Consider the following 138,533-nt stretch of genomic DNA (forward strand, 5'->3'; position numbering starts at 1 on the left):
CTGTGGTGCTCGCACTCCCTAAACAGAAGGGGAGCTGACTTTGCAGCTGGAGGGACGAGGTTAGACAGCAGATTCATGGGTTAAGCAAAGCAAGTCAGAAACTCTCTAGACATGGGGGAGGGGGTTGGGGGTGGGGAGGTGGCACTGTGAACCAACGTTACTGCTCATGCAAACCAATGTGCAAAATGCAGGGGTTGCTGGGAGCCCAGAGGGCCCCCTGGCCAGGGCTCTTGCAGATGAATGTGCAGCCTGGTGCCAGGAGGTGGGCCTTGACGGCTGCCCAGCCATTGGGGACTTCTCAGCGCCCAGAATACCAATGACAACCTCCTCCCAGCTCCAGGGCCTCTGCTTCTCTCCTCTTTCCCAGGCTCTCTCCCCTCCCTCCTCTTTCTTCCCTCCTGGGACTCCAGGCAAAGCCCCTGGCACAGACAGTGGGCAGGACAGCCAAACGCCAGATTCTCTCCCCCTACACCAGCGGTAGCACCAAGGAGAGCTTGTCTGAGGCTTTGATCCCCATAATCTTCAGCAGCACCCCCCAATATCCCAAAGAAAGTGAGGTGCGGTGTGGGCAATGCACATGCAGCCTAAGAGCAGGTTCCTGTCCTCCCCTCTAGACTGCACCCAAGTCCCTCCTGTGTGGGGAATCGGGGCTGCCTCCCACTGGATGTCCCAACTGCCCCAATCCTTGAGGAATTCTGGCAACTCCCAGAGACGTATCTCCTGTAGAGACAGGACAGGAAGACCTGGGATGGAGGGAGGTACAGTCCCTCAGTAAGAGAAATGCCCCAGGCAGGGAGGTGAGAATGAAGAGGACAGAGCAATGTGCTTGGGATGGTTTAGGGAGGAGGAAACCTCCGTTTATTGATTTTATTATATAGATGTTAACTGAGTGATCCACTATGGAGCAGGCACTATTTTAGGCCTGGGAGGGAGTGCTGTCCCAAGTCCTCTAGTGGAGAGAAGGATCTGAGGCCTTTGAGACAGATCCCCACCTGGTAGCCCCAGACCTCCCTTGGCTCCACTCAGACCTTCTGTCCTGCAGGACAGTGTCAGGATGGGTGTGCACATGCAGCCCGACCCCACATGGCTCTTCTCCACAAGGGGCTCAATGGGGCCAGGCAACCAAATGGTTGGAATTCAATCCCAGTGGTGGCTCCCATGTAAGCATAGTTTTTGTCTGTGACTGGGAAGACAGAGAAAGTGACCTTCCTCACTACCTCCCCTCATGTGCCCTAGAAGTGTGAGCACAGTTCGGTGCCCTGGGGGAGTCCAACCTTGACTGAGGCCAGCAGCACCTGGGTGGGGACAAGGGCTGGTACCAGACAGTCTGTTCCAAGAGGGAGACCCCTAGTGGGAAGCCAGACAGAGTGAGAGAACAGAGCAGCTGCCGCTGTGAAGATCCTGATGAGAGCCAGGATTTGAGTCATGGCACTGCTCTGCCCTTTGCAGTGGTAAAATCTTGAAAAGGTTTTAGTTTCTCTGAAACGCTTCTGTAGTAGCATCTACTGTATTGGGTGACATCTACTGCGCAGGTGATGTCTACTGCACTGGGCTGGGTAAAGGAAGCCCCTGGCCCACACGTCAGCAAAATCTACTTCTTTTCCTCTACTTGTCTCTCTTTCTCTCTCTCTCTCTCTCTCTCTCTCTCTCTCTCTCTCTCTCTCTCTCTCTCTCTCTCTCTCTCTCACACACACACACACACACATCTCCACCAGATCTCCTGGCCAGGTAGTCAGTGGGCCACTCCTCTGTGAATGGGAGGAGGGCTCAGTATTTGAGAGAGAAATCTTTTCTTGAGGATTTCCTAGGGGAGGAATAAACACCTTTATTCCTAGGGGAGGAATAAACACCTTCCCAACATTGCCAGCTGTAACAATTCACACTGAAGTCTAATCATACTTTGAACTGGCAGTTTCTGATCAGGGACTTTCTTTACTGTCTTTACTTACATCTTCACCCATAGCCATGTGACCACCCTCCCATTTCTATTCACTTGCTGAGCAGAGGCAAAAACCAAGATCTTCCCTTCTAGGTCTCAGAAAAGGACCCTCACTCAGGTCCTGGCTGAAAGCAAACAGAATCAACAGAAGCAGGAAGAACGCAAGTCACAGTTCAAGTAGAACCACTGGCCCAGTAACAGGAGGAGAATGTCTCAGGTAACCTTAGGTATCTTCTGGATGAAGAAACTGAGACCAAAGAGGTGAAGTGACTATCTAGGGTCACACAACAGGTAATTGACTGACCATGACCAAAATGAAGTCTCCTGCCTCCCAGGTCAGGGTCTTGCCAGGCCCTGGAGCTGTCTCTCTCAGGGGAGAGAAAGCCTGGAAGGGGGAGAGAAGACGAGAGAGGAGGGAGAGTGGGGGAGTGCTCCTCCCTTTTCCACGTGCAGCCCAGCTGGCTTGCCTCCCAGCCTCCTGAGCCCTGGGGAGTTTTCCAGTCTCTCCAGATGAAGACAATCAATCTCCTGCCTCTCCCCTTCAGCTGAGGTCAGGACCCAAGTTGAGGAAACAGAATCTCCCCTCCAAGTCCAAGTTCTCCCATCCCAAGAGCATTCCATCTCCAGTGTTAGCCTTGGGCCTTTCTCACTGGATTCCCAACCACAAAGGCCACTGGAAGAGCCTGTCCTTCCCAGCCCCTCGAACACCTGCTTCCACTTTCCCAGACTTGGGAGTAAGGGCGCAGGCAGCTTAGTTCCTCTCTGAGGCCCTGCATGTCACACAGGCACCTGGGAACGTGCAAGTGGGGCTGAAGGGGAGGATGGAGGCAGTGCTAAGTGCTGGCACAGCTGTGTTAGGAGAATGGGGGCTTTGATAGCTTCTGAAAGGGGCCAGGAAGCAGGGGCTGCTAGCCTAGGCGCGGGGGTGGCCAGGAATGGCTGGGTATAGCTCTAAGGGCTCCTGAAGCTGAAAGAGAATGGGGGTGGGAAGGGAAATGGGGGGTGGGGAGTCAGTGGTGAGGCCTACAGACTGAACAACCCCTGCTGTATAAGCAGGAGCCACTGTCCCCTGAGCTTACAGACCCTCCCTTTGAGGGATGCAAACTCTTGTGTTTAGAGAAGACCACCAGCCTGTTCCATAAAGAACAGCTGAAGGTACTGGAAGGCTCGACCCTGAGTACAACCAAATCTGCTTATTGACAAAAAGCCCGTTCCCTCAGGCTCCCTGCAGTCCTGTCTGGTTCCTGATGGGAAAGACCATTCACTTTTCTATGATGCTAGGCCAGCTATTAACCTCTCTGAGCCTCAGTTTCTTCACCTGTAAAATGACACTAACACCTTGTTTTATGGTTTTGATATTGGAACCCTGTAAATGTTTTATATAATTAAAACACAAAATTAAATAATTAAATTAACTTTAAATTAAATTTTAAAAGAACGAAAGTGCTTCAATCCCTTAAAATCTAAAACTTAAACAAATGCACCTAATTGTATATGAAGTTGGAGGCAAAGCCACCCAGAAGAATTTTCTGATTATAAAACTCAGCATTTTTTTTTAAACTCAGCATTTTCCCTATACATTTCTAAGAGCAAAAGAGCCATGGAGAAATCTTAATGTTGGCATTACTATTTTGAAAAGTTCTATTTATTATGATAAAGCAAATAATTACAGTAATAGTTTTAAGAAATAAGATTTGCAGTGTAAAAGAAAATGAAAGTTAAGCAATAACTGCTAATCTTTAATCTAAATTAGACATAACAGCATGAACTCATGATTTGTGTGTGTGTGTGTGTGTGTGTGTTATGGAGAACAGTTATATATAACAGTTATAAATATTATTTGTGTATACGGTTTATTTAGGAGCAGTAACAACCTGATAACAATGAATATGCCTTGTGCCCAGACTGTAGTCTTGAACTTTCCACTTAAGGGAACCAGAACTCTGGAGAAATTCCAGGCCTGCAGCAGGATAATTTTTCATACTTGAGAACTCAGGTCAAGTTCATGTCAAAAGGACCCAATAGCCAACTTGAGAATACTCCCACTGGCCAAACAACTTTAGCATTAAAATGAATAATGACTGTAAGAGATGGAAACATATCAAATAATATAAAAAGTCAATAAGTTCATAATGCTACTAAAACATGAAATCACTGGTACCTTTGGACATTGATAGTACACCAACTCACGATTTTGGAAATCCATAGGGTACAGCAGAAACTGTTGATGGCCCTGCCCATATCCTCTTAGCCGTGACCTCAACAAGCCAAAGGCTGCTGACTGCTGAGGATTTTTTTCCGGTTGGGGAGGTATGCTTGGCCTAAGTGCATGGTGAGTCAGAAGTACCAGAGGATTAATGCCCCTGGAGACAGCGCTCAACCAGTGACAGAGGGTGAGTTGGTAGGCGAAAGGCCAGCCCCCTCACCTCTCAGGCAGGAACTGTGAGGCAAGTTCTCCAGTCTCCAGCTGCCCAGAGTCATACCTGTTCAATTATTTGGATTACTTATTCAATTATTTATTAGATTCCTTCCCTTCCCTGTCTCACTTTCCAGATTTATTAAGATCTGGGAACTTGCATACCCACAAAGTCATGAGCACATGTGGGTGAGCACAGTATTCCAAAATGGCACATTTGTGATTGGGAATGAGCACACTCAGAGGGCACAAGTAAGCTGCGTGAGCAGGAAGCCCAGGCTCCCACATTGCTTGTCTCTATTGCGCCCATGCCTCTCTCTCAGCTCACCTTATAGTTTTATGGGATTTCTCTGTGGTCATACTCCAGAGGAGGAAAAAGCCTAGGCCTGTTTCTTGGATGGGTCACTTTGATATTTTGATGTGAGCTAAACATGGACTGCTGCCACACAACAGACCCACTTAGGAGTGCCCTTGAAAGACAGTGGTGAGGGAGGATCCTCCCAGGGGGTTTCAGGCAATGCACTGGCCACCTACTTTGCCGTGAGAGAGGGGACTTGAGGGCAGTATATACATGAACTCTTGAACAGAGGCAAATGGCTTTGTTGGTTGGCCAGGGGCCAGGAAAGGGTAAGACTGGAAGATTGGAGATAAGAACGTCTGGGGAAGAGCTATATGGGTGGACTTACAGCAGTGAGCATTGTATCTTGTGGCAGTACCATTGAAGAACATTCACTGCAGAGGAGACATTGAATAGCCAAGGGAACAGAAGGATTCTAGTGGGTAACAGCCAGCCTTTGTCCTCCACTGTGCCAGGGCTTGCACAACAGGCCCATGAATGGAGTAGCTGTGCAGTAGACATGGAGACTATGTGAGGGCTCAGCAGCAAGGGCTCCCTCTCACCAAGGCTAATCTAGCTGCTGCTAATGCTAGATGTTTGGCCTGTCTGCAGCAGACACAGACACTGAACCTTCAACATGGTACCATCCCTTAAGGAGCCCAACCAGCCACTGGGCAGCATGGTGATTACAATATACCTCATTCAGTCTGGAGGAGAGAGCAATATCTCCTTACTGGGATTAATATTCTGGATGTGGATTTGCCTTCCCTGCCCACACACCTTGGGCAGCACCATTATCCAATGACATAAAGGAAATGATTTAGCCTTATGAGATCCCATATAGTATCACCTCTGACTAAGGGGATCCACTTTACTAGTGAAGGAAATGTGACAATGGGCACAGGACCATAGTCTCCATTGGCCCTATGTCAGTGGTCGGCAAACTCTTTAGTCAACAGAGCCAAATATCAACAGTACAACGATTGAAATTTCTTTTGAGAGCCAAATTTTTTAAACTTAAACTTCTTCTAATGCCACTTCTTCAAAATAGACTTGCCCAGGCCATGGTATTTTGTGGAAGAGCCACACTCAAGGGGCCAAAGAGCTGCATGTGGCTCGCGAGCCGCAGTTTGCCAACCACGGCCCTATGATACACCTCATCACCTTAAAATTGCCAGCCTGATAGTCCACTAGCATGGTCTCTTTACAACACATCGAAATACCAGCTTGGGCCCAGCTTGTGTGGCTCAGTGGTTGAGCATCAACCTATGAACCAATGGCCAGGGCACATACTTGGGTTACAGGCTTGACCCCCAGTGGGGGGGGAGGGTGTGTGTGTGCAGGAGGCAGCCGATCAATGATTCTGTCTCATCACTGATATTTCTATCTCTCTCCCTCTCTCTTCCTTTCTGAAATATACCAGCTAGGGGAAACAACCTTTGGGATTGGACTACTGGCCTTCGAAATACAGTATATATTTTGAACAAGTGGCCATTGTATGGTGCTGTATCCCAGACAGCTAGAAATTATGGGTCAGGAACCAGGGTATAGAAGTAGAATATCCCTTCATAATCAGTCCCATGATCCATATGGGGAATTTGTGCTTCCTGTTCCTATAAATTTAGGCTCTGCAGAATTAGAAGCCCTAGTTCCTAGGTTGGGAGATGTGTCTACCAGGACTCACAGTAAGGGTACCACTAAACCTAAGGCAACAGCAGCCTCTGGGTCATTTTGGGTACCTCATGCCAATTGACCAGTAGACCAAAAAAAAAATGTATACTGACGAAGACATTTGATCTTGGTTATTCCATGTCCAATGGTAATCATGAAGAGGCAATTGCAGCAATGTTGGTCTCTCAAGGGCATGGCAATGAAAGGCTGAGGCCTTCAAGGATGAAGGTCTGGGTTTTTCCATCGTGAAAACACCAGAGACCAACAGAATTAATTGTAGAGGAGGGAGATGTTGAATATTGATTACAGCCTTGGAACCAACTGCAGCGACGGTTATTGTAGTTTGTCCCACTAGCCCTCCTGTTGCAAGACACTTTTTTTTTTTTTAAGATTTAGAAATTGCAATCAGCCACCATGTTGAAGAATCAGTGACAGGACAAAGTGAATTTAACATGGGACCACAAATGGACCTGAGCACTGCAAAGGGTGGACTGTAGATATGACCCATGTTCTTCAGCATTCACCTCTACAAGAAGGCTCTTGGTGAACATCTGTGACTCTGCCTGAGGGCTTTTTTTTTTTTTTTCCTGGCTGTGGGAACATGTTTGAGCACAGGGCTAGCCTGGAATACTAGAGGGTTAATGCTTCCAGCAGCAACCCTAAATCTTCCAACAGGAAGTTCACCAATAATACCCTAGTTCCGTTGCCCCTTGGGTGGGATTCTCTGAGATAGGTTCTACACTGTCTTCCAGAATTCCCCCAAAGGACTGAGCCTCAGTTGCTCCACCTGCTCTATTACACAGCTTTCTTTAAAAAAAAAATATTTTATTGATTTTTTACAGAGAGGAAGGGAGAGGGATAGAGAGTTAGAAACATCGATGAGAGAGAAACATCAATCAGCTGCCTCCTAAAAAAAAAAAAAAAAAAAAAATCAGCTGCCTCCTGCACACTCCCTACTGGAGATGTGCCTACATGCCCTTGACCGGAATCGAACCTGGGACCTTTCAGTCTGCAGGCCAACGCTCTATCCACTGAGCCAAACCAGTTATGGCATATCACACAGCTTTCAATGGCTTCCTTCCCTTTCAATGGCTTCCTTCCCTTTCAATGGCTTCCTTCCCTTTCCTGTCTCAGTTCTCCACTGCTCTACCAGTGCGTCTTAGCATGACCTTGAACTCAAAGTTTTATACTCAAACTACTTGTACTCAAAGTCTTTTTTAAAAGTATACATTTTTATTTATTTCAGAGAGGGAGAGGGAGAGAGATAGAAACATCAATGATGAGAGAGAATCATTGATTGGCTGCCTCCTGCACACCCCATACTGGGGTCTGAGCCCACAACCCAGGCATGTGCCCTGACTGGGAATCGAACCATGACATTCTAGTTCATAGGTCAATGCTCAACCACTAAGCCACGCTGACTGGGCGCAAAAATCTTAATTCAACATCTGCTTTTAGGGAACCCCATTGTCTTAGTCAGTTTGGGCTGCTATAACAAATGACCATAGATGAGGTGGCTTATGCAACTAACATTTATTTCTCACAGTTCTGGAGTCCAGCAGATCTGGTGTGTGGTGCGGGCCCACTTCCTGGTTGACAGGCAGCAGCTTCTCATTGCATTCTCACCTTGTGGAGAGCAGAGAGAAGAAGCAAGTTCTCCTGATTCTCTTCTCATGAAGGATCCACCCTCTGGGCTTAATTACTTCCCAAAGGCCCCATCTCCAAATACAATGGCATTGGGGATTAGGGTTTTAACATAGGAATTTTTGGGGGGGAAGGGAAGCACAAAATATAGTCCATAGCAGCTATCTAAGAAAAATGGAAGAGAATCAAGCATTATGCTTATATTTCCTGAATGGGTTATATGTCAGGGTAGCAAAATAGTTGATGAGGGAAATTTTCCTTTATAGATGATTACAGAATACAGCTAATAAGTGAAGGAGGGATGACAAAATTAGAACATCTCCATTTTGTACTCCTAATGAAATAATGGCTCTAGACAATGATCATCAGTAGGTATTACATAAAAAGTTAATGGGTGAGTTGAATGGTGGCCACAAAAAGATATGTCCACGTCCAAATCCCTGAAACGTGTAAATGTTAACTTGTTTTTTAAAAGGGTCTTTGTGGATGTAATTCATTACATGAATTCATTCTCTAAATTCAGTTAATGGTTTTGAGATAAGATGGGGGAATGGGGGAATACCAATGTGTCCCAGAATCTATACTGCCCTCCTTGGTGCTTGTGGTAGACTTGGGTACTGCTGCTGCTACCAAATAGTATTTCCAATTTTGCTTCTGGGCCAAGGTGACTGCTCTTTCCCGCCCCCTTGTGGTTGAGTAACTTACAGCATTTGAGATGGTGACTATAAGCCTGGGTCCCTGAATAACTAAAATGAGAAGACCCACCCCCTTGTTGACCATAATGTACATGTAGCCTACCTAAGTGAGAAATTTTTATTTTAAGCCACTGAAATTTGGGGTTTGTTTGTCGTTGCATCATAAGTTAGCTTGTTCTGACTAATACAATGCCATACAACAACCAATCCTACAAGCTACCTAAGAACCTGAATAATAATAATTGTTCTATTATTGCTATTATTGTTATAACAATCATTGATTATTATAGTTACCATTTACTGAGCACCTCTTATGTGTAACAGACATGTACTACCCAATATAGGCATTGTCTCAATTCTGCTCACTGCAACCTTGGGAGGAAGGTATTATCCAATGACCAAGACAGGAAAATCAAAGCATAGAACTAGCACAGATATTTAATTTGCTATCTGAGGGTTATTGAAAATGCTATTCTTTGATCATTCTCTGTCCCTTATACATATTATCTTTAACAATCATAGCAAGAACCGCCTTGGAATGCAAGTTTACATGTATAAAATGCCATTAGAAAGTTCATGACCTTTGCTCCTGTCATTACTATTCTCTAGACCAGGCTTTTGTGGTGCAGATAGATTGCTTGAACAGTAAAAAATAAAAAAATAATACATATGAAAAATGAATTAATGGCATTCGAGTTTGTACGTAGAGTTACTGGTATGCTTCCTTTAGTCAGATGTTAAGAGTGCTCTGGTCCAGTTGCCCCTTTTTCCTGGCGGCCATGGTGGTGGAGAGCACTAAACCAAATGCACAATCACCCCAAGTATCAGCCCTGTGTTTGCCGCTTCCTCCTTCCATGGGGTTGATTTCCCGTTAGTTGTAACAACGGTATAATTTTCCCTTCTTTAATAGTGGTCCTGGAAACCCTTCTGGGAGACTGGCAGGATACAAACACATTTAGAAATATTTTTAGGTCTCTCTTTTTATTTGTTCTGTGGTGGGGTGTAGGACTAAGGGTTGGAGCGCTTCTGGCAGATTTGAAGTAATCTTAGGTGAGTTTGTGGCGCCCCCTGGTGGTGCTTGGCGAAACACCCTGGGTTCTCCGCCTCTCCACCGGGCGAGGTAAGCTCACGGTGTCTCCAGCTCTCCCTCGCCTGTTTGGTGCTCTCCTTGCCATCCCCTCCTGCAGGTCACCCCTAAGCGGCAGTAGCCCTTCAGAAGCGCAGTCAGCACGCTTTATCGAGTTCATCCCCCTCACCCTCGACTCCTCGCTGCGCTTACAGCTTCGTCAAACACAAAAACTTCCCGTTATTTTATTGCTGTATACAGAGGTCAGTAATGTCCCCTAGCAGTGGCTGAGTTGTCTGCTGGGGGCACACGAACCGCCATGGGGCCTTGATCCGCAGGTCCGGGGGTCGTAGCTACACCCCACCACCGGGACGCCACCACCTCCCTCCCGACACCCGACCCGCCAGGAGTCCCGGGAAGGCGGGTCAGGAGGGGCTGCTCTTCCTCTGGCGGGAGGAGAGGCTCGAGGGAAAGGGCAGCAAGAGACCCCGCCACGACTCCCAGGCGTTGTCGCCGTGTGTAAGGGGGCGCGGTGGGCCCCTACTCGGAGTAGCAGTAGGTCCCGTAGTTGGCCTGCTGGGGCTGCGGGAAGCCGAAGCTGCGCACTCCGGGGTCAGGGAGGCCCCCGCAGCGCGGCCGAGGCGTGGTGATGGGGAAGCGCACGCTGCCGTCCGCCAGCCATCCGCCGTCGCATTGGTCCAGCCCCGAGAACTTCCAGGCCGCATACAGGTGCCCGACCTTCGCCACCACGGCCCCGCGCCGCCGGCACGCCGCCTGGGCTTCGGACAGGGTCAGCCGCCCGGGCACGAAGAACACGTGGCCTGCGGACGGAGCGGGTCAGACTGGCCGAGAGCAGGACATGCGGGGTACAGCGGGGATTCAGGCTCCCGTCGAGGGCTAGGCTGCGGAAAGCGGCCGGGCTGGGTGGGCGTGGGCAGGGGTGCGGGTGGGGTTGCGGGAGGCGGGCTGGAGCGAGTAGGCGGAGTGAGGCGGAGCCTGGCCTCGAAGAGACAACCTACCAGGTGCGGATCTCCAGCCCCAGGGGTTTCACTTTCCCCGCCCCATCCGCCAGACCCCGCCCCATCCGCCAGACCCCGCCCCTCACCTGCCTGCGTGGAGGTGAAACAGAAGGCGTCGTAGCGGTCGCGCTTCCGGTCGCGGGGCCCGTAGCTGCGGATCCCTGGCCGACCGTGGCCGCCGCACGGAGCACGCGCGGTAAGCACAGGGTAGTGCACGGATCCCTCGAGCAGCCAGCCCGCGTTGCACCAGTCCAGCCCCTCGGTCCATGCTGGCGGGAGACGAGGGATTAGAGGCGTCACAGGCAGGAGCCAGACCCGGAGGTCGCCTCCGCTGGGGCCCCTGTTAGCCCGGAGGGGACCTAGGCGGTGCCCGGGGCCGCTCACCCTGGTATAGCTGGGCGTAGGTGGCCAGGCGTCCGTCCTGCTCCTCGCATGCCTGCTTCGCCTCGTAGTAATTGAACTGGTACCTGCCCCGGCTGGGCTGGTACGGAAACACCACACCTGTGGGGTGGTAGACAGCCTGGGGAGGGCCGGCAGACGAGGGAAGGGGACGAAAAGGCGGGGCAGCCTAGCCGAGAGGGCGGGGGAGATGCTGAGGGAGGAGCCCTGGGATACCCGAATCCGCCCCCGCCCCTCTCCCCCGCTGGAGAAGAGGGACTGGAAGCGCCGGGCCTCACCCTCCAGGCGCAGGGTCAGCGCCACGCTCTCGTCCTCGATGCCGTTGATGAGCTCACAGCGGTACCGGCCCTCGTCCTCCAGGCGCACGCCCGCAATGACCAGAGAGGCGTCTAGCCGATGCCCCCTCCGCATCCTGGCTCGGCCCTCCAGAGCCCCGTAGCTCCGGGCATGCAGTCCGTTGGTGATAAGGATCGAGGTTTCCCGGAGCTCCCCTGGCTCCACTTTGCTCCAGCGTACCTTGTAGCTGGGAGGCAGGGTGCCCAGGATGCAGGGCAGCGTGGTCGTGGCGCCACGACGAGAGTGAATGACCTCGTGGATGGGGGGCAGGAGGTAGTGGGGGCCCCGGTAGGATGCTGAGCAGAGGGGGCCACAGTGGCAGGAACCCCCTGACCCCCACTGTGCCAAGTGCCCATCCAGACCCTGTTCCCCAGGCTGCCCCACTCTCTCCTCCAGTGCCCACTCAGCAATAACTCTCACTCCCTGGGTACCTCCAACAGCTGCCTTTCCCACTTTTCCCACACCTGGAGCTTCTCTCCCACAGATTCTGGGCAGGAACTGAGATCTTACCTGGGTTCCCTAGGGCTTTGTGGAAGGTGGCGAAGGCCCCCAGGAGAAGGAAGTGACAGAGTGTGGGGAGACTGAGCCAGCCTTGCATGATGGGGAGTCAGCCTAGCGGGGTCTACAAGGCACAAAGGGTGGGCCATTCTTTAGGACTAAGGGATTGGGGACAGGGTGGGGAAAGCAGGGTTGGAGATAAACTCCCAGCAGGGATTCCTCAGAGGGACTGTCCAGCTGGAAGCCATGGGGGCAGTAAAAAGGGGCTTATGTTCATGGCAAAAGGAAAGGGGGAGGGGGAGGGGGTCCATAGTAACCACACCCCCACCTCTGCCCATCCTTCCTCTCTCCCATCCCTTCAGTCAGCAGGTCCTCTGCCTATCCCCTTCTCATCACAAATGTCACTTCCCAAGTCTTGCCATCTGGATTGTCGGCTCCAGTCTCTACCAGGGGTCCTCAAACTTTTTAAACAGGGGGCCAGTTCACTGTCCCTCAGACCGTTGGAGGGCCGGACTATAGTTTAAAAAAAAAAACAAACTATGAACAAATTCCTATGCGCACTGCAGGCCTGGGACCAGTCGGCTGCTAAGCAGGACAGGCAGCGGCACCCGGCGGGCCGGATAAATGTCCTCAGCGGACCGCATGTGGCCCACAGGGCTGTAGTTTGAGGACGCCTGCGAGTCTATCCTCTCCCAACACTCATTACCATCTGAAGCCGGAGTAAATGTGCCCTGCTTAAAACAGTCTCTCCCTGTTGCCCTGAGAATAAAGCCCAGTTGCTCTGTGATCCAGTCTCTCCCTGCACTTTGCCACCTGTGCCTTCTGCACTGTGCTCCACACATGTTGGACTTCTGGCTCCAAAACAGTCCAAGTTCACTCTCACCTCCTCACAGACATCAGTTTGGGCCTCACCTCCTTTGGGAAACCTTTCTCTTCTCTTCCCCCCGCCCCCACCCCCCAGTTCACCACACTGTGGTGCACTGTGATCCACTTGTCTGATCCCCCTACTGCACTAGATTGGGGATTTTATCCCCCTTAGGAGTACTTTTATCAGCAGCTAAATCAGTGTGAATTTGAAATACATATGTATATGTAGTAAGGTTTCCAGTAATTATAAAGTATCAAGTTATAAAAAAGATTTCAAACATAGTTGTCTATTTCAGTGGTTCTTTTTCTCCTTTATTGTATCTATTCTTCATCACCTTGATATTTATTTTTAAAACTGAGGACCCCTTAACCTAGTTTTATTCATTTTAAAAATGTGATTCCTTCACTTCCTAACTGCATGACTTTGAACAAGTTACTTAACTTCTCTCTGACTCAATGTCCTGATTAGTAAAATATGGATAATAATGCTCACCTCCCTTACTGAGTAGTTGTGAGGATTTGATGAAAATAACATACATAAACTGCTTAGAATAGTGCCTGATATCTCATAGTGCTATGTATGTGTTTGCTCATTTCTGCAGCTCCCAGCTTAGTTTCTGGCATACAGTAGGTACTAAATTACTATGTGTTGTGTGTTAATGAATGATCTGGTGTGCGGGACTTCTGGGAAGGAGAGCTGGGACATGGTGAGAGGGAGCAAACACTGGGGAGGAGCCAGAAAGCTTAGGACCTGAGCTCCATCTTTCTGCAAATGGAGGTAAAAAGACGACCTTGCAGAAGGAGAAGTGGGGTTAGGCACAGAAAGGACTTCCCCACGGCTAATAGGGAAAGTATCTGGGACAGGGACACGGGCAAGAAAACCAGTTCAGTCCAGGAGAACCTGGTAAGCAGAGTGATAGTGGGGACGGACTCACGCAGGGACCAGTAGTAAGAGCTAGCATTCACGTGCCTGAGGCGGCTCTAAGCACTTTACATGTGTACTTTCATATTTACACCTGTCAGCAATCCTACAAGGTAGGAACGATGATTGAACCCCATTTCATATACTCACACAAAGGTGCATACATTTCAGTAAACTTGAGTGGAGTCAAACAGCTTGTAAGAGGAGGGATTTTCTGGGATTTGAATCAGGATCTGACTGGCGCTTAATTTCTTAATGACTGATCTATACTTCTGCATTTTAGGGCAAGGGCACCCACATCTCCACATCTTCATACTCCTTACAGAGAATGAGAGAGGCCAAGAACAGCTCCAGCACCTACCTGTTACAAGCTGGTCTCTTCACAGAGATGGAGGGAGCCGTGACGGGCAGCTCTTTGTCCTGCTGCAGGAAGAGGTTCCAGGTGAAGGAGTTGCCACCGGGAGGTCCAAGCACCTTAGAGCCCTGGACTTAGGCATCTGGTCAGTGCAGTCGCGCCTTTTGCACTTTTGAGCTCACAGAAGAAGCCAAGGGTCCAAGAACTCCACGACCCATTATTTACTGAGCCAGGCTAAGTGACCCAGGTCCAGCCCTATGACCAGGCACTGTATCTGCAGTGCTTACTGCCCTGGGCCCAGGGGAAGATGCTGGGTGTGGGGTATGGGGCAGGGACCCGTTAAGGGGTATGGAGAAAAGGAGGCAACCAGAAATGACCACCTGCAAGAGTACAGAGAGTGAGGTGCCCGGTTCATCATGCTCTTGGACCAGAGAAGGGTATTGATGGGTGGGTATGAGGATGTTGGACCAATAGGCATAGGAATGAGGCTCAAAGATCCATAGCTGTCAAGCTCCAGATGCCTGCATTTTTCCATATGGGCCTCATCTGCAGGCTAAGCTGCTGGGCCAACAATCTTGGCTTTATGGGCACTAACTCCATAATAGGCCAGAACTTAGAAAACCCAGAAGAGCGGTGGGGGAATGGAGCACCCCTCCCCTCCTCCTTTCCCAACAAAGTCCTCACCTCTGCCCTCCGGTGCCTGGGTGCGCATCGCCTAAGGGAAGAGGCTTTCAAGGTGGAAACCAGCTGCTTCAAGAAACCTGACCCCTTCTGTCCAGCCCCCCATCTGTCAATCTGTCTGTCCTGTCCTTCTCTGTCCCCACCCCATCAGAAGCACAATTTCCCATTGTCCCCATCTTTCCCCCATTGTTGAACAACAGGGGCCCTTTCTTTATCCTCTGGGTAATGGCAATAAACTGTCAACAGCTGGGGATGTGGGATGCAGGACCGGCTGGCACACACCACCGGAAAAAGGGTCTGGGTGGGGGTGGGCTTAGCACAGGAACTGACATCCCCAAGGAGAACAGAATGAGATGAGGGGCAGAGAATGGTCAGTGAGAAGGTTGAAATGGGGTCTCCTTCAATACTGTAGGCTTCAAGGCTTTAAAAGAGATCTTGTGTGAGGCTGGGCTCCATAGAGGGAAGAGTGTGCGGTTAGAATTACAATAGGGGAGATGGAAATTAGACAGCAAGGAGGATTTTTCTGTCCCCAGGAAGGGACATGGTATGGGAATGTCTGAGGCTGTAAGGATTTTGGGAAGCTCTCCAAGACAGTGGTCATATTATTTTTTCCCTACTTCTCTACCTCCTCTTTCAGCAGAGGTACATAATCTTTTTTTTTTAAATATATTTTATTGATATTTTACAGAGAGGAAGAGAGAGGGATAGAGAGCTAGAAACATCGATGAGAGAGAAACATCGATCAGCTGCCTCCTGCACACCTCCTACTGAGGATGTGCCCGAAACCAAGGTACATGCCCTTTGACCGGAATCGAACCCAGAACCTTTCAGTCCGCAGGCCAACGCTCTATCCACTGAGCCAAACCGGTTTCGGCAGAGGTACATAATCTTAAAGTTCTCAAAAGAACTCACCTGGGTAGAAATTCACTTCTCTCAAGTCTTTCTTGTTAGGAAGTTTTTTCTGAAGTCTAAACTCTAAGCTCATTTTAAAAACCTTTCTAAAGAGGTGTAATTTACAGGCAGCAAAATGCACAGCTCAATAAATGTTGACATGTGCACACGCCATGTAATTACCCCGCTCCCCCATCAAGACATAGAACCTTTCCAACACCCAGAATAAGCAAGCACATTTCTTTTTTGTTTGCTATCAATGCAGAGGGAGGACTCCCTCCATTAACAGCCATTTGGAAATGTTCTGAGCTTCAAATTGCCTCTCAGCCTTCTTTCACCTCTGCTGAGCAACCACACAACAGTAGTTTTGTGTTTCAGAACTGGAGGGAACTTCAGGATGCTTAGCCTCCTCAGTTACCAGAGGTAGAGGAGATGGAAGGGAAAGGGACTTGCCCAAGATCATGCAGAAGGCAGCTGTTGAGTCAAACCTAGAGCTTGCTGCTTTTTTCAATAATCCCTCGTCCACTCCTCTCCTTGACCCTCCAAGTTGGAAGAGCTCCAGATCTATTTGACTGTAGATCTAATAACAGGAGCTCACCCCATGGACTTGATTGACTGTCTTTTCCTTTCGGCTCCATCCCTGTTTCTAAGCCCTTCCCTCCTCCCAGAGAGGACAAACAAAGAAGACAAATAACCCCGTCTCCTGGGCCAGGACACCCTGAGCCAGCGCATCTGATTGGCTTCAACCCAACTCAAACAAACAGCTTCCCACAGAGGGGGGGGCGGGGGTGGGGGGTGGAGGGGGAGTGGGGGGTGGAGGGGGGGTGGGGGCGGGTCTAAAGGAAAGGCTAAACAGCCAGTCCTACCACTATTCCCGGGCTCATGCCTCACCCACCGCTCCTTTCTCCCCAGATCACTTCTGAACTGTGGGTTAGAAGTCTCTGGTAGGTAAATACATAAAAGGCTGAGTTTGGCATGGAGGTAAACCTAGAACTGTTTGATAGATGCCAAAAGAACCGTTTCAGGATGGAATGAGAAAGGAACAGACCAGGAATAAACATAGTAAATAGTCAAGCTGTGTTTAGTGTGCTCAAGGTCGCTTTCTCAGTTTTCCCCAAGGCACTGCAAAATAGGAATCGAGTAAGACTGCTCAGGCTTGAGTTGGCAACTTTTCACTGAACTAGCATCTTTTAAAGAGAGGCTTTTGCCATTTCTGCTCCCTACTGACCAGAGGGAGGTGGAATCCTCTAGAACAAGCATGGAGCCCTGACACCTCTTTCCCTAACATCACAGGCTCAGCTTTACCCGCTCCAGGCACATTTAGCTGACTAATTTTCTTGACCCCTGATGATGGCATGATCCCAGTTTATTACTGGGAATGTCACATGAAGGACTGGAAGAGTTGGCAAAATGGCACTTGGGGAAAAAGCAGGGAGGGAACAGTGCCTGACTCAGACAACACACTCAATACATTTTGGCCCTTAAATTTGGGGGGTCGGGGAGAACACCAAAGAGAATCAATCAAAACAGACACTAACTGCTTGATTTTAAAGGATCACCTGAAAAAAATAAATAAAGGATCACCTGATTTTAAAAAACACATAAAAATCACACACACAAAAGTCAATGTCCCACTTATTTTTTTTATAACAAAAGTAATACACATAGTGAAAAAGAACCACTACTAAAGGGATAAAATAAAAAGCCAAGTGGTTCTTTCCTTCCTTCTCATTTCCCCCTATAACAATTAAACCATTGTTAAACTTCTCTCTGTCAGAAGTTTTTCAGACTCTACAAGCCCTGGCTGGTTTGGCTCAGTGGATAGAGCGTTGTCCTGTGGACCAAAGGGTCTCCAGTTTGATTCCGGTCAAGGGCACATGCCGGGGGTTGCAGGCTTGATCCCCAGTAGGGGGTGGGCAGGAGGCAGCCAATCAATGGTTCTCTCTCATCATTGATGTTTCCATCTCTCTCTCCCTCTCCCTTCCTCTATGAAATCAATAAAATTTTTTTTTAAAAAAGACTCCAAGAGAATGCAGATAAGTAGAAACATACATCATGCATTTATTCTTTAAAATTTTTTATTTTAGCCGAAACCGGTTTGGCTCAGTGGATAGAGCGTCGGCCTGCGGACTGAAGGGTCCCGGGTTCGATTCCGGTCGAGGGCATGTACCTTGGTTGCGGGCACATCCCCAGTGGGAAGTGTGCAGGAGGCAGCTGATCGATGTTTCTCTCTCATCGATGTTTCTAGCTCTCTATCCCTCTCCCTTCCTCTCTGTAAAATATCAATAAAATATATTTTTAAAAAAATTTTTATTTTAGAGAGAGGAAGGAGAGAGAGAAACATTGATTTGTTCCACTTATCTATGCATTTATGATTGATTCTTGTATACATGTGCCCTGACCAGGGATTGAACCTGCAACCAACCAAGTTACCTATTCAAGGCCCATATATTATTTTTTAATTGAATTGAAATCATATCATACAAACTGTCCCCTACCTTGCTTTTCTCACCTAATAATGTTTTGAGCATCTGTCCTATCAACACATGATATAAAGCTTCCTCATTTTTTTTCATCTGCACAGTATTCCAGTGGGTGACTATAGCATAATTTATTTAATGATGCTTTATTGATGAACATTTAGGATGCTAGAGGTTGGGACAATCACCTAGAAAAAAATTGAGTCCATAACTCATTCCTTAACCAAGGGTGTGGAACATCATTTGGTCTGGCCCTGCCAAGGCCTTAGGGGTGAGTTAATGAGGTGTTTGACCAGGCTAATGTTTAAGTGGATAATTTTGTTTGGCCCTCGAACGATGTTCTGTATATCCAGATGGCCCTTGGCAGAATAAAGATTCCCCATCCCTGCCTTAACTAAATAAATTTCAAGAAGCTCAATGATTTAAACTTAAGAATAAATTGCTCATTTTCCCCGGTCACTCCCATGCATACAAGAGGTATACATGCTGTTAAACTTCTGTGTGTTTTTTAAATGAAGCCAGAATGGATTATAGAATAATCTTTTTTAAAAATATGTTTTTATTGATTTCAGAGAGGAAGGGTAAAGGAGCGAGAGACGGAAACATTAATGATGAGAGAGCATCATTGATCAGCTGCCTTCTGCACACCCCCCATTGGGGATCAAACTCGCAACTTCTTGGTTCATAGGTCAATGCCCAACCACTGAGCCACGCCAGCCGGGCTAGAATAATCGTTTAAATTAGAAGGCAACTTTTATTGCTTTTTAAAGTGATTACACAATGATACATTTAATTGTAGACAATTTAACAAACATAAAATCATTTTTTAAAATTATCTTTATTGTTGAAAGTATTACAGATATTCCCTTTGTTTGTTTTCTTTCCCATTGACCCCCCTCCATCTGGAACCCGCCCCTCCCAAGCTTTCACCACACTATTGTCTGTGTCCAGTGGTTATGCATATATGCATATAAATTCCCGGTTCAGTGTTCGCAGCCGCCGTCGCTCTCCAACGCCTGCGCCGCCTCCAGCTCGCCGAGCTCCAGCGGAAGGAGAAGGGGGGTAAGTAAAGAGGTCTCTGTACCATGGCTCGTACGGAGCAGACCGGGGCAAAGCCCGGAGGAAGCAGCTGGCTACCAAAGCCGCTCGAAAGAGTGCGCCCTCCACTGGAGGGGTGAAGAAACCTCACCGTTACAGGCCCGGTACTGTGGCACTTCGTGAAATTAGACGTTATCAGAAGTCCACTGAACTTCTGATTCGCAAACTTCCCTTCCAGCGTCTGGTGCGAGAAATTGCTCAGGACTTCAAAACAGACCTGCGCTTCCAAAGTGCAGCGATTGGTGCTTTGCAGGAGGCAAGTGAGGCCTATCTGATTGGCCTTTTTGAAGACACCAACCTGTGTGCTATCCACGCCAGACGTGTAACAATTATGCCAAAAGACATCCAGCTAGCACGCCGCATACGTGGAGAACGTGCTTAATGATGGAAAACATTTTATTCTTTTAAAAAATTTATCTTCTTCCTGTTATTGGTAGTTCTGAACGTTAGGTTTTTTTCCCATGCGGTCAAAAAGGTACCTAAGTATATGATTGCAAGTTGAAAATAGGGGACAGAAATCAGGTATTGGCAGTTTTTCCATTTTCATTTGTGTGTGAATTTTTTTAATATAAATGCAGCGACATAAAGCATTAATGCAAGTCAGATGTTTCAGTGAACAAGTTTCAGCAGTTCAACTTTATAACAATATAAATAAACCTGTTAAATTTTTCTGGACAATGCCAGCATTTGGATTTTTTTAAAACAAGTAAATTTCTTATTGATGGCAACTAAATGGTGTTTGTAGCATTTTTATCATACTGTAGATTCCATCCATTCACTATACTTTTCTAACTTAGTTGTCCTACATGCAAGTACATGTTTTTTTTTTTTTACATTTTTTTTAAATTGTTTGAAGTATTAGAAATAGTAGTACATATGTCTCTTTTTTTCCCCCATTGACCTCCTCCCACCCTCCCCTTCCCCACAGTACATGCCTTTACCTGCCCCACCCCCCCAGTGTCTTTTATCCATTGGTTATGCTCATATGCATGCCGACAAGTCCTTCGGTTGATCCCTTACAGCCCCACTCCCCACCAAAACCTCCTCTGCCTTCCCACTGTAGTTTGACAGTCTGTTCAATGCTTCTTTGCTTCTGTATCTATTTTTCCCCGTTTTCTTTCCTTTAAAAAATCTTGCCTCTGCAGACTAGAAATAGACATATAATAACAAAAAATGTTTGAGTCCCAGTTTCAATGTCCAACAGTTCTGATTCCCCGTTTCAATGTCAAACAGTTCCTTATGTGTACATGTCAGCAATGATATCTGGATGGTGGGCACATGGTGGCAATGCAGGTCCAACCCTCTCTGGTTTGGTCCTAGGCAAGTGCTGTGTCGCACAGCTTCTGACTGCTAGCGTGGCAAGGCGTCGTCAGCGTCTCCCATCTCTGGACTGTTTCTCCTCTTGTCTTCATGGTTGGAGCAGACCTGTCAATTCCTCTCTGTTGCTGGAATCCACATGGTCTTGGAGTTGTTTTCTGAAAATATACAAACATATTCTCGACCAAGAGTTAATAAAGGAATCTTTTCTATATAATTGATTTGGGTACATGTTTTTTTTTAAATATATTTTATTGATTTTTTTACAGAGAGGAAGGAAGAGGGATAGATAGTCAGAAACATCAATGAGAGAGAAACATCAATCAGCTGCCTCCTGCACACCTCCTACTGGGGATGTGCCCGCAACCAAGTTACATGCCCTTGACCGGAATCGAACCTGGGACCTTTCAGTCCGCAGGCCGACACTCTATCCACTGAGCCAAACCGGTTTTGGCACAAGTACATGTTTTTTGTTTTTTGTTTTTTGTTTTTTGTTTTTTTTTTTTAAATATATTTTATTGATTTTTTACAGAGAGGAAGGGAGAGGGATAGAGAGTTAGAAACATCGATGAGAGAGAAACATCGATCAGCTGCCTCCTGCACACCCCCCACCGGGGATGTGCCCGCAACCAAGGTACATGCCCTTGACCGGAATCGAACCTGGGACCTTTCAGTCCGCAGGCCGACGCTCTATCCACTGAGCCAAACCGGTCAGGGCACAAGTACATGTTTTTAATGTTGTCTGTCTTCTGTGCTGTTCCTGTAAATTTGCTATTAAAATACATTAAACTATAAAAAAAAAATTCCCCGGTTCATCTCTCCACATAAAATCATTTTTAAAAATAAAAATTCCCGCCCTAGCTGGTTTGGCTCAGTGGATAGAGTGTCAGTCTGCAAACTGAAAGGTCCCAGGTTTGATTCCAGTCCAGGGGACGTGCCTGGGTTGCAGGCTCAATCCCCAGTGTGCAGTGTGCAGTAGGCAGCCGATCGATGGTTCTCTCTTATCGTTGATGTTTCTATCCCTCTCACTTCCTCTCGGAAATCAATAAAAATGTATTTTAAATAAATAAAATGCTATACCTGAGACGCACACCAGATGGCGTAAGAAGACTGCGTTACCACTCAGGCGCTCTAACCACTGAACCACCGACCAGGGCACTATGTGGCATATTTTCAAACTAAAATTAATTCGATGGACGATTATTTATGGACATAAGGGAGTATGACACATTGAGCAATCATGACAAAGCTTTACTATGAAATGGCAGTTTTCCTTTTTGAAGTTCCTAGAAGGCGTTAATTTACCATAAATACTGACATAGGGAGGCAAATGATGGATACTTTTTTCAGGTTTTAGTTCCTGGGTGGCTCGGTGAAGCCTAGGAACAGTTTGGGGAGATAGGGATGCTGATTTCTTTGCATTATCTTCTTTCCCTTTTCTGCCTTAGGCCGTTCCAAACCCCTCAGCCTGGCTTGCATTCCGGGATCCTACATCTCTCTCCATGAGCCACCCCTAGTCTCCTCCAGTCCCACTCAGGATCCCAACTTTCCCTGAATAGGTACTCCTGAAGTCAGGGCTCGTGTCTGACGCACATTTTATCACCAGTACCAAAAGGACAGGTCCTGGCACACAGGTGTGAGTCAAAAATGTTTGATGGACCTGCTGAAACCTCTAATCTCTAGGCTTTTATCAATAACTGTGCCCGCAAAATTCACCCCAAAGGTGCTACCTCCTCGGCCTCCACCAATCTCTAGGGCACTCTCGATGCTTTCCCCTAGCGTTTTCCTTCCTCACATTTGTGCCTGGAGCTGGCTCAGCGTTGAACCCGACGCTGTTTTCGGAATCTTAGGACATAAGTGCCTTGGTTGCTCAGGCACTGCAGGTGGGGAGTGAGTGGAACCCCCGCCCCCGCCGCCCCAACCTCCGGAAATGGGCACGCTCTGGGGCCGAGTTTCTATAGCAACCACACCAGCAAATGGGCCCACCCCCAGACAGTTTCTCCTGGGAGGACCGGGATTTTGGTTCCCGCATTCGTCTCTATGGTTTCGACAGCCTAGAAGGACCAAAACGACACTTCCGGGAAGGTGGCGGCTCACAAGGCAGATCTGGCACATGTTTCCGCCGGGAGGACCCCGCAGTGACGGTAAGGGGGCTACTGTCTCCTGAGTGGTGCCAGTTGGAGCCCGGGCTCAAGAGAGTAGTGTTATCCAGATAAAACTGCGGCGGAGGCGGAGGGGGCTGGAATGTAGATCTTAAAGGAAGGAGGCCTGGGGAAAAGGTAGCCGGCTCTTCAGATCCGCTGTAAAAAGAGAGGCCCAGGACCACTTTTCCAGAAAATCGGGTTGACTGGAGAGGAGACAATTCCTGAAAGTGTGCTCGCAGCCTTCCCAAAGACGGCGGCGCACAGCCTGAGACCTAGTTGCTTTTGTCCACAGGTGTCCATTGTAAGTCCACAGCAATTCCCACCTATGCCATTCAGTTCAACAAATGACTGAACGCATTCTCAGTTCCTGGCGCTGCACGAAGTGCACCGAGGTTGGGGAATAAAGCCCGTCTCTGATTCCAGGGCGTATTGTTTCGAATTACCGCGACAAGGGACAGGCTGTGGTAATGCTGCAGAAAGCACAAAGATCTGTAAGAGACTCAGGAATGTGGTCATTAGCGCTGGTTCTGGAATAACTGAGATCCTGGACCCAGTACATGCCAGTTATTTGATGTGGGCAAGTAATTAAACTTCGCAGTGCTATTTCTTCGTTTGCGGATTCCAGTAATACCATGTCCTAAAAGGATTGTTGGGAGAATTAAATGAGATAATCGGTGTTAAGCAATTAGCAACAGGCTGTCATCGAGTAAATGCATAAGTATTATTATATTATTACTGAAATTTGGGAGCTAATAGGTCATAGATACCTTCTGAGAAGAAGAGTTTTGAGGTGGCTTTAAAGACTTAAGTGTTTGAATTTTACTTTAACAATATCAAGAAGCATGATAGGGCCATTTCTTCACTCAATGTTTTTCTTTTTTTAAATATATTTTTATTGATTTCAGGGAGGGAGAGAATCATTAATTGGCTGCCTCCTACAAGCCCCCTACTGGGGATTGAGCCTGCAACCCCGGCATGTGCCGTGACCGGAATCGAACCTGAGGCCCTTCAATCTGCAGGCGGACACTCTATCCACTGAGCCAAACTGGAATCGAACCTGAGACCCTTCAATCTGCAGGCGGACACTCTATCCACTGAGCCAAACTGGCTAGGGCTTTCACGCAGTGCTTTTCTGTCGGGACTGTCAAGGTATCTGCTAGGTTTACAGGTAATCGTTCTTCACAGTAGAAATGTGAACAGAAATGTGAGTCATTCTGAATTTGCTATTTTCAAACCTAACCAGACTGGTCATCATTCTTTTTTTGTTTTTTGTATTTTTATTTATTTTAGAGAGAGAAGGGAGCGGGGGGGGGGGGGGGAGATAGAAACATCAATTGGCTGTGTCCTGCATGCCCTCTACTGGGGATCGAGCCCACAATCCTGGGCATATGCCCTGACCCGGAATTGAACCGGTGACTTTTTGGTTCATGGGACGACACTCAACCAACCGAGCCACAGTGGCTGGGCTTGTCATCATTCTTAAGCCTAACATATAACGTTTAGGAGGGGTGACTTAATGATGTATCTCAGCCTGGCTGGTGTTGCTCAGTGGTTGAGCATCGACCTATGGACCAGGAGGTCATGGTTCGATTCCCGTTCAGGGTGCATGCCTGGGTTGCAGGCTTAATTCCCAGTTCAGGGTGTGCCAAAGCAGCCAGTCAACGATTCTCATCATTGATGTTTCTTTTTTTTTTTTTTTTTTTTAATATATTTTATTGATTTTTTTACAGAGAGGAAGGGAGAAGGATAGAGAGTTAGAAACATCGATGAGAGAGAAACATCGACCAGCTGCCTCCTGCACACCCCCTACTGGGGATGTGCCCGCAACCAAGGTACATGCCCTTGACCGGAATCGAACCTGGGACCTTTCAGTCTGCAGGCCGACGCTCTATCCACTGAGCCAAACCGGTTAGGGCTCATCATTGATGTTTCTATCTCTCTCTCCCTCTCCCTTCCTCGATGAAATCGATAAAAAAATACATATTTGAAAAAATGATGTATCTGATTTTTTTTAAAGCATACTTACTAGATCTTCCTAAACTCACATGAAAGTTTTACCTTCAGAACTGTCACTTTGGGAGGCTACAGGATTACTCCAGTAATGCCAATGATCAGCTTTAAAAATAGTCTGCAGTGCTTGTAATAAACGATCTGTATAAGTTAACTTTAGTGAATCAAGTCAGCAATAGTAGTCTTAGTTTTGAATGCCTTTTATAGTAAGCCACCTTAACCATTCCAGAGGCAAATTTGGTATATCAGTTCAATAAAGCCATTTTGGGGTCCAAAAAGAAGAACAGTGGAATGACTATAAAAATGCGATTAGGGCCCTGATCGGTTTGGCTCAGTGGATAGAGCGTCGGCCTGCAGACTGAAGGGTCCCAGGTTCGATTCCGGTCAAGGGCATGTACCTTGGTTGTGGGGGTGGTGTGCAGGAGGCAGCTGATCGATGTTTCTGACTCTCTGTCCCTCCCCGTTCCTCTCTGTAAAAATAGTCAATAAAATAATTAAAAAAAAAAATGTGATTAGGCCCTGGCTGGTCTGGCTCAGTTGGTTGAGCATCATCTGGTACACTGAAAAGTCACTGGTTCAATTCCAGGTCAGGGCACATACGAGGTTGCGGGCTCAATCCTGGTCAGGGTGTGTGCAGGAGGTGGCTGATCAATGTTTCTCTCTCACATCAATGTTTTTCCCTCTCTCTCTCCCTTTCTCTAAAATCAATAAAAACATTTTTTAAGGAATCACTTTTTTAATTATTTTTTTTTTGTTAATCCTCACTTGAGGATATTTTCCCATTGATTTTTAGAGCGAGTGGAAGGGAGGAGGAGAGACAGAGAGAGAGAGAGAAACATCAGTGTGAGAGAGACACATCAACTGGTTGCCTCCTACATGCACCCAGTCAGGGCGAGTAATCAAGCCTTGACCAGAATAGAACTTGGGATCCTTCAGTCCACAGGCCGATGCTCTATCCACTGAGCCAAACTGGCTAGGGCAATAACAACAATTTTTAGAAAAGAACGTTATATTTAATAATGGAGATGTGATAGAAAGAGGGTCACTTTAGAGTCGGGCAACCTACGCTCATATCCAGCTCCATCTCTTACTAGCTGTGTAATCCCAGGCAAGAAACACAGGTTTTATTTTCCTCATTTGTAAAGTAATGATAATACCTAACAGGACTGTCAGGACTAAATGAAACTAGAATATGGGTAATCCACCAGTTGTGCATTAAGCGCTCAGTAAGAGTGTCCTTCCTGAGCTGGACAATTTCAAGAGGGGTGCTTGGACAAGACGGAAAGACAGTGGCAGTGGGGAAGAGGTGTTTAGCGCCCACACGGAAAGGACAGTGTAAATGCTAGGGCATAGGTATAGGATATGGGCTCTATGAAGTACTGTTATAACTCAGGTTAACAAGCGTCTCATTGCTTTGTTCTTACCTGGTAATAAACCATGGGAGAAGTTTTCATGTACTGGCAGAGTGGGGACTGCCTGCGTTTAAGTTCTACACACATTAGCTGTGTGACCTTGAGCAAGTCATCTAAACTCTTTAGACCTCAGTTTTCTCATTTTTAAAATAGGGATAATCATACTTTCCTGGAGGTAAAGTTCAGAAAATCTTTCTGGAATGGGAAGATTAAGTGACATGATTCATGTAAGGCCTTAGCACAGCTTGGCATGCGGTGAGCTCTCCCTAAGTGTAGGTATTATTAACTTTTGTTGTTGTTGTTGTTTAAATATATTTTATTGATTTTTTACGGAGAGGAAGGGAGAGGGATAGAGAGTTAGAAACATCGATGAGAGAGAAACATCGATCAGCTGCCTCCTGCACACCTCCTACTGGGGATGTGCCCGCAACCAAGGTACATGCCCTTGACCGGAATCGAACCCGGGACCCCTGAGTCCGCAGGCCAACGCTCTATCCACTGAGCCAAACCAGCTAGGGCTATTATTAACTTTTGACATGTTGGCATTGACCTCTGTGGTTAGACAGGGCTCCTTCCTCTGTCTCTGCCTCAGTTTCAGGAAAGGATTCTCGTAAGAGCAATCAGGATGGATTTGATGTAGGATGGCTCTCTCCTTTCTTCTTAAAGGGATGATAAGTGACCTCTTCTTCTCTGGTGAGGACCTGAGGACAGTGACTCTTTTCTCAACATGAAGGTCACCCCGGAGGTTAGGAGTCATGGGATGAAGTTTGCTGAGGAGCAGCTGCTAAAGCATGGATGGACTCCAGGTGATCCCCATGGGTACCTTCCACATGACCCCAATTCCCTGCCTACCCTCTGCCCAAGGGAGAGACAACATCCTGGATTAACTCCATGCAGTCCACTCAATTGGAGAAGGAAAACTAGCTTAAAGGGAAATTTGCAGAAGAAAATTTCTGACTTTTCCAAAAAAGGGGAGAAGAGGAAGCAATTTGACAGTGGGTATTAAGAAGTGGTTGGGAGGACTGGGGCAGAGGGGAAGAAACACGACATCTGTCCTGAAAGAATTATAAAGGAAAAGCTCGGGCTCAGATAACGGCGGGGACTGCGTGGAGAGGTGTCAGAAAGAATGGAACTCGGAGGGCTTCCGAGAGGGATAGAGTTTGCCCAATGCTACCAGTGGCATGTGTTGGGGTGCCTTGTGAGAGCATGGGGCAGGCAGAATAAGCTAAGTCACTCACTGTCTTCTGCAGGCAAAGGCCTGGGCCGGAAGGAGAATGGCATTACCCAGGCCCTCAGGGTGACGCTAAAGCAGGACACTCATGGGGTAAGACTGGGCAGGCTGAGGGAGGTGTGGATGGGGGAGAGGGGGAACCCTTAGGACAGGGAGGCAGGTTCAGAGTTCATACTTCTTCCTCTGGCAGGTGGGACATGACCCTGCCAAGGAATTCACAAACCACTGGTGGAATGAGCTCTTCAACAAAACGGCAGCCAACTTGGTAGTGGAAACTAAGCAGGTATGAACTCGAATAGGTGGGCATGGGAAACATGAGGGCCTGGGACATGTGGAGGTGAGGGAGCAGGGGTATGTCACCCACTCACTGAAACTTCCCCACAGGATGGAGTACAGATAAGGCGCCTTTCTAAGGAGACCACCCGTCATAATCATCCCAAGCCCAACATGCTGTATCAAAAGTTTGTGAAGGTATTAGAGGCTGGGGGTGAGAGGGTTCATTCTTTTCTTTTCCTTCCTTGGGGCCTGGACAGTTGCCTTGTATGCCCTACATATTCTCAGGATTGTCCTAAGAGTGGGTCCTGTGACCAACCTTGCTGTTGCTTCCTAGTAATTAGACTGTCCAGACCCTAGGCAAGAATTGGGCGGGGGTTGGGGGGAATGCGCGCAGCAACGGGGTGGGTGGTAGGGCATAGTCAGGAGCTGCCAGAGTGGGGCAGGGAGGGGATGTCCAATTCAAAGGACTTGGAAATCAGAGACCTGAGAGATTATCTGGTCCATTCTTATTTTGCACATGTGGCCCAAGGTGGGGCAAGAGGGGCTTGCTGAAGAGCCCACAGTTGGCTAGTAATGGCAGATAGGACTGGAACCCAGGTCTTCAGACTCCCACCTACTAAGCCTATCAATAGAAGGGAGCTAATATTTAATGGTCACCTATTATGTGCCAAGGTCTCTACATGGTATCTAGCAAATCTTTCCCATTTCTCTTCATCTCTGTGGCCATCTTCTATCCAAGACCATCATCATCTCCTAATTTCTTTTACAGCCTTATAAACCAGACTCATCACCTTTAATCTAACTCCCCACTCCAATCAGTTCACCCTCCACACAGCATCCAGTGTTCTAAAACAAAAATTTCATTGTGTCATTGATACTTCTTTGATTTACGATGACACAGATCAGATTATCAGACTGGCTCATGTGGCCTTGTCCCTGTCACCTTCTCTAGCTCTGTCTCTTGCCACTTATCTCAGGATCTTTATACTTCAGCCAGATGGAGTAATTATTTTTAAGTTTTTGCACATGCTATTCCTTCTGCCTGGGATATTCTACTCCCTTTTCTCCTTTACCTGATTTTTTTTGTCTTCCAGAGCTCAGCCACTTCTAGAAACTGTTTCCTAAACCCTGAAATCTGAGTGGGTACCCCTCTTCCAGCACAAACTCTCATCATAATTGTTAATGTTCTGCCATACTCCCTCCCCCCTACCATGTAGATTCCATCTGGGCTGGACCCACCATCTCATTCTTATTCCACTCTGTATCCTCAACCCTTGGCCCATAGTAGGTTCTCAATCTGGTCAAATAAAGTACTGTGCATAGGTGTTGGGGATGGGGGAAAGGTGCCATCTTTATTGTCAAGATACTTGGACTACGTATGGGATGACCACCCGGGGGCACTTGTCCCACTGTGAAGCCCTGATGGCCCTTTCTCCCTTCTTGTGCCCACTAGTCATGGAGGCCAGGGCTGCTCTCCCCCCACCTCCCACAGCCCTTCTCCTGCCCACGCTGAAGTATGCAATTCGGTGCACCTCTCTGTGGGTCTGCAAGGAGCAATATTGGGAGCTGGCAAATTTGTGCCTCCGGTGTGAGTTCCTGGGGAGGCTTCCAGGAGGAAAGGGATAGCAGTGGTGTGTTGTGGGCCTTGTCCACCTCATGATTCCTCCTAGACTGCCACACTGACTTCAGATGGGGAGAAGCCAGACAAGGACTTGGAAAGCTGCAGTGATGACGACAACCAGGAGCCCCAGCCTCCAAAAATGTGAGACTTCATTTTAGCGCTGGGGGCAAGTGGGAGGAGATGCTGCACATCTCAAGAGGAAGGACCAGGTCTAATAATGCTTGACTGGGGCTTCTTCGGGGTGAACTGTGTTGTACTAATCTTTGTATCTCCTGCACCTAGAAAAGTGCCAGGTCCTGAACAGTGTAGAAGGAATGTTTTAGAGGGGAGGAGAGGTCAAGCTTTCCCACCAGATCTGTAATTTCTGATCTCCCCCACCCCAACCCTCCACCAGTCTGACTGATGAGATGCTGCTCCAAGCCTGTGAGGGTCGAACAGCACACAAGTAAGTCGTTGCTTGTTAGCTCCTGGGTCTCCCTTTTCTCCCTATCACAAGCCCACCCTGAGGATGGCCTATACCACTTCTTGACTCTTTTTCACCCCAGGAAAGTGATGCATACTATCTGCCCATATCTGAAGCTGCTTTTAAGATAGTTCCTCCCCTCCCAGTTTCCCCTACAGTCTCAAGAATTAGGCTTTTTCCTGATACCCACCCTCTGACTTTGGCCCTATTTCAGGGCTGCTCGTCATGGAATTACAATGAAGGCTAAGCTTGCTCGTTTGGAGGCCCAGGAGCAGGCCTTCCTGGCTCAGCTCAAAGGCCAGGACCCTGGGATCCCTCAACTGCAGACTGAGAGCAATCCCCTCAAAAAAAAGAAAAAGAAGCAGAAAGAGGAAGAAGAGACTATAGCAACTGAAAGGAATGCAGACAAGGAGTATCCAGAATATACTGACCAGAGCATCAGGAAAAGCAAGAAGAAAAGACAACTTCAAGATAAGAAAGAGGGGACACCTGTAGAGGAGGAAGAGGTCACAGAAACAAGAGGGCTTGGGGAACTAAAGAGCAGAGAACAAACTGATCCGTCCCCCAGGAAAAGGAAGAAAAAGAAGAGGCAGCACCATGAAGAGGAGAAGCGGGGGGTCTTAGGTAAAGGAGGAGGTAAGGAGGGTGTAGGTGGCATCAGAACAGGGAAGGTAGAGAGCCGAGCACACACTGACTCACGTAGCAGAAGCAAGAGGCAGCAGTGCGAGGAGGAGGAAGACTTGAACGTAGAGGATAAAGAAGTTGAGGAAGCTGTTGTAGATGGTGGGACCAGGGAAGCAGAAAGCAGAGAGTGCAGTGGTAAGAAAAGCAGAAGCAAGAAAAGACAGCGGCATCAGGAGGAGGGTGTCTTGGACATAAGCGATGGACATGAGGATGGCAGGACTAGGGAAGCAGAGAGCAGAGCACACCCTGGCTCAAGCAGCAGAGGTAAGAAGAGGAGGCAGCAGCAAGCAGAAGAGGAAAGAGCCACAGTCAGCACTGACCAGAGAGCAAAAAAGAAGAAACTGAAGAAGAGAGACTGAAGGTCAGGTGAGGGTGGTCCTCGATCAGTTTCTTTTCAGTTGCTGAGGCCTCAGAGAGCTGAGTTGATGCGGGTCTCCTGCACTCTCCCAGTGAGGAGTCCTTCCCGAGGCGGAACCAGCTCTGGATACCAGCATGCTGCGAGGAGAGCAGTAGCACCTGCCTTAGTTGAGGAAATGGGCTTCTTCCCCTTTGCAGCTCCTCACCCAGAGATCATGAACTCGGATGCCCATTGGAGCCAGGCAGCCAAGGGACAGGAGTGCTGGGGGCTGTGGGAACAGGAATGCCGGTGCCCTCGGAAGGGGCATCCTTGCTAAAAGAAACTAAAAGGGTTGACTTATGTGATATGTCCTGATTCTTAAATATTGTGAAGCTAAGGAAAACACAAATCTCGTTCTGTGAGCTGGTTTCTAACACTATGCCAAATGAGTCAATAAACATCAGCTTGGGCTCCTAGCCTATCTATCAGTCCTGACTGGCATCTCCATTCCCAGCCTGGGAAGGTCCTAAATACAAATTAAGTTTCCTTGGCACCTTTGAAGAAATTCCTTCTGTTAACCTCCTGGGGTCTTGCTACATTGTTGAACGGGAGGGGAAAGCTTAGAGAACCTCATCCAGTGTCCTGTCTGTGTCCCTAATGGGTAAGGATTATGTGTTTATAAAGAACGAGCACACCTCACTTGGGAGACTTTTTCAGCATCTGAAAGTCAGTATTTAGTGCCCCCAAATGCCACAGTAACTTCTTGTTCTTCCCCAAAGGGACACCATATCTCCAGTGTTGCCGGCCACCCATTAACCTTTACTGTCAGAAGAGCTTTCAGGTTTCCACCGTTCTGGGAGAGAGAGAGGCACTAAGTCTTTATTGGGAAGAACACACGTCTACCTTCCCTCACTGCAGACGGTATACACACTCAGTGTCAGGGTACAGTGGCAGATTCAGCTGGTACTTCTTTTCCAGAGCAGGTGGTACGAAACGACCCCCCAGGTAGTGGTAGCGACCAGTAAAGTGGGTGGCAGACTTTTTAGGTGCAGTCAGGGAGATGAGCAAGTCTGGCTGGATCCCTCCACGGTTTCCCTTCTCCACATCCCATCCTGAAAAGAGGGTTGTATTCAGGAAGAGCAGAAGAGGCCAGATGTCTGTCTAGTCCTCTTCCAAACCTCGCTCTACCCTAGTCCTAAAGAAATGGGGAGCCCCATTTAGGACTGCATCCTCACCTGAGGAATTGGCATCCTTGGAGCTCCATGTATCCCTAGGCTTTGGTCTCTTGGAGCCAACAGGCAAAGGTTACTCCTGAACTCTGCTCCTAGCTGTGTTCTGCACCTCTAGACTCATTTTAGACTTGGTCTAAGCCTTGGGTCAAGAATCAGGATTCCTAGGTACCTACCTCAAAACCGGGCAGGGCCCCAATCCCAACCTCCTTGAACCCAGCACCTGAGGGAATGTCGATGCTGGCAATGGGCACAGTGAGTCCACTCAGGACACTCAGGATGCTGCGGAATGGCTCCCGAACATCTCCCTTGAAGCTGAAGCCAAAGATGGCATCCACCACCAGCTCATATAGCTCATCGATCAGCTTGGGCTGTGGTGGAGCAAGAAAAGTAAAGGATGTCAGAGCCAGCAGCTTACAAAGAGTTAATAGGAGAGAGCTGTCCTCTGTACCCACAGAGGCACAAAGACAATTTTGTCTCATTCACATGATATTCTGAGACAGAGTTAAGTCGGTCCCTGATTCAGGTCAAGTTGAGTCCAGACACCAAGTTCTGCCTGCCTGCCATTAGGGAGGCTACAGTATCGGAGGGCCTGAGACTGGGAGTCAGGAGCGCCAGGTTCTGGTCTCGGCTTTGCCATGATCTGGTCTGTGACTTTGGACAAACGACTTTCATCCATAAAATGTGTTAAAATTTTTAAAAGCCCATCAAGCTCTCAAGTTTCCCACCCTCTAAATCCATGCATCTGCAGAAAGGGTTTTAGGCATTGACTTTGGCTCCTAAGATAATGTGTTGACTGCCTCCTAGGGGAAGAGGAATGATTACAGAGTGAAAGGAGTGACCAGGGGAGGTGGAGGGGAAAGGAAGCTTTATTTCTTTTTAAAATATGTTTTTATTGATTTTAGAGATAGCGTGAGGGAGAGAGAAACATCAATCGGCTGCCTTCTGCATAACCCTTACTGGGGATCAAGGCAGCAATGCAGGCATGTGCCCTGACCAGGAACCCAGTGTCTTTGGTGCAAGGGAAAGAGCTCAAACAACTGAGCCACACCGGCCAGGGCAAGGGGAAAGGAAGCTTTAGAAGTAGTGATGGGAACTCATAGAGCACACCTTATGGAGGAGGAGAAGGCTCTTAACTGCTTCTATTCAAATAGCATACTTTAGGCCCCTTCTGTGCCAGGCACTATTCCTACCCTCCAAGAATTCAACGTCTAGACTCTAGAAGAAGATAAGCAGATGAGCTCAGCCTAGAAACCTGAGGGAAGAGCAGAATACAATGGTTATTATGGAGGAGAGCACTGAACTGGAGCCACCTACCTCTGGGGGCATTTCACCAAGGAAAGGGATGTCCATTTTCTGACACTGGGTCACCAGGGCAGTGAAGAGTGGCTTGTTAGGTCTTTTGGGGTAATAGATGGTTGGCTGGTAGCCCTAGGAAAGGAAAGGAGTAATTCATGTTCAGATCCTAGAAACCTTACAGTCTCCCCACAGCCCTTCACATACTCACAAAGAGTTTGAGGTGTCGAGCACAGACCAGGCCATCTCCTCCGTTATTCCCGGGGCCACAGATGACCAGGACAGTAGGGGGGCTCCTGGACATTGACGTGGGGGGATATGCCTGAAGGCAGAACCAGAGGGGAATCAGAGTAGGTTTGCGCCAAACAGCCCAAGCTTGCCCCAACTGTCCCACTCCATTGGGTTCAGGCCAGGGGGCCTGGTGAAGAGTTGCACCACTGACCTTGGCAATGGCTGTAGCACAGCTCAGCCCAGCCAGCTCCATGAGTTGGTCCACGCTGAACTGGTACTCCTTAAATAGCTCCTCGTCCACGGCCTGAGCCTCCTCCTGGCTGAGCAAACCCTCTGCTCAAGGGCTCGGTCTCGCCGGCGGCACAGCGTCCCAAGTCCCGCACAGTAGGGAGAGCCCTCCGCCCGCGCGCCCGGCCGGAGCCCCGCCTACCTCAAGTACTTCACCAGCGCGCTCGCCATGACCTCTGGGTCCCCGCGGCCACCCGAGCTCAGTCGCTGCGGCCCCCACCAGGGGGGTCCCACACGACAGGCGTTGGCCTGGGATCTGACGCGCGGCAGGCGCGATCCCGCCACCAGCAGCCCAAACCCGAACAGAGACCACAGCCGGGACATCCAGCTCGCGGGGCGCGCCCTCGGCCCTGCCCGCCGCCCTGGCGCATGCGCAGCGCTATGTCCCGCCCCCCGAGCGGCCTGGGCGGGACCGCTCGCCGGAAGCGCCTTAAGGCTCCCGCTCGCTTTGCTGCGCGCCCAATTCTTCAAGTTTAGCGTAGCAGTGAGCCCGGGTTCCTGCCCTACTACTAACTAACTGAGTGAATTTGGACTCTCGAAGTTTCAGTTTCCTGTCTATAAAATGGAATAAGGTACATACATTTCATAGGGTGGTAATGCATGCAAAGCGTCAACTGGAGCGGGTACTTAGGACTCAATAAATTAAGCTAGTGTTCTTATGTACGCTGCTACTAAGCGTTTTATATAACTTAGGGCCCTCTCCTCACATTAGCTCCCCCTAACTCTGTTTACCAGGATAGTACAATGTATTTCCTAATCATACAGAATACTTACCTCTTTATCAAAATAATAGTAATAGAGCCGAAACCGGTTTGGCTCAGTGGATAGAGCGTCAGCCTGTGGACTAAAAGGTCCCAGGTTCGATTCCGGTCAAGGGCATGTACCTTGGTTGCGGGCACATCCCCAGTAGGAGGTGTGCAGGAGGCAACTGATCGATGTTTCTCTCTCATCGATGTTTCTGACTCTCTATCCCTCTTCCTTCCTCTCTGTAAAATATCAATAAAATATATTTAAAAAATAATAATAATAATAGTAATAGAAAGTAGGATGAGTATGCCATTGTCAAAAATGCTGAAACCATGTTCTCCAGGTCACGATAATATTTCAAGAAAAACCTGGAGAGGAAAACTAAATCTCTTACCCAAGAACTTTTAAGAATGTAAACACAGCCCTAACCGGTTTGGCTCAGTGGATACAGCATTGGCCTGCGGACTCCAGGGACCCGGGTTCGATTCCGGTCTAGGGCATGTACCTTGGTTGAGGGCACATCCACAGTACGGAGTGTGCAGGAGGCAGCTGATCGATGTTTCTCTCTCATCGGTGTTTCTAATTCTCTATCCCTCTCCCTTCCTCTCTGTAAAAAAATCAATAAAATATATTTAAAAAAAAAAAAAAAGAATGTAAACACACCCTTGCATGGTTAAGGGAGAAATTTGTGGAATAACAAGTTACCATTAAGGCACTAAGATAATTACTCAGGTGGAATGAAGGTCATTTTTAAGCTAGATTTATTCTTTTCTGTATTATGAAATGCCTCCTGACTAGTTCATTGTGAATAGCAAGGACCCCTCCACCTTTTAACTTCTCTTCTGATAATCTCCTTTTTACTTAGGCTGTTTATCATCTCGTATGGGATGTACCCTTGGTCTCCAGCTATGCTTGTTTTTACATGTTTGTGGTGGGAAATTGAATTTACCAGACTGATTGTGGTGGAAAACTTTTTGTTAAACTGTGTTTATGGTTGGAAATTGGGTTTACAGTGTACATTACAATTGGATAATCTTGCCCAAGACCTCATTAACTTTGTAACTTTACCAGTATACAAATAGCTTTACTTTCATGCCTGTTTGAGAAATTAACTTGGTGATTCTGAAAAATCATTCCTAAAACACGATGTGAAGCATTTTTCTTTGACATAGATAACATTTTGAATACTTACTAGTATATGTGCCAAATGATAACATGAATCATCTTATTTCATCTTCACAACAACCCTGTTATTATTCCCATTTTACAGAAGAGAAAACTGAGACTCCAAGATGTTGAATGATATGCCCAATAGTACAGTGATAGCTGTCAGTGGAGCTAGGATTCAAGCAGCTTGACCTAGAGTCTGCAGTATTAAGCACCATTCTATACTGAACTGACTCCCAAATGCATATGTATATAATTAAAGTCTTGTCACTGCTGATTTCATTTTGATGAGATGTAACTATAAAATAATGACACAAAGCATCCCATCACACACACACACACACACACACACACACACACACACACACACAGAATTTACCGAACAACTAAATGACAGCTGACCCCAGGAAGGCAGGGTCCAAGACCTAGTCCACTTGGTTGCTGTTCCTCACTTTTTTTTTTTTTTTTTTTTTTTTTTTGCCGCTCTGACCAAATAAATAGGTGTAATTTTGATTCATTCACATTGGATAGCTATTGTTGTATTGGTTGTTGTCATTTTTTAAAAAATATATTTTATTGAGTTTTTTACAGAGAGGAAGGGAGAGGGATAGAGATAGAAACATCGATGAGAGAGAAACATGGGTCAGCTGCCTCCTGCACACCCCCTACTGGGGATGTACCCGCAGCCAAGGTACATGCCCTTGACCGGAATCGAACCTGGGACCTTTCAGTCTGCAGGCCAACGCTCTATCCACTGAGCCAAACCAGTCAGGGCTGTTCCTCACTTTTGGAGTTTTCTTTGGGAAATACCTTCAAAGTCAATTTAGAAAGGACCCATGGATTGACCACCTACTGAGTGCCAGATGCTTTACATAGATTATCTAATTTGATCCTGTCAATCCTATGCTATATTTTTCTCCTCATGTTATAGATAAGGAAATTGAATGGCAGAGAGAAGTCAAGTAATTCTTCTAAGATAATACAGCTATTAAATGGTAGAGCCAGTGGTGGTTAATACTGAATTGGCAATACTCCTGGGTGGCAGACACTGCTACTTATCCCTCAAAATCCGTTCTTTTTCCTTTGATAACGGAATCCCTGAAATCTCTCTGGCCACATGGATGCCCATCTAACACTGCATTTTCCAGTCTTCCTTGCAGCAGCTAACCATACACGTGTGACTAAACTCCAACCAATGAGATTTGAACAGAAATGATATATGTAATTGGTAAGTCATAAACTTAAAAAAAATGTTTTCTTCCACTTTCTGGCTAGAAGGAAGGTGTTATACTGGAGCTGGAGCAATCTTTAGACCATGAGATGTAAATCCCAGGTTGAGGATGGAAGAGTAAATCTATGTAAAGCTTCACAGAGCACTATATTAGCCCTGGGCCACTGATATGAGACAGGAATAGAGTTCTCTCTGGATCAAGGCACTGTTATGTTGGCTTTTGTTATATAATTGGTGAGACTGCATTCTAATCAAGACAAAAGAATATACTCCGTTTACATAAGGAAGGTTAACAGATGTGTCCCCAGCACCTACTTCTGTGCCTAGCACATACTGGTAGTAGGTCCTCTACAAATAATTTTTTATTTTTTTTTAAATACGTTTTTATTGATTTAGAGAGAGAGAGAGAGTAAGGGAGAGGGATAGTGAAACATCTCTGAGAAACATCATTAGTTGTCTCCTGCACGTCCCCTACTTTACATCTAGCCCGTTGTCCCATGCACTGAAAGGATGCAGATTTGATTTCTAGTCACACTCTTGGCTCAGCAATTTATATAATATTTAATTAAATTACAATAACACATACAACCAGCATAAATACATTTTTTGTCAAGTAAACAATGGCTTTACTGGGGGAGTGGAACTGCCCAGCATTACAGAAGAAGGGACTCACTACCTAGGTTAGAATCACGGCTTCTCCACTTACTAGCATGACCTGGGAATACAAACAACTTAAGATTTTTTTGCTCTCTATTCCTCACTGTGAAAGGGGATTCGCCTGCTGTGATTAAAGGAGAAAATAGTTGTGAACCACTTAGAACAATGTGTGGCATGTGCTAAGTGATTAAAAACCCATATTTAATATCATTGTTGTGGCTACTGGCAGCAGTTGTCCCACAGGCTATAGGCCTCAGGGGCCTGCATCCAGCCTCTGCTATGTTTCATGGAGGAAGTGGAATGCATTGGTTGGTTAAGCTGTACCTTCTATCCTATATAATAAAAGCCTAATATGCTAAGTGTCCGGTCATCCGGTCATCCGTTCAACCAATCAAAGTGTAATATGCTAATGAATGCTAAGGCCGCCAACTGCTTGCTATGACATGCACTGACCACCAGGGGGCAGTCAACTAGTCGACCAGTCGCTATGACGTGCTCTGACCACCAGGGGGAAAGACGCTCTGACCGGTAGGTTAGCTTGCTGCTGGGGTCCGGCTGATCGGGTCTTAGCAAGACGGGCCAGACACGCCCTGGAGTGTTCTGGTGGTCCCTCCCCAGTCCCAATCATTCACGGGGCGGGGGGTGGGCAGGGCGTCCCTCAGCCTGGCCTGTACCCTCTCGCAATCTGGGACCCCTTGAGGGATGTTGGAGAGCCGGTTTCAGCCTGATCCTGCAGGCCAGGCCAAGGGACCCCACTGGTGCACAAATTCGTGCACCAGGCCTCTAGTAGTATTATAACCCCACTTCCCATATGAGAAAATGGAGGTCTGGAGAGTCATTGACTTCAAAGCCTCTTGGTCAGAAGTTATAGTTTTTAGAACTGGAAAGGGCCTAAGTGATCAAGAGGTTTGGATCCAGAAAGAACACTCCATTTCCCTTTTCACTTTTGCCTGTTGAGTCCAAAACTCCCAGCAAGGAATGGGCAGCCTCAGTGCTGAGACTGCAAAGCCCTTGTCCAGCCTGCTCAGGAGCCCACTTGCTGTCTGTGTTGTAATCCATGTCTATACAGCACTGAACAACTGGGAAGAGTCTTGGTCCCAGAAACCCCTCAAGTGTGTATGTTGGGAAGGTACCGCTGAGGCCAGTAGGGTGGGGTCACATGATCATGCAGAAGCCAGATGTGGTGGGTCTCCTTGGTGGGTCCCTGCTGGAGGTTTCCCTGGGCTGTTTGAATGACCTGAAGGAGACAGGGCAGAGCTTGCCAGTGGGAGTGGCTATGGAAAGAGCAGAGGCAGCCTGCTCTGACTCTAGCTTCTGTTGCCCTCTCTAGCCCTTACCTCTGCCGGTGGGCTGCAGGGCAGCAGGGAGGAGATGTAAGCTGCATATCCCCACATTCAGCGGGACTCTTCCTTTCTCTGAGGTCTACAGTCAGGCCGTGCAGGAGGCAGGGGACATGCCAGGCCTCCTGAGCTGGGTAAAGGTCATTCAGATTACTAAAGAGCAAAGACAGAGAGGCTCAGAGCACTATATATTCCCAAGCACCAGTCCATATCTTCCCCCAATTTTAACAGCAATAATGTTCCATTAAAATTGTCCAAAGTCACATCCTCTCCTACTCCCTTTATCCATTCTCCAGGTCTCCTTCCCTCCCCCAGGGACCCACTCATTGGCTTGGGGGCCACTGGGTACCAGGATGCCAGAGCACTCCATCCTGAGGGGGTCGGGGGTTGGTCTCCAAATGGGAGATGGGCCCTAGGTCCAGGACCTGGATGGAGAGGGACAGGCACGTTCATTTTAGGCCTCTCTGAACCAAGAACCATCCTGGTGGAAAAGAGAATGCTTTGGGAGAACAAGGAGGGAGGTGTGAGGGAATGTGTTGGTCACTCTAGGTACACCAAGGACACCTGGGGCAGGTAAGATTGACGAGCCTGGGCCGTCTAGTGGATAGACATGGGAATGACTTGCAGTGCCTGCAAGGAAATACACTGAAAAGATGTCAGTGAATTCAAGTCAGCAAATAGCAAGGAACTCTGCTGCCAGATTTGGAAGCCTTTGAAGGAACAGACCAGTAAACAGCAAGGTAGGGTAAGAACAGCACCAGGTACCTGGCACCTAGTAGGCTTCCAACAAACCCTGGCGCTCTACGATGCAGATCTAGAAGTTAGGAAAGCTGTGGAAGCCAGGAGGAAGAGGTGATCCAGAAAGAGCTCCGGAAAATGGGCCAGGGTCTTGAGAGAGGAGCAAAAATGGGGGTGGGGCTGGTTTTGGGTGTTAGGCCTGGGGTGGGGAAGAGAGGCAGTAAGAGGAAAGAAGGGAGTGTGGAGAGTGCTCCCCTTCAGCCAGGACAGCGTACACCTACTCCCACGCCAGTCCCTGCACAGCCAACCCAGTCACAGGGAACTTTCACGAAGCCTTCTTCCTCCTTCTCCTCGTGGCCCTCCTCCAACTCTTTGTCTTTCCACCCACCCAAAGGTCTATAGGGTCAGGTAACAGGGGGCCGAGGGGCACTCAATCAGGTGCCCTCCTCCCTGGGGTATCTATGAGGCCCCCCCAATCCCCACAGCACTGCTGCAACACCTCCCAATACCCTCCAGAAGCCACATCCACCCCAGAAGCTCTGGCCCACCCCACTCACCTGTGCTTTGCTTCTGCTGGGCTTCTTCCCAGTCTGGCTGGAGTCCCTGCTGGGCAGGCCCCACCTGGAAGCTGAGGCTTCCCTGGAGCTGAGATCTGGGCACGAAGGGGAGTAAAGGGAATCCATTGCAGAAAAATGGCTGTGGATGTGCACATGAGTGCATGTTCCCTCCCGATAGATGGCCCCAGAGGGACAGCGAAGTGCCAGAGCAAACTGGGCTGTGCCACAGGTCTGAGACCTCGATTTCAGGGTGAGGCCTTTTCTTCTGGCTGGACTCACCACTAGGAACTATCATGTTAGAACTCAGGCTCATGGACTATCAGATGTGGCCCCATCCTGCTTGAGACCTCCAAAAGCGAGGTCACAGAAAATTGGTGGCCAACTTTGGATGGAACCCTAGGTCCTCTGACTCCCAATTCAGTCCTCTTTCTGTACCAGGCTGATTTAATTCGTGTTTATTCCTCACCCGAGGACAGGCTTAGAGAGAAGAAGAGAGGAAGAGAGAGAAACATCCATGTGAGACACAATAATTGATTGCCTTCTGGACCCCAGCCCACAACCCAGGTATGTGCCCCGACCAGAAATGGAACTGGCAACCTTTCGGTGCACAGGACGGTGCTCGAGCAACGGAGCCGCTCCGGCTGGGCAGGCTCATTCAGTTTTGCTTGCAAATTGTAAATAGGCTGTCCTGGTCTTTAATATAAGAGAAGACACGCCCTGTCGTTGTGCTCAGTGGTTGGAGCATCGGCCCACGTAACGAAGGGTTGCGGGTTCGAGTTCTGGTCAAGGCACGTGCCTGGGTTGCAGGTTCAATCTCCGCCTGGTCAGTCGGGGTGTGGTGGGAGGCAACCAATTAATGTGTCTCTCTCATATTGATCTTTCTCTTTCTCTCTCTCCCTCCCCCCTCCCTCTCTTCTGCTCTCTAAAAATCAATGGAAAAACTATCCTTGGGTGAGGATTAACAAAAGAAAAAAGAAAAAGAGAGAAGACATAAAACCTATTAAATAAATATAATAAATACTAAAGTATAATTTCAATTCCTGGGATGGGAGGTTTCCTGAGGGTATCTCTGAGAGTGAGGGAGCAGGCAGTTGAAGAGGCTGAGCGGTGGAGAGCCAGAGGAGGATGGTGGAGATCCAGGAGAAATGCCCCAGAGAACCAGCTACCGGAGAGAGGGCCTTCCTTGGAGCACTATCCCCATCCTGTGGCCCTTTTGAGAACTGCAGCCGAAAACTTAAGACACCACCTCCTCCTTGGTGTGGCTCAGGGTCCCTCCCTAACTGCACTGAGCTAGTTACCACTCAGCTAAGGCCCTGGCACAGCCCTAGTGTTGGACCCATGCCACAATCCCCTGCCCACCTCCCACCCCCAGGCGGCCTCGGGAAAGTGATACATGTACCTTATGCTGGCCCAGGGGCACACGAACACAGAAGAGCAGTCAGGCGCAGCATCCCTGAGGACATCAGCTCTGCTTACCTTACCTCTTCCTTCTCCAGGTAACCTCTCCCCACCCCCAGATCCTTGTCTCAGGTGTCATCTCACCGGGGAGTGAGTTGGGTCCAGCCCACCCTGAGCCAAGTGGGTCCTCATGGCATCCGCCAGCTTGGCCACCAGCCGTTCTCGCACCGAATCTGGCTCCTTCTGGGGAGAGGGAGGATAATGGAGTGATGGGGAGGGCCTGGGCTTTGTGGTTCTCTGGGAATTGGGGAAGAAAGAAACATCAAAGGGAGAAAGGAAGGGGGTTTTGTCTTCCTTCTCGTTTGCCCCATCCCCATGCCTTTGCCAGGGTCCTGCCCAGAACTGTGGACAGAGACAAATTCTTTCTCACAGGAGTGTCCCAGGACTTAGCACACATGTGCCCAGTGCATGTTTGATGAGTGAATGAATGATGCAGAGAAGACAAGACATGAGGCAGGCCTGTTAGCCGGAGAAGGCTTCCTGGAGGGCTAACAGGGAGAGTGAGATTCTGGGATGGGAGGTCTCACCTGGCACTGGGCCAGCGCTTCCTTATAGTACTTCACGGCCTGGTCATGCTGCCCCAGTCTGGCTGCAGCAGCCCCCAGACCCTCGCAGGCCTGCCACTGCCCCTTCACGTCCCCTGGGGAAGAGAGTCCGAGAGGTCCTTTCATGGCTGCTACCTTCCCAACCCTCCCCTCCAGAGGCACTGCCCACCCACAACTCCCGATCTGCCTCCCCACCAGCCCAAAGGACTCCCAGCCTTTGCTCCACCACCCCCAAGCCACCCACGAACCCCTTCACCCTCACCAGTATCCTGGGCAGCCTGCAGGGCATGTAGGTAGTTGTCTCTGGCGGCCTTGTGGTCCCCCAGCTGGCTCAGTGCGAATGCCAGGCTGCCAAAGCTCCGGCCTTGCTCCCACCGCTGCCCCACAGAACCTGATGACAGAGCCCCCCCAATTCTAAGAGGGATCTTGGCCGCTGGGGTATCAGGACCCCACCCCCCAACAACCAGAACAGGGTTTGCAGGAATGCCAGTGCTCAGCCCCAACACACCTTCAGATGTACCTCAAGGCCCAGACTTTCAGTACCCATATTCAGCTGCTCCTCAGTCCCGAGTTTTGGCCTGAATGCCTCTCCCTGGGTACCCTGAGCCACACAATGATCTTGTGAGGCAGGCAAGGCAGGTATTAATAGCTCTTTCTTCTTTTTTTTTTTATATATATTTTATTGATTTTTTTACAGAGAGGAAGGGAGAGGGATAGATAGTTAGAAACATCGATGAGAGAGAAACATCGATCAGCTGCCTCCTGCACACCTCTTACTGGGGATGTGCCCGCAACCACGGTACATGCCCTTGACCGGAATCGAACCCGGGACCCTTCAGTCCGCAGGCCGACGCTCTATCCACTGAGCCAAACCGGTTTTGGCAATAGCTCTTTCTTCTGTCCATTGCTGCCTTCCCTTTCCTAGGCCTCAGCCTTTGGGCCCACAACCCTCTGTCCTATCCGGCATCTCCAGCCCCCTGCTTCTGGGCTTCCTGACCCCATCACTAGTCCTAAAGGTCCATTCACTCTTCAGCCTTTGGGCCCCTGCTGGAACCCCCTTCGTCCCTTAGTCTCAATCCCATTCCTCAGCCCCTGGTACTCACCATGCAGGTCAGCAGCTTTCTGGTGAAACTCACGGGCTTCCTGATAGTTGCCAAGGGCATTGTGGGCCATCCCAAGGTTTCTCAGCACCGTGGCCTCCTCTCCTGGCCCCCGGCACAAGGGCAAGGCCTGCAGGAAGGCCTCTACTGCTAGTGGGAACAGCTGGAGCTGGGAGTAGCCCAGGCCTAGGTCATTATAGAGCTGCCCTAGAAGGCAAGGCCAGGGTCACTGGTAGCCAGGTCAGATGGCTATACTGATGTAGCCCCTGTCCCACTCTCAAAGCGTCCCACCATCCCCTTCCCCAGCCCACAGAAATGCCCCTGCTTCCACCCCACCTCTCAGAGTGTCACCAGCTCCGATCCCACACTTCTCTGACCAAAGGCCTCACCAAGCAGTCGCCGCTCAGTACTCATCTCCGCAAGCCTCCAGCTCTCCTCCAGCACCTGCACCACTTCACCCACGCCGTGCTGCCCACTCTTCAGCATACACCCCGCCGCAGCCCCCAAAGCCAGGGCTGCAGCCCAGGGCTGCCCTGCTTGGGCATAGGCCTGGCTTGCTTCCTGCAAGCATTGGGCTGCTAGCTCAGGCTGTCCCAGAGCCTGGTAGCAGGCTCCCATTTTTGCCTGGGCTTGCCCCTGGTCCCCTAGTGGCTGGTAGTGGCCCAGGGCCCTGTGGTACCAGGCCAAAGCTTGAGGCAGGTTGCCCAGGGCTTGGTAGGCTAAAGCCACATTGAAACACTGGTCACCATGACACCTGCCCTGTGCCTTCTCTTCAGGTTGGGCTCTTAGGAGCAGCTCAAGGCCTCTGGCTGGGTCCCCAGTCTCCACGTAGGCAGCCCCCAGGTTGAAGGCACAGGCCCGGAGAACAGGAGTGTCCCTTTCTCGGGAGGCCTTGGAGGCCAGGAGGAAGGCCCTCTGGAAGCTGGTCAAGGCCTCATGGTTCTGGCGAGCCAGTAGGGCCCTGTGGCCAGCCCTGGTGAGGACTTGGATGCTGGCCTCATGCTGTTGACACTTTCTTTTCTTCTTTTTCTCCTTGGAGCTGGGGGGCTCAGTCTCAGGCTCTTGTGGGATATCCTCAGGGTTCGGGGAAGACATAGTCCTGACAATGGAAAGCACAGGGTCCAGTATGTCACCCTTCGCTGCCTCCAAAGCGGGATCCCTCCAGGGCAGCGATTTTCAACCTTTTTCATTTCATGGCACATGTAAACTAAACATGTAATCACTAAGATTCTGCAGCACACCAAAAAAATGTATTTTTGTCAATCGGACAAAAAATAAATTTAATTTTGATTCATTCACACTGCATGGCTATTGTTGAATTGGCTGCTGTCACTTTGTATTTGACAATCTAAGGGAAAAGAGATCAGTGTTCTAAAAATTATTGTGGCACACCAGTGTGACACAGCACACCGGTTCAAAATCACTGCTCCAGGGCAATTCAGCTCTACCCCTGCCCTGGTGTGAACCTCAGAGTTTTATTTTTATTTTTTTTAAATTTCTTTATTGATTAAGGTATTACATATGTGTCCCATTACCCCTCCAACCCCCCCACTCATGCCCTCACCCCCTCCCGTTGTCTGTGTCCATTGGTTAGGCTTATATGCTTGCATACAAGTCCTTTGGTTGATCTCTCCCCTTTACCCCCACCCTCCCCTACCTTCCCTCTGAGAACCTCAGAGTTTTAAGAATTTCTCTCTGCCATCTCACTTTGTTTCATCTCTCCCATGGGCACGATATCAATTCTCTCTAATGTCCTGACAAATTCTTAGTCCTCCTTCCAGACTCAGTTCAAGTAATAGCTTCCTTCAGAAAGTCCCCTTCCCTCCACCAACTGGGTCCTTCTACACTCCCATAGCACCTCATGTCTTTGGTGGCATTTATCACACGGGGTTAGAGTTGTTAACTTTCTTGTCTATCTCTCTTATTAGATTTGGAGCAACTTGAAGGGCCTGGCACATAGTAGCTCCTCAGTAAATATTTATCACATGAAATAAAAAGGTTATGGAGATGAATGGTCTGATGGTTGCACAATATGAGTATACTTAATGCCACTTATAATGGTTTAAAACTATAAATTTTATGTTATACATATTTTAGTATAATAAAAATGTTTAGTGAATGAATACCATAAATGAATGGACGAATGAACTGAATACACACAGGACCTCTCCTCCATCATCTCTTCATCCTGTGCCTCCACATACACCCATCCACTCACAATCTAGGTGTTCCCGCTGTCTAATCTCAAGTCAGTTCAGTGAATATTCAGTGACCTCCTGCTATGTGCCAGGAGCCATAAAAGGCACTGGGGTCACAAAGCTGAAGAGACTACTGAATTGGCAAGGAGCCAACTTCCAGGCATGAGGATTCTGTCTCTCTATTCTCTCTCTTTTAAAATAAATTTCTCCTGCTCCTAAGAACACCTAGGAAATCTGCCTCTTCAAGGCCTTCATCCCTGAGGCATTCCTGGCTATCCTCACCAGGTTTTTGGGTCCCAGCCATAAGACGCCTTACCTCTTTCGATCTTCTCTGAAGCTGGCTTTCTGGAATGGTCCCTCTGGCTTGGGTTACATCCCCTAGCTCCTTGCTCAGAGCTCCCTCGAGTTACCAGACAACCAAGTACCGCCCTCCACTCCTAGGGAATTCTTTGATTGACAGCTTAGGTACCCTATCTTAGTGCTGAACCCTGCTGGTGCTTGGGCACAGAAACTTGAATTTCATTGCCCTTCCTGCCCACCTGCAGAGACACCCTCAAGTCTCTCACTTGAAGCAATGAATCAAAGCATCATGGGCTTGTTACTAGTTACAACTTCAAAGATCATCTATCTATTCCAGACCCTCATTTCAGAGGAGGGGACCAGGCTCAGAGAGCAGGTGTGACTTGGCTGAGGTCACAAAGCAGTCATGCAGTTGGGATTAGACCTCAGGTTTTCTGACTCTGGGCTAATTAGCCAAGGGTCGTTTCCACTAACTATGACTACAAGATTTAATAAGGCTTGAGCTGTCCCAGAAGGGAACCCTTTCACACATACACACACGGACTCACACACACACTTAGCACACGACTTCTGAGTGGTAGTTTCACAGTTGGGAACAGGGTGAAAGGTTGATGGTTAGAAAAGGCCTGGAGATGAGAATAGCCTTCCTATCCCCAGACTCCTTTTCCCAGCTCCAATGATCTGAAACCTCCACGTTCTGCTTAATGAGAGGACAGCAGGCCCCAGGACAATGGGAACCTACTCCCCTAATTCACCAAGGTGCCTGCATCAGAAAGCAAATGTCCTCATTTTCTTGGGGAAAGGCCTCTTTTAAGTAGTTAGGGCTTTGCCAGAAACAAAGTTATAAGGAAATTGTTGGGCTCACCTGTATTTGCCTGTCAGCCTTTGCTGAGTGCCTGCTGTGCCATGCCAGAGGCAAGCTCTCCCAGCTGCCTGCAGCTTCTGCCCCAGGGCTGGGCCTTCAGAACCATCACAGCCCGGCCAGAACCAAATGTGCAGCTCGGTCTGTGGTTGCCTTCACAGGCTTCCCTTAAGGAGAGAGGGTGATCCAGGAAGGGGACAGAGAGCAAAACTGCTCTCACCAAGGTTCTCTAGATCTCTGAATGATCTAGTGCAGGGGTGGGCAAACTTTTTTTTTTTTTTTAAATATTTTATTGGGTTTTTTTTTACAGAGAGGAAGGGAGAGAGATAGAGAGTTAGAAACATCGATGAGAGAGAAACATCGATCAGCTGCCTCCTGCACACCTCCTACTGGGGATGTGCCCGCAACCAAGGTACATGCCCTTGACCGGAATTGAACCTGGGACCTTTCAGTCCACAGGCTGATGCTCTATCCACTGAGCCAAACCGGTTTCGGCTGGGCAAACTTTTTGACTCGAGGGCCACAATGGGTTCTTAAACTGGACCGGAGGGCCGGAACAAAAGCATGGATGGAGTGTTTGTGTGAACTAATATAAATTCAAAGTAAAGGAGCGGAGAGGAGAGCAAGAGAACCGGATAGAACAGCCGGATCCGGCCTGCGGGCTGTAGTTTGCCCAAGGCTGATCTAGTGACTATTTTCTGGAATCATTTTCTTGTTTGATTTCCCGCTGTACCTGACATATCTTTGCAGCTCTCTCCTCACTTGGCTTCTGTGTCCCTGACTCTCTTTCTCCTGCTTTGACAACTTCTCTGTCTCCTTTTCTGGGCTCTCTGTCCACCTCTTAAATGCCAGTGTTCCCCAACACTCTGCCCTTTGCTCTTTTCTCCCTTTATATACGTTTCCACAAACATTTTATTCACCCCTCTGATTTTAACACCGCTGATAAACTAATAATTTCTAATTGTATACCTCTCAATTTAGCTTGTCCAAGCAAAATTCCTAGTTCCTCAATCTACCCATGCTATGCTCCTGGTCTCCAAGCTGGAAACATGGTAGAAACTCACAACTCCCCCCTCTCTTCTAGCTCTCAACCATATTGGTTCTACTTCTGAAACCTCTCTCCAGTGTACCCTCTCCTCTGCACTCTCATAGCCATAGCCTTGAAAGTGGTATAGTATATAGTGATTAAGAACTCAAGCTTGGAGGCTGTGGCTGGGTAGCTCAGTTGATTAGAGCATCATCCCAGTATGCCAAGGTTGTGAGTTCGATCCCCAGTCAGGGCACATACAAGAATCAACCAATGAGCCGAAACCGGTTTGGCTCAGTGGATAGAGCATCGGCCTGCGGACTGAAGGGTCCCGGGTTCGATTCCGGTCAAGGGCATGTACCTTGGTTGCGGGCACATCCCTAGTGGGAGGTGTGCAGGAGGCAGCTGATCGATGTTTCTAGCTCTCTATCCCTCTCCCTTCCTCTCTGTAAAATATCAATAAAATATATTAAAAAAAAAAGAATCAACCAATGAATGCATAAATAAGTGGAACAACAAATCACTGTTTCTCTCTTTAAAAAAATCAATCAATAAAAAAACAATAAAAAATAAATGAATTTGAAAAAGAAAAAGAACTCAAGCTTAGTGTTGGACTGAGTTTGAATCTTGGCTCTACCAGTTTTTAACTGTGACAGTTCTAAGCCTCGGTTTCCTCATCTATACTGTGAAGATCAAATAAGATGGTACTTATAAAATGGTGCTAAATATAGTACCAACCTATAATAAGCACTCAATGCATATTAATGTGATGGTCTATAACTCTGGTATTTGAGACTACATCTCTACTTAGTTCCTCTTTCAAGCTCCTATTCCACTGGGGTGGTGGAAACAATGTGAGTCAGTTTGGTTTGCCGCCTCCTCTCTCCCAAGGTAGAGTCCAAGTTAGGGGAAGTATGGGTGCTAAGACTTAAGAGGGGAGGCCCATTTGGTCTTTGGCCACCTATTTGCTGACATCTCCTTTCTTCTCATCTACCTGGCCTTTCAGGCTCAGGGACCTCATCACAACCAGAAGAGGGAGCAAGTCTTCTAGGTACTTCCTTTCTGGCTGGGTTGGGTAATTTCTGCACAACAGTCTAAAGGCATAGCTGCCTGGCTGGTTATGCAACTGTTCCTTCTCAGGGTCCTATGCTCCTCCAGTCCTTCCCAGGAAGCAGGGAGTGGGATCTCTATCACCAGGAGCCACCAACATCTCCCTGCTTCCCCCCGGTGCTGGTGGTGGAGGGCACAGGGGAAGCCCTTCTGGTCTCAGGGAATACTCACTCTCTTCAAACCCCCATATCCCAAACGATTTTGTCTCAGCCCTGAATCTCCTCTGTTTCTCTGAAGGTTTGGATAGCTTGTTATTATTATTATTTTTTGCTTCACATTTCTCCCCTGAGACTCTGAACCTAGGCTGCCTAGCTGCTTGAACGCAGCATGGGGAGAAGGGCAAGAGGAGAAATCCCAGATGGTAATATACAAAAACAAAAACAAAAAAACTAACAAAACCTTTTTTCAGTATAGTTGTAGTTATAATTGTTTTTATTTGTTCAGACCCTTATTTTCTCTCACCTGTGCTGTTGCAATAAACTCCCAATTGGTCTCTGTCCCTAGCCTCACTCCCCTTCAAGCCTCTTCTGCAAATCTTTGTAAAATATAAATCTGGCTCTGAGCTATGTCTAAAGTGTTTTTTGGCACATGACTGCTCCCAGACCATGGTGCCCAAGGGCCTGCAGGATCTGGTTCTGTGCCTCTCCTGGCTTATTTTCTGCATCTCCCCGGCTGAGCTTTGTTCTCCCATAAAACTGAACCGATTTTAATTTCCTGAACTCACCTCCTTGCTTTTGCACATGCCGTTTCCATTGACTGAAATTCCTCAGTCTGTTAAATCCTTGTTAACTTTTCAACCCAAATCAGCTGTCACCTCAAGGAAGTCTTCCTATCCTTCACGGCTCTTCATTACAGCAATTAACTCTTAACCTTTGTGTATCACTGACCTCTAATTAATTTGACTGTATGTTTATCACTCATTCCAGAACAGCAAGCTTCTTTAGGGCATTTACTGTGCTTATTTATCTGTGCATCCACACCACCCAAGCAGGTCATCAAGTTAGTGGGACCAAAGAATACTAGAGGAAGCAGAGCGAGGTTAATGGAAATACTGGGATGAAATAATAAAGGCGAGGGCAAGGGTAGGGGCTACTTAAGATGGTTTAGCAACTATGGAGCCCTGGAGGAGCAGCAACCCAGGTACCGCTGGGAGGGGAGCACAAGGGTACTCTTGTCCTCCCCACCTGGTGGCGCGCCTCTGCAACCTAGAACTACAAATCCCAGTGTTCCCTACGCGCATACCGGAAGTGTTCGGTGGGACCGTGGTGACGGTGAGGTGCAGTGGCGGGCGGCGGGAGATTCAAACCTGGAGAAGGAAAAACATGGAAGGGAGAGGAGCGGGCCCTGGCCGGGCGGTCTGTGAGTGTCAGAAGTGGCCGAGGAGGGCCCCGCGGTGGTGTGCCCTATCGGGGACTCCGTGGCCCTGGGAGAGGTTGGGGCGGGGCTGGGCGCGGGGTCTATCAGTCCAAGGCCGACGGGACTGTGTTCAGTGGGGAGGGAGCACTGAGTCCAGACTCCTGCGGGCAGGAATGAAGCTCTGAGCAGCAAAACTTCCCCGACTTCTGTGCTTACAAAGGGTTTTCTCCCTTATTCCCAAATTCTAGGGCTCCTACATCTTGAGAAGATGTAGGTAGGTGGTCTGGATGGCACCTTACAATTCAGCAGTTACTGATTGCTGCGCTGCTTGTTAAGCGCTGCTAGGGGACTGGACGCTGGGGCGGGGAGGGGGAGGATGAGGGGGGAGAGGTGAGGGAGGCTAGTTTTGCCACCCTAAAATATGCCTTTTGGGATATTGATTTTAAGCTAGTTATTAAGAAACACAAGACTCAGAAAGAACCTATGACCCTCTCTCCTTACCCACTTAAAGAATTCAGAAAAACTTGCTTAATATATAAACTAAAGGTGATAGACAGGGAGAAATCCAGTAAAGCCTATTTGTTGAACTCCCCTCTGTGTGCCCTTGTTTCTGGGTGGCCTAGCAAGAATTTGTTTACCACATGTTTGCTCTTTTTCATCTACCTGTGACTTATCTAATTTCCGTTTGCAATCCCAGACCCCTGCCTCCGTCTCCTCTGTTGAGAATGGCATATAAGTCTCAACTGCCCCATGCCTCCTTGGGTCTCATTCTTATGGCATGTACATCCATAAGAAATTTCTCCTGTTAATCTGTCTTATGTTAATTTGATTATTAGCCCAGCCAGAAGGACTTAGAAAGTGGGAGGAAAGTTTTTTGTGTTTTTTTTTTAACCCCATAGGGGCTCCTTGATTTTTTTATGCCTCTTCGAGACAATGTCTATCAAACTTTAGGGTGTCAGAATTATCTGGGGAGCTTGTTTAAAACACAAATTCATGAGCTCTATTCCAGAGCTTTAGCTCCAGTAGGTCTGGACAGTTAGTCCATGAACCACACTTTCAAAAACACTGTTTTGAAGGATGGGGCAGCAGAAAGGTTTCCAGCAGACCTTCTGAATAAAAGGCAACATTTCCTTCTTCCTCTCCATTGGGATTCAAAATACAAAGCCCATGTCCACCAATCTGTTGAAGTAAAGCTAGCTCCAGAAATGAGTAGGGCAGGAAGACTGATACATATATATATATATATATATATATATATATATATATATATATATATATATATTTAGACTCTGTGTGTGCATGTACGAAGCCCTGCCCATGTCTCATAGTACTCGATTCATAACTCTGAGGTGATATCATTCACTTACTGGTTTATTTTCATGCATAGCAACCAACACTTATTTCTTATACACCCCATTGGAGGAACTCATGGATTTCCTGCAGTTGGCCAGTGCTTTCAAATTTGAACATGTGTGTGTGTTTTAACTTGCTTAACTGCCAATTCAAATAAGCCCTGCCCCTCTCCCAAATCATTGCAGGATATACAATATAGAGAAGAAATATGATAAAGAGTGGGAATGACATTAGGTGCTGAATCAAAGACAGATTGAGCCCAGCAGGTGTGGCTCAGTGGTTGAGCTTTGACCTGTGAAGCAGGAAGTCACAGTTTGACAGTTTGATTCCTGGTCAGGGCAAGTGCCTGGTGGTTTCTGCCTTGGTCCCAATGGGGGGCGTGCAGGAGGCAGCCAATCGATGATTCTCATCCTTGATGTTTCTGTTTCCCTCTCCCTTCCTTTCTGAAATCATTAAAATATATATACTAGAGGCCCAGCGCACGAAATTTGTGCACTCGGGGGAGGAGGGAGTCCCTCAGCCCGGATTACAAGAGGGCTCAGGCCAGGCTGAGGGACCCCACTGGTGCACTAGGGAGGGACGCGGGAGGTTGGCCAGCCGGGGAGGAACCATGGGAGGGCTCCAGGGCGTGTCTGGCCTAACTCACTCAGTCCCAATGGGCTGGACCCCAGCAGTAAGTTAACCTACCAGTCAGAGCGTCTGCCCCCTGGTGGTCAGTGGATGTCACAGCAACTGGTTGACTGCCCACTTGTGGTTGGTACACATCATAGGAAGCAGTCTAGCAGCCTTAGCATATTATTAGCATACTAGAGGCCCAGTGCACGAAATTCATGCACGGGGGGGGGGGGGGGCGCGTGTCCCTCAGCCCAGCCTGCACCCTCTCCAGTCTGGGACCCCTCGAGGGATGTCCAACTGCCCGTTTAAGCCCGATCCTGGTGGGATTGGGCCTAAACGGGCAGTCGGACATCCCTCTCACAATCCAGGACTGCTGGCTCCCAACTGCTTGCCTGCTGCCTTCCTGATTGCCCCTAACCACTTCTGCCTGCCAGCCTGATCACCCCCTAACCACTCCCCTGCCAGCCTGATTGATGCCTAACTGCTCCCCTGCCAGCCTGTTTGCCCCTAACTGCCCTCCCCTGCAGGCCTGGTCACCCCTAACTGCCCTCCCCTACAGGCCTGGTCACCCCTAACTGCCCTTCCCTACAGACCTGGTCTCCCCCAACTGCCTTTCCCTGCAGGCCTGATCACCCCTAACTGCCCTCCCTTGCAGGCCTGGTCCCTCCCAACTGCCCTCCCCTGCTGGACTGATCACCCCCAACTGCCCTCCCTTGCAGGCATGGTCCCTCCCAACTGCCCTCCTCTGCTGTCCATCTTGTGGTGGCCATCTTGTGTCCACATGGGGGCAGCCATCTTGTGTGTTGGAGTGATGGTCAATCTGCATATTACTCTTTTATTAGATAGGATAGAGGCCTGGTGCACGGGTGGGGGCCAGCTGGTTTGCCCTGAAGGGTGTCCCGGATCAGGGTGGGGGTTCCCTTGGTGTGTGGGGCAGCCTGGGCGAGGAGCCTGTGGTGGTTTGCAGGCCGGCCATGTCCCCTGACGACCCAACCGGAGGCCCTGGTATCTGGGGTTTATTTATCTTCTACAATTGAAACTTTGTAGCCTGGAGCGGAGCCAAGCCTTCTGCTTGCTCGGTGGCGGCAGCCATTTCTGTTGGAATTTACGTATCTTCTATAATTGAAACTTTGTAGCCTTAAGCGGAGGTCTGGGCTGGCCAGGGTGTGCGGAAAGCTTGGCTTCCTCCATCGCCGTGGGCAACCCTAGCCTCCTGCTCTTTCCAGGTCCGTGGCTGCCGCCATTTCTGTTTGGGTTTATGTATCTTCTATAATTGAAACTTTGTAGCCTTGAGTGGAGGTCTAGGCTGGCAAGGGCAGGCGGAAAGCTTGGCTTCCTCCATTGCCGGGGAAACCCAAGCCTCCCTCCTGCTCTCTGTGGCGGTAGCCATCTTGGTTGGGTTTATTTGCATATTCACTCCTGATTGGCTGGTGGGCGTGGCTTGTGGGTATAGCAGAGTGATGGTTAATTTGCATATTACTCTTTTATTTGATAGGATTACGCTTTGATTGGTTGAATGGCCTACCAGACGACCAGACACTTAGCATGTTAGGCTTTTATTATATAGGATATATTGAAAAGACATTATATCTAATTTTGTATTGTCTTCTCTAAGGAGACCAGAGGGATGGGGGAGAGAAGGAAGGAGAAGGGTAAAGGAAGGCTGTGGCTAAGGCAGACTATGAATGCTATCTCATTTAAGGGAGCCCCTATTCTTAAGTTTGGGGGTCAGAGTATTGTCTGCATTTTATTTAGCCTGGAGATTATTTCCTCCTCAGGTGACCTGTACCAAAAAGGAGAATAAAGATACCTTTGTGATCTTTTAAAAATTTTTGTCCTTCCACTTAATCCCAAGTGAATGGCCTTTTTTCACATGGTTCTCTCTGTTGAACTGCCTTTTCCCCCTTTTTACCTGTTCATTATTTAAGATTTTACTCATAGGTAGAATCCTTTGCTTCCTCTGCTGCCTGTATAAACTATGCATGGGCTATAATCACACTTAACACATTAGGTTGGAGGTTTTTTACTTACATGTTGTTCTGTTCTGATAATTATATCTGTATTCTTTTTTTAAAAATATATTTTATTGATTTTTTACAGAGAGGAAGGGAGAGGGATAGAGAGTTAGAAACATCGATGAGAGAGAAACATCGATCAGCTGCCTCCTGCACACCCCCTACTGGGGATGTGCCCGCAACCAAGGTACATGCCCTTGACCGGAATCGAACCTGGGACCCTTTAGTCCGCAGGCCGACGCTCTATCCACTGAACCAAACTGGTTAGGGCATATATCTGTATTCTTGAGAGTAGTGGTCCACTAGCCTAGTGACTGACATCTAGGAGGCATTGAATGACTGAGTGAATGAATGGCCATTGAATCATGAGCCCTAGTTGGTTCTGTTAACCTAGCCTCAGGAAGAGTACTTAAGGAGGATGACACAAGTCAGTTCTTGGAGAACTGAGAATTAATTAGGGATAAAATAAGAAGCTAATTTGCCAGCCAAGGAGGGATCTGGATATCCCAGCTGGGAGGTCCTGAGAGAAGGTCCATGTAGACTTGGGAAGGAGGAGGTTAGAAAGATTGACGAGAAATGGGAAGAACGCCTCCGATACAGGACAGATCCCCCTGATACAGGGTTCAAGGGCCACCCTTCTGCAGGGTGCTGACTAGAATAGCTTTACTGGATGGGAGCAGAAGATTGGAGTTGGGTTGTCCTGGGAAATGGGAAACATATTTGGGAGATGCTTCTGGTCTCTGAGCAGAGTTGCTTAAGAAAGTCTACTGAGAAGAAGCTTCACTGCCATGGCCCTCTATGTAATGCTCCCTTCATTGGCCTTCCCTTCACTCCTCAGATGAACGCCTCACAGCTGAGGAGATGGATGAGCAGAGGCGGCAGAACGTTGCCTATCAGTACCTGTGCCGGCTGGAGGAAGCCAAGCGGTGAGCAGAGGGACTGCCTCTTTCTGGTCTCCCTTTCCTACCCTGCCCACCCCAGACCCTGCCCCCAAAGCAAATGCAAAAGGACAAGAGTCCATTCTGTGGGAAAGGGAGAGTTGAAACAGCATCTTTTTTTAAAAGACTATTATTTTTGAGCAGTTTTCAGTTCACAGTAAAACTGAGAGGAAGATACAGAGATTTCCCATATACCTCCTGCCCCCACACATACCCCATTATCAACATCCCCCACAAGAGTGGTACATTTGTTACAATTGATGCACCTATACTGACACATCATTATCACCCATAAGACCCATTAAGACCCATTAGGACTTACTGTTGGTGTTGTATATTCTATGGGTTTGGACAAATATATAATGGCATGTATCCACCATTATGGTATCATACAGAATTCTTTCACTGCCTTAAAAGTCCTCTGTGTTCCACCTATTTGCCTCTCCCTCCTTTTTAACCCCTAGTAACCACTGATCATTTTATTGTCTCCATAGTTTTGCCTTTTCCAGAATCTCATATTCTTGTAATCATATAGTATGAAGCCTTTTCAAATTGGCTTCTTTTATTCAGTAACTAGAGGCCCGGCGCATGAAATTTGTATGCGGGTATGGTCCCTAAGCCTGGCCTGCGATCAGGGCCATCTTCCTGGCTACCCGCAGCCGGCCCTGCCCCCTGCCACCACCCACTCCCAGTTCTCCGTTCGTTCGCCATCGGGCAATCAGGCAATGGGGCAATCGGAGCCTGACGGCCGGGGGAAGGGACCGAGAGGTCCGCTGTTCCCGCCCGCTCGCCAGCTTCACCCCCGCTGCGGGTCACCCCTCTGTACTGGAGGTGGTCAGTGTGCCTCATAGTGACTGGTCGAGCGGTCCTTCTGATCGTTCCACCATCAATTTGCGTATTACCGTTTTATTATATAGGATATGCATTTAAGATTCCTCCATGTCTTTTCATGACTTGATAGCTCTTTTCTTATTATCGATGAATACTACTTCATTGTCTGGAAGTACCAGTTTATTAATCCATACCCCTAATGAAGGACATCTTGGTTGCTTACAAGTTTGGATAATTATGATTAAAACTGTTATAAACATCCGTGCACAGGTTTTTATGTGGACATAAGTTTCAACTACTTTGGGTAAATATCAAGGAGCATGATTGCTGAGTCATATGCAAAGAGTATGAACTCAGAGCGGGTGAGAAGGTGCTCTCGCGCTCTTGTGCTCTCAGCTGGATGGAGGCCTGCCTGAAGGAGGAGCTTCCTCCCCCCGTGGAGCTGGAGGAGAACCTCCGGAATGGAGTGCTGCTGGCCAAGCTGGGCCACCGTTTTGCACCCTCTGTGGTTCCCTTGAAGAAGATCTATGATATGGAGCAACTGCGGTACCAGGTGAGGAAGAGAGGTCTCCGCCTTCTACCTTGTTCCCCTCAAATTGCTCCTTCTTAAAGCTGTGAGAGTAGAGTGACCATATAACTTATTGTCCAAACCTGGATACTTTTGAGGATGAAAAGAGTGCTACTAACCATTGCACTGGGACAACAGGTATCAGTTGACGTCTCCCAGTCAGGCAGAGTACGTCATCCTTAGCAAGGGACACTTGATGGCTGGGCTTTGAGATAGCCCCTAGTATGAGAATTTCCAGGAAGACTTTTCTGCTTGCAGTTTGTGTACAGTCAGAGGCTGGTGGACTTTGCCACCTGAAGGTACTTCCTGGGCACAGTGCTCCTTCCCATGCCCTGGCTAGCCCAACCTGCCTCCTTCCCATCCCAGTTCTGCACTCCCCTTTTCTAGGAAGCCTTACAAGATCGTTAATCCCACCCCTGTGCCGTCCTTCTCAAATATCCCTCTGGGTCATCCTTTCCTAGTGATTTCTGTTGCTGCGTGTTTCTCTGTGTGGGAAGATGGGGCAGGGACCACTGGCTCTTCCAGCCACTTGAATCTCCAAGCGTGGTCTGAGCTCTGCTCATAGGGAACTCTGACAACTGTGGAAATGGATTCTCTTCTCTTTTTTCCCTTTCAGGCAACTGGCTTGCATTTCCGTCACACAGACAACATCAATTTTTGGCTCTCTGCAATAGCCCACATCGGTCTGCCTTCGGTAACACTGGGCCTCAAGATTGGGGTTCATCTTTACTATTCACCAGACCCCTCTCCCCCAACCCACACCATGCATATACACTTTATCTCCCTGGGGCCCTTTAGCCTTCATCTCCATGTGTTTTCTTTTTAAAATATATTTTTATTGATTTCAGAGAGGAAGGGAGAAGGAGAGAGATAGAAACATCAATGATGAGAGAATCGTTGATAGGCTGCCTCCTGCGCACCCCCTTCTGGGGATCGAGCCCACAATCTGGGCATGCGCCCTAACCAGGAATCCAACCGTGATCTCCTGGTTCATAGGTTGATGCTCAACCACTGAGTTGTGTTGGCCAGTCTCCATGTGTTTTCTAAACTAACTTAATCTAAGACTTTAAGTTCCTTGGGGCTGTGTGTCTGTGACTGGGTCTTGGCTTAGTATGTGTCACTGTTGCCTTTTACACTGGGCTGGCTGTTAATGGTTGGGGAGACTGACCTAGAAGCCCCAGGCAACAAAGGAGCACACACCCAGGTTGGAGAGGAAGACCCCTTCCTCAGCCCCCTCTCTCCATATCTGGTGGTGCTCAAAGGTCCCCAGTAGCAGTAACTGCTAGTTTCCCCTCCAGACATTCTTCCCAGAGACCACGGACATCTATGACAAGAAGAACATGCCCCGAGTGGTCTACTGCATCCATGCACTCAGGTGAGAGACCTCAAACTTCTGTCAACCTGGTTGCTCTAGGTCAGTGGTCGGCAAACTCATTAGTCAACAGAGCCAAATATCAACAGTACAACGATTGAAATTTCTTTTGAGAGCCAAATTTTTTAAACTTAAACTTCTTCTAATGCCACTTCTTCAAAATAGACTTGCCCAGGCCATGGTATTTTGTGGAAGAGCCACACTCATGGGGCCAAAGAGCCGCATGTGGTTCGTGAGCCACAGTTTGCCGACCACGGCTCTAGGTGGATGCAACCAACAACTGACAGCAACAAATGCTGTAGCAGGAAGGATGGAGGGTAGACCATAGGGAGCACATCTCAGGAGAGTAAGGTTTTAGATCTGTATGTTTGTGTTTAGGTTCATGTGCATGTTTGTGGGACACTTATGCATGACCTGTGTGGGTGAAGGAAAAGAGCCTCCAGGGAAAGGCCTTCAGCTGGTGACACATGACCCATCAAGAGCAACTTGGTGTGGCCGAAACCAGTTTGGCTCAGTGGATAGAACGTCGGCCTGTGGACTGAAGGGTCCTGGGTTCGATTCCGGTCAAGGGCATGTACCTTGGTTGCAGGCACATCCCCAGTGGGAGGTGTGCAGGAGGTGGCTGATCGATGTTTCTCTCTCATCGATGTTTCTAGCTCTCTATCCCTCTCCCTTCCTCTCTGTAAAATATCAATAAAATATATTAAAAAAAAAAAAAGAGCAACTTGGTGTGAATGGTGAAGGCTGTTTGGCTCTTTACACAGTTGCCATCAGCAACCAGTTGGCTAAATCATAGAACGTGATTGGCCATTGCCTGTGTCCCGCCTGTCATCGCTTCCTGACTTCATTTCCCATGTCCTTTCAAGCCTCTGTGCCTTAACTCAATGGGTCTCTTCGTTATGCTCTTCCCACTCTCCATCTCCATCCGGTGACCCGCTATTGCAATGTGCCCTTATCTGTGAAGCATTCCCAATCCCCAGATCTCCACAGCATCTTGTTAATCTTTTATAGCACTTGCCTTGGGCTGACTTCCAACAATCTCTTCCTGTGGATTGGGGGTGACTTGAGGGCAAGCATTGAGTGGTCTTCATCTCCAGGTCTCCTGCAAGCCCATATGGGCAGCATGTCAAAATGAATAGTCTCCAATGCTTTCCATTCTTTCCCAGTCTCTTTCTCTTCCGGCTGGGATTGGCCCCTCAGATCCATGATCTATATGGGAAAGTGAAATTCACAGGTAAGCCCAGTTCCTTCCCCAACCACCATGGTTCTGGGCCAGCTCCTGGGGGTTCCGGGCCTGAAGAAGGACACCTGTGGTATCATTGCAGCTGAGGAACTCAGCAACATGGCCTCTGAACTTGCCAAATATGGCCTTCAGCTGCCTGCCTTCAGCAAAATCGGGGGCATCCTGGCCAATGAGCTCTCAGTGGATGAGGCTGCAGGTAGGGACTGGGCTCTGCTCGGCTAAGGGTAGGCTCAGTGAGAATGGGAGGACTCTGAGCCTCACAGCTCTCGGGTGGATTCTGGATACCTCTCATCCTGGTTTGCCTGGCCTTTGTGGATGGAAAAGGGATGATGTCAGAGTAGCTTGCAGCTGGGCTGGGTGTGTTCTGGCCTCCTGACCTTGATTCCGTGCCCCCTACCAGTCCATGCAGCTGTTCTTGCTATCAATGAGGCAGTGGAGCGAGGGGTGGTCGAGGACACCCTGGCTGCCTTGCAGAATCCCTGTGCTCTGCTGGGGAATCTTCGAGAGCCTTTGGCAGTCATCTACCAGGAGCTGCTGGCCCAGGCCAAGATGGAGAAGGCTGCCAATGCCAGGAACTGCGTAAGGAGGAACCTTGGAATGCAGGGGCTAAAAAGCTGGGTGGCTTAGAAAACCTGAGTGAAACCAGGACTCCTGTATGTTCTGTTTCTAGGTTCCAAAGTTACTTAGAGAAACTAACTTGTCAGTTATTTCAGAGAAATAGGAGAGGAACTTGGGAGAATAATGAGAATTCAGAAGATAAGATAGGAGAAGTGAGGGGGGAGATAGATCTTCAGTGAGGGCTGAGAGAGACTCTGTGGAATGTAGAACTGAATGAGATTGGGCTGGGGATTCCAAAGGTTGGTTTGACTTAACTGTGTCAGTGCCAGAGGGCTGGACCCCACAATTTCCCCAGATCCCTCCCTACCAGGTTGACTTTAGGCCTTGGGAAGGCCCCCAGAAGAAGAAATAGGTATAGACAGGGAGGAAGGAGGAGGAGAAATTGGAATCGGCTTTCCCAGGTTCCCCTTTCAGTGTAGTATTTGCAGGATGATGGAGAAAGCCAGGACATCTATGACTGCTACCTAACTCAGGCGGAAATCCAGGGCAACATCAACCGTGTCAATGGTAAGAGAGATAGGCCAGGAGGGCCGTAGGGAAATGCTCTCAGGGTGAGCTCCTGCATTCGGAGGTTTGGGGATGGTTGTCAGGCCAGAAGGCCCTATGGCCTCACAGGGACCAACTCTCATCTCAGGGAAAGATCAGAGTCAAGGCAGTGTGTGCTATACTTTACCGCTATCAGCATCTGTCAAGGGGGCTTCTGTTGGAATGAAGATTCATAGAGAGGACCATGGGGTCCTTCAAGGAGGGGATGGGGAAGAGAAGATCAGGGCAGGTGGGGTGGGCTCAAGGTCTGGGGTGGGGACATGGAAAAGCTGTGCAGATCAAGCTGCAGATTTTGGGCTGGATTAGTTGGGCCCCAGGAACTCAGGGAGCAGGAGTGGGGGTAACTGGGCCAGCAGGAAAAGGACAGGGCTGGGCTGGGGATGGTGGCAGGGGGCTTTCCCACACTGTCCATTATGGAGTCTTGTCTTTTCAGTCCATGGGGCTCTAGAAGTTGTTGATGATGCCCTGGAACGGCAGAGCCCTGAGGCCTTACTTGAGGCCCTTCAAGACCCTGTCCTGACCCTGCAAGGAGTGAGGAGAGATTTTGCAGACTGGTACTTGGACCAGCTGAGCTCAGACAGAGAGCAGAAAGCACAGGTCAGGATTTGTCTATCACCTGCTACTTCCTCTGACTGTAGGGTGGGGAGGGCCTCATACTTAGGTATCACCTCTGTCAATTCTTTGTATCCAGTAAGTGCTGACTACATGTTTAAATGGTTAAGTCACCCCAAAGCTTAATGGACTAGCCTGATCAGGTTCTGTTCTCTGATAATCTCCAAGTGACTAGGGGACCTAGGGGCAATTTAATAGGTAGTGTTAGGCTCCCCAATTGCTGAATTGGAACCCCAATTTAGTACTCTCATTGTCAATGCTGTTGACTTTCTCCCTGACACTATATTTGTGTTGTTATTTCAGATGTTTGCTGGGTAATAAATTGCCAGAGGTTAGAGATGGGTTAATAGGGATGGGTGGGCCAGGCTAGTCTACCATTTGGGAGCAGTGGCATTGATGGTGGGTGACTGGGTGGATTGGAGCTCATGCTGACAGCTCCTAAAGCGTGTTCATGGCTCCTGGAGGACTCTTTCTACTGCATCTCTTCCTTTTCCAGGAGCTGGGCCTGGTGGGGCTTCTGGAAAAGGAGGAGATTCAAGCTGGTGTGGCTGCTGCCAACGTGAAGGGCGATCAAGAACAAGCCAGTAAGTCCTCTCCAGGCTGAGGTCTGGCCTGGATGTATCACAGGCTCTTGGAAGAGAATCTAACCCTTTGCCAGTTTCTGTGTAGCACAGGGCAACCTGCTGCCTGGTTTTCCATCCTGGCAAGGCACTTCTCTCTTCTCTCACATAGTGTGCCCTATTCCTGGCTGCAGGGAGGGACACTACAGATGAGTTCATTAAGGCCTTCGACATAATGGCAGTACTGCACCAGGCTGTCCTCCTAGGGTAGGCAACCTTCTAAGCACGTCCCGTTTATTTTGACAGTTTCAACTTGCTATAGTTCCTTTGCCTCCTGAAATGCAGTGATCTCTCAGATGCAATGACAGCAATGCACTGTGGGTGTTTTTGTATCCTTATTTCTCCCCAGTAGCTTGTGTGCTCCTTCATGCCAGTGCCCATAAGTCCCGGTGTTTGAAAGCTAAAACTACATTGATGCACCATGCCTCCTTTTTTGCTTGCGCCTGCCCTTTACAGCCCAGATGGCTCCACCTTGGAGCTGGTTTTTTATTCCTCTGTTTTGTCATCAAGATTTGATCCACCCTGGAACCCTTGGACTAACCTCATTTTCGTTATGCTCATAGCCTCCTGTCAGTCTTATGCTCACCACCTAAAGGACTCACCTCTGCCATGACAACCACTCCGTGTTACCTGCTGAGCTACTCAACTTCTAGTTCTCACATATTGCTTTTTCCAGAGCCTCTTCTTAAAGTGATCCAGCCCCCATCCCTCCCGAACCTTTAAAAACACATTTTGAACCTAGCAGAATAGGTCTTAAGAGTAGTTACAAAGCCATTACCGCTCAGAGATCCCCAGCAGAACCTAATTGGCCAGGAGAGTAGAAACGGCTCTGAAAGGCCAGCCTGTGCAGCTCTCTTGTTCCTCCCTGCAGTGCTCCAGGCTGTGCGGAGGATCAACAAAGCCATCCAGAAGGGGGTGGCAGCTGACACTGTGAAGGAGCTGATGTGCCCTGAAGCCCAGCTGCCTCCTGTGTATGCCTTTGCCTCGGCTATGTACCAGCAGGAGCTGGCCGTGCTCCAGCGGCAGCAGCAGGGGGTAAGCCCCAGAAATGTGGGTCTTGCTGCTGCAGGGATCAGGCAGTCAGTCCAGAGCACCCTCTGAGGGTACTCTTAGGGGCTAGTAGAGATTAGGGGAGGAAGGAGGGTGACCAGGCTTGCCCCCCGAGTATAGTATAATAGTTACACTGAGCAAAAACTGTTTTACATACTCATTTAATCCTTCAAAGAAACCTATAAGGTAAGTATTATTTCCACTTTAGAGATGAGGAAACTGAGGTGCAGAGGTAAGTAACTTGCCGACACAGGTGTAACTGGCAGTGCAGAATGAATGCTAAGCTGAGTGTACTGGCAGCTCGTGCTTTTAACAGTTCTGCTGCCCACTTCACCCCAGTCCATGTAGCTGCTCTGACAGCAGGGTGATAGGGCCCTTCCCTAGGTGATAGGCTCTTCGCAGTTTGTTAGAGGGTCTAGGCAGAGACAGGAAAGAGTAGATGGGAGGGAAGCGTAGATGATGTAAGTGGAATAGGACTTCAGACCAGGGAAATGGAGCGAGCAGAGCTAGTAAGTCTGGGAAGGCTTCCTGGAAGAGGAAGAGAATCATACCCACCCCCCTGCAGGCTTTTATAGAGCATCGACTCCAGGCTTGACTCTCAGGAAGGGCACAGCCTCAGCACAGGAGACTATAGCCCGAGCATCAAATAAGGACTAAGGGCAAGCATAGTGACTAAGGTTGCGGACTTTCAAGCCAGGCTGCCTGACTTCCATCTAGCTCTGCTACTTCCAGCCTCGTGACCATATAGTAAATGGGGACAATGATATATTTCATGAGTTAATATGTGCTTCGGAATGAGCGTTGGCTGTTATTATTATTATTATTATTCACAATATTCTGTTTGTAGAGGACAGGAGGGGTGCTCCAGACAGAGGGAAGAGCATAAGCAGATGTTTAAAAAGGAGGAGGCCTGGGCAGGGAAGTGGGCCAGGGCCTTTGGGGTGTGTGGTGCAGGGTGGAGGTGCCCACCGTGTCTTCCTGTCTGTGTGCCCGGGTCTCAGTGCAGTTCTTCATGTGTAGAAGGGAGCGGAGCTGGTAGAGCTCACCAGTTGAGTGTGGGCTCTGGAATCAGGCAGCTGGGTTAACTTACACTACTTGATTATGGGCTCATCGGTGAAATGGGGACATTAGTGATACCTACCTCATGGCTTGTTATGAAAATTAAATGTAATATGTGTAAAATACTTATACATTGAGCACATGGTCAGCATTCTCAGATATTAAGTATGAGTGTTAGTGAATGGGGTGTGGGGATAGAGACTGGGATATAGCAGAGTCTTGGGGGCAGGATGGCAGGTGGGCCCCCAGCCTTCACCAGCCCTCCCCCTGTTGTAGGAGCTTGGCCAGGAGGAGCTCTTCGTGGCTGTGGAGATGCTCTCAGCCGTGGTCCTGATTAACCAGGCCCTAGGGGCCAGGGATGCCAGCGGCTTCTGGAGCAGCCTGGTGAACCCCGCCACGGGCCTGGCTGAGGTGGAAGGCGAGAATGCTCAGCGGTGAGAAAGGGTCAGCCCCATGTTGAGAGGGAGGGAATGGAGGGAGTGGAGCCAAGACGCCAAGTTCTACTTGGGGACTAGCTTTCTGCATGACGGCCTGTTCTTCCCAGGAGTGGGTGGGGGCACAGTCATTCCCCTTTCCTCCACTGAGTCACTCTTGCATCGCAAAGATTTGAGTACCTGCTCATGTGCCAGATACTGTTCTACGTGCTAGGAAACGATAGTGAACAAAACGAAGTTTTGCTTTCCTCAAATTAACGTGTTAGTAGGGGAGACAGACAAAAAACAAACACGTCAGATGACTGGAAGAGAAGAGCTGTGGTGAGAGTGAAACAGGACACTGGGGGTAAAGGTGGGGATGTGGGAGGGGGAGTTTGTCTGTTTCACATAGTGTGGTTATGGGAGGCCTCCTTGGTAAGAGAGGGACCTACAGGGCATAAGTGAGACTATCGGGCACAGGCCCCAGAAGTGTACCTGGTGTATCCAGAGCACAGCAGGAAGCCTTCTGGCAGAGTAGAGTGAGCACAGGAGAATGGTGGGAGATGGAGTCGCCGAGGCCAGCTCAGCAGAAGTGGCTCAGTGGTTGAGCATCAACCTGTGAACCAGGAGGTCACAGTTCAATTCCCAGTCAGGGCTCGATCCCCAGTGTGGGAGCATGCAGGAGGCAGCCGATCAATGAGCATCTCTCATCACTGATGTTTCTATCTCTCTCTCCCTCTCCCTTCCTCTCTGAAATCAATAAAAATACATTAAAAATAAATAAATGAAAATAACAAATAAAAAGCAGCAGAGGCCAGACAGCTAGCTGTGGCTTTTACTTCAGTGAGGAAGGAAGCCAGAGAGGGTTTTGAGCGAGGAGGGAGGTGATTTGGACCCTCTGGCTGCTGTGCTGAGAATGGACAACAGGTTAGAAGGGGAGAAGCCGGGAGACCTGTTAGACATCTGTTGGAGTAATCCAGGCAGAGGCGATGGAGGCTTGGCCTAGGCCAGTAGCAGTGGAAGTGGTGAAAAGGAATCAGATTTGATATATACATTGAAAGTTGAACTGCATATGTAGTGGGTATGGGATGTGAGAGAGTGGATTTATATGACTCCCAGGTTTTTGGCCTGTGAGGCTGAAGTGAATAATTTCTGAGATGGGAAGGACTATGGGATACACAAGTTGAGCAGGGGGATCAGGAGGTCAGGTGTGAGCTGTGGGATTTGAGGTGCTTATCAGGCATTCACTTGGACATGCCAAGGAGGCAGCTGGGATTTATGCATGGGCTTGAGGTGTGCTTTGGGGAGTTAGTAGAATCTGGTGCTTCAAGCCATGAGATGAGATGAGGTCACCAAGGGAGAAAGGAGGGCTCGAGGCTGAGCCTGGGGATACTCCAGTGTTTAGAGGTTACGGAGGGACCAGCAGAGGAGGCTTAGAAAGAACAGCTGGTGAAGAGAGAAGAGAACCAAGAGACTGATATCCTGGAGGCCAGGTGAGGGAAGTCATTCAGGAGTTTCCCCTGATTTCTGGCTGATGATGCCCTTGTTGCTCGCCCTGCTGCCAGTTACTTTGATGCTCTGGTAAAGCTGCGACAGGAGCGTGGAATGAATGGGGCCTTCTTGAGCTGGAATGATTTGCAGGCCACTGTGAGCCAGGTCAACACTCAGGTCCAGGAAGAGACCGATCGTAAGTGGAGCCTGGGGCTGGGGGAGGATGGCCCGCCGTGGGGAGCCCTGACTCTTAGCCATAAGTCTGGGCCCTCTGCCCACCTAGATCTCTTTCCCAGAGGTCCTCGCGGTCAGTCTCATCAATGAGGCTCTGAACCAGGACAGCCCTGAGAAGACCTTATCCGCCCTGCTGCTTCCCTCAGCTGGCCTGGAAAATGTCAGCCTCCCTGTCGCCCCTCGGTACCATCTCCTCCTCGTGGCAGCCAAAAGGCAGAAGGCCCAGGTGAGGTTTGGGCTGTCTGGGTTGGTCATCAGAGCAGGAAGGACATCCCTTGTGGTTAGGATTGTAGGCAGTATGCATCATTGGAGAACTCCAACTTGATGGACAGTTCCTTCTGGGGAGGGGGTAGGAAGGGTGTGACCTGGCCATGGGAGAAGATGGCAACCAGAAGCTCTGGTTGCCAGCACAGAGCAGTGGGGCCTTGTGCATGGGAAAAGCACAGGCCTGGGAGCCAGAGAACTGAGTTAGACATGTCCTGCTCTGACATTAGTGACCATGTGACCTCTAGCAAATCTCTAATGTCTCTGAGCCCCACTTATCCTATATAATAAAGAGCTAATATGCTAGCCCTAACCGGTTTGGCTCAGTGGATAGAGCGTCGGCCTGTGGACTGAAGGGTTCCAGGTTCGATTCTGGTCAAGGGCATGTACCTTGGTTGCGGGCACATCCCCAGTAGGGGGTGTGCAGGAGGCAGCTGATCAGTGTTTCTCTCTCATCGATGTTTCTAACTCTCTATCCCTCTCCCTTCCTCTCTGTAAAAAATCAATAAAATATATATATTTTTAAAAAAAGAGCTAATATGCTAATTAGAACAAACAGCTGAATGACCTTCTGGACGAAGCCGGGGCTGCTAGGGGCTGTAAGGGCCGGCCGGGGCTGCAAGGGCCAAGATCCTTGCACGAATTTTGTGCATCGGGCCTCTAGTTCATCTATAAAATACTACATGCCCTGGTCCTACATACCTCCTGGAATGGGGGTAAAAATAAAATGAATTGAAGGATGTGGCACATATAACCTTTCTACTACTTTGTGTAGTAGAGAAGGTTGGGAAGGAGAAGGTCAAGGTCAGGATCAGATGGGCCTAAGAAGGTATGAAGTAAAGTAATGGGGAGTAGGCAGGTAGGTGGAGTCTCCAGTGTTGGCTCTCTCTGGACATGGCTTAGGCACAAGGGCAGGGAAGTGAGCTGTTGACAGGGTGGTGGATACTGAGGTAAGTGTAAGAGTTCTGGGGATGCTGTGGCCAAGCTGAGATGATGTTGGGCAAGCCTGAAAACAGGTAGGAAGAAACCTTCAGAGGGCAGCAGTCCCAGAGAGCACAGGCCATCCCTAAGCAGGGCGGGAGGAGGAGTGGAGCCTGCTGTCTCCGTGGCTCCCAATGTCAGCCTCCAGTTGGGTTCCCCTGGGCAGCGGAACCTGGGAACCAGGGAGACCACCTGGGCTCTTCTATCTCTCAATTTTCCAGGGGACAAGAGATCCTGGAGCTGTGCTATGGCTGGAAGAGATCCGCCAGGAAGTGGCCAGAGCCAACCAGGACACAGACACAGCTCAGAGGAGTAAATGGGCCGGGCAGGGGCAGCAGGGTGGAGGGGAGGGAAGGAGCTGTGGGCTCGGCAGGAGCCCAGATAATCAGGGCCTCCCCAGCCACCTCCATCTCCCTTTCAACCTCTTTGGGGAAGTGGGCTGGAATCAGAACAGAAGGGTTGCTGCTTGGACCATAGGATGGATTTCCCAGCAGTCAGTGGGCAGGACAACCTCAGGGGTTGAGAGTGCATTGTCTCCCCACGCCTCCTTCCATGCGGCACTTTCCCCCACAATGTGAGCATGTGAAATCAGGTGGGGGCCAAAAATGTGTACTATTTGCTATTGTACCCATCAGCTCTGGCTAGAGAACGCTGAGTCTTAAGTGTAGAGAAGTCTTGGTTTTGAGGAAAAGTAGGCAGGATCAGTGCAAATAGACACAAACATGTTAGTTCTCAGCTTCTGGAGTCCCTTTGTCCATCTGTCTGTGAGTGACTGGAAGGCAGGTGCTGCATCAACCACCTCCACTTCTTGGATTTTATTTTCTTCCTAAGAAACTGTCCTGGTGTTCTGTGCCCATATCCTGGCCTTGACCTTCTGTACCAGCTGACTTTCTTTTACCCAGCCCACCCCATGCTGCCTCTCCAGGAAGCCTTCCTTGACTGCGGTCTTTTCTTCAAGCACAGCTGCAAACTGTTGCTTTCCTGTGTCTGCATCCATCCTGGGATATCCCCTGTCTTCTCCATCCTATGGGGTGTTTTTGTGTCCTCCTCCGAATCCCTTACTGGTGGACAGGACAGGGCCCATGGGAAGGACTTGGGGAAGAATTGATCACTCCTTTCTGATTCCCTTGCCAGTGGCTCTTGGTGTGGCCGCCATCAACCAGGCCATCAAGGAAGGCAAAGCAGACCAGACAGAGCGGGTGTTGAGGAACCCCAATGTGGCCCTCCGAGGGGTCGTTCCTGACTGTGCTGACGGCTACCAGCGAGTCCTGGAAGGTGTCATGGCAAAGAAGAGGCGCCCAGGTAATGGCCCTAGCCTGACCGCCCATTTTCAGCCTGCCTTAGCCACCTCTTGCCTCTACCGACCCTTCTCTGCTTACTTGGCTTCTGCTTAGGGGACACAGCCTTCTGGGTTCAACATGACATGAAGGATGGCACCGCCTACTACTTCCACCTACAGACCTTTCAGGGGACCTGGGAGCAACCCCTTGGCTGCTGCCTCAACACCTCCCACCTGACTCGGGAGGAGATCCAGGTTGGCAGGGCCCCTGCAAGGGAGGAGACCATGGATGAGGGATCCCCTGTGAGAGAAGCTCCCACCCACAGGCTCTCTCTTCTGCCTCCACAGTCAGCCGTCACCAAGGTCACTGCTGCCCATGACCGCCAACAGCTCTGGAAGGCCAACGTCGGCTTTGTCATTCAGCTCCAGGCCCGCCTCCGTGGCTTCCTGGTTCGGCAGAAGTTTGCTGAGCATTCGCACTTTCTGAGGACCTGGCTCCCAGCAGTCATCAAGATCCAGGTGCCGGGTTCTGGCTTTCTCCGTCTTCAGGGCCTGAACTTATCTGAGCTTCGTGGTTCCCTCTGACTTCCTTTTTTTTTTAAAATATCTCTTTATTGATTTCAGAGAGGAAGGGAGAGATAAAACATCAATGATTACAGAGAATCATTGATTGGCTGCCTCCTGCACACCCCCTACTGGGGATTGAGCCCGCAACCCAGGCATGTGCCCTGACCGGGAATCGAACCTCTACCTCCTGGTTCACAGGACGACACTCAACCACTGAGCCACACCGGCCGGGCCCTTGCTACTTCCTTTTTGCTGAGTGGGTTTGGGATGGTCTTTTGGCTTCTGAACATACTGGTTAAGAGCATGGATTCTGGGCCCTAGACTACCTGGGTTTGCATCCCAGCTCTATCACTTGTGACAGGTTACTCCCGCTGTTTCTTCATCTGAAAAATAGAACCTGAAATTGTAGCACCCACCTTATAGGGTTGTTGTGAGGATTCAGTGAGATGATATCTAAAGTGCTTTAAAATAGTGCCTGGCAGATAGGCAAAAACATGGCATAAGTGCTAGTCACTGTCATCACCATCCCAATCCAGAGAGTATGAGAGCTGCTTGTTAGCTGCCTCACGGGGAAAGTGGAATATGATTTAGTAAGACATCAGAGTTTAGTCAACAGGAGGACTTCCTACTAGGATAGGAGGAGTGAAGAAAGGGCAGTGGTTAAACAGAAAGGGGTGGAATAGCTCTTAGGGAAAGAACTTCTGCCCTTTGTCTTTAGCCAGTCCTTTCCAGTCTTATTCTTGCAAGAATAAGGGGGTCTGGCCTAAGTCCTGGGAGACAGGGAGAGGTGGCACAGAGCCTTGGGCCACCTGCCTTCCAGCTATGGAGAAAAGAGATTCAGAAATGAGCCTGCTTGGTTGTGAGACTGTATCCTCAGGCTGGGGCACTTTACAAGCCAGGAATGATGGGAGTTGAACAAAGAAAGACCTCCCCAGGTAGATGTGACCTGGAGGGCCTCATGGAGGTGTTGGCAGTGTAAAGATACTTTATTTAATGAACATCTCTGAATGCCTGGTATCTGCAAAGGCTGCCACTGGGCACTGGGCAGGCATGGGAGATGGGTGTGAGACAGCTCATTGATCACTGGAATACAGCTGATGTTAGACGTTGTGATAGTAGAGACAAAAAGACATCCTCAGAGCATCCCAGATGCACAGGCTGAGACTGGCAAATGGCCCTCGATTATGCATTATGATGTAGGGCATGTGGGTGGTAATTGAGAGCTCAAGCTTTGGAGTCAGAGGCTGGAGTTTGCCTCCTGGTCCTACTATTTCTGGGTCCTGTGACCTCGAGCACCCTAACTCAGCCCTCTCCAGCATTCAGTTTCCTCGTTCATTATGATGGTACTCACCTAATCTGAGGATTAGGTAGGAAAATTACATGTAGCACACCGTTCAGCAGGCGCTCCATCGGTGGTAGCCATTATGAGCTGCTATATTTCAGGGCATCAGTCCCAGAACTTAATACAGAACCTTAGTCATCAACATTTAGTGGTCTGAATCATAGGGATTCCTCCTATGAGCCTGGACTGGAATTTCACACCAACTCTCCAAGGAGCCAAAAGCCACACCGACAGTGAGAGGAGGATAGAGTCATTTGCTACCAGTACTGGTGCTGTCGGAGTCTGGCCAAGTCCTGGGAGACAGAGAGGGAGGTGGCACAGAGCCTTGGGCCCCCTGCCTTCCAGCCATGGAGAAAAGAGATTCAGAAATGAGCCTGCTTGGGTGTGAGACTGTAATCTCTCCTGAAAGCTCTGGCCTTGGTCAGGACCCCAGTCCGAGTCCTAAATTCCAACAATCCAGGTTGCGAGGCCCCTGGTTAAGGAGGAGCCACCTGTGCCTTTTACTCGGCAGCTGTCCAGAGGGTATGCCAGGCAGTACCTGGGGTAGGAGAGGAAGGAGTGATGAGGAAAGACATGAAAATGGGGTCTCCTGGCCTCTAGGCTCCAGGAGGGACAGCAGCTGGTGTCACTCCAGCCAAGCTGGCTCTTACATCCTGTCCCAACAGAGGGGCAGTGCAAATCCTTAGGCTAGGGAAGGCTTGGCCAGGAGAGTTGTCTTTGAGAAGGGCTGGGAGGACATTGGCTGAAAGGGGATGCTCATAACCCACCAGACTATGACATTATCAGTGGTAGAGTGTACTCCAGGGATGGAGCACCTGGGAGAAATTTGACGTGGGCCCTAAAGGAGGAAGAATTTCAGAGGGTAGAGAAAAGGCTGGGGTGGTGGGGTGGTGGGGTGGTGAGGGGGAGCATCAGCAAAGATTCAGGGGCAGAAAATCATAAAGCATGATTAGAAGAAAGTAAAGTATCTGGTGTGACTAGAATCCTTAAGAAGGTAGGGACCAATGAAGAATTCAGATGGGAGTGTGTGGTCAGATGGATGAGAACTGGGGGCTTCGGGGCTGAGAGAGACATAGTCCAAGTGGTTCTTTAGGAAAATTAATGTCACACAAGCTTGGGGTGAAAGGGAAGAGGCCCCTGGGAAGGAGACCAAAACAGAAGGGAGCCTTGAGATTTGTGTCTTAGAGACCAAAGGGGGTGTGATTTATGGAGGAGGGAGGTCACTTGAACCCTTTGTAGCAGACCAGTCATGGGGAGAGGCCATTAGACTGACAGATGAATTACTGGGGACCTTGGAGGGAAGATTTACTCAGAGCTGTATGGTATAGTTGTAAAGAGAAGTGTGAGTTGAGAATTTTAGTGACCTGTACCCACTGGTAGAGATGGAGGGCACGCAGCTCTGTGCCTGTGCACACTTCACACCCATGCCACCGTGTGCCTCCCAGACTGTGCATGTGAGGGATGATGGGGAGTGTGATGTCTGTGGGTGGACTCAGTGCGTGGATGAGTGTATTTGGGGAGGATGTGGTGCATGGTTTGCTTAAGTTGGTGAGTAGGTGTATGCTTTATTAATTTCTTTTAAGCTTGAATCTTAGTTAAGTTTCTGTGAGGAGGTGTTGGTGAGCACGGGTATGTGTGTTTGATTGTATAATGCGAGCTGGTACCAGGGAATGTGGCAGAGGGCATGGTTGGCTTTGTGCCAGTATTTGGCCTCCCCGATGAAATTTGAAACTCTTGGGGAACAGGGCCAGTTTCCCCCTCTCCCTCCACGTTCCCTGGAGAGCCCAGGACAAGCTTTTCTACAAGCCTCTCAGGCCAACAGGGACCAGCCAGGGTTAATTCTTTTTCTCTCCTAATGTGCAGGCTCACTGGCGGGGTTACAGACAGAAGAAGATGTACTTGGAACGGTTGCAGTATTTAAAAGCAAACGTCGATGCCGTCATCAAGGTAGCTGGCATGATTCGGGCAGGTCCCTGTCTCTCTGGAAAGATCCCCTGAGAACAGTTTTTCAGTCCTCTCACCGACTTGTGATCTTGGGAGATGGCTGAATTGTCCTGGGCCTGAGGGCAGTGTGTCTCTTTCCCCAGATTCAGGCTTGGGCCCGGATGTGGGCAGCTCGGAGGCAATACCGGAGGCGCCTGGGCTACTTCCAGAAGAATGTGAGTGTCGTCCTCCTCACCCTGTCCCTATTCCCAACCTTTACCCAGGAAACCAGGGCGAGGGCAGTCGGTGATCCTTTTTCTGTCTGTGTTCACGCAGGTTAATGCTGTTGTAAAGATCCAGGCATTTTTCCGAGCTAGGAAAGCTCGGGATGACTACAGGATGTTAGGTGAGCTGCCTGGCCATGCTCTGCCTTGTGAGGAAACTGCCTGGTTTCCCTCTTCTGTGTCTGGGTGTCTCCGCTCTGCGAGTCTGATGGTTTCCAGGGAGAATGTCACCCCACCCCACAACTTGCAAAGTGGGGCCCTGGCGAAGTTATCTGGCCCTCTTGAGCCCTTTCCTCTCATTGGCTGCTGCTGTCCCAAACCTTGAGCATGCCTTACAGGGGTGGTCAAACTTTTTGACTCGAGGGCCACAATGGGTTCTTAAACTGGACCGGAGGGCCGGAACAAAAGCATGGATGGAGTGTTTGTGTGAACTAATATAAATTCAAAGTAAAGGAGCGGAGGGGAGAGCAAGAGAACCCTCCGCTCTTTCGGCTCCGCGGGCCGGATAGAACAGCCGAACGGGCCGGATCCGGCCCGCGGGCCGTAGTTTGCCCACGGCTGCCTTAGGACCTGGAGTGGCAGAACAGTGAGCAGATGCCCCTGCCTTTGGGGATCCCCCGGTTTGATGGGAGAGATAGGGATCCCCCAGAGTCAGGCAGGTCTAGATATTCCTCCTGGGGCTACACAGCAGGTAAGGGGGAGGTACAGGTTGTCTGTGCAGGAATGTCGAATGGATGTGGTGACAAAAGCCACCCTGCCCACCCCAGTAACAGAAAGCCTGCTCACGGGGACAGCTCCTCTGATCAGGTGCATTACATACCAGGCTCTCGTTATCTTCCTGTTGCTACCACCAAAGCCACACGAAAAGAAAAGGACCTTCCTCCTCTCCCTAGAGGTCCAGCCTTCTCCCACTTTGCCCTCTCCCTGCCTATGACCCTCTGACCTGCCCACCGCCGTGGGAAACAGGTGCAGCTCATGGAGTCCTTTCTGCAGTGCCGGGGAGCATGAAGGCGCTGCCCCAGTTCCCAGTGGTGGGTGTGCGCTTAAAGCCTTAAAGAAGTCCTTCTAGGCTGCTCTCGGCTCCTGTCCAAAGTCCAGAAGCCCAGCCTTGGAGATCCTCCTCCTTGTTGCGAACCATCTCCAGGTTCTCCACTGGCCCTTGGGTACACGAAAAAGTTGGCCCCTTTCCTTTCTGGGCCTGAGGTCACACGCCTGGGCTCCCAGTTGAATAGACTGTTCAAGAGTCATCTCTTTCACCTCCTCCGCCCCTTATCCCACCCTGTCCTGCCTGCAGGGGCACCGCCTGCCCCCTCTGGCAGGGACACTCAGCCCATCTGCTTCCCAGCAGCAGCTGCTTTTCCTCCTCCCTCTCCCCAGCCTGGCCCTTTCTATTTTTTCTCTTGCCGTGCGCTGGTAACACTGCCCTGGCCATCCTTCATCTTCATTTGCTTCTCTTTAGTTTATAGTTTTCCTGGAAGAACTTTCTTTTCCCAGTTCTGTCTCCCAGTTTCATTATCACAAGCTTCACTGGGCACTGCCATCTACCAGCCACGTGGTCCTAGGCAGGTGACTTGACTTCTTTATTGCCTCAGTTTTCTCATTTATAAGATGGGAATAATGGCAGCCTTATCTTGTTTGGAGGATTAAATGAGTTAATGAACTGTATTTCATTGAATCCAAGATGCCATCAGTTGTCTTCGATGTTACCATTCTTCACTCCAAGACTCCCGCCAGGCAGTAACCAGATCAATCCATAAAACCTGTCCATGTGGCCCTAACCGGTTTGGCTCAGTGGATAGAGTGTCGGCCTGCAGACTGAAGGGTCCCAGGTTCAATTCCAGTCAAGGGCATGTACCTTGGTTGTGGGCACATCCCCAGTAGGGGGTATGCAGGAGGCAGCTGATCGATGTTTCTTTCTCATCGATGTTTCTAACTCTCTGTACCTCTCCCTTCCTCTGTAAAAAATCAGTAAAAAAAAAAAAAAAAAAAAAAAAACCTGTCCATGTGATCTGGCCATTCTCCTACTTCAGTCCTGCCCGGAATCCCATTGACCTGGGCATAAAATCTGTGTCCTAACCGCAGCTTCCGAGGCTCTCTCTGCTCCAGCCTCTGCCTGTACCTCTCGCCTCACTGACCCCTGGCTGTGTCCCTCACCTCCTGCACCCTCTGCTGTGCTCCAGACGGGAGGGCCTCTGGCACTTCCTAAAACAGCCCCGCTCCCTTGCTCGCACCTCCTTTTCACAGTCATCAGGTGAGAGCCTGCTCTCCTCTGGGAAGCCTTTCTTCACTCCTCACGTGGGTTTGAGTGGCCGGTTTTCGTTTTTCTGAAGGTCCCCATGTTCACACCTCTGAAGACACACACCACACTGTCGTGAATTGTGGTTTCCTTGTCCAGTTCCCTTACTGGACAGGACCTAGTTTTATTCATCTTCCAAGTCTGACTCTTTTCTATTTATTACTGGTTGTGTAAACTAGGGCAAGTTGTTTACCCTCTCTGTGCCACAGAGAGCTCATCAATTGGTTTTAGTATTCTGACCCCACAGGGTTGTTTTAAGTATATAAGGCAGTTTCTGTCCCATAGTGAATATTGTCTGTAGTAGTTTTGTTGTTATAGCCTGTAGCTTAGCTCAGAGGCTTCTCTCTGCTCCAGTACCCATTCCAAAAGAGATTCCAGGAGAAGCACCATCTAGCTCTGACCTCCCTATAATATAAAACCCACCGGACATCCCTTCTACTCCTGCTCCTCCCTGTGCAGACTCTCCTGACAGAGGAGGGTTGTGTGAGGGGCAGGTAAGGCTGAGTGGAGGCTGATAAGTGAAAATGAACTTGGGATGAAGGATAAGAGCAAGTTAGCTCAGCAGAAGTGGGTAGTAAATCGGAATAGGTGGGCCCAGGGGTATCATCCGAGGGAGCTGGGGCTCTGACTTTGGTGTGTAGATCACTAGGATAGGCCCAGGTCGGGGCTGAGTCCACCGGCATGGGAAGGACAGCTCGTCCTCATCATACCTGGCTAACGAGGTGGTCAGGGACAGGACCGATTGGGAGGCTGCCCATTGTCCTCCAGCTACAAGCAGAACCAGATGGGGTCTGGGGGCCTGCTGGCCGTAACCAGAAGGGGGACTGAGGGTAGCATGACTAGGGTAGGCAGTGGGCGGGGAAGCCTCTGGTGAGCGCATTCTGATCCTGATGCCTCTTTCCTTCCTGCCAGTCCACACGCCCCACCCCCCTCTCAGCGTGGTGCGCAGATTTGTCCACCTCTTGAATCAAAGCCAGCAGGACTTCTTGGCTGAGGCAGAGCTGCTAAAGCTCCAGGAAGAGGTGGTCAGGACGATCCGGTCCAACCAGCAGCTAGAGCAGGACCTCAACCTCATGGACATCAAGATCGGCCTGCTGGTGAAGAACCGGATCACCCTGCAGGTGAGGGGCCTGCCCCCAAATCTGGCTGCTTCTGGAGCAGTGATAGTGACGTTCTGTGGTTGCTAATCCACTATTTTTAAATGTCTGGATTTCATCACCTTGCTCAGGTCCCTGGTCCAGGGTTCCTCTGCCCTAGTAATTTGTTGGACACATCTGATATAGTAGAAAGAGCATTGGACATACAATTGGAATGCCTGGCTCTGCTGATTCTTAGTGATGGCACTGTGGGCTGGTGATTTAACCTCTGAGTCTGTTTCCTCGTTAGTAAAGTGGAAATAATGAGAGGCCCCACCTCACCGGGCCAAATGTAGAGATAGATAGCTCCTTAAACTGTAAATTACCATATGATTATGCAAGGATGGGATAGAAATAATATCTCCACTTAAATTTGTACAACAATCCAATAAGAACTAACAGGGGAGCATTTTAGATCTTGCTTCCTGGTAATTGTCAGTTTTGGTTCAAATAAATTCAAAAAAGAAGAAGAAGAACTAACAGCAAAACCAATAGACATGATGCCTCAGCCTGGCAACCCAGTCCTCTCTGAGGACTCACCCTGTGAGAGCAGGGGTGCCAAGTGGCGTTTTGGGGCAGAAGGAGGGGCCCTTCCTCACCCTAGAACTGCTTAGCTCCCTTGGCTCATACCTTGAATACCTTGAACAGCAGAAAGCCCTGGTTCTTCCAGCCGCTGATTCTAGACCATATGTTCTGTGCTCCGGGCTGGCCTGGGCTGGTTGTATCATCCGCTCTCCCCACACCCTCCCTCCCCCCCCAACCCCCCTGCAGGAGGTGGTCTTCCACTGCAAGAAGCTGACCAAGAAGAATAAGGAACAGCTGTCGGATATGATGGTTCTGGACAAGCAGAAGGGATTAAAGGCGCTGAGTAAAGAGAAACGGCAGAAACTAGAAGCTTACCAGCACCTCTTTTACCTGCTCCAGGTGAGCAGAGGACTTTGGAAGGAGATGTCTCCACCATCTCCTGAGGGTCTGGGACCTTGAGGCCTGCAGGTGCTTTTGCCTCCATGTGAGGTGTCCTTTCCCATAGTCCTAATGCCTTACCCCCTGAGAAAGAGACTGTTCCCTCCCATTTGTCTGAAATGTTTCTAATACCCCTGAGAAAATGTGACAGTGCTTTCTCCATTCCAAGTTCTCATCAGGAAAACCGTCCTTTCTCTGATCACTGGTCCTCAAGGTGCATGAGCAGTCATTCCCATCTCCCCCATTGCTTGCAGACTCAGCCCATCTACCTGGCCAAGCTGATCTTTCAGATGCCACAGAATAAAACCACCAAGTTCATGGAGTCAGTTATTTTCAGTCTGTACAACTATGCCTCCAACCGCCGCGAGGCCTATCTCCTGCTCCAGCTGTTCAGGACAGCGCTCCAGGAGGAAATCAAGTAGGTTTTCTAGATGCAAAGGAATGGAAAGAGCACAGGTTAAGAGATGCCATTGTTGGTTCCTTCACAAGGTAGCAATTTGTTGAGGATTGAGGCTAGAAATGGAATCAGAAGACCTCTTTTCTCTGCCTCCTGTGGAGTGACTGTCAGACATCTCCTAGGACAGCACAGTGGGAGGACATGGGCTGACATCTTCGCACAAAAGATGAGCTAGAGATAACAGGTCATTTTTAGGAGGAGGGACACCAGAGCAGGCTTCAAAGAGCCAAAATCTCAAAAAGGAAAAGCAACTGTTTGTCCTACACAGGGGCAGGAGGCCAGCTTCAATGACCTCTTGAACTTCCTACCATAGGTCAAAGGTAGAAAAACCCCAGGACATGGTGACAGGCAACCCAACTGTGGTGAGGCTGGTGGTGAGATTCTACCGTAATGAGCGTGGACAGAGTGCCCTAAGGGAGATCCTGAGCAAGGTAATCCAGGACGTGTTGGAGGACAAGATGCTAAGCATCCACACAGACCCTGTTCACATCTACAAGAGCTGGATCAACCAGACCGAGGCCCAGACAGGACAGCGCAGGTGAGCAGATGGGCAGAGGACAGAGGGAGAGCTCTCTTTGATCAGACCTGTCTTGGGCCCCACTGGGGAAGCTTGGGTGTACTTTGAAGGTGGCATGTAAATGAGCGTGCTGATTATGCAAATACGTCACCAGCCCTATAGGTTGAAATAAGGTAGCCTTTCAGACCTCCTCTGGTAATTAAGACGGGACTGATGTAAATGACACTGGACCTGGTGTGCTTAACATAGAAAGAGCAGCACAGATGAGTATGCAAATTTGTTTAATTGCTGTGTGAGTGCTGGTAAATGATATGTCAGATTTGTTAGGAGTTGGGATATGGCCTCCTTATTGATAGGGGTATAGATGAATATTCAGATTTATGATGAATAGGCAAATGAGATAGTGGAGAAATAGTTTGGCCTTACAGATGGGAGGCATTACTCAGTGCATAGGTACTAGGAGGTGGAGCCACTGAGGAGGGCAGGCAGTGCTGGTGGCTTCTCGCGGTGGCACACAGGCGTGTGGGTGGGGGCACTGCCAGGCCTGGCCCAGCTTTCCCTGTTGCTCTGACTGCCAAAGCCTAAGTGCCCGCAGCCCTGGTGTCCTCAGTTCCCCTCGGGAGACTTTCCGCAGGCTCCAGTTCTCCGTTCTCTTCTGCACTTTTCCACCTCCCCGAGGCTATTCCAGCTCTTTCTTTACTTTCCACTCACATGGATCCAGTCCCTTCTGAGTCCTTTTTCCTAATTTTGCTCTGATCCCCTTAAGCATGCTGGGCGGCCCTTAGCATGTGTGTGCATGCAATCCTGTTGTTAGATGAAGAGTTTAAGGGAGAAGACCTTAGGAGGGGAGGCCATGGGAGGGGGACTCTGGCTGATACCTTGTCTCTCTGTCCACAGCCACCTTCCCTACAATGTCACCCCAGAGCAGGCCTTGAGCCACCCTGAGGTCCAGAGACGACTGGACATCTCCCTTCGCAGCCTCCTCGCCGTGACTGACAAATTCCTTGTAGCCATCATCTCATCTGTGGACCAAATTCCGTATGTGCAACAGCCCCGCCCCACCCAGGCCAGGCCGTGATGGGAAGAGCAGAGCAGTCCTGAAGGGGTGGGGCAGAACAAAGGGATGTGGCTGGGGGTACCCTAGGGCTTCTAGGAGGTGCATGGAGAGAGTGCACAGATACCCTGCTAGAGACTGAGCTGAAATACAGATGCAGGTCTGCATGTGGCCTGTCAGGACTTCACTGGAGCCAGAGAGGAAACATCAAGTGATTATGGGGTCATATTATTGTCTGAGAGCAAATGGGGGTGGGGGGGGAGGGTAGGACTCTCCAGTCCACAAAGTCAGAAATAAGAGATACTTCAAATGAGTAAGCACTTTATAGTTCTCTCCTTTCTTAAAATTTGCCAGTAAGGGTTTTGTGAAAAGCAAATGATTGGAAACGTTGACAAGGTGAGCCTCATCTAGGTCATCATTCAGCCAGCCAGTCTTCCTGGTGCTCAGAGCTGCAAGAGACACTGGGGCGGGGGGCGGGGGAGAGGTAAAGGCATGTACTGGGGGGTTGGGGAGGCCGGGGGAGAGGTCAGTGGGGGGAAAAAAAAGGAGACATATGTACTACTATTTGTAATACTTCAAACAATTAAAAATAAATAAATAAAACATTAAAAAAAAAAAGAGCTGCAAGAGGCAAAGTGGGGATGCAGGTGAGGGAACCCACAGAGTTTAAAACTGCTCCCCAAACCTGGAAGCTGGATTAAGAGTTTACAGTTAGGATTCAGAAAGGATTGTGCTAGAGCTAATAAAGGAAAGCACACGATGAACTGTAAACTTCTGTCTCTGGTACCCTAGGAGATAGAAATAGCTCTTAAACAAATTTAAAGAAATTTGTAGGTGGTCCATCCATGATAAGAATAATAATAATTTAAAAAAATGAAGTCTGCCATGTTGAATAGCACTCCACCATTACTTTCACAGACATCATCTCACTTGATCCTCACAAAAACCCTATGAAGTAGGGCAAGAATAATCATCCCACCCTGGCTGGGTAGCTCAGTTGGTTACAGCATCATCCCAATAGGCCAAGGTTGTGGGTTTGATCCCCAGTCAGAGAACATACAAAAATCAACCAATGAGCCCTAACCGGTTTGGCTCAGTGGATAGAACGTCGGCCTGCGGACTGAAAGGTCCAGGTTCGATTCCAGTCAAGGGCACGTACCTTGGCTGCGGGCATATCCCCAGGGGGGGTGTGCAGGAGGCAGCTGATCAATGTTTCTCTCTCATCGATGTTTCTAGCTCTCTATCCCTCTCCCTTCCTCTCTGTAAAAAATCAATAAAATATATTTAAAAAAAACAACAACCAATGAATGCGTAAGTGGAACAACAAATCAATGTTTCTCTCTCTCTCTCCCTCTCCCTCTCCCTCTCCCTCTCCCTCTCCCTCTCCCTCTCCCTCTCCCTCTCCCTCTCCCTCTCCCTCCCTTCCTCTCTCTCTAAAATCAGTAAATAGTTCTGGCTGGGTGGCTTCGTTGGTTAGAGCCTTGTCCCATACACCAAAAGGTTTCAGGTTTGATTCCTGATCAGGGCACATAAGTAGGTTTTAGGTTTGATCCCCAGTCGGGGCAGGTATGGGAGGCAAACAATTGATGTTTCTTTCTCTCTCTCTTTTTCTCTCTCTCTTCCTTCTTCTTTCCTCTTCTTCTCTCTCTCAAGTCAATAAACATATTCTCAGGTGAGGATAAAAAAATTTTTAAAGAAAATTAAATCAGTAAATTAAAAAAAAAAAAGAAGAAGAAGAATTATTCCCATATTCCAGACCAGGGAACAACTTCCAAAGGGGAAGAAAAAAGCGTAAGCTGATATCTCTGGTTAGTGGTAGAGTCAGGACCGGAACTCCTACTCCAGTTCATTGTTGTCCTTGGGCCTGTCTCGCCCAGGCCAGGCCCGTCACGGTGCTCTGTGAGAGCCGGCAAGATTGGCCACCTCAGAGCCTCCCTGGCTGTCCTGGGACAGGGTTCTGGCTGTGCGGATCAGGCACCCAAGGCACAGGCTAAAGGAGGTGCCTCTGTGGGGGGTGGCGGGGTAGATACTGTAGTGTCTCCAGGGGAAGACTACAGGGGCCAAAGGAGACTCTCAGGCCAGGTGGGAAACTGTGAGAGCCTAGTGGATGAGGGCCCTGGTCTTGGGTTACTGACACAAGGGCATGAGGGAGGGACAAGATCCAGAGAAGTTTGGAGAAGGGCATCAGGGAGCTGGCTGTGGAGGGTCAGTGCTGATGCTTAACTCTGGTGTGGCTGAGCCTGTGGGGAGAGAGGCAGGCAGGCACTCCTGACCTGCTGAGCTCTGAACTCCGGTAGAAATGGGCAGGAACGTAGCACACCAATTGTTTTGTCCCCAGCTATGGGATGCGATATGTGGCCAAGGTCCTGAAGACGACTCTGGCAGAGAAGTTCCCTGATGCCATGGAAAACGAAATCTATAAGGCAAGTGTCTCTCCTCCCCAACTGCCTGGGCTGTCCTTTGCCCCAGTGGTGCCTGTGAACCCCTAGATTGAGACAAGAGGACAAAAAATCCTGTCCTGTAAAAATGTAAGAAGTAAAATGGACCCTGGCTTACCAGCAGGGCTTCAGGTGGAAGATGGAAAGGCAATTGGGACATGAACTGACAACCCTAGACTTGTCGGGAGATCTGGGTTCTAGTCCTACCTCTTCCTCAAGTTTGCTGTGTGACCTTGAGCAAGTTGCTGGCCTGCTCTAGGTCTTGGTGGGTCTTTCTAGCCAAGTGAGCTGGGCAGGTGGGGCTGGGCTGCCAAGGCAGAGCCCGGAGTGCTGTGAGATGTCTCCTCTGCCCTCAGGTGGTAGGGAACCTGCTGTACTACCGATTCCTGAACCCAGCGGTAGTGGCCCCCGACGCCTTTGACATTGTGGCCATGGCAGCAGGCGGTGCCCTGGCCGCCCCCCAGCGCCACACCCTGGGGGCTGTGGCTCAGCTCCTGCAGCATGCCGCAGCTGGCAAGACCTTCTCGGGGGAGAGCCGGCATCTGCAAGTCTTGAACGACTATCTGGAGGAGACGCACTTCAAGTTCAGGTCTAGGGTCCTGGCACCCTGTTCCTCTCTGTCCCCTTTTTCTCCTCTTCTGATCTTTCATGTCCCACTTCCCCTCTCTGGAATCCACGAGAAAGAGAGGCATGAGGTGAAGAGAATACTTAGTGGGCTGGAGGGGAGATTGTTGGAAGGACACCCTAGTGGAGGGAAAGAGGACTGTTGAAGGAAGTGGTTTGGGGGGAACTGGGAGAGAGGGAGGCAGGACAGAGGGTGGGAGCTGAGACTGGAGAGTCAGAGCTGGCTTGACCAGTCACTGGAGAGGGCCAGAGGCATGAGGAGGTGCTGACCCGCCCCACTCTCACACGCTCTCCCTGTGGAGATAGGAGGTTCGTCTGCCGAGCCTGCCAGGTGCCAGAGCCAGAAGAGCGCTTTGCGATGGACGAGTACTCGGACATGGTGGCTGTGTCTAAACCCACGGTGTACATCACTGTGGGGGAGCTGGTCAACACCCACAGGGTGAGGGGCTGCAACCTGGGGGGTGCTGGGCAGGTGGGCAGGGCTGTGGAAGTCCACGATGGGTGGCGGGCTGACCCTTGCAGGAAGGCCTGGCTCAGACCCTGCATCTCTTTCCTGCCTCCATGCTGCAGCTATTGCTGGAGCACCAGGACTGGATCGCTCCTGATCACCGTGACCCCCTCCACGAGCTCCTGGAGGACCTTGGGGAGCTGCCCACTGTCCCTGACCTCATCGGTGCGTGCTGGGGCCAGCTGGGGGCCTGCAGGGAGGGATGGACAGGCAGGTGAGCAGGGCATGCTCACCTGCCCTCTCTTGAGTTTTTGTTCAGCCAGCGATGTGTGCCAGGAAGCTGGTTACCCACTCTTCCTCCCTCTCCCTCTCATTGGGAGGTGGACACGTGGACACAGACTGATATGGAGAGAGTGGGAAGACAGTAGAGAGACACATACCATCATATAAGTGGCCAGTTAAGTCACATGAGATAGCCCTGTCCGGTGTAGCTCTGTCCGGTTGGGCGTTGTCCCGTGCACCGAGAGGTTGCCAATTCAATTCCCAATCAAGGCACATGCCCAGGTTTCAGGCTCAATCCCTGGTGGGGAGCGTGCAGGAGGCAGCCAATCGATGTTTTGCTCAGGATTTCAGGAGTTATGGATTGGGAGAAAGCATATGGATTGGGGTAGACAGAATGGAGGTGCTGACAGATAGGAAAGAGCTAGGAGCTCTAGGCTCAGGGAGGTACAGCCCCCTGCCCTCAGGGCACCCAAGACTGGCACTGTTGGGGAGGCATGTCTCCAGTAACACAAGGGTGAGCTCTGTGGGTAACAGCCCTCCCATTGGTGCTCAGGGTTGAGGGCATAAGGTGGTGCCAGGGTCAGTGTGGGAAAGCTTCCTGGAAGAGGGGTGCATGGAGCAGTGTCTACTGTGACCCTATCTCTGCACGTGGATGTTTATGCTTGTCTCTCCCTTTTCTCACCCTACCTTAGGGGAAAATGTAGCTGCCGATGGGAGCGTGGATCTGAGCAAGCTAGAGGTGTCCCTGACACTTAACAACAAGTTTGAAGGGCTAGAGACAGACGCTGATAATACCAGTGCCCGAAGCCTTCTTCTGAGGTGAGTGGGCGTGGCCACGGCCCCCTGCTTACCTGAGCTTTCCCACTCAGGCCAGTAAAACGGCCTGCACAGAAGTGGCCAGTCCACCTCCTTCCTGGGCTCTCCTGTCCTTCAGAAGGTTCTCCCTGAGCCTAACGCGTTCCCCTTGCTGCCTCTCAGCTGCCTTCCTCCGGCAGCCCAGCTTCTGCTCCGTGTGGTAGCTAAAGGCAAAGGAAGTGTAGGACATTGGCAACAGCAGACCTTTGTGTGTTGTTGTGCTGTCGATCCAATGCTTTTTCATGTTATCATTTAACCCGAGTAACAGGCTGCTTTCCAGTTGCGGAAAGAAACTCGAGGTTAAGTGATTGGCCCAGAGCCCCATGGCCAGTTGGTTGTGGAGCTCGTGTTCTAATTCCTGTTGTTGCCAAGTGATGGTCAGCACATGGGCCTGGAGCTTGGTTCCCCCAGTTCTGCAAAAGTGAGGGAGGCCCTGCCAGTGTGACTCAGTGGTTAAGCATTGACCCATGAACCAATAGGTCACCGGTTCGATTCCTGGTCAGGGCACATGCCCAGGTTTCAGGTTTGATCCCCAGTAGTGAGGGTGCAGGAAGCAGCCAATTGGTATTTCTATCTCTCTCTCCCTCTCTCTCTAAAATCAATAAAGACATATTTTTTTTTTTAAAAAGTGAGAGCCGAAACCGGTTTGGCTCAGTGGATAGAGCGTCGGCCTGCGGACTGAAGGGTCCCGGGTTCGATTCCGGTCGGGGGCATGTACCTTGGTTGTGGGCACATCCCTGGTGGGGGGTGTGCAGGAGGCAGCTGATCGATGTTTCTCTCTCATCGATGTTTCTAACTCTCTGTCCCTCTCTCTTCCTCTCTGTGAAAAATCAATAAAATATATATTTTTAAAAAAAAAGTGAGAGAGGCCTCACAAAGGGCTGGGCTGGTCTTCGGGCAGAAGAGGAGCCGAGTCACCACCTCGGTCTCCCTGCCAGCAAGACAGCCCCTCCTCATTCATTCACCCTGTAAACCGGGGAGCTGGGTGCTCAGCTCTGTCTTGCCATCCAAGGCTTTGCAGCGGGATCAGGCTAGGGGTGAACACACAGCCAGAGCCACCAAGAGGGAAGTGGGTGTCTGGTGCATTGAGAGCTGAGGAGAAGGACACCTGGGTTGGGAAAGGTCTCACAGAGGAGCAAGTGCGAACTTCAGCCAAGAAACTCAAAGGAAGACACTTTGTGGGAGGGCCCTGCAGGCAGAGGACACAGAAGTGGAAGAGCACAGAATGTTCCGACGGTGGTAGCGCTTCCTGCATCACAGGGGTCTCCCTCCTGGTTGCATTCTCCTCACACACTCCCCCTCGCTCTCCTCCCTCCCTTGTGTCCCTGGCAGCCATGATGCTAGGCGGGGTCCACTTACTGTCAGCTCTCTAGCCAGCCCCACATCCGGACCCTTACCTCTCCCCCATCACCCCCCTCCTCCTGCAGCACCAAGCAGTTACTGGCCGACATCATGCAGTTCCACCCCGGGGACTCCTTCAAGGAGATGTTGTCCCTGTCAGTGTCCAGCTCACAGGTACTGTATCGTTCCACCTCACGCCACCAGCACTGCCAAGTCCTTCCCCGGGACCCCACCCACAATCTACCACAAGCAGACACCTCTGCTCACCAGTAATGAGAACTCTGGTGGGCCAAGGCCTTTGCCCTTGACCCCAGAGACCCAGAGGCTGAGAAGAGCAGCCCTAGCTGTGGGGAGCCTCTGGCTGCAGAGTCCGCAGACTCCACCTTCCTCCCCACTCCCTGCTGAAACAAGGGTGAGCTCTGCAGGACACCAGCCCCTGACACCAGGCTGATGCTGGGGGGTGCCAAGAGGCAGTCTGGGCAGGCGACCTGAACGAGCGCCAAAGGGCTGGTGCTGGGCCGAGGGGGTGGGCGCTTGAAGGCCTGGAGGCAGGAGAAAGTGGTAAGTGGGTGGGGAGCCAGGGGCTGGAGTGAAGACTAAGCCAGAGGCTTCCCAGAGAAAAGGTGGGATGGCAGTAGAGGCACGTCCCAGCACACAGGACAGGAGGGAAATGCCCCAGATACCCTGGCGCGTCACAGCGCCCGTGTTGGGAAGCCGCAGCCAGTGTCTGTCTGGAATCCTTTCTGCTGTACTTCCATTGGGTCTCCTTGGGCCTCTGCTCCTCTCGGTGATCCATGAGGCCTTCCATGTCTATGATGTTACACCTGATGTTCTTCACAAGCCACCCCCAGAAGCTGGGCTCTGGGGGCACGCTCCTGATGATGCCCTGAAGTGCCCTTCTGTTGCTGGTGCCTGCCCTGGCTTGGGGACAGACTGGTAGGGCCAGACAGACCTGTAAGGCAGCATCTGTGCCCCCTAGGAAGCAGCTCACAAGCGGCTGATGTGCTGGCGCCAGGCCTGTGAGGCACAGAACTCGGAGCCCCTTCGACACCGCCGCTCCCTGAAAGCTGACTCCCTCCTGCCACTGGCAGAGAAGCAGAGGCGCGCCCTGCGGAACTTGCGCCAGCTGGAGAGCCTGGGGTTGGTCAGTGCCAGCGATGGCTACCAGGGGCTGGTGGACGAACTGGCCAAGGTAATGACCTGGGCCTGGGATCTGTGTGTGTGTGTGTGTGTGTGTGTGTGTGTGTGTGTACACACATGTGTGCTTGTGTGTGTGCATGTGTATGCATGCATATGTGTGCATAGTATTGGCACCTCAAGGGCAGGCCTCTCCCTGGGAAGTGCCCACCCTAAATTGTCACCAGCCAGGGGAAGGCCACCAGGCCTCCGAAGGCTCCTATTGGAAAGAAAGGGCTTAAAATTAGGGAAGGAGGTATTCGCGCAGCCCTCTTTTCCTGAAAATCAAGAAGCCTTGAGACAGTGGGGAAGGTCCTAAAGACATCCTTTGAAGGTTTGGGCTGGCATCCTTGAGATTGTCCCCCTCTCAGGAAAAGTAGCCTTGAAATCTTCCTCTTCCTGCTCTTCCTGAAGGTACAGTGAGTTCTTCTTCTTTTTTTCTTTTTTTTAATATATTTTATTGATTTTTTACAGAGAGGAAGGGAGAGGGATAGAGAGCTAGAAACATCGATGAGAGAGAAACATCGATCAGCTGCCTCCTGCACACTCCCTATTGGCTATGTGCCCACAACCAAGGTACATGCCCTTGACTGGAATCGAACCTGGGACCCTTGAGTCCACAGGCCGATGCTCTATCCACTGAGCCAAACCAGTTAGGGCCAGTGAGTTGTTCTTGGGCCTGGGTCAGGCCTTGAGGCTCTCCTGCCAAGAAGGGCCAACTCCCCCTCCCTTGGTCCCCCAACCCCAGGACATCCGTCACCAGCGCAGGCACCGGCAGCGGCGGAAGGCAGAGCTGGTGAAGCTCCGGGCCACACTCCAAGGCCTGCACACTAAGACCAGCTTCTATGAGGAGCAGGGCGACTACTACAGCCAGTACATCCGGGCCTGCCTGGACCACCTGGGCCCCAGGTCCAAGTAGGTGCTGCCTTCTTCATGTGCAACCTCTCACCCTGCCCATGACAACCTTTGCCCCACTCTCTACCAGTTGGGAAAGGGGCAGCTCACTCCAGCACAGCATGGCCTCTTCCTAACTCAGGTCTTTGGTCTCCCTTGCAGAGGCTTGGGCTCAGGTGCAGCCCCTCCTATGTCTCCCACCAGTGAGAAGTGTCCCTCAGGGTCTAATTTCCTTCCTACCAGCCACAGAAAGTACACGGTCTTTAGTGTTGAAGAGTTTATTGGATTAATTCTCTGGGGCCTTTGTTTAATCAGGAGTTCTGGGAAAGGGAAGAAGCAACTATCTCTTCATTACACTGCTGCCCAGCTCCTGGAGAAGGGTGTCTTGGTGGAAATTGAAGATCTTCCCACCTCTCAGTATGTTTCTTCGGAGGGCAGAAGGTCCTGTCCCATTATCTGGGGGTGGAGCCCTGGGCTGGGCTCCAGGTAGGAGGGGAGAAGAAGCATGGTCCTCGCCTTGAAGGAGCTGTTAGAATGGTGGGGAGGTCGGACATCTCCACACAGAAAGTTAAAGGCAGTGGGCGTAGTCTGGCACAGTTCTAGACACCCCACGGCAGAGGACCCTGGGAAAGATTCCCAGAGGAGAGAACGTCTGAGTGGGGCCGGGCAGATAGATGCGGGATGGTGATCAGAAGTAAAATTGGGACAAGACAGAGCTGGGCCGTGGGATGACGGAGGGGAGTGCTGGGCTCCGGGTGGCACGGCACTGCTCGGGATGAGGAGCTGTGGGTGGGAGAGTGGGACTGTGACCCTGGAAAGAGGCAACAGTCCCCATATTGAATCCTGTTCCTGATAGCTTCAGAAATGTGATCTTTGACATCAGTCCTGGAGATGAGGCGGGAAAGTTCGAAGTGAATGCCAAGTTCCTGGGTGTGGACATGGAGCGATTCCAGCTTCACTATCAGGTGAGGGGACACTCTCATGAGCCTCAAGACACCTTCCAGGCTTTAGGTGCGAGCCTAGTGACGTGGGCCGACCCCAGATGACATCCGCTCTGTTCCCCACCCAATCAGCCTCATCGGTTCCTGAAGGAAAGGGTGAGGGTCTTTGCAGACCCCTTGCCAAGCATCAGGAGAATGACTGGGCTGGCAACGTCAGAAGTAGGATTAATACTTGAAGCCCTATTGCAAGTCGGGGACTTGACATGTTATCTTGTTTAATCCTCTCCACAGCTCTGAAGCATTATGCCTGTTTTACAGGCTCTGAGGATAAAAGGTTAAGAAGCCGGCCTAAATCAGAGGCCTTTCAGGAAAGCAATGGTTTTAAATCCAAATGTTTTTGTTGCCCTGGCCAGTTTTGGTCAGTGGTTAGAGTGCCAGCCTGCTAACTGAAGGGTCGCAGGCTCGATCCCCGGCATCAGTTGGAATGCGTGTGGGAGGCAACCAATGGATGTGTCTCTCACATAGATGTTTCTCTGTCTCCCTCCCTTCCACTCTCTCTAGAAGTCAATGGAAAAATATCCTTGGGTGAGGACTAACAAAACAAAAAAAATCGTTTTGCTCTGCTGTTTTGGCTTTTGTTTTATTTTTATTGATCTCAGAGAGGGAGGGAGAGGGAGTGAGAGATAGAAACATCAGTGATGAGAGATAACCACTGATCAGCTTCCTCCTGCACATCCCTTCCTGGGGATCAAGCCCGCAACCTGGGCATGTGTCCTGACCAGGAATCGAACCGCGACCTCCTGGTTCATAGGTCAACGCCCAACCATAGAGCCACACTGGCTGGGCTGTTTTGCCTTTTTAATGAGAAAACTGGTTTCAGGCCCCGACTCTGCTTGAATTGACATTTGGTCAGGTCACTGGCCTTGGTTTCCTCATCTGTGAAGTGAGGTGCAGTGCCCCATTGAAGTGGCCAGTGCCACAGGATGACTATGTAAGGCTCCAAGATGTTTCATAGACTGGCAGGGCCACAGTAAAGGACCCTTAAACTCTCCTCCCTGCCCCTTCCCTTTCTCCTAGGACCTCCTGCAGCTCCAGTACGAGGGTGTGGCTGTCATGAAGCTCTTCAGCAAGGCCAAGGTCAATGTCAACCTCCTCATCTTCCTCCTCAACAAGAAATTCTTGCAGAAGTGACAGAGGCAGTGGGTGCTACCCAAGCCCTTATTTCACTGGATGCTTTTTTTAACACTAACTCACTACTCGGCTTCCCTGCAGACACCCAGAGCTCAGGACTGGACAAGGTTCAAGGAGCCTGCACCCCTTCCCTGGCTGGAAGGAATTTGTCTACCTGGCCACAAGCAGGGTCTCTAATTGGCTAAAGTCAGCCTTGCCCCAGAGTCTGGCTATGCGACTTTTAAGTTCCAGAACCCTATAGTTTTCTAGATGGTAGGGCGTGAACCTAGATGGGATAGAACCCTGCCCTTTGGCCAGGGAAGACAACTGCACTGTGTGTGCTGCTGCCCTCCCGTGGTCACTCCAATATTACATGCACTGCACTTGCATCCTTATTTCCTCTCCCTTCTCTGCAGTCCCTAAGGCCAGGGCTGGGCTCCCTCTCCCTACTGCTTCACCAGCAGTGGTGTTCCTGCCCTGCTGAAGCCCAGGCCAGTCTGCTGCTATGACGCCTCACACCCTCCAGCCCCACCCTCCCACCCAGGAGGGAGTGGACAGTACTCGGTAATGCCCATGTGGAGCTGTGGCTCTGTTATCCTCCATGGTGGCATCGGCAAGATGACCCTCCATTAACCTCAAATCCCATTCCTTTGTTTATGGTCTGTTTTATATATGGATCACTAGGGTATTTATCCTCTCTCCCAGGCTTACACTTTGGATTGTGGTTTTAATTCTTTCATCTTTTTGAGCTCAGAAAAACAGTTCTCATTTCCCTTATTCAAACTAATATTTATGCCAATCTTTTATACCTTGGATTTAAAGTCACCTGAGGTCAAGGGCAATAAGATTCCCACTCATGTTTCAGACCTCAGTATTTCAGCTTCATATGGTACAAAGAGCAGTCTTTCCCTTAGAGTTGATTCTTCTAAGGCAATTTTGATAGGTCCACAGTCTTGTCTCTGCCACTCTCTCTCTTGTCCCCACATCTACCAACTTCCTGTCCCTGTTGCCCTTCTGATATCATTTTAATAAAAGCAGTTATTACCTCACATCAGTTGTTACCCCTTATTTCATTTGCTGCAGAGCAGGCCTCCATGGTCTTGGACAGATCTTTCCTACAGCCTCCCCAAGCCCCCCTGCCTGCCTCCCACGTGGGACCACTCTGCCCGTCTGAGCTTGTAAAAGCTTAATGAGATGTGGCATTTATGCCACTCTTACCTCCCCAGGGGACAGAGAGGAGGAGGAAGAAATTCTTAGGTTTCGATTCTGCGATTCTGTTTTTATCAGCCACTCTGAAGACTAAAGCCAAGAAGAGGAGAAACCAGTCCGGATTCCACCCCACCCGTTTTGCACACATTTCCAGCAGGTTCTTTTCCAGAGCCTTGGGTGACAACACCAAAGGTACTTGAGTGGCAGCTCCTTAGATATTGCACAAAATCCCCCTCCCGTGAGGAAAGCCCCCCCTTCCCTGCCTGCCCCCTGAAAGAGGGGACAGGGCAGCCCCTGGTGGGCCCCCACAAGTTTGCCTGCTGCAGCCTGCCTCCCTGCACTCCATCCCATCATGTCACTCGGGATTTGTCTTGCTGTCACATTCAGTCTGTCACATCCTTTCTCCCTCTTAACATGTCACAGCAAATACTTCAAGTACCGCCTTGCTCTGGGTGACAGTGACACATCCCAGTGGATCCAAGTTTCTACACATGATCAGTCATTAAAACTCTCACACCAAATGACTCCAACACTATCCCACTGTGATGCTCCCCCACCGTCACATGATCCGGGCCCCCTACAGCACATACAGGAATGTCACAATAGCTACCATTATTTAGGGCCTGTCATAGAGTGGGATATTTGCATATACGGCACCTCTACAAAGGTACGTGGTCACTATCTTTGTTTAATGTAATGCAAATGAGGTAAGTAGGGTTGGTATCAGTCCAAGGTTACACAGCTGGTAAGGGGCAGGGCAGGGCTTTAAATTCAGGCCCAGCCACTCAGAATTTATATTCCCCGGCATTTTCCTCTGAAAGAAACATTTCCTCTTTCTTCAACCCACTCTTTCAAGCCTACCCTGACTCCCCCAACTGTGAGTGATTGTCCTTTCCTAACCTCCAATGCTCAGTCTGAGATGCAGGCACTTGGCTCCTGTGGGTGGGAGTATATACTAGAGCCGTGGTCAGCAAACTGCGGCTCGCAAGCCACATGCGGCTCTTTGGCCCTTGAGTGTGGCTCTTCCACAAAATACCACGGCCTGGGCGAGTCTACTTTGAAGAAGTGGCGTTAGAAGAAGATTAAGTTTAAAAAATTTGGCTCTCTTGCCCTAACCGGTTTGGCTCAGTGGATAGAGCGTCGGCCTGCGGACTGAAGGGTCCCGGGTTCGATTCCGGTCAGGGGCATGTACCTTGGTTGCGGGCACATCCCCAGTAGGGGGCGTGCAGGAGGCAGCTGATCGATGTTTCTCTCTCATCAATGTTTCTAACTCTCTCCCTCTCCTTTCCTCGCTGTAAAAAATCAATAAAATATATTAAAAAAAAATTTGGCTCTCAAATTTCAGTCGTTGTACTGTTGATATTTGGCTCTGTTGACTAATGAGTTTGCCGACCACTGGCCTAGAGCAACCTCTTTGAAGGACAATTTGACGAGATAAAAACTAAGTGCAGGGCGCCAGGACAATTCAGTGGGAAAGACGTCTTCCTGCCAGATGGTGCTGGGACAACGGGGTATCCACACATGAAAGAATGAAGTTGGACCCCCACCTCACCATATACAAACATCCATCGCAGATCAAGATAAGTTAATCAAAATGGATCACAGATCTTACGTAAGAGCTAAAACTGTAAGACTCAGAAGAAAACAGCCCTAATCAGTTTGGCTCAGTGGATAGAGCATCGGCCTGCCGACTCAAGGGTCCCAGGTTCGATTCCGGTCAAGGGCATGTACCTTGGTTGCGGACACGTCCCCAGTAGGGGGTGTGCAGGAGGCAGCTGATCGATATTTCTCTCTCATCAGTGTTTCTATCCCTCTCCCTTCCTCTCTGTAAAAAATCAATAAAATATATTTTTAAAAAAACAGATACAAATTTTCATGACTTTGGATTAGGCAATGATTTCCTAGGACACTAAAAAGCAAAGTGACCAAAATAATAGTATTTTTTAATAAATTGGACTTTGTCAAAGTTAAGAATGTGTGCTTCAGCTTGGCTGGTGTGGCTCAGTGATTGAGCATCGACCTATACGACCTATGAACCAGGAGGTCACAGTTCGATTCCCTGTCGGGGCACATGCCTAAGTAGCCTCCTGCACGCACCCCAATCAGGGCTGGGGATTGAGCCAGCAACCAAGGTACGTGCCCTTGACTGGAATCGAACCCAGGACCCATCATTCCACAGGCCGACGCTCCATCCACTGAGCCATACCAGCTAGGCTCACTTCTTAAGGAACAAAAGCTTCTGCTAACACCTTTCACTGAATTTTCTTGGGGGTTCATCTTTTTCTCCTGCACTTTCCTTTTCTCTTGCCTCTTCTTCAGCTATGTGTTCCTGTTCTGGCACCAATTCCTCATTAGTCCATTCCTCAGGAACCACCTCTAGGAGCTCCTCAGCCACACCAGGTTAAAGCTGCATGCCATCTCAATCACAGCCTTGCTGATTTTTGCAACCTTTGTGCTACAATGTTACGATGGCTGATATACATTTTTTGGCTCTGTTACAATCTTATGGAACTACCATCATATATGCAGTCCATCATGGATCGAAAATTCTTATGCGGCGCATGACTGTATATTACAATATTTGATATTTACATATATTGCACCACAATAAGCCTAGTGAACAGCATCTAGTGATCACCACACATTGTTCCTATTTTTTTCTTGCGATGAGATGTGCTTCTCAGTCTTGAATGCATGCATTCAAATCACCCATGAATCCTGTTAAAATGCAAGTTGTGATTAGCAGGTCTGGAGTCGGTGAGATTCTTGGCAGTGCTACAGTCTGCCAGGCGATGTCCACACAGAGTAGTCAGTGGCTTGCAACTGCAGATGATCCCTGCTTGCTTCTCTAACTTTCCCAAATGTGGTGGAGGCTCAAGCCTAGAGTTTTGAAAATCTATCTTTCCCTCTCTTAAAGATTGGAGCCTTCTATTTTTACCTCCAGTCTTTTGACACCTCTTCTATTCTCCAAAATTCTTCACAGACCGGGGGCAAGGCCCCACAACCATCTGTGCATATTCTCTCCATGCTGCCGCTGAACTTCACAGGGTGGAGATAGGAAGTCCTTGAACAAATGGGCTGTAGATTCGATTCTCACCTTTCCAGAACTTCAAATCTCTTCTTCCACTTTAAATATCTGCCTTGGGAGAGAAATAGCAAGAAAATGCAAGTTGGGAATTGTGTTCCTTTTGTCTTCGGTCACCAGGACTCTACTTGCTTCAGTGGAGGACTCTTTTTTAATACTCTTTCTTGTTCCAAATATGACCGACCTCCCACTAGCCCCGGCCATGAGAAAGAGAAAACTCTGAGATGTTCCATAAACCTCTGCTTCCTGGTACTATACCAACAGGTTTGCAACCCCTTGGATTTGCTCTTGGTTACTTGCGGTCCTCTTGTTCTGTAGGGGATGGATGGAGAGGGAGGGGCTTTGTTGCAAGGCACCATACATACATACATTACATTATCTACTGTAATTTTTGCAGCGCTTTTATTATTATTTTTTTATCCTCACCCTAGGGCTGATTTCAGAGAGAGAGGGAGGGAGAGGGAGAGAGAGAGAAACATCAACATGAGAGGGAATCATCGATTGGCTGCCTCCCACACGCACCCAGACTGAGTATCAAACCTGCAACCTGGGTACGTGCCCTGACCGGGAACCGAACCCCTCCAACTGCTCCAACCAACTGAGCCACACAGGCTAGGGCTCTGCAGCACTTTATCAGTATTACCCTCACATTATCACTGAGGACACTGAGGCTCAGAGAGGATCAAGGACATGTCTCAGGTCACAAAGCTAGAAATGACTGAGTTTTTTGTATGTGCCACTTCCACATCGCATCCCACTGGAAGGTCTTCAGAGCCAATAACAGTGCCTTCTTCTAGAACAGCTCCTCATGACCCGCCTGAGGCTCTTCTTGAGGAGATCTCACTCTTCTCAGAAATACACCTGGGGGGTTTACTTGGTTTGTTGTTATTGTTTCATCATAGCTGTGCTTGTGAATAGATAATGCACCATGGACATTCCTATTAATGAAAATCTTTCAGTGTTGGGATCCAGGCTTTCAAACTTTTTTAAAAAAAGGTCAGAAGCAACAAATAAATCCATAGCTAAATGAAACAACAGATATTCCTCCCTTCCTCTCTCTCTCTAACACCAATAAATAAAAATAATGGAATTCAGTGGAGGAGTACTTCCGCTTTGAGAACACTGTGTGGGACCCCCCTGCCAGGCCGCCTCTCCTCTGTGGAGACTCGGTGTGACTAGGAGGCTGGTGCAGGTTACAACCAGCTCTTCCTCTCTTTCTGGCCCCACCAAGAAGCCACCCTCAGGCCTTTGCCTTTCCACAGAGGCCCCTGCCTTTTAGCAGATGGGGCAGGTCCTGGACCCTCCTATCACTCTGTGAAAGATGCTTAACCTGGTCTTTGGTTCCCTAACCTCTGTCCCTGCCAGTCCTCAGATAGTCTGATGAGTGTCACAGGCATGTGCACACACAGCATTCTGAGAAAGGACCACACACTTACTCATTAACGTGCCTACTGAGTGATGGAGACAGCCCTCTGTAACTGTCCTGAGGAAGATGGGAGAGGGAGCCTTGAGCTTTGTCCACCCTGCTCCTTTATACCTTTCTGCCTCTGAGTAGTAGTGGTGCCAGGGCCCCCTCCAATGCCCTCCAGGTACGCAGACTTTGGTTGCTTAGCAATGGTGTGCCTCTTCCCAGACCTCAGCAACTTCCCTTGCAGCTCTAGCAGCAGCCAAAGCAGGGAGAGCCAGGCTAGGCCTACAGGAGCTGCTGCCAGGGAATGTGTGGGAACAAGCCCCCCAAAAAGGCCCAAATGTGGAACCCCAGGTTCCTTTATAACTCTCAAGACCCACACTGACTCTTGTAAAGTCCTGCCATGCTGCCCTCTCCCCAGCTTCTGCCAGATTGCTGGCTCCCTCTCCCACATTGCACTTCAATCCCAGGTGTCTGCCCTCTCTGCCCTGGGGCTCTGGATCTGCCCCTGTGGTCTGTCCTCTTGCCCATGTCCCTTTGCCCAGGCTATAACTCCAGCCTCTCTTTGGCCCCTCCTGCTCAGACTGTAACTTCCAGTCTCCTCTTCACTAACACAAACCCCTTACACACCACCTCCAAGGGCCATGATCCTATGTTGCCATAGCAACCATGATACACCGCTTGTTACCATCTTTCTAGGAAAAGCCTGTGGTGGGAGGGGGTCCTGAAGAGGCCCCTAAAGCAGTGGTCTGCAAACTCATTAGTCAACAGAGCCAAATATCAACAGTACAACGACTGAAATTTCTTTTGAGAGCCGAAAACCGACTTCTGTGCATGGGCCACGAAGTTTCAATCGCACTGTACGCGCCCGCACGTGGTATTTTGTGGAAGAGCCACACTCAAGGGTCCAAAGCCACAGTTTGCCGACCACTGCCCTAGGGGAATCCTGCTTTCCTCACTTAGCCTGCCCTGGACTTTAGCTTCAATGGAAACTGACCTTAGGCTTCTGGCAAATGAGAAGAGGACCAGGCCCAGCAAAGAAAGCAGGCCCTTCCTGCTGCCTTCTCTCAGTCCTCTCGGCTGCAAGATCAGAGTCTCCAGGAGAAGCCTCTGAAGAGGCTCCCCTCTGATGTCAGGAACCTGCCTGCCCCCAGAACAGTGCTCCCAGCCCCCAGCTGACAGAGTGCCCTCCAGTCTCCCTATCTGTGTCCCCTGACTTGACCTCTTTACCTATACCCCTGCCACCCCACTTCCTTATCCTTGATGCTTGGGTCTAACGACAGTCTCTGGGTTAAGAACCAGGACAGCCCAGCCAGCGTGGCTCAGTGGTTGAGTGTTGACCTATGAACCAGGAGGTCATGGTTCGAATCTGGTCAGGGCACATGCCTGGATTGCGGGCTCAATCCCCAGTGTGGGGCATGGTGAAGCAGCCGATCAGTGATTCTCTCTCATCGTTGATGTTTTTATCTCTCTCTTTTTCTACCCCTTCCTCTCTGAAATCAATAAAAAATATATTTAAAAAAATAACCAGGATGAGAAAGCAGTCGGCAAAGAGACAGCTGAGAGGAGATACAGAGTAAGGAAAGATGGGGTGGCGCTCAGCTCCCAGGTAGGACGGGTTAGGAGAGATGCTGAAATGAGGGCAGGAGGGAAGCTTGGGGACGGGTGGTCTAGATTCTGCCTTCTCGCAGAGGAGCAGGCAAACAGCAGATGGAACAGAGGAGGCAGGAGGCGGGACCAAATGACCTCACCCAAACCCTGTTGTCTGCTGCTATTGCAACCTGGCGAGACTCCCGGCTCTCCTGGGTCCCCAAGTAGGAGAGCTTTTTATAGTTCACTCCCCAACTTGGGTTTGAATAATTAAACAAGATGGACAGAAATAGCAACTGGTCGGCAAAAGCTGTTATTTTGGGGTTTTCTGGAACACAGAATGCTCCTGGGTGGCACCCCACCCCTGCAGGGGGTGGAGCCAGCATCCAGGCCTATGGGAGATTTTTGTGGGGGAAACCCACCTGCATCTCTCCCACAGCCCCACCCCTATCCTGGCCCCCCAGGAGGGTCTCACGGCTTCTTTCAAGTCTTCAAGGAAGGAGAGGACTCTTACTACCTCTTGCTCATAGCTCCTCCCTTGGCAGGAAGGCCCTTCTGTTGTCTGTCAGCCCTGGTACTTCAGAGATGGGGACAGATACTGACAATGAGATCAACCAGCAGCTGCAAGACAGGCCGAACCAGGACGAGGTGGCCACTGATCCTCTGACCAAGAAGCTGGAATCAGGTTTAAGAGGAGTTGTGCCTCCTGCTCCCACTCTAACTACTGGGAAGCCATGGAGGGAATGAATGAAGGTTGGGGTGGGTGGGGGGAGGCAGAGGCGGAGAAAGGAATTGATGGGGGGACAGACTAGGCTCCAGAAAAGAAAAGGCCAGAGATGGATTCCTGTCTGACTGAGAAATTTAAAAGGGCAAGAAGCTCCCCTCTCCCTGCTCCCTTTCAGTGTCTTATGTCCCTGGCAGAAGCCCAGCCTGGGTTTCCTGGGACAGGGTTTCAGCAGCTGAGCTGGGGATGGGGAGAGGTGGGGAGGCCCCCTCAAGTCTCCACTGCAGGCCAATCATTTGCAGCTTATTTGCATAATACTTTTTATTCAACCACAGAGATTAGGGCCTCACCCCAACTTTACCTGAGGCTCTACTACAAAGCTTAAAACCTGGGCACAGAGGGGACATTTCTAATGTTTTCTCCTTTGGGGTAACAACTTCAGGGGTCAGATTTCAGGGAACACTGATATCATTCATTCATTCATTCCTGTTTTTTTTTTTTTTTAATATATATTTTATTGATTTTTTACAGAGAGGAAGGGAGAGGGATAGAGAGCTAGAAACATCGATGAGAGAGAAACATCGATCAGCTGCCTCCTGCACACCCCCCACTGGGGATGTGCCCGCAACCAAGGTACATGCCCTTGACCGGAATCGAACCCGGGACCCTTCAGTCCGCAGGCCGATGCTCTATCCACTGAGCCAAACCGGCCAGGGTTCAGCAAACATTTTAAAAGCACCAGGTGGTATAAGCCTCCCACTGTATTGATACTGAGAATAAATTAGTATAGCAAGGTCCTTGACTCAAAAAGCTCAGTTCAGTGTGGGAGATGGCCATCTTAAAACCCACTCCCCGCCCTAACCGGTTTGGCTCAATGGATAGAGTGTCGGCCTGCGGACTGGAAGGTCCCGGGTTCGATTCTGGTCAAGGGCATGTGCCTTGGTTTGGTTGCGGGCACATCCCCAGTAGGGGGTGTGCAGGAGGCAGCTGATCGATGTTTCTCTCTCATCGATGTTTCTAACTCTCTATCCCTCTCCCTTCCTCTCTGTAAAAAATCAATAAAATACATTTAAAAAACAAACAAACAAACAAACAAACAAACAAACAAAAAACCTACTCCCCACCAGTATTGAGTGCTTGCTATACAATAGATATCACACAAGAGCGTCACAGAAATTGTCCCATTTAATCCTCATAGCAAGTCTATGGTCTAAACAGCATTGACCCCATTTGACAGTTATTAGAACTAAGAGAAAGAGACTTGTCCCAAGTCACTTAGCTATCTAAATGGAATTGGAACACAGGTGTACATGATTCCAAGTTCGTTACTTTTAACCACTGTCCTATGGTCATTAATGCATGGAAGGAAGATGCAGGTTCATTAAATGCTATATGTGAGTGTTCAAATGAGAGTAAGATTGTCTTTAGCTGTGGGTATGTGCAATGCATGCTCAGTGGGGCAATCAGGGAAAGCTTCCTAAAGGAGGTGGCTTTGTACTGGACTCCATTCATATCCCCTACGCGTTTTGTTCTTAGTGCTGGGAATACCAAGTGAACAAAGTCCTTAGACGTGTGGAGGAGAGGCTGAAAGTGTAACAGGGCTAGTCTTCAATGTTGAGTCTTTTTCACCCTCAGAGTTGTCCTGCTCCTTCTGGGTCTCTCTCCTAGGCGCAACCTTCTGGGGAACATAGATGGACGTCTTTCCTAATGTCTATCTTGCATTTCTTCCTGTTCCAATAGATTTTCCCACCTCCCATTTCATTCCTCTTTTTCAAATCTCACAGCAGTAACCGGGCAGACCCAAAGCTTCTGGCCCTTTAAGGCCACCTTCTTCCCCCCACGTGCCGTCTGGTTGGGTTGGCGACGCTGACGCACGCGTGACGTCAATGGCAGCTGGCGCGGTCTGGGCACGAGGAGCGAAGTTGGAATGGGGGTTGGGGGGCGAGAGCCAGAAGGCGGTCATTTGCATTTAAAGGGGCCATTCCCGGATTAGTGATCAGGACTTGAAAGAAATGTGTATCTGGCAAACTTTACGTCCTGGACTACGGGTAAGGAAAAGGCGCGATACAGCTGAAGTCGCTGGTGACTGCAGTTTCCTCTGTCAATTATGTCCTTCCGCGTAAAGGGGAAATAGTCCTTCGGTGCCCCGGCTGGAAGCACGTGACCTGGAGGGGGCGGATGGGGAGGGGAGAGAGAAGGAGGGAGGAGTTGGGGAGACGACTGTCAGGCTGCGTTTCAGCTGCCCCCACCCCCACATCCTGCCCACCCTCCTGCAGCTGCCACCACATCCTGCCCAGGCAACTGGGTGGGGGGGGGGGGGAAGAGGGGAACGGGCCCTGACCTAGGACGTGGCTGTGGAACCCCTTCCCTGCCCCTTTCAGTTCCAGGGTTGTGTCTCTGCCCTTTGCCCTGGCTGGCCTACCCTCTGGCGCTTTGGGGCACAGCTTTCTGCCTTACTCCTTCCCGCGCCCCCTCCCCCCACCCCCATACTCCCGGCAACCTCTGGCCTGTGGGACTTGTCCCAAACCCAAAATCAGAGCCCCATTCCTGGGCTAGCACAGTTACCAATGGACAAATACAGGTGTTCAATACAGTTTTTATAATTTTAACCTACATGCAGTTACACAAACACACACAGATTCATATAACATATTTGCTGAGCACGTTCCATGCCAGGCCCTGCAAAGCCCCAAAGACACAAATTTGAGTTCAACTGCTGCCTTCAAGATGCTCAAGATCTCGTGAAGAAGAATAAATAAAAAATAAAAAATAGCACAATATGGTGTGTACTGATGGAGTGGATACACAGAGTAGGGAGCACTATGCACAAGGGGAGGCACAGGTGGACACACAAGTCCACATGAAGAATGTGTACACAGAAGGACCACCAGTACTCGTGCCGATAGCCCTTTCCCTCACAAGCAAGATGTAAGATATGGGGAGAGAGTGGAGCCTTTGCTAGGATCATTGGAATGATCCACCCAATGGAAGAGTTTATATGGATGGAGGTAGTGGGTGGAGATTGTTCACATGCTTGTGGGGAAGGCAAGAGGGGTCACCAAGCAGCCAAACAGGCTTGTACAGCAATAATGGCTCCCCAGAGATAGGGAACAATGGGCAGGAAGAGAAGCAGCTCTTGGGGGTGAGGAAAATCTTTCCAAATTAGGTTGAATTGGGGATGCTTGGGGAGGCATAAATAAAGGGAGCTATTGATGCCCTTTAGACTTATGAAGATGATACTGTACAGAGGTGTTTACACACACTTTGTAAGACTGGTGGATGTCTTTCTGACTCCTGGGGTGGGGGTGTTATAGCAACTTGGGGCTGTTAGATGACTTTTCTCTAGGAAAGATGGGTTGGTAGCCAGAGGAGAACAAGGAAAAATGAGACCCAAGCTTCTGAGCCTGCTCAGACATTTTCCACCTAGAGGATTGTGGGATGGATAGTCTAGGGGCTAGAAGGAAAAGATGCAGTGAGTCACTTTCAGGAAGTCTTTATTATAATCTGATTTCCAGCAACATTACTCCCTAGATCCTTTCTTAGTCCTCCCCAGAAATCGAGATCTCATGTTTTTACTTTTCCTTTCCCATGAAGTTCTCTCTCTCCATATATATATACGTTATATATATTATATATATATTTCTATCCCTCACCCTCTCCTACATTTATAAATTCTATCCCTCAGCCTCTCCTACTCTGTTCTTTAGAGAATTATCATTTCAGCATCTCAGGGTCCAGGATACTCCATCTCCTTTCCTGAGCTGACACCACCTTTAGTTTCTCCCTTCAGCTCCTGGCCCTTTAATACCCTCCCAGGTGACTCACCTTCCTTCCTCATTCCTTTGTTAAGGACTCAACATTCCAAGGCAGGAGGACCAATTGGCCAATCACAGCCCTGGCAAGCCTGCCTCTGGCTTAGATTGGCTGGAGCTATGGTCGGTGGGAGGCTCAACACGCAGATCTATAGAATTTGGGGAGGAGGTTTCTGGGAATCAGCCCTGGGCAAGAATTTGTTCAAGGGCTGCTAATGTTTTTGAGAGAATCCTACTTGTAGAGCTGGGCTGGAGAGGTATCTGGCTTGCAGAATCTCAAAACTGGAGGTTGGCAGAGAACCCAGCTCTCTAGGTCCCCTGGGGACTTGGCTGCCCCCTGCCCACTTGTTTCCCCCCCCCGCCCTGTGATTTGGGGCCCAATGGTCTGAAGGCTGAGTTCCAGGCCTGTTCCTAAGAAGTCTTTTTCAGCAGCCCTGGATCTCTCCAGTCTCAACATTCTGCTTTCCCGACATCGGAAACAGCCGGAAAATAAACACCCTGATGACTAAACGGTTTCTCCAGCTAGAGCTTGGGGAAGCACTAAAAATAGAGGCCACAAGTGAGGGGAGGTTCCCCACTTGGGGAGGGGGGGGCGCTTTCCCATCTTGCTACAGCCACAGCCCCAGGCCTGGCACAAGGCTCTGTTCTCAGAGTCCTTGGGGACAGGGCAGATGGGCTTCCCTTGCCTACCCTTTCCTGGCGGGGAAGACTAACATCGTCTGGTGCTGGGGCACCACCTCCCAGATATAATGGGGAACTGAGAAACTGCATTTTGGGACAAAGTGGGACGCTTTTAAATCAAGTTTCCTGAAGGAGGGGCCAGATGGAAGGGTTGGAAACTGAGGCCGAGAAAATAGGAGCCTGCTGGCTCCCTGTCTTAGGACATTCAAGATAAGCCTCCAAACCTTTTTTTAAAAAAATACATATATCTTTTTATACATATTTTTATTGATTTCAGAGAGGAGGGGAGAGGGAGAGAGAGATAGAAACATCAATGATGAGAGAGAATCACTGATTGGCTGCCTCCTGCATGCCCCCCACTAGGGATCAAGCCCGCAATCTGGGCATGTGCCCTTCCTTGACAGGAATCAAACTTGGGACCCTTAAATCCGCAGGCCGATGCTCTATCCACTGAGCCAAAGCAGCCAGGGCAAGCCTCCAAACCTTTTTGCAGAGAAATTCTACTGCGCTTGTCTCCTTTGAAACTTGTATGTGATAATGGGTCTAAAGGGGTCTTTGCAGTCCAGCCCTTGAGTTATTATAATGCAGCATGAAGTACTGTTCTAACCAATTTACTTGTGTGAACTAATTTAATCGTCATGCCAAATTTATGAGTTAGGTACTATTACCACCATCTCCAGTTTTACCCATGAGGATCATGAGGTACAGGGCAGTTAAATAATGTGCCTCTGTTCACAATTAATGGTGGAATAAGGCTTTGAACCAAGACAGCTTGACTTTTTCAAAGTTGATGCTTCCAATCACTGTGACATGCTGCCTCTCTCTGTACATGCTAGTCTTTTCAGCACTTAACCCAGAATCCAGTTTTTGTCCAGTAAATCGAACCCAGCCAGATAGAAATCAGGGTGTATGAAAAACTGAGTGCCCTTCTGTTCTGCAAGGTTCTTTGAGATCTAAGTCAGATTCCATCATTTCCTCAAGCTCGGGTCAAAAGCAGAACTTAGACGTAATAGAGATGCTGGAGAGGAAATCTGGCTGGTATGGCACCCACACTCCTGTTGTAGGGCATGTAAAGATTCACCACACCCTGGAGCAACCAGGAATTTTTTATTTTATTTTTTTAAAGAGCTACTGCTGCTTCTTTAATAAGAAACTTTTGGGCGTTTCCTATCCTGTAGGGAAATTAGGGTCCCGCCCCTTTAAATTGCCCCCCTTGGCTGTAAGTGCTCCGTGGCCACAGTCACTGGGGATTAGGTCACCCAAGAACTATGAGCTGTCGCTTTAAATTGCTGGGCGTCTGCCGAGCCAGGCCCTGGCAGGGAAGGGGTCTGTCACAGGTAGAGGGAGCAAACGAGCTCCCTAAGGAACCCCCAGAAATGAATGTGTCCCTTTAAGTGAGCTTGGGCACACGGTAAGCGGGGGAGATGGAATCTTTTCTTCACTTAACGTCTACCCTTAATTTATCTATTTAGACTCCCACCTCCCAATTCTCCTGGGGCTGGGGGGAGCTGTCGAGTAGCGTGTGTGTCTATGAGTGTGCGCACAGCGCACAGAGCCTCCCGGAAAAGGACCTCCTTAAGCGCATGGTAGCAGCAGCGCTAGGCAGCGGTCCCGCGAGCTCTGGGGGCCACCTCTACCGCGGGCCGAACCCTTTAAAGGCCTCTGGGTCTCGCCTCCCCACTTTGCCTCGCTCTGTCCCTCCCTCCCTCCTCCCGGCCGGCGGAGGGATCTGTCGCTCTTGGTGCTACAGCCTAGCTTGGTCAAGCGGAGGGGCGGGGGCTGACCCGGCCCGGCCCCGCGGGCCAAGGGAAGCGAGGGGCGGGGCCGCGTCCCCGGTCCCGCCCCTGCTTGGGCCCCGCCCCCTAGACACCACAAGTTCCTCCCATTGGCCCCCCGCCTTGTCCATCACCACTGTTTCCCCACCCCTCAAGCTAGGCTGAGCAGTGCCTACGTCGGCCTTGACTCCCAGGGGCTGGAGGAGTTACCTTTGGAGCCCGAAAGGAGGAAGGAAGCAAAATATCAACACAGCGGAGGCGAGTCGGGTATTCGGCCCCGGTCCCCCGCCTGCCCGCCGCCCGCCTGCCCGCCCCCCACGCCCACGACGGGGGTCCAGGCCCCTCGGCGCCGCCCAGAGCCCGCGTGGACACGAGCCTCATTTATTATTACCCTGCCCGGAGCTGCGGCTTCCCGGTGTTAAAGATACCCCGGACTAGAAGCGAGAGCTACCCCTTCTCAGCCGTGACACCTCCCTTTTCCCCAGCGGGACCGGTGAGTAGAGAAAAATAATGTGCCTGTCGCTTTAAGAGGCCCCCTCCCCCACTCCGTCTTGGGGTTGAGGTGGAGGGTGGTCCCGACTGTCCCCCTGAAGGGGTGGGATAGGGTGGCCGCCTGGGCCAGGAGAAACTCGCGGAGCGGGCTGTATTTTCCTGTGGCGTTGGTGGGAGATTACATGGAGGACTGTTTGTGTTAGGGAGTCGGCTGTGGGGGACAAGTGGGGCGGTCTGTGGGGTCGGGGTGGGGACGGGCGGCTTGGAGGCGCGCCGGTCTGTTGGTGTCCGGGGGTTCCGATGGTCTCCGAGGGGTCCGGGAAGGGAGGCCATCCTCAGAGGGGCCCTCCGGTGACAGCCGGGAGCGACTGACATTTTAACAGCCGCTCCCCCCTCCCTCCACGCGCCGCCTGTTCCCTCCTCCTTGGCCCGAAATGGTGCAGAAGGGGGCCTGGGAGGGCGGCGGGAGGGTGGGGGCGGGGGGAGCCGCAGCTGTTTGGGAAGCGGGGGAGGGAGGAGAGATGTTGTTCAGATGACACCGGGGTGGTGGGTTGGGGTGTGTGAGTGTGTGTCCGGGCCCGGGTTTGCCGGGTGCCTATGGAGTTGGGACGCAGAGTCACCACGGAGGTGGACACGCAGGATCCTTCCTTGGGACCTCCTAGCGGACCTAGCCCGCTTCCGAGACCTCTGATCTGGTTTGTCATCAGCCCCAGCTGGAGAACCCCTGGCCAGAAGTTTGCAGCTGTGCAACATCTGGGCAAGAGTTCTCCAGTCTCTCCATCTATGGCCAGCTGATTTGGGCTCCGAGTGGGGCTTTTGGGGAGGGAAGGCCAAGGAGACTAAGATGCATCTAGTTTCTCCTTTAGTCTCTTTTTAGTGCAGCTCCCATCCTTTAAGGTTTGGGTCTTACAGAGATGGGGGGAAGGGCCTCTCTTCCCCAGTAATTCAAACTGCCTTCTTGGAAGCCTCCTGAGGTCTCTCATGAGAGGAGGGCTCCTGGGTGTGAGCAGTCTTGGAGCCACTGAGTAGGTTATCCCAGGTTTGTCCTGAGTGGGAAGCTCTCTGTAAGTCCCCTTAAGTAGTGCCTTGTTGATGGGTTGGGGGAGGGTACAGTGAGTGGATCCTGTGTCCCCTACCCTGTGTCCAGCCTCCCTTTTAAGGTTTCCTTATAGGCCTTGTTTTTTGGGGGTGGGATAGTTGGGGGGTGGCCCTCCCCATCCCTTCAATGGGCCTCCTAAGCATTTCAGGTGCCAGCCTTGACTATGGGAAATTTGCCATCTGGGGCAGTGACCTTGGGCTGCTCTGGCCTAGAGATAGGAGGGGAGCACAAGATTGAGTGTTTTGAAGTTAGGGAGCTGTCCACCTCCTACTCCCCTCCAAACCCCCAACAGAGAAATCTCAGTGGTCAAGGAGAACATCAAAAAGGCACATGTCATTGTTCACACGTGTCCACCCGCCTGTGGCCAAGGGTCACACCCGCTCCAGGTCTTAGCCTTTCTGTTCCAGCTCCCAAGGCCTGCCTGGGAATGAATTTCCTTCCTGTGGTTTCCCAGTGTTGGGCAGGAGGTGGGGGTGGGATGGAATCAATGTGAGATGGCTGAGGACCCGTTTCTATGAAGTCATTGGGGGAGACTGGAGCTTATATATAGCTCTTTCCTCACTTGCCTCAGCACGGGTATTTGGACCCTTGGGTCTCAGTAGTCATATTCTCATTGTAACTTCCCCCTCCCCAACACACCTGGTGTGTGTGTAACTAAGATCACACAGCAAATCTATGTCAGAACTTTAGTCCAACTGCCACTCTCAGGCATGGATGGCTTCACAGTAGGAAGAGACCAAAGGAAGGAAGACACAATTCTTGTTCTTGGAGGCCTTGGTCCAAGCAGGGAAAGAAGCAGGACCTAGTCAGAGAGCATCATAATCCTTGTGTTGGGGGGTGGGTATGGAGGCTGGGCTAGAGCTTCTTCTGTGTGCTGTACCCAGTGCCTGGACAGAGTGATGGAAGACATGGAAGGATGGCGGGTGCTGCCCATTGCTCACCCCACTCTCTACCTGCTGCCCTGCACTGGAGGGGCCTGGGCTTCCCAGCTCTGCCTCTCTTGGCTACTGGATCCTCTCATCAGCTGGGAGATATAATAGTCTTTCTGGCTGCTGTTATATAATCTCTCTCCAGCAGGTTTTTCTTTAAAAAAAAAAAAATCCTCACTGGGTCTTTTTTGGGAGGTGTGATGGGGGAAAGATGGCGAGTAGACTTGCAGGTGGAGACTGGAAAACCAGTAGCAAGGAGGGGCCGGGACTGGCCCCTGAGCCAGACAAGGGTAGACCCTCTTGATGGTTATCTAGCCCCTCGCACCCTCCTCCTCTGACTGTGCCCTGGGATGGTCTCTTTTGCTGTGGGTGTTCCTGGTCCTCTGCTCATCCTGTCAATCTTCTCCTTCTGGGCAGCTGGGTCCCTGGCCCTCTCTGGTTGACACTGGGTCCGGAATCTCAGTGCTTACCTTGGTGCTGGCCTGGTGTGAGTGGGCCATGTCAAACACTTTTCCACCCATTTCTGTATCTCTATGGGGACAATGGCGGTCAGGGACAAATGTTTGGGTTTACCATTTTTCTAGTTGTATTTAGAGCCAGGCCCCCTGCTTCTCTGCCCCTCAGAGGGTGGTGGCCTTAGTGGAGAAGATGAGTCATTGAGGTGGGTAATAGAGGTCTCCACCTCTTGGCCACAAGTCAGAGTTGGGGTTCACCTGGGTTCTAGCAGTGAGTATGAGGATGAAATGTCCTAGAACCAATCATCAGGGGTTAGATTCTGGTCTTGTGGCTCTGGTGGCGGGTTCTCCCCACCCCTTGGGACCATGGCTGGAACTCTCCAGGCTTTCTGAAGCCAATTGGTTTGAGGCAATTATCTCCCTTTTACAGGGAAGGAGGAGATGGTGGTGGGCCAGCATAACCTCAGCATCACTGTAATCACCGGTGGCTTTTATGGGCCAGTCATGGGGTCGGAGTCCGGCCAACTGTCTGTCCTTCTGTCCCAGTTTGGTGACTTACTCATGGGGGGAGGAGGTGTTAGGTGCTAGTAGCTGTGTTCTGGAAGCTGGACACCTTGCTGTGTTGTGGTTGATGTTGCCCTGTCTGTCCACAATTACAGCAGGCAGAATGGAACTTAGACCTAGGGAAGAACTTCCCAGTAGATCTAGTTGTTGGGAGAGACAGCCGGCTCTAACTTGGCTTGGGAAAAAGGAGATCCCAAAGCACTTTCTTCTTTAGTAGTTCTTGGTGGCTCTGCTGAAAGGCCTTGAACTTTGGCCTAGTGGGAATGGTGCAGTTTGGCTCCTGGAATATTTATTTTCATTTCTCTCCCCCTGCCTGGGGCTGCAAGTATTCTGAGGAGAGTTTGTCCTGGAGTATGGGATGGCGAGCTTGTGGACCCCTTTCCTCTATCTAGCAGGCGGGGCTGGGTGGAGGTTCTGTGCAGACCGATATGCCCAGATGCACCTGGCAGGTCCACAGCATTTAGTGGCGCACAGGCATGAAGGTGTGCGGTGCATACACGTGGGTGTGTAGCACCCACGGAGCAGCTGCCGCCCTGTAGGGGGTGGGGGGTAGTGAATGGCAAAGATGATTAAAGGATTGGAGACTGGGGATACGGTGGTGGGGGGAGAACTGGAGGTAAGGAGATGAAGGGCATACAAGAACTCTGAAGAGAGAAGGGTTGACTGGAGCATGAGGGATGGAGGTTAGACTACAAACGGGCAGACCTAGAGCATGGCTTGTGAGTTGTGGAGCCCTGGCTGACTTCCATCACTACCCCTTACATCCCTCCCCTCCCCCACTTACCCTCTCTGTGGTCCTGGCTTAGCCTGTCTGTGACCCTCACACTGCTTGTGTGTCCTTGGATAAGTCAGCTTTCCAGATATATAGGAGTTTCACCCAGCCTTGTGGTGATCAGAGCACCTGGGTGTTTTGGTGGTTCCGTCACTGGTTTCTGTTGCCCTCCCCATTCATTCTGATGAGCCCTTCCACTCTGATGTAGCAAGGTTGTATCTGAGCCCTCAGGCATTTGGGGCAGATTCCTGGCTTGGGTAATCTCTGAGGCCCTTCGAATCTGATTTTTCCTTTCCTGAGGCTGTGGCCACAACCTCCCTTTCCTGGGAGCCTAGCCATGCTTCTGGCCAGGCATGGAGACAGGGGGATGCATTCATGAACTCTGCACAGGACCCCGAGAGTCTGGAAGTGGGGTGGGGGTGGGGCAAGGGGGGTGGCTGTCTGATCTCTCTCTTTTGCTGTAGGCTGGGAGGGGAGGGACTTGTCTGGAGCTCTGGCCTGTTGCTGGTCACACCCAGGTGGGACCATATTTACTCATTTAAACTCACCCTCCCAGGAGGCTCTGGGCTCTAGCCTGGTCACTGACCTTGGCTTGGTGCCTCTGGCTGGGTGCTCTGGCCACTCCCTAGGAGTTGGGCAGACCAGGGAAGCATATAGAGAAGGAGCTTTTTTTGCCTCTGGTCAAGAGAGCTTTACCCCACTCACCCTATTTTCCAATATACTTTTGGAGACCAAAAAGCTAAAACTTTTTTAGGTCCTTGGGGACTGGAGAAGTGAAACTTCCATTTATTCTATCCCTGTGTGCCAAGCTCTGTGCTGGGCATGGAAACATGAAAACTTGTTTATTTCTCTCCACAATTGTTTTTCATAGTTAGGGAGACTGCATCAGAGGTTTCAGTGACTTGCTCAAGCTTTTCCAGTGAGGAGGGTTAAGGGCTTTTGTCTGAGTGTTACGGGAAGGGTTCTGCCTTCAGGGAGGGCAGTAGAATGGGTGGCCAAGGGCGACCCTGAGAAGGAGGAGGGCGTGCTGAAGGGAAGAGCAGGCCTAGTGGGATTCCCTGGCAGAGGGCAGAGGATTAAAGTTTGGTGGCTAGTGGAGAGAAGGTGCTTGTTTCCGGAAAAGGTGTTGTCTTTTGATTGAGTGCCACAGCAGAGAGCCCCCAAAGCCGGTACTTAGAAAGCAGGTGTGTCCTTTTTTCCAGACATCAGGGTTAGCCTGGCCTAGGACTTGCCAGCTAAGGCACCTACCCAGAAAGTGGGGTGGGAGTCGGCAGTGTCCCAGTAGAGACTTGGTGTATGTGTGTAGGGAGCAGGTGAGCAACTGAAGAGGCCTTGAGAGGACCAACAGGCCTAGGGCTTGTCTGACCCTGGGGTGGGCTTGGGAAGCTGAGTGCTCCCCAGCCAGTTGTCTCCAGATCTCAGAACCCTTCCACACTTTGCCCCATGAGCTTTCCAAATCCCTCTAGATTCATGTTCTTGATTTCCCTGCTCCCATCCTGCCAACAAATACTTGGGGTTGAGGGTTGGGAGAATAAGAAATAGGAGAGAGCTCAACCCCATTCCTCAGGGAAAACCTACTGTGGAGGGATGTGTGGGAGGAGAAGAGGTGTTGGTCTCTTTTTATGGAGTCTTCCCACTGCAGTTGGACCAAGAAACTGGAAGCAATGGGATGGAGCAGATGACCTCGAACCTCGAGTTTTTTTCCTTTAAAGCATGCATATGTTATGTATTTGGTGAGGGATAATGGTTGGGGGTGAACCAGGAGAAAGGCTGATTTTGAAAAGGTGCTTCAGGCCTTTCCATTTACATCTCTCTGGACTTCTGATCCCCTTTCCTCCAGCCCCCACAGCTGCCTGCCTCTCTGCTGACTCCCCTATGCATACTCGGTGGCAGGCCCCTGGGGCCCCTGCTGACTGTGTGGGAACAGGTGTCTGGGACCGGCTGCTCTCTCTCGTCTTGCCCACCTGTCAGCCCAGGGGATAGAGAGCTGATGGGGAGGGGAGAGGAGGAACCTCTTGGCCCCCTCACCTGCTCCCTGGGGTGGGGCCCTGGTTATAAAGTGTAGCAGAAGGACTGAGAATAGATCACAGACAGGACTTCCCACTTAGAGGAAGGATAGCTCCAGATCATAGCAATGGCAGAGAAACCTTGGTAGGCAAGGGTCCTTGCTGGCAGAAATCAGAGGGGTCTTTGCACATGTCTTCATGAAAAAGTGAGAGGCTGGGTATTGGTGAGGAGCATGAATTTGCATAGCTGTGTGCAGGTCCCCTCCCCAGTCCCCCGCCTTCCTGGGCCCCCCTCCATCTGGCTGGGCATCTTAGCCTCACCTGGCACCTTTCCTGAAAGCAGCAAGCTAATCCTGTAAGAGCCGCCTGGCTGGCCTTCTCAGCAGGCCCACGCAGCTGTGCTGCCTGCCCTCCCTTGCCAGGGGCTTAGAGGACTGTCCTTCCGAGTCAGAAGGAGACCCAGGCGCCTCCCTGAGTGGCCCCTTTAAATCCTCTGTGGCTTCCCAGGGTCATGATTTCTCTAGGAGGATTTGCTTTCCCTGATTGGATTGGCCTCTTTCGGGCCCCCTGTCTGTAACTGTAGGTGGACACATCACACTCATCCTCCACCTTTTATCAGAATTGGTGCTGTCCAGTCTGAGGGCCCAGGCCTCAGGGCCCCTCCCCTCTCTGCTTGCTCTCACTGTCCCAGCAATCGGGGCCTGACTCTTCCTTCATCTGCTTCAGTCAGAGGAGCCCTGCCCCTGTTCTGTGGGTGGGAAGAAAGGATCTCACAGCTTTAAATAAGGGGACCAACCACTGCCCTGGAAGAGAGTGCTCCTCTGAGACTGTCTGCTTGCTGCCTGCTTTTCTCAACGTTTTCCTCTTCAGCCTGCTCTTCCTTTGACCAGGGGCCCACACTCCATAGTTACCCCCCTGCCCTCATTTCCATGGGAAGTCCCTCCCCTCGTCTAACCAACAGCCCATCCTCTGCAAAGGCAGGCAGCCCAGACCCAGCACTGGTATCACTATGCTCACCCCAACGGCTCTCAGGCTGACCCGCCCCCCAAGGTCCCAGCTGCCACTTTCACTTCTGTCTCCTGAGACCCCAGAGGGAAGTTGGGTGGGGAGGTGGAAGGTGACACACTAACCGTCCCAACTGCCCCCACCTCTCCTCATCTGAGGAGAGGGATGGCCTGCGTCCTATCTACCAGTCTCATTTAGATGACTGAAATGCAGTGCAAGGGTTGGCTATAGTGAGAGGGATAGTGGTTAGATAGCAGGAAGGACTTCCCAGGATTGGAGACCACTGATGGACGTCATTGTTTTAGATGTATGGCTGAAAGTGAAGATAGTATAGCTGGACAAGCAGAGGTCAGTTTGACCTCTTCCAGCTCCCATTGGTTGGATTGTAATGCCAGGACCTTCATGCCCTCCAGGTGTTACCAGCTGTCCATGCTTGGTTAGGTAGCTCCTAACTAAGCAAATTTGAGCCCTAGAGACTACTTAGAGGCAAAAACTCTGCTCTGGAAAGTCCTCTCTGTGGTCTTGCATCTCTCTTGCTTGCTGTACTAGCTATTTCCTCTCATTTGGCACTCTTGGGAATGGATTTTTAAAACAGGGATAGAGGTAGAAGTTTGCCACCCACCTCATCCTCCTGCTGCCCAGCCTCTGCACCAAGGAGAAGAATGGAGCTTTTTCCCTGGGGAGCTGCAGGGCAGTTGTGGAGCCAGCACCCTTCATCTCATGAATCTTTTCAAATTCCTCGGCTTCCCTGTTTGCTAATTCCTCATAACTACACCTCCCCTGTCCCCATCTCTACCTTGACAGGGACCTGTCCAAGACTGGAGGACCTAGTTGGTTGAGAGCTGTAGACAGTACAGGGAAGGGGGGTTATTTACCAATTCATGAATGCTTTCGGGAGGAGAAAGATGGGACTGGAGGACTGAGGTACCAGGAACTCCATTTGGGGGTCCCTAAGTGCCTAGTTTTGCTGGGTGGCCCAAGACCTGGAATGAAAAGTTGAGCTTGATAGAATAGGTCAGAGACACTAGCAAATACCCATGCAAATGTGAGGTAGTGAGTCATTACTGATCGACCTGCTGGGGTAGAGCATGAAGCAAGACTCAGGCTTGGGTTCCAGAATTGGCTCCACTAATGACCATGACAGTGACCTTGGGCCAGTCACTATTCAATACCCAGAAGCAGGACCCAAACCCTGGGTCTGATAGGTATACCGTGTGTGAGGGGATTGGGATGACTGAAGTTGCCCCCAGGGCCTTGTGTGCCTCAGCTGGCACCTGCCCTGGCAGACCATGAGCCTCTGTTAAGCCTTGGCCATCTATTGTGGGGGTTACTGTTCAGAAAGCACCTCCCTCTTTAGCCCCCTCCTTACTCTTTTCTGTCCTCCATATTGCTCTTCCCTCTTTTTTAAAAAAATATTTTTATTGATTTCAGAGAGAAAGGGAGAGGGAGAGAGTCAGAAAAATCAATGATGAGAGAGAATCACTGATCGGCTGCCTCCTGCATGCCCCCTACTGGGGATTGAGCCCAGAACCTGGGCATGTGCCCTTGACTGGAATCGAACCTAGGACTCTTCAGTCCGCAGGCCTATGCTCTATCCACTGAGCCAAACCTGCTAAGGCTGCTTTTCCCTCTTAAGCTGGAGAACAGTGGACCCAACCAGGCTTATCTCTGCTGTTCCCTCTCCATGGACTCACACAGTCCTGACTTTTCTTCCTTTTGGGCCTCTCAGAAGAGCACAGGCCTGAACATTCAGGCTGGAAGGGCACGTGGGTACCTAGTTTATTCCACCCATCCATTGCACTGACCAGTGGGTGAAGCCTGGAGGGAGCAATGACTTAATTCAGGATCACACAGTACACAGTGACTTAGGGCCAAAGCAGGGACTAGAATTCGGTCCAGAGCCCCCATATTTCCCTGGGATGCTGCCACCCAACCCTTTTCTACAAAATTCAATCTCCTGTTGCTCCCAAATTCTTCCTGAGATCAGGCCGGGTAGCTCCGGGAACTTGCAGGGGTTTGGAGGAGGTTCCTAGGAACCAGTCCAGAGGCCACCAGGCGAAGGCCAGAGCTAGGGTGGGAGGTGCTGGCGCCAGGGAGGGCAGGCTGGCTGCTGCCTCCATAGGGAGACATACACCCTCACAGCTGCCGCAGGAAGGATGAGAGCTAGACTACAGGAAGGACAAGCTAGGGTGGGGAAGCAGTGGAGGAGGCTCAGGAGACAGACCCTCACTGGAGAGGCATCTCCTGGGCAGAGAACAGGATGACCCCATCCCAGGAGATTTGCCAAGGAGAAGAGGGCTGGAAGCCTAGGGTGGGGCCAGGGAGAGTTGTCCAGCGGAAACCCTCCAGAGGGAGGGCTTTCAGCCTTGCTCCCACACTGGATGCTCCTCCTGGCAAGTCAGTTCCTGTCCCTTAAGCTGAGTCTGTAATGCCCTGCCTCCATTTGCATTCCTAGGGTGCCTGGGACCTGAGACCACCTCTGCCGCAGGTCCAGCTTCCCTGGACTAGTCCTTTCCCCTTCCCCCCAGCCGACAGCCTGCCCCCAGGTCCCTTGTGGGTGAGTTAAAATTAGCTCAGTGCCCAGGCTAAAAATAGCCCCTGCCCAACCCTGAGGCTGCTGGGCTGGGGGAGGGGAGTTCCCGAGGGAGGGGAAGATGGTGGGAACCGCGTTTGGGTAGTGAGCCTGCCAAACTGAACTCTGAAGGGAGGGGGATCAGGGGTAGGGGCCTGCTTGTGTCTTTGAGAGCAGATGGCCTGTGCCTTTTAGAGTAGATCATATAGAACTCTGGGGTGAATGCAAAGAGACTGCCACGTGGGAAAGGATGGGGGAGACAGAATGGAGCCAGGAGTAGTGGGTGGGGATCAGGAAGGGGTGGGGGAATGGGTGGGTAGGGAGGTGGGGGTGGGGTGAGAATTGGGCTTCGAGGAGGGGCCTTTGCTCAGACTTGGGAGAGGTAATGCCCCTACTTCAGGACCCGTACCGTGTTTGTGAAGAAAAGGCTCCCTGTCCAGGGCCTCATCTCCTGGTGCTTGGGGGTGGTCACTGGGTTCACCTTCCTACCCATCTTCCAGAGCCTCTGCTTACAGGGAAGCAGTCCCAGGCCCGTGGTTCAGAGAGTGACTGGGAAGGTTGTGAGCCCTGGGCTGGGGTGGGAATGGAGGTGGTACCCAGGGATTGAGAGTGCCCTTGGGCCTTGCGCTCACCTCTGCTCACTCTCAGGACCTGCCTGCCCTCAAGGTTGGACATAGTCCAAAGTCTCAGGGGCAGAAATGCTCCTTCCTGCAGGGGAGGGGGAAAGTGGGCCCAATGCAGGCCCCCAAGGGCCTTTTGCCTCTCCCCGCCCTTGCCCAAGGGGGACCTGCCCTTCTCTTGTCTGTCTCTTGGCTGGACTGCAAGTTTTCAGAGCAGGGATGGTGTCCTGTTGAATTACACCTACGCGCCAGGCCTGACATTAGGGTCCTGTCTCTTGTCTACCCACTTATCTCTGCACCTTCCCCTGTCTCTCTGCCTCTCCCTCTCTCCTATAGCCCTCTCCTTGTCTGCCTCTGCACCACACTTAACCTTCTTTTTGGCCTCTCTACCTCTTCTCTGTCTCCTTTCCTACAACTGTGTGTCTGTCCCCCTCTATGTCTGCCTCACCCACGCCTCCTCCCTCATTAGTGAGCAGGCTGCTTGAGGCCCCCTGACTGTGGGGGTGATGGGTAGATTGGATTGCCACCCCCTCCCCCGGCTCCTGCTGCTTATTTCATGCCCTGCAGCCCAGCCACAGGGAAGGGGCGGGAGGAGGGATGACAGCTGTCTCCAGCGCCTCCTACCTTCCCCTTCAGTCCACAGCCTGCCGCCCTGGGCAGCCTAGGAGGGAGGGATAAAAGGCCCACATAATGAGAACTGCCTTTCTCACTGTGTGGAAGAGCAGGGTTGAAGCCATATTGCTCTGTGACAGGGGCTGCTCACTTGGCCTCTCTGGGCATATTTGCCTCATTTGACCAGTGCTGGTGTGGCACTTCTGAAAGCAGGTGCCTTGCATTTTCTCAGAGCCTGTGGGACAGAGGACACATCTGGGTGGAAGGATGTGGGAGAGGGGGAGGCAGGTACTCCCCTGACACTAGCCATTGGAAGGCACTTACTTCTGTAGCTGCCCGGGAAGGGCAGTCCTGCTGCAACTGTGCTCCAGGAGACAGCCCTGACCGCTCCCCTGCCCCCACGGGCCCTAGGCCATCCTCACACAGGAACTGAGATAGCATCATTCTGAAACCCCAAGAATAGTTTGAATATTGCTCAGGTACCAGGAGGTGTTACACTGGAGGAGGCTGAGGCCTGCTACTTCTCCCATACCCCCTCCAAACCAAGACCCCCTTTAGGGTACATTTTGCATATTATCTGAACCTCATTTGCATGTTAATACAACCCACGTGTTCCTACTGGGTCTGTAGCACAGCTTGGAAAAATGGCTGTCCATGGGATCCTTCTGGATCTCCCAAGTCTCAGGTCCCCTCAGCCCCTCCTCCTTGTCCAGAATGTTGTCAGATGAGCCTCCCACCCTGCGTCCTTTCTGCTCTCCATTTACAAAGGCTTCTCTGCAGCCCAGCTGCCATCGTTCCTCCCTCTTTGCTCCTTCTGTCTCTAGGGGAAGGCTCTACCTCTCCCTGCCTCACTCCCCACGCTGAGGAGGTCCACTCTGCCCCATCCTGTCCTGCCAGCACTGCCCCAGAGGGTGAATCAGAAGCAGCTGGAGACCTCCAGAGGGTACTTTTGGTGACACAGATGCAGTCAGCCAAAGAGATCATAGCTGTGGCCTGAGGTCAGGATTGGGCAGGCCCTGGGGCCATCAGAGCAAGAAGGCCATCCTAGCTACTCCCCCACCCCCTCCTATCTTTATGGCAGCCCTAAGCCCTCCCAAGCCTTGGGCTCCAGGAGAAGTAGCCCAAAGCCAATTCTTCTGGGAGGGCTTCCTAGAGGAGGAGCAGGTGGGAAAGGAAAAGAGGAATGGGGCCCGGGCAGGCCAGGGAGAAAAGGCTCACATCTGGAGAACAGATGCTAAGGCCTCTGGCTCCTGGAAGTTGGTTAGGTAATTAGGTAGACTGCTAATTAAGGAGGTCCAGGTGTTCATTAAAAGTCACTAATTGGTTAGGAGGGAAGCTTCACAGGATAGGCCTCTATACCTTCGATAGGGTCAGTTTAGGGTCCTCTGTGCCCATTCTGGCCCCAGCCACCCCTCTTCCAAAGTCAGGGATGAGTTCATGTTCTTGTCCCAGAGCTTTCTAAGACTGTGCAACAATGTAGAATGGAGAGCGAAGAGGAAAGAGATTGGTATTGACTGAGCCTGCTTTGTAGGAGGGCTCCTGGTTAGATAGGAGGAAGGACTGCCCAAGGTAGGGGCATCGCTTCCTCTGGCAGTGGAGGGGCAATGGGGAAGGGGCCTTGACAACATGGAATTCTAAAAAGTGCTTTGGGCTACCGGTGGGGATAGATGTTGCCCTCCTGATTTCCCTGTCAGAGGGTGTTGCATGGGTCTCTGTGGCTTCCCTGTCTTCTCAGCCCTGATCCCTCTCACATCCTAGCTCCCCCAGCATGAGGCGGGGGTGGGGGTGGGGGGGGCGGTATAGGAGATCAGCCAGGGAGCTGGTTGCCAGGCGACAGTTGCCTAAGCAACCCCATCCTCTCTATCTCCATGTGCTCAGGGCTGCTCCTTAGAAGACTTTAGAGTCTCACCCTCTATACCAGCCAACCCAAGGGTGGAGAGGGTTGAGGACTAGAATGGCAGAGGTGGTCGGAAGGTAGATGGTTTCCAAATGGACAATCTTCAGGAGCAGCTGGAAGAGGAAGGGTAGCTGGTCCTGCAGCAGGACTGATTGAAAGACCACAGAAGGACTTCTTAGAGGGTCACAAAGATGAAACAATCCTCTCTTCCTTTCAGCAGATATTTCCTGAGCTTCTCCTTTCAGGGGATAGAGTGGTGAAAAAGACAAATGTGGTTCCTGCCCTCATGAAGCTTGAGTCTCATAAATGAGCCAGGCATTAAATAGAAGCACAGAATTATAATAATTTAGAGCAGCGGTCGCCAACTGGTGGTCTGTGAGGTCTGAAAGGTTGGTGACCACTGATTTAGAGTCATAAATGCTAGAAAGAAAAGAACAAGATGCCCTGAGAGTAAATAATTGGGGGAACCAAAGGAGTGAGGTTGGCTTGCAGTAATGGCTTTTCTGAGTGTCATGAGAGCTAAGAATGTGTTCTCTCCCAGCTTGGAGGGAGACATAGTATTGGCCATACATTGACAGAGGTTACATCTCAGCAAGAATTTGCTTGAGAACAAAGGGTGGCGAGAAGGAGATATAGTAAAATGGGAGGGGTAGGGCAGTGAGATGCTATAAGCCAGAGGAATGCTGGAGTGACTGCATTTACCAATCTGGAGTGGGGTCTCCAAAGCAGGCCAGAGAATCCTTTTTAAAAAGCCCTCTTCTGCCGAAACCGGTTTGGCTCAGTGGATAGAGCGTCGGCCTGCGGACTGAGGGGTCCCGGGTTCGATTCCGGTCAGGGGCATGTACCTTGGTTGCGGGCACATCCTCAGTGGAAGGTGTGCAGGAGGCAGCTGATCGATGTTTCTCTCTCATCGATGTTTCTGGCTCTCTGTCCCTCTCCCTTCCTCTCTGTGAAATATCAATAAAATATATTTAAAAAAAAAAAAAAAAAAAGCCCTCTTCTTAGCTCCACTCCCCTACCTTCAGTGTGCCCTCCTCACCTCCCCTGCCAAGCTCTAGAAAATGTAGCCTTTGGATTGCACTGGGAGGCAGGGGAGCTGAAATCCTTGGGTTGGAGACTTTGTAGCAGGGGTTTGGCAGAGATTGGGGTTACAGGCAAGGAATGGTGAGGGGATAGAGTAGTTCTGGGCCCAGGTATCTGCTGGGCCACTCAGGGTTGGCTGGGCTTGTGTTGGTGTTGTCCTAGGGCCCTTGTGAGGGCCACAGTGGGAGGCCCAGGTCCCATGGAGCAGGTTGAGAACAAGGAAGAGGGGACGAGAGAGGGGTAGAGGGTCCTTCCAGGTGAGGGAAGGGAATTACGTTGCTTTCTGAAGATATAGACAGAACAGAAGCTCTCTTTCCAGCTGGGCTAGGGAAGGCCTGAGGGACAGTCCTGGTAATGGGAAAGAGTGGAGACAGGTATTCCTGGCTCCTCCCAAGTGCACAGATTCCCTGCCTTCCCTCCCCCATGCCAAGATGCTGAGGCTGAGTCCCTACTGTGGAACATTGGGGACCATGGTTGAGTGGAGCTAAAAAGGCTCAGCCATTGGAAACGAGGGCTGGGACAGGTTCCTAATTATAGGTGTCTATTATCAAACACCTCTTCCCACCTCCCTTGACTTTGCAGTGGGGTCTCTGGCAGGGGTGCTGTGGAAGGGGAACTCTGGAGGGAAGTGCTGGGTTTCTATGGTCTGGGCTCCTCTCAGGACCCAGTCAGAGAGGCTTTAGAAAGCATGACTCCCACCCTAGCTGGTTTGGCTCAGTGGATAGAGCGGTGGCCTGTGGATTGAAGGGTTCCAAGTTCGATTCCAGTCAAGGGCACATGCCGGGGTTGCAGGCTCAATCCCCAATAGGGGGATGTGCAGGAGGCAGCTGATCAATGATTCTCTCTCATCATTGATGTTTCTATCTCTCTCCCTCTCCCTTCCTCTCTGAAATCAATAAAAAATAGATTTTTTAAAAAAGGGAAAGAAAACATGAGTCCCATGCTCACTGCCCCCTCCACCATCTCTCAGAAGGCTCCATCTCTGATGCAAAGACTCCTGAAATCAAAGAGTTGGAGGGACCCTGGGATTCATTCATGCCTCCAGCCCCCAGGGGCTCACCCAGCCTGTTGGGGTGCTGCCCACACCTGAAAGCATGCACCTTTTCAGGCTCAGGCTGAGCTCTCATTCCTATGTCCCCTCCCATCCCAAGGTATCTCCAGGATTGTATAGTTCAGGGGCTCCGTTTCCCATTCTGGCTCTGGAATTGGAGCTGTTCAACCAATGGGCCATGACGGTTTATACCAGTAGATGCACTGAGACAGAGAATCCTGCCTGGTGCCTGCATCCCCCTGGCTTCCAGCAGTCTCCTGTGGGTACATCAGTAGGTTCTGTATTTTCTCTTTGTGCTTCAAGGTGAACAAGGTTGGGAAGCACTGTTCAGACTGAACTTGGGTTCTAGACTTGGCCCATTCCTTTAGAGTAGGAATCAGCAAACGGTGGCCCATGCTTGTTCGTATAAATCTAGTTTCATTAGAACACAGCCACACTCATTCATCTGTGTGTTGTCTACAGTTGCTTTCATGCTACAATGGCCGTGTAGGCCTGCAAAGCCTGAAATATTTATTATGTGGCCCTTCACAGAAAAAAAATGCCAACCCCTGGTCTAGAGGGGTGGTTTGTTTGTTTGTTTATAGCAACAGAACCCTTCAAAAAATTATAGGTTTAGGCCCACTGAGTAAAATGGACTGGTGGGAAATGGTTGAAGAGATAGGGGGTATACAGCCCTCGCCTCACTCTGGAATACCAGGCTCCAGGGCTTCGTGAGCTGGGTTTGAGGATCTCTGCTCTAGACTTGCTCTGGTATGGTCTTTGTTGTTTTCTTAAGATTTTAAAATAAATTATTAAAATTTTTTAAAAGGTTAGTTTTTGTTGATTTCAGAGAGAGGAAGGGAGCGGGAGAAACATCAGTGATGAGAGAAAATCATTGATCGGCTGCCTCCTGCCCCCCTCCCTCCCCCAGGATCGAGCCTGCAACCCAGGCATGTACCTTGACTGGGAATCGAACTGTGACCTCCTGGTTCATGGGTCAATACTCAACCACTGAGCCACACCAGCTGGGCTAAATTAATTTTTAGAGAGAAAGGAAGGGAGAAGGAGAGAGAAACATAAATGTGAGAGCGAAACATCAATTGGCTGCCTCCTACACACCCCCTACTGGGGATCGAGCCTGCAACCCATTCATGTGCCTTGACTGGGAATTGAACCAGCAAGCTTTAGGTGCACGGGATGATGCCCAACCAACTGAGCCACACTGGCCAGGGCTCTGGTATGTTCTTGATACAGGGAAGCAGAATCACTCCCATTGTGCACCAGGTAAACTGTGCCAGCTGCATGGACTTGGCAGGTGTGTTCACTCAACACATTCTCTGCACTAAGCTCCAGCACAAGAGACACTGTTCTAGGCCAGAGGGACAGCTGGTGAGCCCAGGTGTCTCTATTGTGGGAGAGGAAAGTGGCTGGGATGTTCTCTAAGACCCAGACCCTTAGAAGCCAGGGAGCTCCATGTACTCCATGACCTGGAACCTGAGGGCAGCAGTGATGGTACGGAAAGGGCCTGGACCAGAGTCCTGGGCTCTGAGTGTGAGGTCCAGCTTGTGCCTGGCTGTGGCATGCCGTCCCCTCAGGTTGCACCCTGTCCTCATTTTGAGGATGGGACTCAGACACCGACAGCCTCTCCCAGAGGTGCTGTGGACCTGGCCTGTGTGCCCAAGGAGCAGGGCTGAGGATTGCTAGGACTGACTGTCTTGCCATGACCTTCCCCTCCCAGGAGGCTGTGCAGAAGGTGTCCTGCAGACCATGAACTGAGCACTGGTCCCAGACCGTTCATGAGCACAGTGTGAGGTGTGCCGAGACCTGCCACCCAGCGATCCCCTCCCCTCCCTAGCACTGAGGATCCCCGGAGAAGATGGGGAGGAAAAAGATTCAGATCCAGCGAATCACCGATGAGCGGAACCGACAGGTGAGGAGGTCCTAGGGCCACACAGTGTGGATGAGGGCAGGGAGCTGGCCTCTGCCTCTGTTCCTTGCAGCCACTCCATGAGGGCTTCCTGGAGGAAGGGGTCTCTGAAGGCTATTATGGAAGGGGAAGGACTGAGTGGGGAAAAAGAGGAGCCCCCACCTCTTTGCAGCTGTTAGAATCCTGTGTCCCAGAGCGCCTGCTGCTGATGCAACCACACAAACTTATGCCCAGGAGCCCTGCCCAGAAGGCATATGCCCTGGGCATGCCACCTTTCCCAAGATGAATCCTTCCCTCTTCCTACCCCAGAGGAAGAGCCAGGAAGTCCTTCTTTTGTCCTTCCCTGACCTCGTTATAGTCCCCAGAACAGAGATGTGGAGGTCAGTGCATCCGAGTCCTCTGCCTTCAGTGAGTTAGCTGTGGGCTATGTTGTGGCCATGTGTTGACAGAGGGGTGCTGGCCTGTTTCTTCCTCAAGCCAGGGGCTCCTGAAAAGAGAGCTGTGTCACCCTGAGATGGGGGCTCCCAAGAAGGGGCTGTGTCCAGCTGCCTATAGGTGGGGACTCCTGGGCAGGCCTTGACTGAGCCAGATCTGGCTGCCCACCCACCCACCTGCAGGTGACATTCACCAAGCGGAAGTTCGGGCTCATGAAGAAGGCGTATGAGCTAAGCGTGTTATGCGACTGCGAGATCGCGCTCATCATCTTCAACCACTCCAACAAGCTGTTCCAGTACGCCAGCACCGACATGGACAAGGTGCTGCTCAAGTACACAGAGTACAACGAGCCGCACGAGAGCCGCACCAATGCTGACATCATCGAGGTGGGCCCACGCACTGGACCCCGCCCACCCCTGCCTGCCACCCAACATCACGTGCCCATGCAGCACGCACCCACGGGCCTGGCCTGCCTGTGCATGCGCAGGTGTACACCTGCCCTCATAGCTCCTCACCTGTGTGCACCAACATATAAGCCCACGTCCTCTCACACACACCCTAGGCTGAGGAGGAAGGAGGGGCAGTGAGTACATGTCAGGTGTGGCTGCCCACCCAGCCCACTCCCACTGCAGCCCTCAGAGGCATTCTTGTCTGTCAGGCATGACATGACCTCTCCTCCATCTTTTCTCAAATTCTCTCGGTGTCTGTCTCTCCCCCTTCTCTAGCTTTTGGTCTGCTGCTGCGTCCGACTCTTCCTTCCTTTGTCTCCCTCTTTGTTTTCATCTCTCCTGCTGTCTCTGTCCCTTTTTGGGTCCCTTAGCCCTATGTTCTGTTTCAAAGAGGGCTGCCGTTGTGAACTGTTGAGAGACATGGGCTTTGGGGTCCAGTTCTGGCCTTTACTGGCCACATGACTTTGGCAGATTGGTTGGCCTCCCAGAGCTTTGATGCTCACCCACTGCCACGAAATGGGGCCAGTGCCTGCTTTGAAGGGTGTTATGGGAATTGAATGAGACGGCCCAGTTCTTGCTCCTCACACAAGGTATTTGTGCCTTGGGCATATGAACTTGTGTCGATGGAGAAGGATGCCTGGGAAGGCACAGGCCTGCCTTCCTGTAGTGAGACTTTATCTCAGAGATTTGGAGGAAATTCCCTTATTTTTATATTAGAGAAAACAGATTTCCTCAGGACTAGAATGTAAAATTTGCATTCATTTTAAAGACAAAACAAGTATCTATGAAGATGTTTTGATCCTTGAGAGGGCAGCTTTGAGGTCTACTCCAGACCCACCAGGTTTGTCCTTACTTTATGGCCACATGTGAGAAGCTCTGACCTTGGGCAAGGACAGTATATGGGGTGGGACATAGTAGGGGCTCAGTCAATGCTAGTTCCTTTGCTTGCCTTTCTCTCTCTTGTCTCTCTACCTCTCTGTCTCATTTCTCTTTCTCTCTCCTCCATCTTCTAAGCAGAGTCCAGGGATTGAGATAGGCAAAACCAGCCTGATTACCTTCCCCTGGGGAACGCTCCGTGCCTTTGTGCAGAGCTGGTCATGGGTGGTAAGGCAGGGGTGGCCAGGGCACCATCCTCCCAACCCCCAGAGCCCTCCCCACCTTTCACCTTAGAGGCACATGTCTCTGCACCATGTGCATTCTCTGGGCTATGCCCACCTTCCATGTGACCCCTGCATGCTGATGCCTCCCCACCAGCCGCATCTTCACATAGTGCCCCAGAGGGGAGGGTGGCACTGAGGGATTGGGCTGGGGGAGATGCTGGGACCCCTGAGGAAGGCGGTTGGGGAACAGTTAAGGGCTGAAAGAACTCCAGAGAGATGGGTGTGGGAGAACCCTGACCTCTGCTGACAGTAGTGGTGCGGTTACAGACCCTGAGGAAGAAGGGCTTCAACGGCTGCGACAGCCCTGAGCCGGACGGGGAGGACTCGCTGGAACAGAGCCCCCTGCTGGAGGACAAGTACCGGCGCGCCAGCGAGGAGCTCGACGGGCTCTTCCGGCGCTATGGGGTGAGCCCCACTCACTCTCTCTCTGTTGGCCCCCCTTCCGGCCCCTTCCCCCCCAGGCGCTGCACAAGAAGCACAGGGAATGTGAGAGCCCTGAGGTGGACGAGGTGTTTGCCCTGACCCCCCAGACGGAGGAGAAATATAAAAAGATAGACGAGGAGTTTGATAAAATGATGCAGAGTTATAGACTGGCCGTGAGTAGTAGCATGGAGGAGAGCCTCCCTGTGGTGCATGGTGTGGCTTGGCGCCCCGCCCGCCCTGGCCCTCTGCTGCCTCTGATGGATGTTCTGCTCTGAGCCATGCTGGGGCTATTGGTGATTCCTAAGGAACCTCTGACCTTGGTTATGATAAACCTGAGACCCTCGCTGAGCCTCACTTGGATGGAGCATAAGCCTGGAGAGGCCTGGAGTGTCCCCCTCACCAGCAAGAAATGTGTAGATGACATGAGATCCTTAGATGACAGGAATGTAGGAATTGCTATTGTCTGGCTCTTTTGGGGGGAAAGGTCCCCTTGGCCCTGCTCTGACACCCCAGGCTCAGATGCTTAGTAGCATTGTTTAGGGGAGTCAGAGACTGCTAAAGGGAAAGGCAGTGAGGTGGGGTGAACACCTACAGTAGGCCAGTAGATGAGAAACTGCAAGTGGAATGATGCCCGGACCCATGTGCAGGCCTGTAACAGCTGTGTGTGTGAGTTTGGGTCTGTACTCAGGGCCTCTAACCTGCTCCCTGTGTGTCCTGCCTGGCTGAGGACTAACCCACCTCTACTAGGGGGGTTCCAGGTGTCCCTGGTCCTGTCTGTAGTGAGCAGAGCCGTGTTCTCGTTCTCTGGGTCAGAGCTGGATCCCAGAGCAGTCCCACCAACGCGCTTCCTTGATGGGAGTGGCAGGCAGGACTCGAAAAGGGCCCAAGGCAGAGAGATGGAGCTGCTGGCCCTAGATCGAGTGCACAGCCCAACACTAGAAGAACCCTTGCCTGCTTTCTCAGGCAAAGTGGGTCCAAGGTAAGGGGTCACCCTGGCCTGATCCTGCCTCTCCATTTTCTGTCTAGTCAGCTGTCCCGGCCCCCAACTTTGCCATGCCTGTGACAGTGCCCGTGTCCAATCAGAGCTCACTGCAGTTCAGCAATCCCAGCAGTTCCCTGGTCACCCCTTCCCTGGTGACATCATCCCTCACGGACCCACGGCTCCTGTCCCCCCAGCAGCCAGCACTACAGAGGAACAGTGTGTCTCCTGGTCTGCCCCAGCGCCCAGCCAGTGCAGGTAAGTGGTCTGTAAGTGGGTGGGTGAGGTAGAAATGAGGTGTGATGGGGACTTGGGATTCCATTTTCAATAGAGAGTATTTCCCTTCACCTGCACAGCATTCTCCCATTTATGTGGCTCCTGAGGGAAGGAACTATGACTCCTGTCCTGTTTAGTCCCCAAGACTCAACGCTGGAGGGGACGTCTTGTCAGCTCATCACGGTTCTGTTTGTCTTCCAGGGGCCATGCTGGGGGGCGACCTCAACAGTGCTAATGGAGCCTGCCCCAGCCCTGTTGGTGAGTACCGCTGCCCGCCGGGGGGAGGGGAGGTCCTGCCCAGGAGTCCAGGGACAAAGAAGGACCTAGATTACAGGAGGAGATCCCAGGGCCTGAATTGGAGGATCTCTAAGCCCTGAGATGTTTTTTGTCTGTAGCAATGATTGGTGTGGAGCTAAAGGCTCAGAGAATTCTGGACAAACTGTTGGAGGTGAAGATTCAAGTTTTTCCAGTTGAGCAGGACATCTGGTTGGGATCTGAAGGATGGGAATATATCTCGTGTTGCCAGTGGGCAATAGGCACAGACTCACACACATACTTACCTTACATACATACACGTAGACATTCTCACTCACGGAAATATCCCGACATTAGATGTGCACTGTGTGCACACATCTATAAGCCCCAGAAGAAAGGCACACACCCCCCACCCGGCAGCTGACAGTCCCTCCTGCCCTGTGCTGTTGTCTGGCTGGTTACTATGACTTCGAATGTCACCATTGACGTCACCCTGACATTCCTGCCATTCCCAGAGTGATCTGGGAATTGGGATGGAAGCAGCCACACACTCACAGAGCAGCATTTTGCTCTCAGGCAACAGAGCAAGATGACACTTCTGATTATGGTTACCCCCAACCTCTGGGCTTTAGAATCCCCCATTTTAGCACTAAGCACCATATCCTAGTTTGTTAGCAGTAATCGTGTATGGGATTAGCAAATGGGGGAAATGAGTGAATACGCTCCCTCTCTAAGGAGAGGGCCAGACAAATGCCTGCAGACCTTAAGGAGGCAGCGATACTTGTGAGCCCTCAGGCCTGGCATGTGGAAAGTGGTGAGGGCCCTAGCTTGGCTTCCAGCCAGCTGTGTGGCCCTGGAGAAGTCATTAATACCTCTGTCACCCAGGCCCTTCTGTAAATAGGGCTAATGATACATGTCCTGACCACCTTGAGGGTTAGTGTGAGGATTAAATGAGATAATATGCATGTGAAAGCCCCAAGTAGGTTGTGGAGTATGTTATTGTGCTTGTTGTTACCAGCCTAATTATGGTGGTGGCTGGGTTATCAGTCCCCCTGCCAGGAACAACACCACCACTAGTGAATGGTTCATCTTCCCCAGAGCTGAGGGATCTTGTCATGGGCTCATCCAAATCACCGTACCCCCAGCTCATTGCAAAGGGAGCAGCCCGAGTGGTTGATTTGCCCTGGTGAGCAGAATCCTCACTGAGGCCCAAATTCCAGGCTGCCACCCCTTTTCCAGCCTGGGTCATGTGGGCCCAGTCAGAGGCAGGTAGTGAGATCACAGGTGCTGGACTTCCTGCCCATGGGTACCAGAAAGAGAAAAGGTGGGGAGAATCTTGGCTGCAGAAGAACCTCTTGAACATTGTGGTTTCCATTTCCAATTCTTCCTACCAACCTCAGAACTCCTACCACCCAGTCCCATCACACATAGCTCAGAGCCAGGAAGATGAACCCATGATTCGGTAGTAAAGGGTCTTAGGGGAAAATCAGAGAGCTCAGTACCCACTCAAAGCCTGGGCGTGGCTTTGAGAAGGTCTGGGTGACTGGAGTACTGGCAAGGGGGCAGTTAACAGGGCTGAGGGGTGGATCCATGTTTTTCCTTTTACCCTCATCTCTTCTCCAGGGAATGGCTATGTCAGTGCTCGGGCTTCCCCTGGCCTCCTCCCTGTGGCCAATGGCAACAGCTTAAACAAGGTCATCCCTGCCAAGTCTCCACCCCCACCCACCCACAGCGCCCAGCTTGGAGCCCCCAGCCGCAAGCCCGACCTGAGGGTCATCACTTCCCAGGGAGGAAAGGGGTTAATGCACCACTTGGTGAGTGGGGGTTTGGACAGAATGAGGGGCGGGGGCTGGGGAATGGGAGCATGGAGGGAGGAAAGAGCCGATCTCCAGCGGGAGATGTGAAGGTTACCCAGCAGTTAGGACTTCCCAAGAGAGATCATGAAGCATGGCTGGGAAGAAGTCCCAGAGGGCTTTACAAAAGGTTGGAACACAGAAGTACCAGCCTCCAAGGCAGTAAAGGGAACAGGAGAGAGAATGTTCTGTAACAGGAAGAGATCCGCCATCACAGCAGAGGATGGGAATTAGATTGTGAGGATTTCTTAACTGATGGACATTGGGATGTAGCATCTTGTGGAAATCCATCAGGGCAGTGAGAGGCTCTGTGCTTCTAGGCCGCAGAGCCTTCCTGCTCCCATGCAGAGGTGGGATGGTGAGGGGACAGTGGTGTGAGGGGAAGGTGGAGGCAAGAGACTGAACCATCCCTTGGTTTTATTTCTGCTCCCAGACTGAGGACCATTTAGATCTGGTAAGTGAGGCTGTGAGATGTTTGCTGTGGCTTTGAATTCTGGGTCATCCCCTTGCTCTGTGGCCCCCAGCATGGAATATGTGTGTGCCCTTGTCCTTTCACCTGTGTGTGTAGTGTGTGTTGTTTATTTGGTTGTTTGCTGGGAGCTCCAAGCAGGATGCAAAGGTGAATGGGGCAGGGGTCAGACATGCATGTGTTTGTACATGTGTGTATGTAGCTGTCTTACTGTGATGTTGCATTCATGCAGGCACACCTTTCTCTGTGAGTATGTGGGTGTGCCAGGGGAGTGGGCTAGGCCTTGCCCCAGGCCTTGCCCCAGGATGCCTGGATTAGGCCCTTGGACGAGAGGCTGGGTTGCACTTGCCCTTCGACTCTGCTCAGGCCCACCACATTCTTGGCACCCAGCGCAGGACCTCATAAAAGGGGTACCAACCAGACAATAAAAGTCATTTTCCAGGGAAGCCGAGATTTTTTTTTTTAAATATATTTTATTGATATTTTACAGAGAGGAAGGGAGAGGGATAGAGAGCTAGAAACATCGATGAGAGAGAAACATCGATCAGCTGCCTCCTGCACACCTCCCACTGGGGATGTGCCCGCAACCAAGGTACATGCCCTTGACCGGAATCGAACCCGGAACCCTTCAGTCCGCAGGCCGACGCTCTATCCACTGAGCCAAACCGGTTTCGGCTAGGGAAGCCGAGATTTAAGGCAAGGCCAGAGGTGCCGTTGGTGGGGGGCTTCCCCGTTTCCCTTCTGTCTCCTGTGCTCCCTTCTGCACAGCCCGTCTCACAGGCACTCAGAGCCTCTCTTTCTCTCACACACACCTACATACTCACCCTCAGCCAGGATGGGGCGGGGGCTCCTCCCTCCCCAATTCCCTGATGGGAGGCCAGTAAGGCTGGAAAAGGCAGGCAGGCTTTGGCGGCCAACACGGCAGCAGTTTCGGCCCCAGCGTGGAGTTGGAATAAACAAGTGAGTCAGCAGCAGATGGAGCTGACAGCCCCACACACGTGTGTGCATACACGCAGGCACACGCATTCCGTCACAGATGCCAGCATGCCTCTCCCCAGGCATGTGCTGCTGTGTGATAGATGGAGAGCAGACTCCAGAGGCATCAGCCAGGAGAAGAATGGCTCTCCCTTCTCTCCTCTGCCCTCAGAGAGCTTGGTGCTGGGCCACAGGGCAAACATTCCTCTCTGTGTGTAGGTGTGAATGGATTTGTGTGGCATGTTTCTCTCTCTGGATCTCAGTCTCTGAATGCAACAGCATGTGTTTGTGTATCTTCGGGGCCTCTGCTGAGGCATCCCATCTGGGCCTTGGGACTCAGAGACCCCAGCTTGGCCTTGGAATGGAGGGTCAGGATCAAGCAACCCGCCTCCCCATCTACCACCTCTTGACAGACAATTTTCTCCTACAGAACAATGCCCAGCGCCTTGGGGCCTCCCAGTCTACCCACTCGCTCACCACCCCAGTGGTTTCCGTGGCAACACCGAGTTTACTCAGCCAGGGCCTCCCCTTCTCTTCCATGCCCACCACCTACAACACAGGTGAGTGTTCAGGTGGCATGAGCTGTGTGCACGTGGCCTTGGGATGGGAGGGACCAGAGAGGGGACATGAAATACTCTCGGGGGACACCCCAATCGGAGAAAGGCCATTGATTTGGGAGAGCCCTACGTAATTAAGGTTGCCAGATTTAGCCAATAGAAACATAGACATTTGAATTTCAGGTAAAACAATAATTTTTTAGTATGTCTCACAGACATACTTCTATAAAATATGTCCCAAGATATACTTATGCTTAAAAATGACTCATTATTTTGTCTGAAATTCAGATTTAACTGGGTATTCCTTATTTTTTTATTTTTTGTTAATCCTCACCCAAGGATATTTTTTCCATTGATTTTTAGAAAGACTGGAAGGGAGGGAGAGAGACAGAAACCGAGACATCAATATGAGAGAGACACATCGATTGGTTGCCTCCCTCACGCACCCTGACCAGGACCAGGGATTGAACCTGTAACCCTTCAATGCTTGGGCCAATGCTCTGACGCTGAGCCACACCGGCCAGGGCAAGGGTATTCCTCTTTTTTAATATAAGACCTAATGGAGAAGGGAAGCCCTGTCTTTAGGGAGCCTCCCATTAGGAGAAGCCAGTACAGAGGTGGGCTGAGCAGATGATTCAGGCCACCAGGGTTGGGGAGTGGGGAGGCATACATGGTCAGTTCAGTGAGGCTTAGAGGAGAAGAATGAAGGGATGAGGAGAGAAGAGAGAGGCTGAGCAGGCCAGAGTGAAGGATTCATCCAGGTTCCAGGGAAGGCCACTGGAACTGCCTTGGTGGTGGAGTATTAGGGGGGCAAGGAGGAGGAAGACAGAGAAAGGTTGAGGAGAGAGGTCTGAAGACATGAGTCAGGCCTCTAGGTAGAAGAATTCAGACAGGACACTCAGTGCCCAGGCCGCTCCTGGGTACCCAGAGCTGTCCTGGCCGGTGTCACCCACTCGCATTCTCCCAGGAACAGCCTGTGACACTCTTAGCCTTCCTTGCCTGCACTACAAGCTGCAGTGTTGGGAAGGACTGCCCAAAGGGAAATGCCTTGTCACTTTGTTTCAGAGCATGTGTGTGGCTGGGAACTTGGTCTGTTTCCCTGCTGTTCCCCAGGTTCTTTGACCTGTGAGTGGCTTGTGTTAGAGCTGTTTTGTGATGAGATCAGACTAGATCAAAAGACCCTTCAACGTCACTCCCCTCCAGAGTTGAAGCACCCTAGGTCCCAGACATCAATATAAATACCCATGAAATCTCGCCTCTTCCCCATGTGTATAAATCCAGAACCCAGCCCTGTATGTAGGAAAGCCCCTTGGGGCGGGTAGGACAGCTGTTGCGGAACCAGACTCTGGCATGGTATCTGTGTCCAGATTTTATCATCCAGGTGTCTGTACAGCCCTTAGTTCCCATGTGTTCTCCCATGCATGCACGCATTCTCCGTTTGTTATGTCCTCAGGCAGTTTCAGAGGGGACTGCTTCAGATGGCCGAATCCCTGGGGCCAATCTCTTCATCTGTGAGAATTGTGAGTGGACAGGAGGTCTCTGAGGTTCGTCCAGCCCTGCCAGCTGGGGCTGGGCCTGGCTAGAAAAACCAGTTCCCTGAGGACAGCCAAGGGTGGTTGGCAGAGGGCAGCACAGACCACTTTTCAGGAGCTGTTGTTTTTTTGGAATCCCAGGGAGGTGATTTTCTGCCATCTTCTTGGGTCTCCTGTCACTCTGTGAAGAAGGAAGGAGGTTAGTGGGTGTCAGTGAACCTGGGGCAGGTGCTCAGCAGGCCAGACTTTGTCACTGTGGTGAGAGAAGATGCTGATGCTGGGCCTGCCCTTGGAGCCCTGTGAGAGGTGTGTGTGGCCTTCCTCACGTCCTCTCGGCAGCCATGGCTGCAGTTGCTCTGGCTGCAGGAATAGTTTCAACAGCAGGGTATTCAGGTGACTCTAGATACATAGACAAAACCCTCATGAACACATTGCTGTTTAGTTGTTTACTGTACAGTCCTAGTCCCTAGTTCAGGTTCCGGCTGGGGGTGATCTGGCTATGGTATTGTCTTAGTAAGGGACAGGCCTTGCCCCTTGTTAACCCTGGCTTCAGAGGTCTGGCTTGTGGACATGCTAGGAGCAGGCCCAGTGGGTTTCCAGGTGACCTGCAGACCATGTTCCTCTTACCTAGGAAGAGCAAAGCCTCTTGGAAAGCCAAGTCTCCGGGTAGATGGGGCTGGAGTGTGCTGGGAAAGTGAGGGACTAGGAGTTGAGTCTCAACCATTCACTCGCTGAGGGATGTTGGGCAGGTGATGTGCTTTTCTGTGCTTGGCTTCCTTGTTTATATAAGGAGTGTTTGAAATAGTCAGTCCTAGGGGCCCCTTTCTGCCCTTGCTCTGCTTTTTAAATGTAAGCATCTCAAAGCTCCTGGCTAACGTTAATGAGGCCAGAGGCAAGCATGGACCATATCTCTAGGGTGAGATTTAAAAGTCATAAAGAGGCCTGGGATCTTGTCTTTGCTCTGCCGTTGGCTTTCTTTGTGACCTGGGGTGTTCCTCAAACTTGAGGCTGCAGTTGTCTCCTTTGTAAATTAATAATAATAAGTAAATCTTTTGAATATTTATTTTCACCTGAGGATATTTTTTTCCATTGATTTTTAGAGAGACTGGAAGGGGGAGAGGGAAGAGAGAGAGAGAGTCATCAATGTGAGAGAGACACATCGATTGGTTGCCTCCTGAACACACCCCATTGGGGGCTGGGGATTGAACCTGCAACCCAGGTACATGCCTTTGACGGGGAATTAAACCTGCAGCCCTTTCGGTTGACACTCTAACCCAGGGGTGGGCAAACTTTTTGACTTGAGGGCCACAATGGGTTCTTAAACTGGACTGGAGGGCCGGAACAAAAGCATGGATGGAGTGTTTGTGTGAACTAATATAAATTCAAAGTAAAGGAGCGGAGGGGAGAGCAAGAGAACCCTCCGCTCTTTCGGCTCCTCGGGCCGGATAGAACAGCCGTAAGGGGTGGATCCGGCCCGCAGGCCGTAGTTTGCCCACAGCTGCAAACACTCAGGGCGTGCTTCCCTGTGTATTAACTCAGATCTCCCAACAGCTGTGTGATATAGGCAGGATTATTGCCTCCAGTTTATGGAGAGTAAGTAGCTTGCCCAAGGTCACATGACCTATAATGGAGGTAGCCAGGAAGTTTGACCTCATCGCTCATGCCTGTAACCTTATTGTTGTGTTGCACAGATAATGCTGTCTTCTAAAGACAGGGCTGGCGCGGATGGCCCCTGAGTAAGCTTGGTGGTACAGGGCTGCTGTGATGGGAGGAGGCGCGTGCGTGCCCTCGCGCTACCACAGTGCAATCACCTTATGCTCCTTAGGGAAGACATTTTCTAAACTGTTCCAAACAGGATGCAGCATGAAGCATTGCAGTGCTGTGTAAATTGTGAAACACCTTGTGGCTCTGTTTGTTCTGTGACAGTGCAAATATCACCGTTTCTTTATTGAGACAGAAATTTTAGAAAAGAACAAGCAACATCTCCTGGGGAAACTGGTTAGAACCTTGGCCTGCTGTGCTGCACAACTGTTTCCCTCCCTGCCCCGCTGCTCTCGCAGGCTCTTCTGGGTGGCAGACACGCATCCTCCGTGTTTATGTGGGGGCCCAGCAGCTCAAATCTGGATGCTACTTATGTGTTGACAGTCTCTAGCAGACTCTGGACTTTGCAGAAGGTGGAATGGCCGTTAACAGTAATTTATTTCAGATGCGCTGTTCACCTGGTGTTTATCACGCCTCCCCTCTGTCTCTAAAAGGCACTTAAAGACTCGGTAGTTGAAGAGATGACAGGCATATATTAGACCTTCCCTGATTTTTTACCCTTCTTCTTATTAATTGACATTCTAAAGTGATACCTACACACAGTAAACTTTTTAAAAAGTTAAACACTATTTAAGAAGCCACCTCTTGCCCTCCCAGTGTGGCTCAGTGGTTGAGCATCAACCCATGCACCAAGAGGTCCCTGGTTCAATTCCCGGTCAGGGCACATGCCCGGGTTGCCACTCGATCCCCAGTAGGGGGCATGCAGGAGACAGCTGATCTGTTTCTCTTTCCCCCTTCTCACTCTCCCTTCCTTTCTCTCTAAAAATCAATAAAAACATACTATAAAAAGAAAGAAACGACCTCTTTTCATCCTGTTAAAAAAATAGCACCTTATGGTTATTACAATTTGCATTTTTTGAACTAGGAGTGCCGTGCCATCTTCCTGGGTTTGTGTGGGTTTTGTGATTGTTCACATCTATCATTAACAGCTCCTTCCCTCTCCATGTTCCTCCCAGAGGTGCCCCCAGTCTTAGTCCTCTCCCTCCCACCGTGGCTCATTCTCCCTTTCCCCACCCATGCAGATTACCAGTTGACCAGTGCGGAGCTGTCCTCCTTACCAGCCTTCAGTTCACCTGGGGGGCTGTCACTAGGCAATGTCACCGCCTGGCAGCAGCCACCACAGCCCCAGCAGCCGCCCCAGCCTCAGCCGCAGCCACAGCCGCAGCCGCAGCAGCAGCAGCAGCAGCCACAGCAGCAGCCACAGCAGCAGCAGCCCCACCTGGTCCCTGTGTCTCTCAGCAACCTGATGTGAGTCCCTGGGGATCCGTGCACATGTTTGCGAAGGGAGGGTTGAGGGTGGGAAAGAGGAGGGATCCCTTTAAGATTGTCTGTCATCAGTGGACAGCATGTGAGGCACCAGATGGCAGTCCTGATATCCCAGGCACAGGTCTGGGAGACCCACCCTGAGCCCCTCCCCCAGCCAGCCGGGGGTGGGGGTGGGGACCCCGCACTGTAAAAGATGACATGAGATAGAAAGAGAACTAATTTGACTTATTTTCCTTCTTTTCCTTCACTTGGCCATCTCTCTTCTGTCTCTGTCTCCATCCACTTGTCTCTTCCTCCCTCTCTCATCCCCATCCCCCATCTTCTCATTCTCTGTCCTCTCTCACTCTGTTTTGTCACCGCCCATCACTTTTTTTGTCACTCACCTTCTCTCCTCTGTTTCTGTCCCCTGCACCCTATCCCCATCCCCTTCGCCTGTTACCAGCCCTGGCAGCCCCCTGCCCCACGTGGGTGCTGCCCTCACGGTCACCACCCACCCCCACATCAGCATCAAATCGGAACCTGTGTCCCCAAGCCGTGAACGCAGCCCTGCGCCTCCCCCTCCAGCTGTGTTCCCGGCTACCCGCCCTGAGCCTGGTGACAGTCTCAGCAGCCCAGCTGGGGGCTCCTATGAGACGGGAGACCGGGATGACGGACGGGGGGACTTCGGGCCTACCCTGGGCCTACTGCGCCCAGCCCCAGAGCCTGAGGCTGAGGGCTCAGCTGTGAAGAGGATGCGGCTCGACACCTGGGTACTGTAGCATCACCCCTCCTGTCTGCCAGTGTCTGCTACACCCAGGGACTGCCCCGTGTGCCCCCAGCCTGTTTTATCTCCTACCTGAGAGGCCTTGTGGCCAGCAAGCCCTTCCATCAGCCCTTTTGGGGCAGCACCATGCCCTTTCACCCCCACCAAAGGCCCATCTCTTACCCTTCCTCCAGCATCAGTCCTTCTGCTCGATAGCATCCTCCCCTCAGAGCTGGCCCTGCGCTAGAGTCCTGGCCCTACAGGGAGAGGGGCGTGGGGGACACATGCCCTGTAGCCTGGGCCACCCCTCACACCCCCTTCTCCATCTCCTCTCTTCACAGACATTAAAGTGACGATCCCCACTCCCCTCCTCTCAGCCTCCCTGATGAAGAGTTGACAATCTCACCGCCCACCCCCTGTCCTGGGCTCCTCCCGCTTGACCCCCACTTCCTTTCTTGTGCTCCGTGTCCTGTTGACGGTTACATTTGTGTATAATTATTATTATGTTATTATTAATATTATTTTTTTTAAATTTGGGTTCTCACTTTGGAGAGGGGGATGCTCCCATCCCCTTTCTGCACCCCCGCCATTCTCACCGGCCGCGGGAGCTCTTTCTGCGGGAAGGGGAACACTTTGCACGTTGCACACATATGCTGCAGGAGGGGCGGGGGGGCTAGTGGGCTTTCGGGAAAGGACAGATGCCGAGCCCTGCATGCGGAGCCCTCCCACCCCATCCCCCAGATAGTGGGAAATAACCAAAAAAACTACCAAACAACAAAACCCTTACAATAGACTGAAACCCCAAAGTTGGCTTGATGGTGAGTTTGTGTTTCAGGGGAAAGCGAGGAAGAGGCTCTGTAAAGGGTTTCTGCCTCTGGGCTGTTCCTGTGGCCATAGGCATATGGGGCAGAAGGCCCAAGCCTGGCCCCACATGCCCCTGCACACACACGGCACTCGCTCACTGATTCTTTGTGAACTGCACCTCCAAGATGTGGGGGTGCTGGCTGAGCTTTTGGGCTGGGAAGGCTGCCTAGGAATCTGAGGCTGCGGGGAGGCTTTGAGGGAGCGCCCCTTTGAAGCACATTTGGAGAGAAAGAGCCATGAGGAGAGAGAAGGCTGAGGAGGGACAGGGCTGGGACAAGGGGTGAGTCAGCATCCCCTCCCTTTCCCAGCGTTTTCTCTAAGACACAGTGCAATAGGTCCCCAGCCCTCGGTGGACACCAGCCCAATAAAGCTGGCCACAGCGTGCAGGGAGAACTGGGGAGAGGAACTTGAGTGAGGTGACTCAGTGGGAGCGGGTCTTGTCACTTTGGGATGCCTGAGGACGGAACCCTTGCATCCAGGGGCGAGTGTGAGTGAGGGGACTTGATCTTCCTTGCACGTACATATTCCCAGAGGAGTGGACGTTGGGATGGGTGAGAGGATGGGAAAGGGGACTGGAGGTCTGCAGAGGCCTGCCTCCCTTCTTTCCTCCTTGGCCCTTCTCCCCAGCCCTCCTCCCAGCTCCTGCTCCTGCCCCCGGATCGGCTCCAGACCCCACCTCCCTGTTCTTGGCGCCCTCATTGTCTGGCTACCTCCTGTCCCACCACCCCCAGGCCGTATCCCACTTTCCCTCTTGGCTACTGTAATTGTAAATAGCAACCTTTGGAAAAGTTAGCAGTGTAACAGTCCAGGAAACTTTTTTTGTTGTTGTTGTTGTATTGATATGAAATGAGATTCTATTTTTGTCAAAGTATATTGTAATAATAATGACTCAAACGCCCGTACTGTACAGATGAGGTTCTTCTGCTGTTGTTCTTGCTCCCCTCCCCCAGCCCCCAGTCTGCCTCTCTCTGCGCCTCCCCAGGTCCTGAGACCTCAGGCTGGATGACAGGTCAAACTGGAGGGGGCAGGCCCCACGCCCGTGACCCACACCACCCCTCACCCTAACGTGCGTGGGCAGGCAGACTCCTTCACAGAAGCCCAGCTCCTCTGCCCAAGGGGTGTAGCACTCCCTGGGGGTTTTATCCTGGTGGGAAAGCAGAGTAGACAAGGCCCAGTTTTGTGCCAGGTGACTATCTTTGCCCACCTGTAGGGCCCAGCCACTTGCAGTATCCCAACACGAGGCAGGGAAGGAACCAGAAGCAGAGGGGGACATGTGGCTGCACATGTACCTGAGTGTATTCCTAAGGGCATCTAGTGTTTGTATGTCCAAGTATTCCTTCGTATTTATGTGTGTGTGTGGTTGTGTGGGTCTCTGAGCCTATCTGGGCATACACATGAATCTTTGTGTGAATTAAGCTCTGAGGGCATCTGTGCGTGCGTGCGTGCGTGCGTGTGTGTGTGTGTGTGTGTGTGTGTGTGTGTGTGTGTGTGTGTGAGAGCACGTGCCTGGGTATGTGTTTACAGAGGGACAGGTGGCTGTTGCAGCCACATAGCTCTGGCTTCCAGCTCCGTGACCCTCCTCCCTGAGCCCCGCTCCCTTCTGGCCTGCTGCTTCACCTGTTCTCACCCTCAGCTCTGATATTTTTGTCCTCCCGTCAGAAAGAATCTAGCAGTTGGCCCTCCTTGCCCTTCCCTGCTGCCCTGCCTCTCCCAGGCTCCATGCACTATTGTCTACCCAGTACCCACACCTTTACAGCCCCTTCCCTGGAGTGCATTCTTTCCTCACCCCAGTCCTGCTTTCAGGGTGACACTCAAGCTCCTCTTCCTCCCTGAAGCTTTTTCCTCACCTGATAGTGAACCATCATTCCTCACACCTGAACCCCACCTGCTGGCTGGGCACACAGCATGGCCAATCTTCCTGCAGGTTCCTAGAGGGAGTTTCAAGAATCGATGAGACTTGATCAGGGCCATGAAAGAGGAGGATGTAGTCTTGTGTGGGTGTGCATTTCCAGAGCCTTGCCCAGTGCCTGGCACTCAATAAATGCTGAATGAGTGAATGGTGAGTGAATGGTAGGTGCTCAGTAAACATTGAACGACTGGCCATCGCTTCTCAGGCTATTCCTGCCATTAGTCTGTCCACCTTTCTAAGCTGAGGTTGGCCACCATTAAACACGGGGTGGGGGTGAGGGCCCCTGCAGTTCACGGTGCAATATTTACCAGTTTTGCCCTCTGCCTTGTAATGGCAAACCTGGCTTTTGATTACTATGTGTGGATGTGTGTGTGTCCTTTCTTCTCTATCCCTGGGGGCAGGGGGTGATTTGTGAATGAATGTGTGACATTTCTGCAATTCAGTATCCCAAGATTTCTCTTGGGGGTAGGGGCTCCTGGCCGGCCAGAAGAAGGGTCCCTGGGAACCCAAACCTCAAGTGCAGACTTCATTTCTCCCTCCTCTCACAAGCCAAATTTGCCTCCACCCACTCCTTCCTCTGAATAACTGGGCATTTGCCAAAGTAATCACTGGAGTCATCCAATACTCCTCCCCTCCCCAGGTTTCCCACAGCTTTCAGGGACAGTGGGCAAGAGGGCCCCCCACCCACCCCAGTTGAACACACCATTTCCTCTTTCCCCAGTAGTGCACTCAATACAGTGAGACTGACCCCTGACCCTTACCCAGCCCTCCCCACCTTGGACAGGAAGGAAGTAATGCACCTTCTCTTGCTGATTATTTATTTGTTTGGAGAGACAGAAATGATGTAAAAGTGTATCTAGAAATATCTATATCTATATATTTTTAACTGACTCTTTGGAATCCCCTGGGGTGGGGTGGGGGGTGGATTTAGGCTTTCATGGAGGGGAGGAGACATGGAGCCTGGGAACTCCTCTGTTCTTCCCTCTGCCACCTCTCTCCACCCTCTAAACAGTTGGTAGAAGGAATGGGATTTGTATTGGGGGAGGGGCGCTGGAATGTTATATGGAGAATCTGGATTCTCTCTGTCTTCCCCATTCAAGTCTCAGAGGGAGGAAGGGGACAGGGCACGGAGGTGCCTCACCCCCAAACCCGACAATCACCCACACTCCTGGGGCTCCTCCTGGGTCCTGGGCAGGGCGAGTCCAAGTGTGTGGCTGTTGATTTGTTTTCAATATTTCTTTTTGTGCTGTATGGTGATGCTTTCTTAGTATTCTACACAATAAGAAAGACAAAGTCCTCGAGATTCTTATGAGTTTTGTTTGAAAACTCTTTCACTATATTTGTTGTAAAGAGGTTTACTATTAAAAGAAAAAGAATACACGTTTCTGATACTTTGGCTTGGGTTCTGGTTTCTCTGGTGCGGTGGGCTGAGGAGGGAAGGAGGGGCTGTGTGGCCCCACCAGGGTCAGAGGCCAAGCATCACGGCAGCGGGAAGGAGTGGTGGTAGCCTTCAGGGTGGGCACTTTCAGGTGACTGACGTGGGGTTCCAGGTGAGAATTTCTCCCAGGTACTCTGTCAGAAGCAGAGGCAGCCCCAGAACTAGGGAGGGTTGTCCTGTTAGGAGTCATAGGAAGGGTCGTGGGATATAAGAAAAAGAAGTTCCACTCAAGGCCTGGTCAGGAGCAGGGTGGTGTGCAGTGAGGGAGCCGCACGGTAGAGAACCTTCGACGACTGAGAACTGTTCCGTGGCAGGAACTTGCCCAGGCGCCAGGTTAGGCACAGGTGAAGTCCACCTTCACAGGGGTCCCACGGAGCTCACTCACTCCAGTAGGGGCATCTGCCCTTCCCCTCCCTTTTGAAGCACCTAACAGTGCCAGGGAGCCTCTCTCTACCCTCCTCACAGATCCCAGAGGGCCTCCCTACCTGGTGCCCTTAGGGGCAGGTGACTCTTACTCCTGCCTCCCCACACCCTGCACAGCTATGCTTTGGGCTGGTGCAGGGGCTGTGGAAGGAAGTGCGCAAGGCTTGGCTAACACATTTGGGCACTCCTCTGTACCAGGCCCATGCTAGGTGCTGCAGAGGCAAAGATGGAGTGTGAGACAGGCCAATATACAGTGAGACAGAGAGGCTTACAAATGCCTAAAACCCACACTGCACGGTTAATG

The 138,533-nt window shown here is 50.7% G+C and overlaps 6 protein-coding genes across 18 annotated transcripts in view; 3 read left to right on the forward strand and 3 right to left on the reverse strand.

Moving 5' to 3' along the window:
* Nucleotides 1–9,114: 9,114 nt before the first annotated feature.
* Nucleotides 9,115–15,099, reverse strand: HAPLN2 (hyaluronan and proteoglycan link protein 2). 5 transcript variants are annotated; one of them, XM_080649274.1, is made up of 7 exons: nt 14,849–15,099; nt 14,171–14,232; nt 12,033–12,144; nt 11,465–11,818; nt 11,172–11,288; nt 10,874–11,056; nt 9,115–10,589 (listed from the first exon to the last, which is right to left on the reverse strand). In XM_080649274.1, exons 3-7 carry the CDS (start codon nt 12,118–12,120, stop codon nt 10,309–10,311), a joined length of 1,023 nt encoding a protein of 340 aa, XP_080505400.1. In that variant the 5' UTR covers nt 12,121–12,144; nt 14,171–14,232; nt 14,849–15,099; the 3' UTR covers nt 9,115–10,308. The 5 variants fall into 5 exon arrangements, with proteins under 5 accessions (XP_080505400.1, XP_080505401.1, XP_080505399.1 ...); XM_080649275.1 differs by having other exon boundaries at nt 14,171–14,229; nt 14,849–14,984; XM_080649273.1 differs by having other exon boundaries at nt 10,878–11,056; nt 11,172–11,355; nt 14,171–14,229; nt 14,849–14,984.
* A 7,584-nt stretch (nt 15,100–22,683) lies between these two features.
* GPATCH4 (G-patch domain containing 4) lies at nt 22,684–31,292 on the forward strand. 3 transcript variants are annotated; one of them, XM_080649007.1, is made up of 9 exons: nt 22,699–22,775; nt 23,795–23,924; nt 26,864–27,003; nt 27,448–27,521; nt 27,619–27,711; nt 27,813–27,899; nt 29,375–29,466; nt 29,720–29,770; nt 30,003–31,292. In XM_080649007.1, exons 3-9 carry the CDS (start codon nt 26,925–26,927, stop codon nt 30,829–30,831), a joined length of 1,305 nt encoding a protein of 434 aa, XP_080505133.1. In that variant the 5' UTR covers nt 22,699–22,775; nt 23,795–23,924; nt 26,864–26,924; the 3' UTR covers nt 30,832–31,292. The 3 variants fall into 3 exon arrangements, with proteins under 3 accessions (XP_080505132.1, XP_080505133.1, XP_080505134.1); XM_080649008.1 differs by having other exon boundaries at nt 22,702–22,775; nt 23,795–23,943; XM_080649006.1 differs by lacking the exon at nt 23,795–23,924 and having other exon boundaries at nt 22,684–22,775.
* Nucleotides 23,098–34,230, reverse strand: NAXE (NAD(P)HX epimerase). 4 transcript variants are annotated; one of them, XM_080649009.1, is made up of 6 exons: nt 33,996–34,230; nt 33,777–33,885; nt 33,546–33,656; nt 33,356–33,469; nt 32,215–32,409; nt 23,098–23,412 (listed from the first exon to the last, which is right to left on the reverse strand). In XM_080649009.1, the coding sequence occupies exons 1-6, from the start codon at nt 34,175–34,177 to the stop codon at nt 23,215–23,217; spliced, it is 909 nt and encodes a 302-aa protein (XP_080505135.1). In that variant the 5' UTR covers nt 34,178–34,230; the 3' UTR covers nt 23,098–23,214. The 4 variants fall into 4 exon arrangements, with proteins under 4 accessions (XP_080505135.1, XP_080505136.1, XP_080505137.1 ...); XM_080649010.1 differs by lacking the exon at nt 23,098–23,412 and adding an exon at nt 31,661–31,921 and having other exon boundaries at nt 32,262–32,409; XM_080649011.1 differs by lacking the exon at nt 23,098–23,412 and adding an exon at nt 31,661–31,921.
* Nucleotides 34,231–38,810: 4,580 nt separating this feature from the next.
* TTC24 (tetratricopeptide repeat domain 24) lies at nt 38,811–44,488 on the reverse strand (the record flags this gene model as incomplete). Its single annotated transcript, XM_080647816.1, has 10 exons — nt 38,811–38,892; nt 38,993–39,005; nt 39,345–39,420; nt 40,042–40,129; nt 40,291–40,385; nt 41,833–41,931; nt 42,276–42,388; nt 42,556–42,684; nt 43,397–43,600; nt 43,783–44,488. 10 exons carry the CDS (start codon nt 44,486–44,488, stop codon nt 38,811–38,813), a joined length of 1,605 nt encoding a protein of 534 aa, XP_080503942.1.
* A 5,514-nt stretch (nt 44,489–50,002) lies between these two features.
* IQGAP3 (IQ motif containing GTPase activating protein 3) lies at nt 50,003–90,106 on the forward strand (the record flags this gene model as incomplete). The annotated part of the gene is given in 40 exon segments (XM_080647817.1): nt 50,003–50,030; nt 50,173–50,199; nt 50,202–50,249; nt 55,068–55,155; nt 56,395–56,551; nt 57,183–57,260; nt 57,865–57,941; nt 59,105–59,172; nt 59,264–59,377; nt 59,582–59,760; nt 60,228–60,306; nt 60,779–60,942; nt 61,454–61,541; nt 62,449–62,612; nt 63,963–64,120; nt 65,665–65,786; nt 65,887–66,050; nt 67,291–67,381; nt 68,204–68,371; nt 68,464–68,603; nt 68,697–68,867; nt 72,121–72,204; nt 72,345–72,416; nt 72,517–72,586; nt 75,673–75,881; nt 76,668–76,820; nt 77,114–77,277; nt 77,630–77,854; nt 78,731–78,871; nt 81,226–81,310; nt 81,682–81,914; nt 82,256–82,388; nt 82,520–82,622; nt 83,372–83,498; nt 84,962–85,049; nt 85,855–86,067; nt 86,800–86,966; nt 87,261–87,362; nt 87,802–87,910; nt 88,964–90,106. Coding segments are annotated over 40 exon segments (4,965 nt in total). The 3' UTR covers nt 89,078–90,106.
* Nucleotides 90,107–103,525: 13,419 nt separating this feature from the next.
* MEF2D (myocyte enhancer factor 2D) overlaps nt 103,526–138,533 on the forward strand; it is a 35,355-nt gene continuing 347 nt past the window's right edge. Inside the window, exons 1-12 of one of the 4 annotated variants that reach the window (XM_080649277.1) lie at nt 103,590–103,833; nt 120,215–120,406; nt 121,021–121,224; nt 122,715–122,852; nt 123,897–124,107; nt 124,327–124,383; nt 126,004–126,194; nt 126,667–126,687; nt 128,108–128,237; nt 132,610–132,835; nt 133,296–133,602; nt 133,937–135,366. In XM_080649277.1, coding sequence (XP_080505403.1) covers nt 120,353–120,406; nt 121,021–121,224; nt 122,715–122,852; nt 123,897–124,107; nt 124,327–124,383; nt 126,004–126,194; nt 126,667–126,687; nt 128,108–128,237; nt 132,610–132,835; nt 133,296–133,602; nt 133,937–133,948 — 1,551 coding nt within the window. In that variant the 5' untranslated portion in view covers nt 103,590–103,833; nt 120,215–120,352 and the 3' untranslated portion in view covers nt 133,949–135,366. Of the gene's footprint in view, nt 103,834–120,214; nt 120,407–121,020; nt 121,225–122,714; nt 122,853–122,908; nt 123,044–123,896; nt 124,108–124,326; nt 124,384–126,003; nt 126,195–126,666; nt 126,688–128,107; nt 128,238–132,609; nt 132,836–133,295; nt 133,744–133,936; nt 135,367–138,533 lie in introns of those variants that run through there. The other 3 variants (XM_080649278.1, XM_080649280.1, XM_080649279.1) reach the window with 3 other exon arrangements.

The sequence above is a fragment of the Plecotus auritus genome (assembly GCF_963455305.1).
Source record: "Plecotus auritus genome assembly, chromosome: 12".
Classification (NCBI taxonomy): Eukaryota; Metazoa; Chordata; class Mammalia; order Chiroptera; family Vespertilionidae; genus Plecotus; species Plecotus auritus.

What these genes read in the sequence shown, in the direction of transcription:
- NAXE (XM_080649009.1), bottom strand. Translation starts at nt 34,177, where the DNA reads ATGTCCCGGCTGTGGTCTCTGTTCGGGTTTGGGCTGCTGGTGGCGGGA. An exon ending in GCGCTGGTGAAGTACTTGAG is followed by an intron (nt 33,886 to 33,995) that starts GTAGGCGGGGCT and finishes GGGTTTGCTCAG; the next exon opens with CCAGGAGGAGGCTCAGGCCG. An exon ending in CTCGACACCTCAAACTCTTT is followed by an intron (nt 33,470 to 33,545) that starts GTGAGTATGTGA and finishes TTCCTTTCCTAG; the next exon opens with GGCTACCAGCCAACCATCTA.
- HAPLN2 (XM_080649273.1), bottom strand. Translation starts at nt 12,120, where the DNA reads ATGCAAGGCTGGCTCAGTCTCCCCACACTCTGTCACTTCCTTCTCCTG. An exon ending in GCTGACCCTGCGCCTGGAGG is followed by an intron (nt 11,356 to 11,464) that starts GTGAGGCCCGGC and finishes CCTCTCGGCTAG; the next exon opens with GCTGCCCCGCCTTTTCGTCC. An exon ending in TCTGTTTCACCTCCACGCAG is followed by an intron (nt 10,590 to 10,877) that starts GCAGGTGAGGGG and finishes CTCCGTCCGCAG; the next exon opens with GCCACGTGTTCTTCGTGCCC.
- GPATCH4 (XM_080649006.1), top strand. Translation starts at nt 26,925, where the DNA reads ATGAAGGTCACCCCGGAGGTTAGGAGTCATGGGATGAAGTTTGCTGAG. An exon ending in AAAGCATGGATGGACTCCAG is followed by an intron (nt 27,004 to 27,447) that starts GTGATCCCCATG and finishes TGTCTTCTGCAG; the next exon opens with GCAAAGGCCTGGGCCGGAAG. An exon ending in TAAAGCAGGACACTCATGGG is followed by an intron (nt 27,522 to 27,618) that starts GTAAGACTGGGC and finishes TTCCTCTGGCAG; the next exon opens with GTGGGACATGACCCTGCCAA.